This window comes from Centroberyx affinis, unplaced genomic scaffold, assembly GCF_046629955.1.
Source record: "Centroberyx affinis isolate AG114_WGS23_722 - 3 ecotype Tasmania unplaced genomic scaffold, CSIRO-AGI_Caff_v1 ptg002332l_1, whole genome shotgun sequence".
Classification (NCBI taxonomy): domain Eukaryota; kingdom Metazoa; phylum Chordata; class Actinopteri; order Beryciformes; family Berycidae; genus Centroberyx; species Centroberyx affinis.
This window is the reverse complement of record NW_027280600.1, coordinates 45,530-189,708: the sequence shown is the minus strand read 5'-3', so window position 1 is coordinate 189,708 and position 144,179 is coordinate 45,530. Positions and strand designations below refer to the sequence as shown.

The 144,179-nt window shown below is 42.3% G+C and overlaps 2 protein-coding genes across 3 annotated transcripts; one reads left to right on the top strand and one right to left on the bottom strand.

Moving 5' to 3' along the window:
- Positions 1 to 7,717: 7,717 nt before the first annotated feature.
- On the bottom strand, positions 7,718 to 19,101 carry LOC139655804 (protein NLRC3-like). Of its 2 annotated transcripts, XM_071533170.1 has the most exons (9): positions 18,988 to 19,101; positions 16,124 to 16,202; positions 15,722 to 15,947; positions 13,421 to 14,884; positions 12,973 to 13,312; positions 12,697 to 12,870; positions 9,064 to 9,237; positions 8,831 to 8,877; positions 7,718 to 8,472 (listed from the first exon to the last, which is right to left on the bottom strand). In XM_071533170.1, the coding sequence occupies exons 1-9, from the start codon at positions 19,053 to 19,055 to the stop codon at positions 7,877 to 7,879; spliced, it is 3,168 nt and encodes a 1,055-aa protein (XP_071389271.1). In that variant the 5' UTR covers positions 19,056 to 19,101; the 3' UTR covers positions 7,718 to 7,876. The 2 variants fall into 2 exon arrangements, with proteins under 2 accessions (XP_071389271.1, XP_071389272.1); XM_071533171.1 differs by lacking the exon at positions 18,988 to 19,101 and adding an exon at positions 16,326 to 16,428 and having other exon boundaries at positions 12,973 to 14,884.
- Positions 19,102 to 43,648: 24,547 nt separating this feature from the next.
- Positions 43,649 to 117,772, top strand: LOC139655803 (zeta-sarcoglycan-like). The gene is made up of 5 exons (XM_071533169.1): positions 43,649 to 43,751; positions 56,992 to 57,114; positions 61,544 to 61,616; positions 95,242 to 95,365; positions 117,566 to 117,772. Exons 1-5 carry the CDS (start codon positions 43,649 to 43,651, stop codon positions 117,770 to 117,772), a joined length of 630 nt encoding a protein of 209 aa, XP_071389270.1.
- Positions 117,773 to 144,179: the final 26,407 nt, after the last annotated feature.

The following is a 144,179-nucleotide window of genomic DNA, read 5'->3' as shown; positions in this document are numbered from 1 at the left end:
ACATCATCTACAGTGAACTAAACAGCAGACCAGCACACTGAGATGTAATGCATGGAGGAGAAATTTATATTGCTTTAAAATTCAATGACAGAGTGAGAATGACAGTGTAGATCTAAAATCTGTCTGACTTCAGCTGCAATATCAAAAAAGTTTCTTACTGAGGTGGAGCATGTGACAGGAAGTTAAACTCTTCCATTTTGATTATATCTAGAGATTTTACTTACTTTAATTTTTTTTTTTAACTTTATTTTAAGTGACATATATTGTATTTAAATGTTTGCATTGTTTTCTGTTGTTGGTTGCAACTTTCATGTTTGAGTTGTAGCTTTCTTTTTACACTGACTCCCTTATGTGTTTAATTTATTGTTTACTTATCAAGTACCTTGAGCTGCATTTACGCCTTGTATTAAATGTCCTATACAATTATTATTATTATCATTATCATTGGGCATTACATTATGTTCAACAACTGGTTGTTGTGTTGTTATGCTGGCTTGTGATTGGTCTGTCACCTTGCCTATAAGCTCACCTTGCACTCACAGTAACTCTTCTCAAAGCTCTGATGAAGGTCTTTCTTGCGTGTTTCCTGCTGTGAGCACCAATTCATAAATGAGTATCAAAATTCTACAAACAGGGCAAAGAACAGGGGCTTAAATACAATCACTTCATGCAGTGTGGTTGCAGTGATGGCCGTGGGCCCATGACAGGGACGAGTCCCCCAACAACCTATAAGGGGACCAACAGGCCGTTGCACTTTTGCAAATTCTTTCAATTAACACCTCTTATATGTCGTGCTAATTGTATTATAAACCCTCGAAAAGGCAATACCAGCTCCATCATGGTTTTCTTTTTTTTTTTTGTAAAATAGTCAGTAGCAATCTATAACAAAATTATATGTTTATTCTACATAAACTATATAAAAAGAAAAACTATTCAATTAAATGAATAATTTCTTATTTTCTTTGGTATTTTTGTCAAATATAGATATGCAATGATGATTTCTGGGTAATATGTATGTCGTTGTCCAATGTGAAGTCTCTATTTGATCATGTGACGAGACGATACGCTATAGCTAGTGTAGGCGCAAAATCTTAACGTCAAGCCGAGCGAGCAGTCATGCCTTTCAAACATAAAAGCGGCAGTAAGAAAAGACAAGAGAGAACAGAACAGGAGGAGAAGGTAGCAAAGCTCCCTAAATTAGATTCCTTTGGCTTTTTTATAAACAGTGGCCAGCCCACGGACCCCCTGCCCCCTCCTAGCAGCAAAGCAGCAGGTCGGCTGGCATCGGCATCGCAACAACCATGCAGCAGGTAACGTTAGCATAGCAAGCTAGATATAACGTTAGTCCTAAATAATCCTAACGTTAGGCTATTGTGTTAGATATACATTTCAAGACAAGTTATACATACATTATGGTACTTGCTTGGTGCTTGTAAATTGTATAGGTAGAGGGAGTATAATGTTATGGCCGCATGTCCAGGCCCTGTTGTAGACGAACCACAGGCCCACAGCGGTACTAAAACACAGTTTAGAAAAGTCATAGGTGTTGAGAAGGATAAAGGCACTTACCACTGGCCCTGGGGGATACATTGTTAGTCTCGTTATGAATATAAGAGGATATTGAGGCGATTTTAGCTGAACTGACAACGAGTGACATTCTGGTGTCTAGGCACAGTGTCTACACACAGTGTACCGGCAGGCTATATTCATAGATGTCGTTAATGCGGAGTCGATTTTTATATGTAGGAAATATGGCAGAAATAAGGCTGTTTGTTGTGCAGTAGTTTATTCAGACTGTGTGTAGCTGGCCAGTTTTCGGGACATGGTGTTGTTTTTTGTTAAATATTGCAGCTCTCTTCTGTCTCGTCGTGTGCTATAGGCTTCACTTTACTATCATCTCTTGCCTTTATATCAAATAGGAGTGCACTCGTGAGGTTATTGCCTTTTGTTAAAGTCAGCGGTCATTTTCAGACAGTGAAACAGACAGCTCCTCTGCTCTCAGGCGCTGATGCTTGTTTTCACGTTTCAGCACTTTGACCGTCTGTTTACGTTACCGCGTGTCAGAGCGTTATCCATGGTTCTGATAGCTTCCTCTTTGACTTCTCTACTTTCCCAATACAATAGCCTAAGTAACTCGTTCGACTGTAAAATCCAACACATTGTTGGTAAAATATATATACGCCTATATGGTGTGTGTGTGTGTTTCATAACTAGCACTAGGGCCCGTCATAATAGCGTGCACTGGGGCCCGTCTTAACTACCTTACGCCACTGGCAAAGAAGATTCAGATCATATTATTCCATTCTGTGTCTTGGATCAGACTTATTGGACAGTAGTTAGGCCTGTTTTCCAGGATCAATACTGAGAGCTGGATCAGTGTGACAGTGGGCAGCTGATGTTGGAGGCAGACTGCTGCTGGACTGATGTGGAGGAGTGTTTACTGAACAGTGGAAATGTTCTACCAAAGTGAAGCAGCATATTAGAGACACTGTGGAGAAGAACACAAATCCTGTAGTTGAAATAAAAACAGAACAATCCTGACATAACAGCACTCAGAAGATTAAAATAAAAGTTCTGAGTGAATGGATTCAAGTATCAGCATTGAATGCACTTTTAGCATCAAAAGTAAAAGTCCATGTTAAGTGTCTTGTCTTTGTAATTCACAGCCTGGAGTTTCCATCTTCAGAGCATTAACTTCAGTAGGTTCAGCTGACAGGATCAGTGGTGCAGCTCTGCTCTCTTTAACTTAACTGCTTTATAACTTAAAAATTTTTTACCAACTGCTCACATTTTTTTACGCTAAATGTTTCCATCAAAATTACCGTTAACTGCATGCATGTGTCTGATACATGGAGCCGAGTAATCTTTTCTCAATACACAGGATATGATGTTACTGTCCCTTGTGCCATAATCCATGTTCAGCATTCACATAGAGGCCCAATTCAGAATTTAACAGAATGATATACTGCCATGCAGATGAACCATAGAAAACATCAGGCTATATCATAAATCTACAGGACTGTAGGACAGGCAGCAACATCATCATACTAAAAGCAAGGAATCTCTGTCTATGTGTGTGTGTGTGTGTGTGTGTGTGTCCGTCGCATATCTCGAGAACCGTTCGTCCGATCGACTTCACACTTGGCGGGTGTATAGCTGGGGACCCAAGGAAGTGCAGTGTCGGATTTGGTGCAATTTGGACACACGACACGTTCAATATTAATAAACTTTGAATAAAAAAGCGAACAGCGCTCTGTGCAGCAGCGGCGCAAACGGGCACTGCATTAGTTCTTAAATAAATAAATCAAACCAAAATATAAAATATAAATAAATTCACAGGATTTTTGCTTTGAAACGTAATGGACTCAAAGTCTTTGGTTCGTTACAGTAGGAATATTATCTAGCTGGGTTAATGCTGATATGAAAATACATCAACACAGTTTATTGGCTCTTCTGCTCTAACAGGATGTAAGCTAGCATCCAGAATACTGTGTATCGTTTTATAGCAGTCTTTTCCTTGTCAGTCCAGCAGGGGGAGCTGCTGATCTGAAACTGCCCTCTAGAGTCTATAATATTACAACAGCACAATATGATTCACCACATTCTCTCCTCTCCTCTATTCCTTCGACCCAGACAACACACACACACACACACACACACACTGGATTTCTCTGAAGCGGCTCCCTGGCTGGTTTGTCTGAAAAAAGTGTTTCTGACGACTAGCTGTTGATATTCATGTTTGGATATCTCATGGAAATACAGGAGCGCAATATTGCGCAATGAAGGCTTTCAGTTTCTCCACAGACAGGGTGCAGGTCGCAGTGACGCGTGTGTGTTGGAGCTGGAACGCGCGCCTGCACGCGGCCGGTGTAGACAGTAGCGTTGATTCAAACGGGAGCGTTTCTGTTCCGAGAGAAACGCGTCCTTGTTCCCCACCTTCAGAAGGCGGCCAGTCACGTGCTCACCATGTTTGGTTCCACATATCGATGTGAATCTGGATTTTCCACGATGAACATTGTGAAAAACTCCTACAGCAGCAGTTTGACCAGTGAACACTTGGGTCAGTGCCTCCGCCTGGCAATCACACCTTTTGTGCCCAGGTTCAAGGCATTGGTTACAGGCAAACAGCCATTTGTCCCACAAGACAGAGAGAACAAGACACAATACAGCAGCAGGTTAGAATAGAATAGAATAGAATGAACCAAACAAATGTAAAGAAAGGAGTAGTCAGAGAAAGAAGAACATTTTATTTGAGTTTTGCTCCTTTGATTTAATTTGACTTGTAAAGGCCTGTTTAATATTTATGAATGTATTTATGTATGTATTTGAGTTCTACTGTTATGTTCAGAACAAGCCAAGCCAAGAACACATCAAGACCAACAAACTGTGAGACTCACCTGTGTGTTGGAACCTTATGGCGTATAGTGGAAGAAGCCATGACAGTACTCACTCACTAAATATTCCTATAGGAAATAACACATTATACAGGTGAAATTTCAGCTCTGACTGTCTTTTCTGTTCTGTAAAATATTGCAGGGAATTATGGCAAGGAAAATATTTAGTGGTGCAGAAAGTAGAAAGATTGTTGGTGGAAGATATTCTGTCAGGGTCGTCTTCATGTAGTGAGGAAGAGTGTGAGAGCCATGATGAAGAAGACCAGTGCAATAGTGAGGCAGACCAGGACAGTGATATGAGGATAATGTGGGTAGTGAAGAGGGACAGTGGTTACTGCAGGTAACCACCTCCTAAATGACCTTTGACCCTGACCCCAAAATATTTGACCATGAATTTATGTTAAGTAGATGACATATAACCCGTATGTCAATAAAGTTGAAGTTTTATCAAAATGTATGGATATATACAATAAGACTGGATGTGGTTTAACTTTACTGCTTCAAACTAGTTGTAGTGAAACTGCTTGTTGTGGTTAAACACATCACTCAGCAGTGGGTGTTGGTAAAGGAATACTCAGTTGAGGCGTGTTGGGGCAGTTGAATGCAGAAGCTTGATTTCTATTCATTCTCTAATGGTTGCTTGTCACATGCCCTCTTGACTTCTCACAGGTACTTGTTGCTCAGTACAGAACAGAAACTAACTGTACTAATAGATTAATAGATGGTTAAAATGAATGATGCTCATGGTGCGAAGGGTTAATGTCCATATAATTAATACAATAGGCTACATGGAGAGTCTGCATACCCAATAGGCTTATGTGCTTGTTTTATGGTTTCCAGGTGAGCAAAGTTATCAAAAATATATAAAAAAGTAAGAAGTGTAGTGATTCAGATGTAAAGTGGATGATTGTGACAGGTGTGAAGAAATTCCACTGACACTGAAATTCCCTCAACACTCTGCCCGCCCATTTCCTGCAGGGAAAAAGCACAGAACCAAAACAGAAGAACTCCCCACAGACAGAGTGATGGGGGCCGTCACAACTGAAACAAGCAAGCAAGGTAGAAATAAATCTACGCCTAGGCTATGCCAACAGCCAATAACAGCTAACATGAAACCAAAGAGTCTGATTATGGTCTGCATACAGTCTGCATACAGTTTGATTTTATAGGTTATTTTAAATATAATTCTTGGCGGCCAAGAGACATATTTTAGTAAAAGACCTCACTGACATTAAAGCCCACGCCAAGACTGTTACCATAGCAACAGATGGTACTGAACTCAAACAAAGTCGTTTTTCTCAAAAACTATTCATCAAAAAACTGATTTTTACTCAGAATGCTAACACTAACTCACATTAGTACGGAAGTGTATTATGGCCATTGTAGAATTATTTTATTTTTCAGGTTGGTTGGTTCAAGTCAGGTTGGTTCAGGCTTTTTTTTTTTTTTTTTTACCATTTTTGGGCATTTCTGTGCTAGTAGAGGTGTAAGATATTCAAAAACAGTTTACAAAGCGCTTTTCAGAGGAAAACATGACAACACAAAAACAGAACAATAATAGTCAATATATATAGCCAATAACAGTGGCGTGCACAGACTCTGTAAGGGGCAGGGGCAAAAAATGAAAAAGGGGCACCTCTTCCACCCGCACCAACCTGAAGCCACCTGGTTTGGGGGGCATGCTGATATAGCCCCCCAACTGGGCTGGAGTGAATATTAATTTAGGCTGAATTAGGTCACACACAAACACACTCTCTTTCTCTCTCTTACACACATACACACACACACACACACACACACACACACACACACACACACACACACACACACACACACACCTTATGCAAGAGTGTGTCTTTCAGTGGCATGGACACTGTCTGAGAAGGCACTTTTTCATTTTTCTTAGTGTTGTTAGGTCCGGCCTCATCTATGACTTTATATAGTCTAATAAATACACAAAGACAAATGTATTTCTTTGGACTTTCTCTGCACTCCATTTGATAAACAAACCAAACCCTCCCTCCTCTCCAGGTTAACCCTAACACATCACATAAACACCAGTGAATAGGTTCAAATAACAGGGATGATCAAATCAAAACTCGGATACCAACTCTTACTCTACGATTAATGTTTTATTTATGATTCTGAACTCACATTTAAATAAATTGTTGTTTTTGAAAATATGAATGACTCTGTGTGGTCGATGCTGATCATCAACCTACACTTACTGTGAACACACACATGTAAACAGACAACACAAATACACACATACAAACACACAGTCTGGTGCTGCCTGGCTGACAGACCAACAGGTGAACAGCGAGTCAGTGCATCAACCAGCTGTTAGGGGCCTATGGTAGAAAAAACACCTTTCCTTGTGACCTTAGGGCAAAAATGAAGCGTCCCATTAAAATGTCCCTTTGGATGAAAAAAGTGAGGGTCTCATGTTTTACTAGGGCGTCCCACAGTAGAAAAAAACAGAATTAATTTTCATTTTTCAGTCATTTTGCCCTGATGTCACACCAGATGGGTATTGGAGCAGCTCCACTGCCCCTCTGGTGTGACATTAGGGCAAAAATGAAGCACGGAAGGAGCCGGAGCCCCGGTGGATCAACAGGTGGAGCGCGTACCGTTAAGGCAGCGGCACGGGTTTGAATCCGGCCGTGCCTCTGCTGCATGTCATCCCCTCTCTCTGCCCTGTCTGTCCTGTCAATCTCTACTGCCCTGTCAATAAAGGTTCAGTGTTTATGCCAAATGGGTAAAACTGAGTAGAATAAGATGTAAGAAAGGATGTACTGTGAAATTCTTTAGTTAAACATTTATAAAACCTGGAGTAAAATTTACCTAAAATAGAACTGAAAACATTCCGTATGAAATGCTGGATCTTGGCTGTTGGAGCACTTTGACATAAAATCTGACTCTGCTCTTTCTTTAATGTGACTTTGATTGTCGGCTATTTTGCGTTCTTATATTTTTGTATGTTGTTTGTCTGTGACTTTCATGTTTCTCATGATGCTGCTTTCTTATCCAGATCCATTGTTTTTTCCACCGAAGAATACAATGAAATAGTTAAAGTTATTACATATTTTAACACGTTGCTGAAGTTTTAAAAATATTTTGCTGACAACCATGGTGTGGATGTTGTGTTCTCCTCACAAAGCCATGAAATGCTGAATGCTAAGTGAAGTCTGGCTGCAGATTTTATTTTTTTTCATTGCAGTTTCAAAACATCAGAAGCATGGAAAACAGAAAAATTCAATATTAATGCCTGTATGTAAAATGAATGATGAAAGCAGTGAAATGACTCACAACTTATAAAACAACAGAACAAGATATTGGTTTATTTTAGGGCAATTACAAGCAGATTTAAATGAAAATACAAACATTATTCTCATATTAAAGTGTGTGCATGTGTGTGTGTGTGTGTGTGTGTGTGTGTGTGTGTGTGTGTGTGTGTGTGTGATCCTGTCCAGAGTGAACTATCATTTCAGCAGCTGTCTTTGGTCAGCAGTGTGAGTGTTTCTCTCTCCATCCTCTATCTGACACAGAGACACTGAGGAACCAGACCCAGACCCAGACCACAACCAGAACCCAGGGTAGAGTGGTTCAGTGAATGTGGACTGGAAGGTGTGGATGTGCATCAGTGTGTCAGAGGAAACTGTGTAGAAGGACAGAGAGCCAGCAGGCCAGTCCAGATACACTGCTACTCTGTTAGAGTCAGAGGAGGAGAGGAAAGGTATGTCTGTTGATCTGTTATTGTGACAGACAGAGTAACTGTTACCAAAGCAGATCAGACTCCAGGACTTGTCATTCCCTCCAAGCCTGCAGTCAGCACCCTTTCCTCTCCTGCTGATTCCTCTGTAAGTCACTCCTATATCAACCTCTCCTTTCCTCTCGACCTCCCAGTAACAGCGACCAGTCAGACCATCTCTACACAGCAGCTGTTTCCAGCAGTCAAATCTCTCTGGGTGATCAGGATATGGCTGCTGCTCTGTCACCTCTGTCACCTTTCTGTTGTCTTCAGACAGGAGGAGCTCTCTGTGTGCTGTGTTTGGGTCCAGTGTGAGTTCACAGACATCTGATGGAGAACAAGACACAATACAGCAGCAGGTTAGAATAGAATAGAATAGAATAGAATAGAATAGAATAGAATAGAATAGAATAGAATAGAATGCCTTTATTGTCCACATACAAGGGCAATTTTGTTCAGATCAGCCACATACAAGACATACAGGGAGTTTGACATAAACAGTTTCTCATCTAATACACCTGTTCTGGTTATTTGTTGATTTATTGACAGTATGACAATTACTTTCTTATTATAACACATGATGTTATGAATGGATGTCACATACTGTGGTGTAGATGGGCTTTCCATCTCAATAGTTGAGTGTTTGCTGCTTTGTTTTCATGAATCAAACTAAATACACACTTACACTTTCTCACACCTGGTTTCAACCACTGCACTCCACCATGGTCCACACTGGAGGAATAAACAAAGTCAGACCAGCAGATTCTCTTTGATGATGGAAACATTTAAAAACCTTCCCTATGAAGGATTTCCACTCATATCCACCATTAAACATGAAACAGTATTCCTCAGCTTGTCAGTGTGACAGAGAAAATGTGTGTGACTCTCAGCCTTCTAGCAGACGTTGCCTCTCCATACCTGAGAGAGTCCAGTCTCCAGTGTGGATCCTCCAGTCCAGCAGAGAGCAGCTTCACTCCTGAGGCTCCTGGATGATTGTAGCTCAGGTCCAGCTCTCTCAGATGGGAGGGGTTGGAGCTCAGAGCTGAGGCCAGAGAAGCACAGGCTTCCTCTGTGAGCTGACAGCCTGACAGCCTGCACACACACACACACACACACACACACACACACACACACACACACACACACACGCACAAGCAGCAAACAGTGACATAGTGTGGCATAGTGTGTTCCAGTAAAAAATAATATTTATAATCATCTAAATTTTCTTCGATTTTGAAATAAAATCATCTCAATAACTTTCAATAACGACCAGACCAGAGTTCCTATCTTAAAGGATAATTCTGTTTATTTTCAACCTGGGCCTTTGCCATCATGACTGTTGATTGACGACACACACACACACACACACACACACACACACACACACATACACACACACACACACACACACACACAAACAAACACACACAGCAATCACACTCTCCAACAGTTAAACTTGTCTTCAAATAGTTGTGACCCCTCCTTTAACAGGTGTGTCTTTTGCAGTTTCAGTAATTTTATATAATTACCTGGTGTCTATAAAATACATCTGTTAAGTTTTTTTCAGTAAAAATCGTTTAGTTACAGCTTTAGCTATTCACTTTCCAGTGTTTGTTTCCCACCTACAAGAAAATAGGTCGTTTTACATAAGCAGCTTCTTATGCTAATGAGCTACTGCTCTGATTGGCTGGCCGTTGTGGAAGGCCCGCCCTCCTCTTAGCACTCATTGGTCGATTTCAGACAGTTCAGTGTCTACATAGAAACTGGAGCAAAATCTGACTGGCTTGTACAAGGGGGCGTGTTTTATAGTTGGTGACTCTGGGGAAATGGCATAGTAACATGATTCTGGGACCGGCCTAGAAGAGAAAGTAGCTGACTGACTGACTGACTGACTGACTGACTGACTACCCATTGTTGAAAGTCGCATGAGAAGTGGCATCAAGACCTACACAGTCATGGTGGTATACATGATATTGCGTTGTTTGCACTGTCATGGTGTGTTTCTGCCCCCGGATTTCAAACTGGAAAAACATGGCGGCTTGTTTGGAATCTTTCTCTTACATTATGAAAATAGTTCACCGAAATGTGTTTCTGAAAACATTTGAGGTGAGAAATCAGCCATGCAGCTGCTGAATCTGTCTTCAGATTCATCTGGTCATGACAAACAACTTTGCCAATACAAGTCTTCATGCCAAATCTATTTGTTTTCCGCCGTTTTGACTTTCACCAAATTTGACACACAGCATGTCTGGACTGCCCCTAATAAAAGTTATGGATGGAAGTTATGGAAAATTGATTTTTGATATTCCATACCATTCGGCCACAGTTGGTTGCCAAAGTTCACAACAATGTTGTGGGTGTGACTTATTTTACAAAAACTGAAGGGTTTATTCTATCTTAAGCAAATTTGGTGGACATGTCTCGGTAGATTGCTGAAGGTAACTTGGAAAGTTTGGTGGCATTTAGCCTACAGGTGGCTGTATAGCAATATTCTAACTTTAAAATGGCCATAACTCACTGGCTGTTAGGCTTTCAACAGTTGGACTCTCTCAAAACGTCCCTCTTTGTTTTGTTTCCCCCCTGTGCCACACAAAAGTGTGTGGGTAGTGGTTAAGGCAGAGGTCTTCAAAGCACAAGATTATAAGATCAAATCCCATGTTAACACTATCCTCTGACAGCAGCAATGTTGTGTCTTCAAATCTCCATCTTGGTCTTTTCTATGTGGACTTTGCACATTCTCCATGTTTGCAGTAAACATGCAAATGAGTGAGCAGAAAATACTGAAACTCGGAAACTCAGGTGAAGTTTGTTAGTCCACACAGCGACCTGAGCTCCACAGCGGAACGGCATAGAAGCCTTCTCCAAAACAACTGAAGTTGCTGGGGACCTGACTTGACCTGACTTCATAGTTAAAAAAAATAACCGAAACTTACCATAAAATGGCTCCATGCAGCTCGTCCAGCATATTGCAAGTCTCCTGAAGTCAAACGATCCGAAAGTGACACCATTATTTAGCTGAAATCACCACTGTAGCTGTTATTTCAAAATGTGCGGACCCGGCCTCGATAGGTAAGACTAGCTCGAATTAGGAGAAACAAGACTTCCGGTTTGGCTGTTTAACCTCCAAAATAAAAGCGTGACATTTTTAAATAGGTAGAATTACTGTTTTAAACCAATTACTTTGTATTTAATCGTCAAATTCAATAAGTGAGCACCCATATTAACGTTTGATGTCATAATAATAATGAAAAATGCCATAAGATGTGCCATTTTTAACTATAAACGATTACAATGTGCAGAATACATACAGAACAGAGACTAAAGTGGACATTAAACATTAATAAGGGTGCTGATTTACTGAATTTGACGGATAAATACAAAGTAATTGGTTTAAAACAGTATTTCTACGTATTTTCAGATCTCATGCTTTTATTTTGAAGGCTAAACGGACAAACTGGAAGTCTTGTTTTTGCTAATTCGAGCTAGTCTTATCTACCTCATTTTGAAATAACAGCTACAGTGGCGATTTCAGCTAAATAATGGTGTAAATGTCGGTCTTTTCAAGTCACTTTGGGATCGTTTGGCTTCCCGAGACTTGCATTATGCTGACCGAGCTGCATGGAGCCATTTTATGGTTATTATCCATTATTTTCAAGTCAGGTCCCCAGCAACTTCAGTTGTTTCAGAGAAGGCTTCAACACCGTTCTGCTGTGGAGCTCAGGGCGCTGTATGGACTAACAAACTTCACCCAAGTTTCAGCTCGCATGGGGGGGTGAGTAGTAATAATGACTAAATTTGCATTTTTGGATGAACTATTCCTTTGATGGAATATCGTTAGTTCAAGCAGAACACTGTAGTCGTGCTGTGCCCAGCTGATCAGCTATCAGCTGTTTCATCCAAACAACTCTCCAGCTGATCAGTACCAGCTGACTCTCAATCACCAATCACATTCAAACAAGTCAATGAGGAGGTTGAATCTGTCAGCTCACACTCTCACTCTGCTGTTCATTGATGCCACTGCTGCTAGAGACCTGGTTGCTGTAAAACTCCCTCCACCTCCCCATCCTCCTCCTGTTATTGTCTGTACATAGGATGTTGTGTAATCTCATGCATGCTGCTTGGATTCATTGGGAAGCATCCTCAAGAGCAGAGCCTTTCTGCCAAATACAACTGTATAACCAAATACAAAATAGAAACAGGTGCGCCTCTTCCAAAAGGCTACTTTGTAGCTGGGTGCTGTACTTCAATGATAAGAGTTTGAGTTGAAAAAAAACTGCTAGCACGTTTCGGTATTACACCTTGCTCTGATGAAGGTGTAATACCAAAACACGTTAGCAGTCATGGCCAAAAAATAAATTGGTGAAAATGAAGTGATGTTTTTTTTGTTATATTCTTTTTTATTATTATTTTGGTGTGCTGCTTTCTTTCAACTCAAACAACTGTATAACCATTTGCAATAAATGGTTTAAACTCCTTTGACGCAAGTGTCTCTGACTGAAAGTAAAGCAGAATTTAAATGGCCGTCTGTTGAACAGTAACAGTAATCCTGACCTGAGAGTTTCCAGTCTACAGTGTGGACTCCCCAGTCCAGCAGACAGCAGCTTCACTCCTGAATCCTGCAGGTCGTTGTTACTCAGGTCCAGCTCTCTCAGACTAGAGGACTGGGAGCTGAGAACTGAGGCCAGAGCTTCACAGCTCCTCTCTGACAGCTGACAGCCACTCAGCCTGAGGAAGAATTAGTGATGAACAACAACTTTAAAAGTATTTCTTTTTTCTCTCCTGTATAAAAGTCATATATTGAATCTATTCAGTTATCTGTGCACTTACACAGCTTTATTGGAGGCTTTGACCACTGGCAGCAGCCTCAGAAGAGCCTCCTCAGAAGCAAAGTATTTCTTCAGGTCAAACACATCCAGCTCTTCTTCTGATGACAGTAACATGAAGACCAGAGCCGACCACTGAGCAGGGGAGAGTTTGTCTGTGGAGAGTCTTCCTGATCTCAGGTACTGTTGGATCTCCTCCACTAGAGAACGGTCATTCAGCTCATTCAGACAGTGGAACAGATTGATGCTTCTCTCTGGGGAGGGATTCTTCCTGATCTTCTTCTTGACGTACTGGACTGTTTCCTGATTGGTCTGTGAGCTACTTCCTGTCTGTGTCAGCAGGCCTCGTAGGAGAGTCTGATTGGTCTGTGAGTTACTTCCTGTCTGTGTCAGCAGGCCTCGTAGGAGAGTCTGATTGGTCTGTGAGTTACTTCCTGTCTTTGTCAGCAGGCCTCGTAGGAGAGTCTGATTGGTCTCCAGTGAAAGGCCCAGGAGGAAGCGGAGGAACAAGTCCAGGTGTCCATTTGGACTCTGTAAGGCCTTGTCCACAGCACTCTGGTAGAGGTGTTTTAGTTTAGATTTGTCTCTGAATAGTTTAGACCGCAAGGATGTTGATTGTGGTTCTGACAGTAGATTGACACCAGCGTTGATGTATGACAGAGAGACATAAACAGCAGCCAGAAACTCCTGAATGCTCAGATGGACAAAGCAGAACACCTTGTCCTGGTACAGCCCACTCTCCTCTTTAAAGATCTGTGTGAACACTCCTGAGTACTCTGTGGCTGCTCTGATATCAATGCCACACTCTGTCAGGTCTGCTTCATAGAAGATCAGGTTGCCTTTCTCCAGCTGGTCAAATGCCAGTTTTCCCAGAGATTTAATCATCTTCCTGCTCTCTGTAGTCCAGAGTGGATCTGTCTCAGCTCCCCCATGATACTTGACATTCCCCTGTTTGGACTGAACCACCAGGAAGTGGATGTACATCTCAGTCAGGGTCTTGGGCATCTCTCCTCTCTCACTGGTTTTCAACACATGCTCCAGAACTGTAGCAGTGATCCAACAGAAGACTGGGATGTGGCACATGATGTGGACGCTTCGTGAAGTCTTGATGTGGGAGATGATTCTGCTGGCCTGCTCCTCATCTCTGAATCTCTTCCTGAAGTACTCCTCCTTTTGTGGGTCAGTGAAGCCTCTCACCTCTGTCACCACATCAACGCACTCAGGAGGGATCTGATTGGCTGCTGCAGGTCGTGTGGTTATCCAGAGGCGAGCAGAGGGAAGCAGTTTCCCCTTGATGAGGTTTGTCAGCAGCACATCCACTGAGGTTGACTCTGTAACATCAGTCAGGATCTCGTTGGTCTTGAAGTCTAGAGGAAGTCGACACTCATCCAGACCGTCAAAGATGAACACAACCTGGAACTTGTCAAACCTGCAGATTCCTGCTTCTTTGGTCTCAATAAAGAAGTGATGAAGAAGTTTCACCAAGCTGTACTTTTTCCCTTTCAGCAGATTCAGCTCTCGGAAAGTGAATGGAAATGTGAACCGTATATCCTGGTTGGCTTTGTCTTCAGCCCAGTCCAGAGTGAACTTCTGTGTTAAGACTGTTTTCCCAATGCCAGCCACTCCCTTTGTCATCAATGTTCTGGTTGGTTGATCTCTTCCAGGTAAGGGTTTAAAGATGTCTTCACATTTGATTGGTGTTTCTGGTCTCGCTGGTTTCCTGGATGCTGTTTCAATCTGTCTGACCTCATGTTCATCATTGACCTCTCCACTCCCTCCCTCTGTGATGTAGAGCTCTGTGTAGATCTGATTCAGAAGTGTTGGGTTTCCTGCTTTAGCAATCCCCTCAAACACGCACTGAAACTTCTCCGTCAGATTGGATTTGAGTTTACGCTGGCAGATGGCAGCAAGAGTTTCTGAATGAACAAAGAACAAATAACATTAATGAGTGGATGTTTCGGTAAACATGAGAAAAGTGAACATTTCCTGGTAAATGTATATATATCTCCACTCCATGGCATCTATTCAGCTCATCACTGATGAGTGGACAAACAGGTCCTCACTGTGTGTGCAGCTCAATGTGAATGGCAAGTGATGTGGTTTTTCCCAACATGCACCACTGTCACTGTGTATTATACTCACATTGACACATTAATCATTTTACTAGATTATCCAGAGGCATTGTGCTCAGTTACCTTTTCAACCTTGAACTGAATAGTGTCACGGCACACCATACCCGATTGGCTGTCCGGAGTGGCTGTCAGGTTGGGGGGTGGGCTTACCTAATCACAACCTGGTTGTGAAAGGGGGTGTGTCGGAGTGTTTGGGGGATCTTCACTACGTGTGAGTGTGGCACAGAGGGGGGAGCCCACGAGAGATTGCAAGGGAATTCTCCTGTGTTTTGCGAGTGATGAGAAAAGGTCACGGACAAAAAGTGTTTGGCCTCTCCCAAAAGTTTTAAGTTTACTTTAGTCTGCATCTCATGTGTTAACTAAATGAACTGTCAACGGAGCGCCGAGGCGAACCGGATTCCGTAAGCGGAGGAGCGTGCTGGCCGGGTTTCATGAGCTGGAACTGCGCCTATCTCCTGAGAGTCTTCGGGTAATCATGTATACACAGGCAGCCTGGCCCTGGAAGCCCTAGACGAACGCTGTAGTCAGTGTCATGCACAGTTTGCCCAGGGTTTGCTTTGCTGTGACAATAGGTTTGGCAAATATTTTTCCATCATGTTAAATCTGTTAAAAGCCTCTTACTGCTCTGCAGAGAGTCAGCCAGATCCTCCTGCTTCATTCTCCTCAGGAACTGCAGTGTGATCTTCAGAAAAGCTTTTCTGCTCCTCCTCTGCTCTTCTTCCTCACCGTCCACCACCTCCTCATCCTCCCTCTGTCTCTCTAAGCATTCTGGGTAATCTGGACTCAGAACCCTCTGGAATCTTTTCAGCTCGTTCTTCACAAAGGTGACGATGTTCTCCTCAAGCAGCTGGAACAGAATAATATATGAATTAAACGTTCTTATTAAAATGATGGAACACAACATCAGATCCATCTTGCATAGACTGAAAGTCCACTGGTCTAAAGAGTGCTGCATGGAGACTGAATGTTTGTTTTGCATTTCACTTGTTGGTCAAGTAAAGGTGTTGTTGTGCATTTACACACCATAAATATGGAGTCCAGGTCTGTTTGATGCTCCTGGGCAGACTGACCACTGGGAACCTCTGACCTCTTCTGGTGGAGTCTGGGACACACACACACACACACACACACACACTTAAAATACTTCACTTGAATTCACTCATTCACAGATTCAAATGTTTCAAGGTTCTACAGTGATGGACACTTAAAGGAATAGTTCACCCACAAATAAAAATGTTGTCAATATCTTCTCCCCCTCATGTCAGTTGAAACACTGGTGAAGTTTGTATGTCAGTATAACACACAGTGAGCTAGCTGGCAGAACTTCATATCAGCCTTCTCCAAAACAACTGTTTCTTTAGAGTTCCAGAAAGATAAAAAATGACATAAACCTATTTCAAGCAGCAGAATGCAAGTGTTGTGAAGCCAAACAGTTGCACTGTGAGTCCAAAAGTCCAATATTTACCTCATTATCGCCTAGATTTTTCCCTCAGAGCTCTGGTCACTGTACAGAGATTCCTGCTGCCTTCAGGTGCTGCTCGTCAGCTTGTACTTCTGAGTTTTACAGTCATAAATACAACTCGTCATGTATTCAAGTACTTTTTAGACAGAAATAACAAAATGTCTCTGAAACAAAAGTTGCTTTATGGTGGTACAAAGCTGCTTTGTGCTGCAAAGTTTATTGGCTAAAAGTTAAACACAGTGAGAATGTCACATCTTGGCATCTTGGGTATCATGTAAAATTCAAGTTTCTTCCATTTGTATGACTTTATTGGGTCGCTCAAACGTGCTCTACCCATAATTACAATATTCCCAGCAGCATTTGAAGGCAGCATCTGCTTGCTACTGTTGAGACGGTTGTTGCAGTGCAGAACAAGTGATAATCTAGGAGATAATGAGGTAAATATTGGACTTTTGGACCCACAGTGCAATCGTTTCGCTTCAGAGTCAGTTTGGAGTCATGGTTTATGGTCATTTTTTACCTTTATGGAACTGTAACAAAATGGTTTCCATCCAGTTGTTTTGGAGAGGGCTGCTGCGAAGCTGTGCCAGCAAACTGGCTGTGTGTTATATTGACATACAATACAATACATCAGGGATGCAAACAGTATGAAGGGCAAGACCAATTTTTTACTTTTATCAATAGAGTGATGTCCATGTTTGAGCAGAATAGGGATACACATAGACCGGTCACTCCTCATGGACACACAGCTGGGTACAGGAGCTGGATCCTGATTGTAGTAACTGCACCCACACCATCATTGTCATCTCACATCTGGAAAGGCCCTGTGCATTTTGTGTGAGCCTCCTCCCTGATAACAGATCAGTATGGTGGGGGAAGACTGTGAGATCGAAAGGAAAGGGCACTGACCTCAACGTAAATGACCTCATTTCCACCCCTAAGAGCTGGTATCAAGGAACAGACCTGGTAAATAACCATAAAACTCCAACACTCAGCCCTGTCTTTGTTCATCCCCAAGGAGACAGAGAGTCTGAGATGAGACACATTGGAATGTGTCCAAAATCAGGAGAAATCCTTGATACAGACTCATGAAACCTTGGGTATCACATTGTGGTGGACTCTAATGTATATGTCTAATTTTATGTGTAACTGTGATGTTTTATATAATAGTTATTTGCATTATTCAATTTCTTTATCTTTACATGGGTCTTAGATAGCCATGTTTGATATTAAAGTGTTCAGGAATTTGTGCTGAGTTTAATAATGTTAATGTTACGACGTCATCTTCCATGATTGTGTCTGCTGAAATGTTGGTTTAATTATCAGTATTGCATATTCACATGATCATCTATTCCTATTGCCATTGATTCATCACAATTCATAGGTATACCTCTTGTATATACTGTACTATATTCACTTGTATTTACCTGATTATTGAGTGTGCTTTAGTTTAGTAATAAATATATTATTTTACATAAAGTCACCTCCTGTGCTCATTGTGTGGGTTTAAATTCAAACATGCCGAGAACTCACTCCTTCAGATGAGACCTGTTGATGCTGTCTGTTATCTGGTGCCCCGTTCTTAATTCTCATTGAAGCTAACTCTAAATGATATTGATATCAGACACCATGAATACCTACCACCACTACACCACTACATTAAATCTACATGATCAATCAGTGTCTATATTTACATGTCTAAATCTCCTGTTTGCCTGAAATTGGCTTTTCAACGATGTTGGGACGTTTTGGTGTGTAAACCATTTCCTGTGGGCGTGTCTTATGCGTGTGGCCAGCAGTGAGCTGGTTGTGGCTATCAAGGTGAGGCTAGCAGGATGAGGCAACTTGACCAAATGTGGGGGAGGCGGGACTAAGGTTGCAATCACAACTATAGCTGGTTTTCTGTGCTCCGAACCATAGTGGAAGTTTACTTTGTTGGATTTTAGTATCTACAAATCATTTCTTCTCCAAAGTTGCACTAGAAAAATACATCCAAGACAAAAATGTGAGAAAATATTGTTAATAAAGTTTACAGCTTCTATTATATTGATTACGAATCTTTATTGTGAATTTAAATTTAGATCACAGGTGTGTAAATATTTTCTTTGAGTGTAAATTCCAACATGCAAGTTGTAAAGTATTTAGCTGAAAAAACATATTTATAGTTTCTGGCTAGCATAATCCAGATGAAGATCCATTTTGGCTGAACAGCTGTATTGCAGAGCAGTGAGCAGTTATTTTTCTCTTTCCAGTGTCTTTCCTTCATATCCTCACTACAAGCTTTGCTTCATGAATACAATCCTCTCATAGTGTGTAATGCAACAGTGAAGGGAAACAATTCTAAATGACAGAACAGAACATTTTTCCTTCATCATTATGAATCAAGTTTTATCAGGTAGGCTTACAGTATAACCAGTCCTCTTACTTTGTGTCTGAGGGTCCAGGTTCATTACTGAAGTCTGGAGGATTATCTTTAGACCAGTCACTCTTCATAGACAGACAGCTGGGTACTGGAGACTCTGCTCTCTGCCTGTGGTACTGAGCTCTGGAAACAGAAATGTTTTATACATATCATTAGTTCTAGTAAAGACAGACAACAATGCATGTGACGTTGCATATTGTCACTTTTTCTGTCCATCTGGTTCCTCCATCTGGAGTTTTTGCTAAGGTGAACAGCTGGTTATCTTCATATCCTAATCTGCACTTTCAATCTGCTCTGTGCCAGACTTTAGTTTGTACTGATCACCTCTGTCCCCAAGGTTCTGGCTGATGGTGTCGGGTCCAGCACTCTGTACGGACTCTGCAGAGTCAGTCAGTCTTTCATCAAGACCGCTAACAGTGACTCAAGTGACTCAAAAGAAAAAGACTCTCAGTAGGTTTGGACATCTTGGTCCTTAAGGATGTCTTCAGCTGCAGCAGGTTGTGATGAGTATACAGTATATGTGGCAGCCTAATAAAATGTACCACTGTTCCATTGTATCAGTGAGTACGTTTACATGCACACCAATACTTCCATTACTGGGAGTAATCAGCTTATATTATAAGTAATGTGATTCCTCTAATGACTCGGTTTACATGGATTCAGTGAATAATCTGCCTATCGCTCTTCACTCCACTGCACTGCTCCATGTTGTTTGCTTTGTAAATACAACATCCAGGTTACTGCGTCTGGTGACCTTTGACCTGTTCAGTTTGAAAAAGCCAAAAGAAATCTAAGGTGTTTACATGCCTCAATAGATGGAAGATGAGGATGATGAAGAGAATCAGATGAAGGCCTTAACATGACACTTTCAGTCTTAGTGTTGCCTTAATTGGGCTAAGATCCAACTATTAGTGCGTATGTAAACGTACTCTATGTAGGAGCAGTTCAGTGGGTTAATCAGTGATTCCAGTAGTGAGAAGATTTCAAGGAGGAACCACATGAAGAAATGAAGTAGAATTACAGTTAAAATTAAGTTCAACTAAACAAGTGAGTTTTATTTTATTAATGAAATGGCTGTAACAGCAGATGGGTTTTCTATGGAGCCCAGCAGTGGCCATCGGGAGAAAAATAATAATAAATAATGTTGTGGTCACGATTTACTGTAACATGCGCACAATATGTAAATCGATCCCTTGTGTTGTTGTATTCATGTGCACAAGATACATTTCATTCTCTCCATTTGGTTAATATGAGCTTCGTTTTGGTTTATTCCTGAGCACCAGATACAATTCGTTCCCTCGATTTGTGCTCTTGACGTGCGCTCCACATGTAAAACGTGCGCATGTAACGGATGTGGATAGGGCATGCAAAGGAACGATTCACAGGGTTGGTTTCCAGCATTTATTTTCTCCTGCAGAAGACAATATAACACATATGAGTTGCCTTCTGGTCTTCCCTGCACATCTGCTCCCCCAGCAATGCAAGACGGCACTGTCCGATTTCATTCTTTTTCTTAAAATACAGTAGATACTTTACTTTACAGTATCTACACAGGTCAACACAATATTCCTAATACAATGAAATTTCTAACCAAGAGCAATTAAAATATGAAGGAAACACATTTTTCTTAAGTCTTAACTCTATCCTCTTCAAAACTTAATTTGAACCATGAAAAACAATATACAAAAGGAAAATCAGAGACACCTGGTGGGCAAAGTAAAAAGGTGCGTGAGGTAGGGTGACTAAACAGAGACAACGAAAATTATAACATTTAACAAAGGAAAACGCATACCTGCAGAAGACAATATAACACATATGAGTTGCCTTCTGGTCTTCCCTGCACATCTGCTCCTAAACATGCCAAATAACAGAATTTACACTAGGAAATGGATGCTAAAATCACTGCGACGCTACGTTGGTCACATGGCACAGGGCAGCCTGCCGTAATACAAATGGCGCCTAGCAAGTTAAATGAAAACTTCCACAAAACTTATATTAACGATCAAAAACAACACAAAACAGCTGGGTAACGTAATAGTATTAACAATAAACAATATGCACTAAAGGTTACAACATAAATGGTTCAATTTCCAAGGAAAACAATGAAATAGCGCGGCAGCATTTTTCCACACAACTTACCCCCAGCAATGCAAGACGGCACTGTGGGGGGCAGAGGGGCGGCTACGGAAACTCAGGTGGTACAGAAGAGGCGATGTGCAGCAAGGTAATTTCCACAGGAAACATTAATAAAAATAAGGGTAAATAAAATAACTCATTAAGATAAAATTCACAAATACTCAACAGAATCATTAAATATAAATAAAATTCACAAATACAAATTGGAAATAAGAATTAATAACATGCATTTTTAACTCTGTTACACCCACCCCCACTGAATTTTATCGAATTCGAGCACCAACTACACAGTTTGCACTAAAGAAAACACTACAAATTGACAAATTACAAAGGGTCAGCATCAAGAAAACCAACAACAAATGTATCCCATAAGGATGAAGTGGTATGAGAGCAGCGCTTATCCCTCAATCCAGCAACTGGCAACAGGGTGCCTTGTACACCCCACAAGACCCCAACACATAGCGTAGTGCAGGCCCATGACAGAGAAGAAAATGAAAACAGTGGACCATTTTACCAATACAAAAACTTCCAGACCCACAAAAGCATAGGCTATCTGATTAAAATTTTAGTCAGCAAAAGCCTGGAACATAGTTTTGCAAACAGCCTTAACATCGAACTTGTCCCGAACAACATCCTGTCTGGACATGGTTTGTATGAGCCTATTCACAGGTTTGACTAGGCGACCAAATCTTGACCTGACCTGTGTCTGTGCATCAGAAGGACCACAGTGCGTGGATGAGGTCTGATCAACAGTGTGCAGAGCGTCTGATGTATTGTCTGTCTGTGTCATGGTGTTGAGAGCAGGGTCTGGCTGTCTCACATGTACTGGAACAACCACAGCAGTCACAGGGCTAGAATCACAGGTCACAGACTGATCTGTCATGTGGTCCTCAGGTGAGACTGAGGCGTCCTGGGGGTTAGAGGTCACGCTTGTCATGTCAGTAACGTCCGCCCCAGACAGACTTGGGACAGACAACTGTGTAATCCATTCTATGGTTCTCCTCTCAGAATCCACAGGCTCCGGATCAGTCAAGGGACCCTGTCTCTCTCCCACAGTCACAGGTGAGTTACTGCCACTTTCAGCGTCAAGGCTTTCACTAGCCCCACAAAGAGTCCCGCTCTCTCTCTCAAACAAGGTCTCTCCTGCCTCTCCCACATCAACAGTACCTGGAACTGAGGATTCTGTAACCGGCACGGATGAGGCAAGGTCAGACTGTCCACATGCATCCCCCACAGGGAGGAAATTGGCCAGCAGCAGCAGGTTCCTGTGGATCACCTTCTCCTGTCCAGTGATTGTGTTGCGGATCCTGTATGTGTGCGTCTCTGCGTTCATGTCCACCACAGTGTAGATGATTGATTCCCACCGGTCAGCAAGCTTCTTTTTACCTCTTTCCTTCCTATTGGCCAAGAGCACTCTGTCACCGATTTCAATTTTGGATCCCTTTACTTTCTTGTTGTACAGCTGAGCATGTCTACTCTGCTCCTTTGCAGCATGGTCCTGGGCAATCACCATTGCTTCTTTCAGATCACTGGCGAGGAATGCCACATACTTATCATAGCTCGTCACAGCAGAGTCATGAAGGACAGTACGAAAGAGGACATCAACAGGTAGGCGGGGGACGCGACCAAACATGAGGTAAAAGGGGGATAGCCTGTCGTCTCATGTGCCGTGCAGTTATACATGAATGTCAGAGTCTGTAAGCGTCGCGGCCAGTCAGCTTTCTCTTCAGGGGACAAAGCACGGATCATGCCACCCAAGGTCCGATTGAACCGTTCCACACTCCCATTCCCCATTGGATGGTAGGGGGTTGTGTGTGATTTTCTGACACCTGAGACCCTGAGGAGCTCACTTATCAGCCGACTCTCAAAGTTTGCACCTTGGTCACTATGGATCCTTTCCGGGAATCCAAAGACACAGAAATACCGGTCCCAGAGAACCCTTGCCACCTGCTTAGCTGTCTGGTCTTTACATGGAAACGCCTGAGCCATCCTCGTGAAATGGTCTGTTATCACCAAGACATCGATAGACTTGTTTCTGGAGTCTTCGGCCGACCAAAAGTCAATACAGACCAGCTCCAGTGGCCTGGTTGATGTTATACTTTCCAGGGGAGCCCTTCCCTCAGGCTCAACTGTCTTGCTGACGACGCATCGCTGACAATGACGAACATAGTCTCTCACGTCCCTGTCGAGGTTTGGCCAGAAAAACCTCTGTCTCGTCAAGCTGAGGCTCCTGAACTGAGCTTGATGTCCGGCTCCGTCGTGAATTCCTTGCAGAACCTCAGTCTTGAGGGAGTCAGGGACAACATATTGGAAACGCTTTGCCTTGGTTTTCTGGTCCCTTGAAATCCTGTACAGCACACCATTGCTCACAGTGAGTCTATCCCAGTGCTTCAAGTATCTTGTGACCGAAACAGACTCTTTAAACCTTTCTCTCCTAGAAGGCCTCCGACGTCTCTCAACATAGAACAGAACACGAGAGAGAGTTCTATCCTCCATCTGCTTATCACGGAGGTCCTTTTCGGTGTAGGCAGGTAAGGCGTCCAGTCCAGGTGGAACCAACTGAGGTAAGTACTGCAACACTTCAACAGCACGGGCCCTCGGACCAGCATCCCACTCAATGTGCGACTGTAGAACAGCAGAGACATCCTCCATTGCAACAGACTGAGCGTGCATGCGAAGTGGACTGCATGTGGACTGAGCAGTGTTACTCACTGGAGAGGGTTTCTTGTGACCACTGGATGACCGGAAGGCATTTTGGACAGAAGTACTCGACATATCTTTGATCTCGGTGAGAAGACCTGCATAAGGTTCAGCGAGCAGCCTGTGGCCAACACCCTCCTTGACAAATGGTACACGGCTCAGGGCATCAGCTACAATGTTCTGCCGACCTGGGACATACTTGATATCAAAGTCATAACTCGCCAACTTGGCTACCCAGCGCTGCTCACAACAGTCTAGCTTTGGCTTTGTCAGGATGTGAGTCAATGGGTTATTGTCCGTCCAGACTGTGAATTTGTGGCCTTTTAGCCAGTGACTGAACTTGTCGCAGACTGACCATTTCAAAGCCAGAAACTCCAAACGGTGAGCTGGGTAGTTCTTTTGGGACTGAGATAACGACTTGCTGGCGAAAGCAATGGGTCTGGCTAGTGCTTCACCCTCTTGAATTTGAGACAGAACAGCACCTATGCCATCCAAGGATGCATCAGTTGACAGCATGAAGGGACGGGCGAAGTCAGGATGAGCCAGGACGACACTGTGAACCAGTGAAGCCTTCAGGTTTTCAAAAGCCTGTTCCTGCTCCAGTGTCCAGTCAGACGCATACAACTTCCTGCTTGACAGTTTGTTTTTATGTTGCTTGCCTTTTCTTTTCTCACCCTTCAACAGATTAAAGAGCGGCTTGGCGATGGCAGAGTATCGCGGCACAAAGTGTTGATAGTAATTTATCATCCCTAAAAAGGATCGTATCCGCTTCTGGGATGGGGTCACACCATCAGGCTCCATGAGGTCAGTGCTTGTCATGTTTGCGATGTTCTCAACCTTACTGGGGTCTGTTGAAACACCATTCTCATCTATTATGTGGCCGAGAAACTTTACAGACTTCCTGAGGAAGAAGCACTTTTTGGGGGCCAACTTCAAGTTATGGCCACGCAGCCTGTCAAACACCATCTTCAGGCGCAGCAAGGCAGTCTCTTCATCAGGTGCAAACACCAACAAATCATCCAAGTAGCATAGCAGACTCAAATAGTTCTGGTCCCCGAAAATGCTGGTCATCATGCGCATAAAGCTCCCAGGGCTGTTGCAAAGGCCCTGTGGCAGACGGTTATACTCATAAAGGCCCATGGGAGTGGTAAAGGCAGAGTACTTCCTGTCGTCCTCATGGAGTGGCATGTTGTAAAATCCAGAGGTCAAATCCATCGTGCTGAAGAGGCAGTTGCCTCCCAGCGCTGCCAAACAATCTGCCTGGTGGGGAAGGGGGTGAGCGTCCTTCAGTGTCCTTTTATTCAACCAGCGAAAGTCTGTACAGATGCGGAGATCTCCGTTTTTTTTCCACACAAGCACCAAAGGTGATGCGTATTCACTGGTCGATTTTCTGATGATTTCCTTTTCCTCCATTTCGCTCAGTACCTGGCGCAGCTTTTGGTACTGGCCAGGGGGCACTCTCCTGTATGGGAGCCTGAATGGTCTGCTGTCCGACAGGTGTATGCGGTGTACAAAGCCCGTCGCCTCCCCACAGTCAAGATGGTGGCGTGAAAAGACATCCTCATACCGCAAAACAAGGTCAGCCATCCTCCTCTTACAGTCCACTGACACTTCACATGACTCAATGTCAACGGTACTGAGCCCAGCTGACCTGAGCTGCTCTTTGACAGAAACTGCATCAGCAGTAGGTGGCACAGCTGATTGGGTGCAGCTGACCAGGGGAACCTCTGAGCGTTCAGCAACATCCATGTCCTCAAGCGCTACACAGGAGTAGACATCAGCCAGCTTTGCATTGCGCCTCAACAGCACAGGCCTGTCAGATGTATTGATGAGCTTTAGTGGGACCCACCTGTCTCCCCACAGTGGAGTCACAATCTTTGCGACCAAAACACCTCTGGGAGCTGAGCGGGACGACGTGGGCTCTGTCATGACGGTGCTGCCTGGGGAAACAGCAGTGTTTTTGGGCAGTCTTCCCCAGATGAGATATTCACGGCCAGGCTCGAGGCAGGTAGCTGAGTTACACCTGACTGTACCAACCTTGTCAGGAATATCTTCACCTTTCCAGGGGCTCAGACCAGAGAGCATAGACAGGAAATGTTCAGTTTCTGGGTCTCTGGTTGGGCAGGGGTCAGACACTGTCTTCCAATAGGACTTGCATAGCTTAGACTGATGCAGGATGTATTTTATAACATTGGTCCCCAGTATCAACTCATCATGCTGTCCCGGGACAACAAGTGTGGGAACCAACATCTTACAGCCATACACTTCCATCTCCACGTCAAAAGCACACTTGGGCTTAACACGAAGTCCGCCACACCCAACAAGGACTACATTCACATCAATCTGTTTTTGGTCAGTTATCACCCCAGCCTCTCTCAGTTTCATCTCAGCTGTTTCACTGATGCTGCAGGCCATTGAACCACTGTCCAACATGCCCCCCATTTTCACTGTCCCACCCATCGCCACAGGTGTGTAGAAAAGACTGTCACAACTGCCAACTCTGTGAATATTCTGATAAACAACAACTTCAGAGTCATCACATGAGTCTCTCACAGACGTGTAAACTGTCTCAGCATCAGACATGTCATCAGTTTGGGAGTTCGTGGTGCGACCTGTACTGCCTCCCTCTGAATACAGGTCAGCTAGTTTCCCTCAGACTGGGATTGGGAGGAGTTATTGGCAGGGCAATTCAGTCTGGTGTGGCCAGGGGCGAGGCAGGCAAAACACAGTCTCTCGGACATGCAGTGTGAAATGGTGGTGTGGCTTGAGTCATTACAGACTTTACAAACTGCCTCTCTGGGACGTCTATCACGAGAGGCACGCTGAAACCTCCCACCTCGAATTGGATGAGAAGCATTGCGCTGCTGCATTTTCTCCATCATCTCTTGAAACATTTCGACCATACGAGTGAGAAGTCTCTCCTCTGACTGTTGGAGATTCTGTGCCACAGTTGGTACAGAGGCATGACTTGAAGCATGGTGAGATTCACCTTGAACTGGAGCATGGTGGGATTCGCCTTGAACTGGGACAGACGCTGGAGAGGGGCAAGGAGGATGACACACATGACGCTGGGTGTGGAGAGAGGAAGGTGAGGGACTCGGAGTGTGGCACTGCTCAGACACTGCCAGGCTCGGTGATGGTGAACTGGGCTGCTCAGAGGTGACAGTGGTGATGTGGCTTTTTAGCTGTGCAGCACCAGAGGCTCTGCCACTAGCCCTCAACTCTCTCTGATAATCATCGATCCTCAGCTGAACATCACGTGAGGTCCACTCATGAATTGGCTTACACTTTAGGGTGCAGGATAGCTCTGGGTCAGGGCAGTGTTTCACGAACATGAGAGCCACCTCATCATTCATGTTCTCCGTCTGCTTCCCTTGTCTGCGCAGGCCCTCAAGAGCCAGGTCCGCTGCTTTGTTCAGTCTTATCCAGTAGTCGACTGGATTCTCTCTGTGCTTGGGCAGAGTTGCATAAAAGTCAGCGAGAGGGAGACATGAGGGAGCATCACTGAAATAATGGAGAAGAACACTGTATATTAGTTCAGGTTTCTGTTTAACGTCAAGTGCAGGATCACTACGCAAGGCAATCTTCACAACATCTCTTGCCTTGCCCATCAAATGGCTCATAATTTCTTCCGCTTGGTCATACACAGGAATCTCTTGCTTTCTGAGATGAGTTTTAGTCATGTCAATCCAGTCCTGGACCGAGTACTTGTCGGTGCTGTCACCCCTGAACGTCTGGAGTCCTTTATCAGACTTAACATGAACTGTCACATGTGGAAGGTCATGTCTGTTAACATCACAGTGTGTGTTCTGGGTGGTAGAAGTAGTCTGGTGGTCACTATTCATGTTCACAACACCAGCTGACATCAACTTTGCTACAATGGATTCACCAATTTGAGCACCTAACTGCCCTACCATGTCTGTGAGATGGTGAATGGCATCAACATCACTGCCAGGAGTGGAAGTGCGGGGACCCTCCCTCATGAACCCACTAACAGGAGTGCAACCTGGGCTCTGACCTAACCCTGTATCTGCACAACCATCAGACATGAACTTTGAATGTCCCACATCCCTACTGTCAGCAATATCACTGCGCCAAACACCCCTACCTTTTGGCAAACTAGGACTAGCAAACATATCCATTGTTATTTTAGCAGCTGCTTTCAACTATCAAATGTACTTGCGTTGTGTATATTTATACAGAAACAAAGTGGAGTAGAAAAGCAAGCTAATTTGAAGAACAAAAAGAATATATACAATAGTAATTAAAACTTGTCAACTCACTGAGGATAAACAATTTAAAGCTCTATGCCCTAGTCCACAGTCTTTTATAGATCTGACCACACAATAATCTTGAAATGTAGATCAGGACGGCAGCACAGCATCCACGGCGACGAGCATCAAGCTGATCTGCAGATCCAAAGGGTCACGGCACCAGTGTAACGGATGTGGATAGGGCATGCAAAGGAACGATTCACAGGGTTGGTTTCCAGCATTTATTTTCTCCTGCAGAAGACAATATAACACATATGAGTTGCCTTCTGGTCTTCCCTGCACATCTGCTCCCCCAGCAATGCAAGACGGCACTGTCCGATTTCATTCTTTTTCTTAAAATACAGTAGATACTTTACTTTACAGTATCTACACAGGTCAACACAATATTCCTAATACAATGAAATTTCTAACCAAGAGCAATTAAAATATGAAGGAAACACATTTTTCTTAAGTCTTAACTCTATCCTCTTCAAAACTTAATTTGAACCATGAAAAACAATATACAAAAGGAAAATCAGAGACACCTGGTGGGCAAAGTAAAAAGGTGCGTGAGGTAGGGTGACTAAACAGAGACAACGAAAATTATAACATTTAACAAAGGAAAACGCATACCTGCAGAAGACAATATAACACATATGAGTTGCCTTCTGGTCTTCCCTGCACATCTGCTCCTAAACATGCCAAATAACAGAATTTACACTAGGAAATGGATGCTAAAATCACTGCGACGCTACGTTGGTCACATGGCACAGGGCAGCCTGCCGTAATACAAATGGCGCCTAGCAAGTTAAATGAAAACTTCCACAAAACTTATATTAACGATCAAAAACAACACAAAACAGCTGGGTAACGTAATAGTATTAACAATAAACAATATGCACTAAAGGTTACAACATAAATGGTTCAATTTCCAAGGAAAACAATGAAATAGCGCGGCAGCATTTTTCCACACAACTTACCCCCAGCAATGCAAGACGGCACTGTGGGGGGCAGAGGGGCGGCTACGGAAACTCAGGTGGTACAGAAGAGGCGATGTGCAGCAAGGTAATTTCCACAGGAAACATTAATAAAAATAAGGGTAAATAAAATAACTCATTAAGATAAAATTCACAAATACTCAACAGAATCATTAAATTATAAATAAAATTCACAAATACAAATTGGAAATAAGAATTAATAACATGCATTTTTAACTCTGTTACATTAACATATAACTATAGATTAGAGACAATACACAATAAAAGAAGGTAATGCAGCATGCATAGGGTTAAAAACCAAAATTACTTAAAAGCAAAAAAAAAAAAAAAAAAAAAAAAGAGAAATGAAGTGATCAGTTGTGTCCTATCATGGCACTTTAAGAGTTGGGATCACAAAATGACATATGTGATGAAAATCATTGGTGTTATTTGAAATGAATACTCAGATATTTCCTTGTTTTGTGACATAAGAATTCAAAAAGCTGAAGAAATCAGGATCACAAATTCCCAAGTCAACAGCATTTTCTTTTCTCCTATCTTCCCCATGTGATGTGAATGCGGCATATAGGTATTCAGCTCTTGTCGGCTGGCCAAGCAGTACTAGTGTCTTTCTGTACACACACACACACACACACACACACACACACACACACTTTCTGTTTCCAACACTGTGAGGGGTTTGAAATCCCCGTCAGCTCACCCCCTGCTGTTAAAACTCCCCGAAGCTGCTTTCCTTACAGAAAAAAGCACTTTAATGCGTGTGTGTGTGTGTGTGTGTGTGTGTGTGTGTGTGCCAATATTGCAGTCAGCAGAATCAGTGTGTTTTAAACTAGACAGCCAGACTGCCAACTGCATTCAACTTAGCCAGGCTGCTACAGAATGACATGAGAGCCGGTGACAGGGAACGTGTTTGAACTAACTTGTGCAGTCACACACACACACACACACACACACACACACTCTCACACACACACACACACTCATGCACGCCCGTGTTGGACACACACCTATACCCCGATGCACACACAGCGACTACACACTTACATACACGTGTTGAACACACACTTACACACACATACTTGGGTACAGCTCCCCGACTTACTATAGCACTCTCTCTCTCTCTCTCTCTCTCTCTCTCTCTCTCTCTCTCTCTCTCTCTCTCTCTCTCTCTCTCTCTCTGTCTCACGCACTCACACACACACTTGCACAGCAGCACCAAGTTTGGGCTAAGAATCCCCCAGACACAGGGAAACCTGCCAAGCAAGTAGGAGTTCCATCAATAACCACTTTGTGACACACACACACACACACACACACACACTCTCTCTCTCTCTCTCTCACACACACACACACACACACACACACACACACACACACACACTAAAGACCGCGGCGGCTGGCTGATGGGAGGGACTAGGACAGGATGGATCCTCCTGGGGAGTTTCTTCCGCGGCGCTCCGGAAATTCCCCGGCCTCTTCTTCTCCATCGCCTCCTGTTGCCTTTGCGCTGACTCAGCAGCTCGCCTCACACACACACACACACACACACACTCACACACACACACTCACACTGTACAGCATCCTCATCGGGATACTTTGACATTCCGAATCTTTCTCTTCACCACTTGTCACTTTGGAGGTGGAAAAGTTTCACTTCACTGAACCCCTTAAATGTCTCGTTAGTATTCATCACCGAAGCTAAACAGAAGGGAAGCTACAGTTAGCTCCGGCTTGTACAGTAGGTAGTGGAGGTGGTTCTCAACACGGGGTCCGGGGACCACCAGGGGTCCTTGAGAGGGTTCCAGGGTGGTCCCCAGCAAATTGATGAATTGTTAAACTTCAGCATTATTTCATTTACAAGAAGTTAACACAATTAGAGAATGTAGAAGAATGACTGTTTTGATCATAGCTTCACTGGTATCTCTCTACCTACAAAACAGATACATGGGATTCTGGACAAAATCATATCTAGCAATAAAAATATTCTCAGATTTGGGTCAGAGAGACAAAATCTCATCAAATGGGGGTCTGTGGCTATGTTGAAGTCCTTGCATCTAATATCATTTGCCACCAAAACTTCCACAAATGGAACAACTGGGGACACAATTACTGACAAGATATTATTTGCTCAGTATGACAAATTATTAGGTCTAGTTCACCAAAACATCAGATTAAAGGGAACATTGGTCCTGATTGCTCCTGTGGTGTTTTTTTTTTTTTAAAGCTGCACAATGCAATTTTCACATGTTGGTGGCCACAAATGGTAGAGAGAGCTGACTGTTTGAATTTTGAGGACTTCAATACCCATAAATCCTCTAAGTTGACGTCAGTAAACTACTAAAAGACGCATCATTGCCATTACTTATGAATGAATTGAAAATAAGGTTATATTTTTTTCAGGAAAAGTGTTACAGTTACAGTGGAACTTAAAGATAAGAGTTTCCAAATGCAGTCCTAACAAGTTTTGCTTGAACTTTGCTCTCCATTGTAATGATTAAAAAAACGACAAGATCAAAGTTGGACTCAGTAAAGTACCGGGAGTCCTCACACTTTACCATATATAATTGATACTCAGACAGACAGAAACACACACACACACACACACAGTCAGACACCCCACCCCCTACCCTGTCCTCCCATCTTTTTGCGACGGAGTGTATAGGGGCATGTGTTGGCCTTGGGCTCTCATCTCTGTTTTATCGCTCTCTCTCTCTCTCTCTCTCTTTCTTCCGCCCCTCTATCCCTCCCTCTTCAGCTCGTTAATGTGAGGGAGAACCTGTCTATCTTTGTCTTCTGAATAGGCGACCGTAAAGACGACGGGTGAACTTTGGAGCCGTACCCTTTCACCCCCCCCACCCCCTTTGGTTGATGATGTTCCAGTGTTATCGTTAGTGCAGTAGTGTCTTAACGCCGTCCATTGGAAGAACACAGACCATACAGTACATTCAGTAGGATTAGCTTTTAAAAAGTTAACTAAACCCCAAACTCAAATCTGTGATGAAGCCTGACATCTAGCAGATGGCCAGTTCAGTACCCTACTTTTCACCATTAGATGTCAGGCTTTACACAGATTTGGCGTTGGAGTTTAGTTACTCTTTAATTAATATTACGAACTGCATAGATCCGGTTCTTGTTCACTTCTGATTGGCTGAATTGCGTTCAAAGCCATTGTGGAATACCAAACTATCCTATGAGTGCGTAACTGGTAATTTAGATATTAATCATATAATGTTAAAAGATACAAACGCACACCTGCGGCAGTTCATTTAACCATTTCTAACCGTAAATCCCGACTCATATTGCTACTTACAGTATGTGTCGCTAAGCATCCGCTTTGTTTAGCTATTCAAGAAGAATATTTCATTTAGCTTTTATTGATGAAAGCTCTATGTGATAACTTGATACGTCAGTGGCTAGTCTGGTCAGAAAGTCTCACGATTTTACTGCTGTCACACTTTTAATGACATCAAACAACAAACAAGTGTGTGCTTGATCATGTAAACACTCGTGACACTGTAGGCTGCTTGGGATAAAACTGAACATTCTCTGCAGTGTCGGCTGCACGGACAAAGAGAGAGAGAGTTTGGAGGTGGAGGAGGGGCTTTTATAGCCTTCCTGGTCAGGTGTTCCAATTAGGGCGGCACCGTTCCAGGACACCTGAAACAACAACAACACAAACTCCACAACCCAACTGTCCTATTCATAACACAGTATATGACATAAATATTCATCAGATATGTGTGTTTATATATAAATATATGTTTTTTTCTCTACCATTATCGTTTAGCCACTTCTTCAAATTTAATTCCCAAATTAATTCATATAATACTAGACAGTTTGATCATCTTCACCTTCCTTTTTACAAAACGAAACATGGCCAGTACTCTCTTAGATATTGTGGTGTACAGATATGGAACGCTAAAGCTCACGTTATCAAGAGCTTGTTATCTTTAGAAAATTTTAAAAGGAAATTGTCATCACATTTAATTCATGATGTCTAATTATTTTTTGACGTGTATATATATATTTTTTTTTCTTTCTCTTCTTTTTCCTCTTGTTTTTCATGTATTTCTTTGTTTTTATTGGATTATTGTCTACTGATTGGTTATTTTTTTTGCTCAGTTTGTGTGCTTCTTGTTGTCATTTATTTTTTGTTGCATTTTTCTAAATTATGTAGCTTAGTTTTTTTCTTTTTTTGTTATTGTTTGTTTTCCTCCTTAAGTTTTGGGGGAGGTCCGTTGTATAAGCCTGTGGCTTCTTGACCTCTCCTGTCACATCTTTTATTTTTTTCATCATCTGGATTTTATGCAGTTTTATGTGTGCGCAAATAAAATAAAATAAATAAAATTAAATAAACAGTTTGTACACAGAAATACTCACAATATTGTAAGATGCTTGGGAGAAAATGCTGTGTCTGCCATTGTAGAATACTTCTCACAAAAGCTAACAGGCTAATATATAGCTATGATGCTAGCGTTGCCGTGGTCGTTAGCATTAGCATTAGCGTCTAATAACAGTGAATGTTTTACCACATGAAAAAAGTCAGCGCATAGAGCTTCTAAAAATAGGATTTGTTCTTCTTTTTTTTTTATCATAACAGTGTTTTACTTCTGTTTTATAAAAACAATAAGCCACTCCACGACCTACAATGTTTAAAACCGCTAATAGGGTTTTACTCCTACTGGCTTCGTGCCTAACAATGACTCAACGTAGCGGTTTTAAAATCACAGTAAAACGCAGCCTCGGGTGGCACTGCTTAATTAAAGCGCTGGTGTGCAGCAACAAACCTTTTAATTCCCCCAAAAGTCTAAGGATTTGACACAAAAAAAATGGTGTTTCCCCCTATTAATGCCTGTGAATTCCGCACATAAAATGCATGTTTAACTGTCCAGCTTGGCCCCAGCATCAGGAAACACTGTGTATCTGTATCCACTGGGAGCAAACGCCTGCCTTCAGCTACTGTACAGACTATGTACAGACAATGACAACAGTGGAGATGTAAGGTTTTTCTGGGACACTTTAATCAGCAGTAAAGCTGTGCACACTTCACACTTTGAATGCCACAAGCCACCATATTGGCACGTAGGTAAACTGGCCAGTTCAATTATCGTTCACTTCCCCCGTCCTCTATGTCTCTCTGCCTGCCTCTCTCTGTCTCCTGGCAGTGCTGGCACTCATTACCTCTGTGTGTGGGTGTCTCTCCGTCTGTCAGTGTGTGTGTGTGTGTGTGTGTGTGTGTTGAGTGTGTATTTGTGTTTTTTTTTTGTTTTTTTTTCGGGTTGTCTTATTGACTTTTCATTTTTCTAAGTGCATGGTGCCGATAATGAATGGCCTTTCTCCCCAAGCAATGGTGAATGGTAGCAGTCATTACCACTCTGTGTGTGTGTGTGTGTGTGTGTGTGTGTGTGTGTGTGTGTTGTGTGTGATTTTTATAGCAGTTGGACAAGGCCAGAAACAGAAAAAGCTGGCCATGGGGCCAAATGCATTTTGGGAAGAGTAAGAACAAGGACGTCTGTGTGTGTGTGTGTGTGTGTGTGTGTGTGTGTCTCCGAGTGTGTTTTTGACAGTGACAGTGAGGCGGTCATTCACTCCTACCTGCCACAAAACAACACTGCCAACTTTAAAAGTGACTTTCAACACTCACACTCCACCTCCCTCTCTCTCTTCTTCCCCCTCTCATTTCTATCTTTCCCTCCTGACCTCATCCTCCTGCTCACGCCGATGAATTCCCCGCTGACCTTGTTACCTTCTCCCAAAACCCCGGGCGCCCGCGTTTTTATCGCTCCGTTATCTTCACCTCCTCTCGCTAATTGCGTTGCCTTTTTATCTTAAGCGGAATCGCTCGTGTCGTTTCTCCCCCGTTCGGCCGGTGTGGCTTAAAGAGTGGATTATCACGGCTCCCGAAATTAGGGGAACCGGGAGGCGAAGACCGTAAAAGACTAATAGGTGGTGAGTGATTTGCGGTGGAATTTCCCCAAAGTCAAATCGTTGTAGTTAAACGCGTGTTACGGGTGGATTCGAAAGCTTTTTCAAATGTGGGAGAATTTAATCAGAGAGGGTAATAAGGATGTTTAGTTTTCACTCATCGCTCTGAGACACATAGGGTTAAACAGTCGTGCTAAAATTGGTTTCCGATTAGCGCGCAGTGTGTGAGCACATCCTTGCGTAACATCCGATCGTCGCATTACGCTGGGTTTAATTAGGAACCTACATTTTTTTTTGCCATCCTCCCCTTGAGAAACAAATGATGTGCATGAACAATCGCGTTCTGAAATGATCTCACTTTCGGCGGAACCGAGATTTTCATTTTTGACCGGCTGAGAAACGCAGGGGGACAACTAACGGGTCCGGTTCCATCGCCCCACCCCCCCCCCCACCCCCCCCCCCACCTCTCTCTCTCTCCCTCGGCCAATCAGAGGCCAGTCAGACAGCACGTCTTCCTCGTTTTATGCCGCCGCTCTATGATCAAATCAATGGTTTTAATGAGGCAATTAAAAATACATAGAGCCAAGCATTAACAAACTGGAATACACTTAAGGGGCCATCAAGGACTCAATAAAGCCATGGATTTACTGCCATTGTTGTCATTTATCCTTATGATTGTACTTTAATTGCCGCGGAGCTAATCGCCCGCACACTGTTTTGACTACATTATAAACCCTTAAGTTGTTTCATGGTAAATACTGTTTTCATTGCTTCTTCATATATGTGTGGGTATGTTTTGCCCTGAGGCATGTGAATTTAATGGCCCATATCCACTCATCCTTCTGCACTACTGAGCCATAGGCTTCATATACAAGTAACTATAATAAAATGACAGACAATATACTTTAGTCACAGGTGCACTCGCTCTGCCTCTGGCAACGCAGGCATGTATAATAAAGCATGTCTGCAATAGGTTGTGATAGTTTTTATTATAAAAAAAAGCAGAGGCAATTTTCATCTTTCTTGTTTATGCCTTTAAAAAAGCAGCTATATGACCATGTCATGTCCAACATCTACTCCCCCTTTTCCTCTAACATCCAAGTCTATAGGTGCCCAAGGGATAGCTACATCAGGTGCTGGGCATTGGAAAAAATGTTTTTCCCAGTCCATAAAGCCTGTTTTGAACAGGGCACGCTAAAAACCACAGGGCCGTTTCACTGTTTATGCATCGAGAGAAGTTATACGACCGCGCGCCATAACCATCTGCTTTTTCTGTGTTTAATAAAAGGACGTTAAAGCGTCGGAAAACGCCGTGACTGTCGCCTTCGAGCAGTAAGGAAGACTTTGGGCGTGTTTTACGAGCTTGGCATGTTTACTGCAGAGAATAAAACATCCGGGTTTTATTGTTCGCCGTAAAGCGACGATGTACCATCAGCGTCGCTTTCCATCAGAACTTCCTGTCTGCACAGAATCACCTTTTTCAGGAATTGTGGAAAGTTGATTGAGAATCCCATCGCTGGCCATTGACATTTTGACATTTGCAAGCACCCGCCCAACAACTGCTATTGAGTAAAAGAATTGAATTCCCAGTTGCCCCAAGAGAAAAGCCCTGTGGATGTATTGGGCATGGATATCAAGCAGGGTGTTGCTGAAAAGAAAGAGAGAGAAAAGGCCTTCGGTATATTCTGTATACTCTTCTGTTTATGTCGAAACATGAATAATGCACGGGGGCTCAGTGGGTAAAGAATCCGCTACAGTGGGGACGGAGTAACGACTCAGTCTTCCTCACGGGCGTGTTTGGCAAGCCGTTTGCACGTTCAGGACTATGTGCATTTTAAATAATAAGATAAAATGCCCAAGCGCCCTCAGACTCACATTCAATTACGAGCGCGACTACACTTAGGAACTGTTGCCATGTTACATTTGCATTTACATTTCGTGGGGGGGGGGGGCGCCAGGCTGATGCTGTTATCCGCAGGGAGGTACAATAAGGGCAAAGAGTAGAGCGTGTCAACAGTTATGAATCTCCGTAATTGCGGGCGGTAATGAAAGGAGCGCGAGGAACAGCAGTGGAGCAAGTTTTAGTGTAGATATCATCCCGCGCCCTGCGAAAACTATTTAATGTGAGCGACACGCCGCCTCAAAGCAGGTAAGTTGGCGCTAAGCCTTTATTGAAAATGTAAAAGGTCAATTAATAAAACATCTCAGCCAAGGCTCACTGACTCATGTTTAAATGCACGATTATTATCTCCCGCAAGCGTGTATTTGCAATAACTTGAGGATATTAACGTAATTATGTGCACAGAGGCATGTAAGTCACTAGACAGTCATAAAGATCAGCTGATAGACCCTAGGCCAAGAGTTCTCCAAACTTTTTCCAGCCCGGGGATACAGTGAGTTGAGTCTCTCTCTTGCTCCGATCAGCTCGAGATCAGTCTCATGATTGTGCGACAGGGGAAGAGAAATGTGTTTTTTTCTTGATTATTCCTCGGTCATTTGATAGGATAAGATGATTGGGTTTGGTGGTTGCCTAGAGGTTAGAGAAGCAGGCTTATGACTGGAACGTTGCTGGTTTGGCTCCCCGGACTGGCTGAGAAAATGCGGCTGGGGAAAGTGAGTGAGATACATTTCTGCTTGTTTAACCCCCAAAAAACCTATTTTCTCTACCTATGACACCATCCTATCCTACTATAAAATGAGGAAAACTCTCCTTCTGTCTGTCTGTCTGCACCCGTTTTGCTCCTCAACGGGTTGGCCAATCAATCTGAAACTGCACATGGGCATTGAGCATTGGCATAGGCAGGGACTGACGAAGCTGATTTTTCCATTTTCCCCAAATTTACACTGTTTATGCGCATTTTTTGGCAAGTCTGCGCAGAGTTGTGGCGCGCGTATCCCCGGGTATGGACTAGTGGTTGATGAATTCATTCATTTTGAGGAATCCATAATTTGTGAAGCTCAAGATTATGCGCAAATCATTAACAGTGGATTGCCTCACCAACTACACTGATTATGCAATGGGCTTCACTGCCTTCGTTTGTTCCGGTCCAACGCCAAGTGTTTTGGAGGCCTCCCTTGCGTCAGGTCCCGGCCCAGCATCCTGTTTTGACCAGAAAGTACGCTGAATTATTCAAGCAATGGCGTTCCCTTGTGACGGTGTGAACTTATGACTTATGTGAACGTGTGCAACTGTGCGGTCAGGCGATGTTGCCTCAGTGCGGTAAGGTATACTCACCAGGACTAGAGGTGGAAGTTGAGATTTTGCATGGCAGCACTTCCTTGTAGCAGAGTAAGATTTCTCCAAGAGAGTGCTGTAACTAGACAAGGACTTTTACTTTTCAAAGATGCAGCAACAAAGACTAGCAGGGACCCATGAAGGGCACTGTGCAGACTAGAAATGAATTTTTAACAAAGCTACTCAAGCTAGCGTCTAAGTTGCAGAGTGTACGTTCTGAAGTTTTATGTGATTCAAAACACTGAGGTTGATGTTGCTTATGAATGCAGCTCCCTGGGCAGACTTTCTATGTGAATAAAGAGGTGATCCCTTTTGACTGGGAAGTGTAGCATTCTGTATAGTAAGCGGACCTCTGTATGACTGTGTTGTGCTGTACTATAACAGAGACTGCATCTTCAGTTTTAAAGTCACAATGAAACAGCGTTTTGATTTCCTGAAATAGGATATTGGCATGGGATATAACTTGGGGAGGGATCATTCAATAGTGTAAACCAATGGGATATCAGTTAGGAAGAGAAAGGCAGCTTTATTTGATGGGAGGGGCAGAGGGGCAGGATTATTCAAACACCAGGAAGTTTTCCAGTAAGTAAAAATAATGGGATTTTGATATAAAAATACTAGGAAATACAACTTTTGTACATTTTTTGGCATTTATTGTTAAATAGGTGTATATTATGGCATGGAAAATGAGCTAAAATTAGCTTCATTTCATTGTGACTTTACTTACAATGATCTTTCACTCTGATCTCAGTTCTAACAGCTACTAGAATTTGAACACGTTTTTTTTATTCCAACCCATATTACGGATGCTGTTTTACAAATTAACTACATGTAGCCTTTATGAATGGCAGGCTAACGCTTCCGTGCAGCTGCCACTGCTCCGCTTATGATATGTGGAATGAGTGTTCCAGCTGTTATGAAGCAGAAAAAAAAACCTACTATACATAATGAGAATCACGCCCTGCAGGGGAAAAAGTGCTGTCAGACCAGGATGGGCCTGCCTGCTTCCACGTCTACCCCCGTTTTGCAGGAATACGTATCCGATTTCTACACCTGTGACCCGCCGTAAGGGCCGCTGGTCGAGACCGATGCGACTGTCTGTTCCTCTGCCGCTTTGCACCCAGCTCTCCGCCTCTGCCTGTCAGCCTGGCCGTGAAGGCGCAGATAGACGCTGGCGGCCCGAAGGCAAAGTGAGTCACTCGTCGTCTGGCGTCTTGAAGGCGCCCATGAAGAATTTATGACCAAAAATAGGTTCCACGTACTGTCTGATCCTCCCAATGTTACTGTAGACGCTGCAGCTTCTGTACCACACACTGGGACGCTACTTTCATGTGGCTCCATGCAACACAATGTTGAGTGTAAGAGCTGGATAACAGCTGGATAAGTCTACAGTGCTATGCTACTATGCAGTTACGGTACAGATTACAGGGTAATAACTGTGTAATTACAGAGTAATTATCAGAAAGTAAGTGGTAATTTCTGGTAATAACGAGTAACTATGTTGTAATTATAATGTAATTTCTCAGATAAATGCCGGTAATTTCTGGTGATAAGTAATGATTAGCATGATAACGGGACTACATTAAAGGAATAGTTCACCCAAAAATGAAAATTCTGTCATCATCTACTCACCCTCATGCCAAATGAAACACAGGTGAAATTTGTTAGTCCATATAACACACAAGGAGGTTTGCCAGCACAACTTGGTAGCAGCCTTCTCCAAAACAACTGAAGTCAATGGGGACCTGTTCTTTAGAGTTCCAAAACAAAAACAGCCAAACAATCACACTGTGAATAGAAAGACCTATACACCATTATTTGTTGCAAATCAGCTGTAGTTCAGATTTGCACTAAATGATGGTGTAAATATACTGTAGGTCTTTTTGGAACTCTGAAGAACTGGTCCCCACTGACTTCAGTTGTTTTGGAGAAGGCTGCTATGGAGTTGTGCTGGCAACCTCCCTGTGTGTTATATGGGCAAACTTCACCTGTGTTTCAACTGGCATGAGGGTGAGTAGAGGGTGACACAATTTTCATTTTTGGGTGAACTATTCCTTTAATTTAGTAAAATTTACAATCATTACTGAAGAATTACTTCTTTGGAAACATTAGCTTACCTTTCCTTCTCTCGTATTCTAGTTCAGAAGACGGATGAGGTTGTTACAGTATTGTTACTCAATATCTATTACGAAAGTACTAGATAATACCATGGGAACTTTACTACCAAGTAAAGTCAAGCTTGATACCTCAATATTACAATGATTTGACCTTGTAGTTACTATGCCACCAACTATTCAAGTGCACAGGGATGTCATAGATGTGGCGCTGACTTTTAATACTTTTTACGTAATTAGTAGGATGGTGAGATGCCACAGTTGTAAGAAGAGGGAGAGATGAATGAAATACCTTTCTTTATGTGATTTACTAAGCCAGAAAGCATTCATTTCTCTTTTGATTCCATGTGGTATTCATTGCCTAGAGAAAGCATGACTTCTCATTTTTTAGCAAACTAACTGCTGTGAACACATTTTTTTTTACTGAATGGGGATCCCTTTTTTCCTGCTATTCACAGTAACTATAGTTTTTTCATTGAAACCCACTGGGAGGAATGTGTGATCCCTGCCAGTATTCATAGACATAATAGCGCTTTTAACTACGCTTACACACGGCTGTATTGATACAAGTGGCCTTGTTACTCTTCAGGAATGTCAGGCAGATATTAAATGTTCTAGGTCAAAATTTCTTCGTCCTTGATAAATCTGAGGTTTTATATTTGGCTCACCAAATGTTGCTCTTGAATTTGAAATCTTGGCCACCTGGAGACTAAAAAGAGTCTTTTTGTAATGATTAGTTTGATTCAAAATTCATAGGGTATCAAAAGGTATAACAATACAAGTAAGAAAATGATAACAAAGGTACTAGAACAAGGCAATATCTGACATTAGAAAAAAAAAAAAAAAAAATGTAAAAAGACAAGATTAGAAAGCAGCATCAGTGTGCCCTTCCAGTAATATTACAAATGCTTTGAAGGAGACAATCACAGAATATAGAAGATATGAAAAATAAATAAATAGCTGCAACCAGGGGTGGGAAGTCTGACTGATGGAGGTATAGAAGCAATTACAGTCGCGTAGATGTGAAGATATAAAGGCATGGAACTTTTTCAAGGTCAGCAGAGAACAAAAAAGACCTTTATATGTATATATATATATATATATACATATTTTTTAACTGAAAGAAAAACTCTTAACCTGATCATTAAAGCAGAGATCTGAATCTGAATATCACACCCAAATTCTTGGCTACAGGCTAAATGTTGTCAGATAAGTTACCACTATTGACTTGAATGTGGTTGATGGAGTCTGGGGGCCCAAACGGAACAATGTCAGACTTATTTTCATTGATTTGAATTGGTCCTCAGTTGAGTGCAGACGCAAAAGGAGAGGTAATATATCAGAACATTGCGTTTGCTCTGAGTTTTTAGTCCTCAAAATAAGAGTTTGGCTCTTTAAATTCTATAGGAACGCATAGAGCCCCATGGCGCCCAGCCTCTCTTCAACTTTTCCCCCTGTCTTTCATCTGCTCTTCCAGCCTTTCATCTCCCCCCCCCCCCCCCCGTCCCACCGCGCCGACTCCCGCGATCGGCCTGATTAATGGAGATGACAAACAGCACTCGTTTATCTCTCCCTCTGTCTCCTTCTCCCCCTCCCTCGCTTTATTAATGACCGCAATCAACCTTAAATAAATAATTTGTGTACCTCGGCACATGAATCATTTAAACATCTCGCCGCTCCCACCTGTGGCGAAATCAAAAGTTGTGGGAAAAAAAAAAAAAGTGCTTCGCTATGCAGTTTCCTCCCTTCTCCCCTCCCTTTCACACCTTTTTTTTTTTTTTTTTACTTCTATCTTCCTCCCATTTCTTTGAAAGTGTCTGAGAAACACCTTGAAGAGATTAAAGGTCCGCTGTGGCACAGCAGAGGGCCCGTCTCCTCTCTTTTGACTGGTGGGAACACTTCAAACGGCGTGGTGACCCTCTTGTTTCCCGCCATTGCATCATGGCCCGCGCTGCATGCTGTTTACTTTCAAAGGGGCCAAAATAATTCACAGGCTTTCTCTCTCTCTCTCTCTCTCTCTCTCTCGCCCCCCTTTTTTTCTCTCCCTCTTTCGCTCTCTCCGTCGCTTTTTTCTTGGAGCGATGCAGCAGATCGCCCTCAAAAGTTAAAGCGGCTCTCTTTAAACTGCGGCCAAGTAACTTCGCACCGAGTTGGGTCCAAAAACCTTGACCCGTTAACTCTGGAGTAGAGTTTGGGTGTCTTCGGTGTCTGCGATATAATCTCTTTCACCCAAAAACATATGAACACACATACACACAGATGCCTGGGTGACTCCTACCACTCTTGCCGCGAACCATCTTCTGTAAACGCTCCACGCATTTATCGTGCTCTCCTTCGGTCTCTGGGACTTTCTCTTCGACGCCTCTTCACACGCCGGAGATCGCTCGATGAGCCGCGTCGCACTTCCCCTCAAAGCGTTTCTACCGGCGCTTCTTTGTCACCTATAGTCCCGTATGATTGAGAGTAAAATGCCGCTCCACACTGGCTGAGCGGTCTGTCACGGCTCGTCTCTGGGCCGGTCACGGAACAGCGGGAAAAAAAAAGCCCCGGCGAAAGTTCCTTTTTTTCTTCAGAAACCCTTTGAAAGTTACAATTTAAGTTCAGTTGAGCTCAGTTTGATTTGAAAATTCTGTTTGTTTTGTTGCATAAAATGTTTTCGTATTGCATACTGTCATTTCTCTAGCGCTCTTTCATGCGTTTTCTTTGGTCCAAACATAGTAGAAAAGTTTACTTTGTCGCATTTTCGTTTGGTTCGTTCAGGTTCACACTGCCCAATTACAAGCCAACCAGTGCTTGTAAGCAAAAGTCACATGGACTTACATCCTGTCAGGTTAGAGATTTTGGTGGTGGTGAGGGAAGTTAAAAGACATCCAGTTCTGGGACATCCTGCTCAGCTGGCTATGGGTAGAAACATAGTTTACTTTAATTACGTGTTTGCAAGATGGCTGTCATGCGTATCCTGCGGTCGTTCGGAGCGCTCTTTGTGCACGTCCTCAAAAATTAACACTACGTGTCCGCAAGGCGCAATATCCACATACCCACAGTATAGGCAGTAACCACAATTTTATGCCCAGTGACGTGACAGATGCTAGGACAGATGGTGGAATCATTTGAAGAGAAGCTGACAGAACTTGTCCGCAACGACCAATATCTCTTGTCTCGATTCCTCTACGCAGCAACAAATATGCATGCCGGAATAGCTGGTGAGAAATTACCAACATTTTAGGGATAGGAAGCAAATCTGCGACTGTTATGTCCGTGCACGGCGGAAAAAAAAATACTGGAGAAACGGAGCAGGGGCTGATGCCGTGTTTTGCCCCCAAAAACCACCAATCGGAAAGTACGAAAAAGTACGCAGACGAGTATGTGAATAATGCCGTTCGCAACGCAACCACTTTGCGTACGCGTACGAGTAATAAAATTGAAGTATGTTTCCAGCCTAAGGCATGTACCATGAAACACACCCTTAGAGTAGAAGATACCAGGTGGAAAAAGCAATAATTCAATGAAAAACTGCTGAGAAACACCAAATAACCAATCTTGGATTGCTGCCTCGAGCTTTTGGGGACACTGGGGGCACATTTATTTGGAGGCTCTTACTATCACCAACCCACAAATTATTATGCCTGTCATTACCCTGATTATGGGTATGATGGTGATGCAATAGGTGTGTTTCCTTCAAAGAAATGTACATGCATAAGAGTCGGCAAGCCATGCTTTATGATAATTGCCTGGTTGGAACACTTCTTTGACTGAGCAGGTTGCTTAGCTGAAAGAATGTGTAAAAGCCAGTTTCACCACTTAATCTTATTCCTGGGGTTAGGATTCGGGTTAGGATTGGGCTGACAAATATGCTATGGTCATTTTGTGCTATGGGACTTATTGCACTTTTAAATCAATGCATTTCACCATGTGACAGTGAAACTCGTCATTTATATCCAATATTCTGACATCACGTGTGCGTATGTGAATTATTTCACAGCCATAAGCTCTACAATGAAGCCTCCACTTTCACACATCAAAACAACAAACACTGCTGAACATAATCAGTATGACTTTTTACCTCTATACCATTTGTGTGGCAGTCTGGTTATCTCCACCACCCCCAGACCAAAGGATGCAATATGAGAGCAGAACAGAAATTTGATTTGGTTTTTATTACATATTCTGTATGCTTGGCCATGATTCATTATTCTGAGGGTATTTTCGCAATATTCACTCTGCCCTTTCCAACCCTTCTTTTTCATGTGATACACCGTTATACGGGTTGGGTTAGAGAACACACTCAAGGCCTCGATATAAAAATGGGAACCTCAGCCCATGTTACAGATACTGTGCAGTGGCAACACAGTCTGGTAAAAAAGTCTTGAAACGCAGATTACATGTTGTGGACTCAAATTATGTGAAGATTACGTTTCTCTACCACTATCTATTGTTTCTCCACCACAATCCACAAATTGGATTCTGTGATAAAAGCAAGAATTAGATTACGTGACGATAGTAAGAATTGGACACACCAGTTTCTCCTGTTTGACACATTAAAAGGTTAGCTAACGCTTAAGTTTAGGCAAGTAAAACAAATTTGGTTAGGTTTAGGTTTATTCAGCTGAAACTTTTGGTAAAGTTAGGCAACTAAAATAACTGGACTTCAGTTATGGTAAGGTTTTGCTCATGGTATCCCATACTGCCTTTATGATTGGTGTAGCAGTAAGGGAGATTCACTTATTACAACGACCAATTTCTCCACCAGCACTTTGACTTTCTCCATATTTGTTGTTATGAACCCTCTGCTTCATCACGATTGGTCGGCCGCTTTACCAAAAAGTTGAACATTTCTCAACTTTTGAAAGCGCTCTGCTCTGCCAAAAAAACGCCGGCTGCAGCGCTTCCCATTGCTTTTAATGAGAAAAGGGCGCTGGCAGCTGGGGAAAAAAAAAGCAAATTCCAGTGGATAACCTTGATTTAATTATTAAATTATTACATTTTCAGTAGAAAAGAGGAGGCCAGGATAACAGTGATGGCAGCAGCATCTATTATTTCATCCATTTTCACTCCTCCAACTGTCAAGGTTGTCAGTGACTCTTACCCATTGCCTTCATTGCCCATTGCCAGCAAATTTTGCCCCAAATTTGCCCTAAGAATTTGCCTGTGTATCATCAGCTTTAGACAGACATCTCTATGGTAAAACAGTCGTAATCAACAAACCAGCTAGTATTTCATCTGTTGCTGTGGAGCATACCTACCCCCCCCCCCCCCACCACCCCACAACTCCAAAAGGCTTTGCTTTATACACATCTCTTTCTTCCTAACCCCGTTGTTTGACTGTATCAAAGCGATGAAGCCTGCGCTGCAAATAAAGTTTCAGTCGCCTGTTTTAATCTAAGACACAACAACCTTGGTTCTGCCAGGCTGATGACACAGAGGCTTTTCTCTCCTCATTAATCCAGACACATTGCTGTCTCAATAGGGAGAAAGGCTCACCTTCGAGTCAAATCACAGCTCCGGTACTAAATATGGCCTGTGCGGAGAAAATAAGTTGCTGTCTTTGTTATGGTATGGGATATTCCTGCATGTAGGGAAGAATTCATACATGCAGGAAAGTTTCACACGTGCAAAGAAAATACAAGCCTCGACGAATAATCCTTATATTTGGTTAAAATGATTGAGTGATGCAAGCTTCTGTCAGAGGGAATGAGGTTTGATTATTTTCAAAAAGCAGATGAGGCACGTTTTTTTTCTCAAAAGTGAGTAAAGTGAGTTTTTTTGTTGTTGTTATTGTTTGTTTTTTGAATTTCTACTGATGTACCATGTGTTGCGTAATGCGGCTCTTACAGATCCCCCCCCCCCCCCCAGGAACAGTTTCCCTCGCAGAACACACAAAAGAGCCCACTGGGCCTCTGAATATTCATTAAATTTGACATTCTAGACAGGAAGGGAACTGACAAGCATATCAGCCTGACTCACTCAACGCAGTGCCCATCTTAATCCGCTGATAAGCCCTGCCATGTTTGAATACCCAATCGGGAAGTTTAGCGGGCGCGATCCAGTCCGAGCCAAAATTGCTCACCTTTTGTGACAAAGGATGTAAAAAAAGAGACGAGGGAAAGGTGTTCTCTCCAGTATAAAAAAAACGTGTGTATAAAAGATAACCAAAGGGAAAACAATTCATTTTGATGCAATTTGCGATCACGCTTTTAATTAATTTCCACCTCTGGGAAACTGATATGCAACAAGAACACTGCGTGGTTTCTAATTTGCTGTCCATCCCTGAAAGTGTGCTGTAAAAATTTCCTGCACGCTCTGGTTCATTGCACATGTTTGCACGATTGTTAATGAACACACACACACACACACACACACACACACACACACAGTCGGCTCGCATACATGAATAAGAATCCGTTCTTACAGTCTCCTCACAAGGAAGGAGAGTTAATTCGACAAGTGTGTTTGTGTGTGTATTCGTTGGTAGATGCTTGCTGGTGCATAGCCAATGGGAGGCTCAATGCCAGTAGGATCTAAAGGAGAGTAAGTGTCTGTAAGTGTGGAGAAGTTGATAGGGATTAAAAAAAAAAAAAAAAAAAAAAAACTGTCAACAAAGTTGTTTTTCAAGGGCACTCTTACAGATTTGTGCCTGAAGTCTTTGAGCGCCTGATAGTGGATTGCGGTGTCGGGGCGACTCAAACATGTTTTATAAGAGCGTACATGTGTGTGTGTCAAAGAGAAAGGGTCCAGGGGCTAATATATCTCCTGCTGTGTGCGTGTGCGTGTGTGTGTGTGTGTGTGTGTGTGTGTGTGTGTGTGTCCGCCAGGGCACTTCCACCCCCTGTTGCGTCTCTGGATGCCGCCATTCCCGGGGTGTAACACAGCGTCTGTTAAACCGGCCCATGATTAATTCATGACCAGTACTTCACCACATGTCGCTATCACACTGCTGAGAGCGTGCAGACACACACACATACACACGCATACACACACATTCACAGCCTCTATATCACTATAACAAAAGTGTCTCTCTCTGTTTCTGTTTCTTCACATTCACACATCGGACAAGCAAACACGAAACATTGGTATGTGAGTTTACAAAGGCAAAGTCACAAAGTGCTTTACATTCATTGAAGATACCTCCTGTTCATAAATGAAATGAATGTATAAACAATGCATAAACACCTGTAGACCTATCAGAATATACAGTAGCTCTGCAATGCTAGACTGATTTCTCACTGGAAAAGCAGCACACTAATGTTTGATATAACATTATTTATTATTTATTACAACACATTGGGTATTACTGTATTATAGGTAACACCTTTTTAAAACTTCATCTGGAGCTGCAGACACCCTGCAGTTACATCTGGCTTTGTTTATGTTTGATTAATTGTTCTTAATTTGACTGAAAACATTACACACAAATACATTTTTACTGTTTACTAACCATATGTGATAGCTATATATAGGTTTTAAGTTCCAATTCGATCTGAAAGTTGAGGAGATCCTAAGCAGAGCAGCGCCTCCTTTGGCCACTAGTTTTGAAATTGGCACTAGTGAGCACATTAGAATACAATGCATAGCCCCTTGTTGCGTATCACATATTCAGGATGCATGACACAGGCAATTTTTTGTCAGATAGATCATTGATACATCGTTCAGTATTGGTCAGTATCTGTTGGGCCAGTAAAAATGGCTGTAGTTGTGGAAAGTGTGACATGTTACATTGGAAAAAGGAGGTAAACAATGTACTTTGAAGACATTCACAAAGCTATATTTGCAACTGTTTAACAAGGTAGGGTATTTGTTCATTTTGTAGTTCAGGCAGCAACACAGTGACATACTAGATGAAAATTAGAACATAAATTTGTGTCATTTCTCGGGAAAACTATAGCACAGCCTTAAGGACCTGTGTATATCAAAGACTGGGTATTTAATGCAATTCTGCAATAACTATTTACTGAGACCAACTCTGTAAGAGTGGGCTTTTACATTTGTCTTTGAAAAATGACGCTTCCTAATTTTTACTTCAATCAATCAATCAGACTTTATTTGTATAGCACTTTTCATACAAACAAATGTAACAAAAAAGTGTTTCACAGACTAAACTACTTGAAAGAAGATGCTTAGCAACTGTGACTCGCTTGATGCGGTCCCCCCCCCCCCCCCCCAAGTCTTCAGTCTAGACTTTGGAGCAGTTGAAAAGGCCCTGCCTGAAGATCCCAGGCTGTGCTCCAATTCAGAGGAGGTTAAAAGTTCAGTCATATAGCCAATGGCCAGACGCAGCCAAGCATTAAAAGTAGTCAGAGGAATCTTAAAAACAGTCATAAAATTCACATTTAACCAGTATGAGGACACTAAAGTTTGAGTTATGTAACCTTGTCTCTTAGTTAAAAGCCTTAATGCTGCATTTAGCATATTGCCAGAGTTCGGAGAAGAACTTTTGACCTAAGGAAATACATAGAGTGATCTAAATGAGACAAAGTGCGGTTGACTTTCTCTACATTGCCAAAGGACAAAAACGACCTAATTTCCGAAGTGTTTCTTGGCTGGAGAACGCACCAGCATTCACACACACAAATATGCCTGGCCGGGGATGTATGCAAATACAGACGCACACACATAGAAAACAAATACACACATGATTGTCACATGCTGTACTTAGGTAGTGAGGGAAAGACGTGTGTGTGGAGGGCGGGGGCAGATTCACAAAGACCATCGGAAGCGAAATTTAACACAAATACATCTTGACCTGTTTGCGAATAGCAGCCGCGCATACCGTGTTTACTCGACTTCGCCACACTCTTTCAGCTCCCATCTACATCTCCCCCTCTTCTTTGTTCCCGCCCCTCCGTCCCTTCACACTTCGCTTTTGTACTCTGTCATCTTGCATCATATCCCTTCCTCGCTGGGAGCCCTAAATTAAAGCCTTGAATTAAAAAAAATCCAGGACAGCAAAACCCATATAAATTTATTATGGCCTCAATGCCTCAATGTGCGGCAATAAAAAGTTATACGGGGGACCATTTTGATGTCCTCCATTCTTTAATTATGGAATACCGTTTGGAGGACTCAGCATCCGATTGAAGTATATGAAAAGCTGAATACATTGTTTTTTTTTTGTTCCCTCTATTCAGAAACCTGAGTTGCAAGAACGAGAGCAGGACCTTTCCGCAAGAAGTGGAGTTAATTGGGAAGTTGGGAGGAAAGGAAGGACTTTCAAACAAGGGGCCATCGAGGGCAGGCTAGGTTAGAGAAACTTGGGGCAGGAGAGGGGGAACTTGACGGTTTGAGAAGCATGCCGCCGGTTGGAAAAACACTTCAGCGGCAACGGCGAATCCGAGCCGGAGAGGTGAACTCAAAGCACTTTCTCCGGCCTCAGCAGCTATACGGCGCCGTTGAAGTGTCCTTGAACACGACACTGAAACCTCAGCTGTTTCAGTGGAGCTTTCGTCGGCCCAGCAGTACAAGAGTGTGTGGTTGTACCGGGCAGCTCCCAGGTGTGGAGAGTGTGCATGTGCGTAGACCTCCGTCCTCCTGCAATTATTCCCCCCGGGCCATTGATGTAATTTGGAACTTAATCCGCAACATTTTCACATAAATAAATGTGTGCTTTGCTACTCTGCGTTTTATGTTTCTGGGTTGTTTGGAAGAAACAGAAGAAGAACTGGGTACTCGGCATGAGCAGTGATAGCCACCATGGCTGAACAGACAGAAAAGAGAAACTCAAACTGCATCAACAGAAAATCCAAGGAAAAAGAAGTCACAGTCCCGCCCACACTGTTTGATTGACAGGCGATCTCTGGGAAGTGCAGTGCAGAAGCACCACAGCGATGAGCGCTGAGCACCAAAGACAGAAACAAAAATAAATTAATAAGTACGTAAATCAATAGGAACTCAAAGATTACCACTTCGGATCATAGCATTGAAGCAACAAGAAGGAAACCCCAAAGTAGCACCCCATCCTTCTGAATATGTGGAAGGCAGACCTTTGAGATTAGACTTTTAGACAATTATCCTGCAGTGGCTGAGTGGTGATCACATCAGGACATGCGCAGTTGACAGAAAGTGGGTGATGTATAGATATGACCTAACTTTTGGGTATCTGGACGAGTCAAAACAGTTGAAAGCACCAAACTATAGGGTGTGAGAGAAATAAGTACAGATTGTGTCCAGTCCCTAAACACATCTGTGGCTATGACATATAGTTACCCCCAGCAAGGAGGCTCTGCTTTTGCCCGTTAGTTACCTCTGCCAATGAAGATGAAAAGAGCTTGTTTTCAACCGTCTGTTTCTTAGCAAGACATCTCAAAATGTAACAAACAGATTTGGCTTAAAGTTGCTGAAGTGGGAGGAAGTCAGCATATTCCTCATGAAAAGTTAAAGTTGACAGATAGCCTTTAGTCAGCAGAATATCTGAAAAACCTATGAACAGATTTCCATTTGGTGGACAGATACACATTGGGCCAACAAACAATTGTTAAGATTTTGGTGGTGATCTGCATCTCGGAATTCATTTTTTTTTGCCATAACTTTGAAATTAGTGGAGATTGAGACTTGATTGTAAATTGCTACGGGTATGTTTGCCAGGTCAAGATAACAATTTAACTTTAAAATTCAAGTGATAGGAATGATGTCTTTGGGTGTAACAGCAAGTTGGAGAATTGTTCAGCAGTGGCTTCCAGTTCTTTTTAAAGAGTAGATGTCACCACCTGTTGTTCTCTATAGAAGGAGACATCACCTGGCACAAAGACCAGCCAATAGCATATGGCCAGTTCTTTACCCTACTTTTCACCATTAGGTGTCAGGCTTCACCCCAGATTTGGGTTTGGGGTTCAGTTACTCTTTAAATATGAGAAGAGGATTGTGGAAATTGTGTGAAAATTTGAAACTGCTCAATGAAGAACAAACATGATTTTTAGAAAATTATTAAGTCCTATACATTGTGATGAGGTTTGATAGCGTAAAGGCTAAAGGCATACAGAGGAGTGTCTCACCCCTGACTCACTGACCTGAATTTGTATCTTGATGAACCCGGCGCAGTAGCAACAGTGCAATGGTAAAAACGTGAAAAAGCCTTTGACATCTGCAGGGCATCCCGATGGCTCAGCAGGCTAAAGCTCATGCCACATGCTTGAGATGTTAGCAGTTCAAATCTGACTCAGGACCTTAGTCACATCATCCCCTCTCTCATCTCTCTCTCTCTCTCTCCCTCCCTCTCTCCACCATGCACTGTCTAAATCAGTCGGATCTTCTAAAAGGTTTATTTATTCTAAAAGCTTTATTATGAACTGAAGGATCCTGCTGAGGGAGGCACTTGTGACAGCGGAGGCGATCCTGTCAGGAAGCGATTATTCAAGTCGGCGCATCAATTAACACGTCTGCTTAACGAGGAGCCCTGTTGTTATTGGCGACAGCGGAATTAGAGCGGCGTTATCAGCGGGAGAGACGGTTCCAGGAGCTAATTAATCGACCAATCGGCTAAGGGGGTTTTCAAAAGCACTTAATTTCCACAGAATCAACAGTGGCTACCCACAGTGTGTGCTAACACGATTAACAAAACAAAAAAAGATCAGACAGTTATATTAATATTGCAACTTATTATTGGACAAAGCCCTACTCAACATGCTGTCCTGATTACCGAATGTGTAGAATGAGGTGAGACACGTAATGCAATTAAGTTATAGGCATGTCATTTCACAGTATCTATGTTTTATTAGGTTTTATGGGGGAAGCCTTGATATTACATGCTTGACATGTAATATTGATTGTAAGGATCACTGGTTTGAGTCCCCCAGCCTATAGGAAAGTCTTGTACCACTGCAATGGAGATGGTTAAAGGTGCTACATGTAGCATTTTAACATCAATAAATCATTACCACATTCATTTTGAGACATGAGTTTAATTACTGTAAACAAACAAGACCGTCACTGGCAGAGGACTGGCAGCCTCTAACAGGATCTACACTGGATTTACATTATGAGCCACTGGGTCGGATTTGGCGGGAAATCTGCTGGATTGCTTTACGGCACAAAGCAGGAAGAGGGCACTGTTCTTCCGGAGCAAACAGAGCTAAAGCTTTCAGAGTTTCTCGTAATGAAAGATGGTGGAAGGAGAGAAAGGCTGATGGAAAAATCACTTCCAACATGTTCATCTTAATCTTAATAGTCTGAATTTTAAGAAACACTAGCACTAACACAATACCACTGGCGTACCAATCGCCTCGACCATGGTCAGGTTTGTTTATGATAATTATACCAAGGAATCAGAACTAATTTGACAATGATATATAGATGACCTTTAATGGCCAACAGTAGAAGAGAGCAGAGCAGCTGAGCAGCTCAGAGATGCAAGGGTTTAGCAGGGCTTCACTGGAAATAAACAGGCATAATCTGCCAACCTACACTGTGTAAATACAAGGCGGAAAAGAGAATCTTATCTCTAGTTTTAAATAGCTAGAATGTGAAACACCTACAGAGTTGAATTGCTTTATGTTCACTCTACCAACATATTTTTTTTTTTCAGGTGCATTTCAATTTGGCATAATTGTCAAAGTCTTGGTTTTTATCTTATCATACATCAGAGATATAGAAGGGAAATTGACTTGTGTAGTAGCTAAAGACCCCGAAACTCAGATAATCTTTTGACAAGTTTGTATTATTTTCAGGAAAGCCTGGCACTGACCTAGCCATTTGCTTAGAGCAGTTTTTCCCTTATCTTTAAATCGGCCTTAAATTATGAGTTCCCCACCACATCCTCACCTACAGAAGGTTCCACATGACCCACAAGAAATCCATGCACTTGAAAAAATATCCTTCTTAACAAGTCATTTATTAGTATTGCATTTTAAAATCCTATTTTCCTTAAAACAAATGAAAAAAATCAGCCCAGTGTGGCAAAATAATTTGACCTGTTTCCAATGCAGAACAACTTGTTTCATTTTATCATATCATTTTCTTGATACTAGTGGCCTTATTCTTCCTGGATTCAAGATAATGACACTTGTTTCCTTAAAATGTTGCAATGTGCTTCCTTTCCTTAACTTCTTCAAACAAGTGAAACTATTGAAAGCAAGTGAAATTATTTCACAGTGGTTTTTAGACTGAATATGAGACTTGTTAAGATGACCATTTTTTTTGCAGCGTGTATCCTGGCTTCAATCAAGAGTTTTTGCATCACATGGTCAGCGTAGATATTATTTTGTTAATTACAGGTTTAGTTTTTTAATCAGTAGTTGTTGAGGGAAGGGAGTGTTTCACTATGCACACCCGCATTTTCCATCCAATTACAGGTCTAACCTCTTGTCTACTAATACCGCCCATACATCATAGGCAGTCACATGTGAACGCACTCCTTCCATCCCCCTGCATTTGACTTTTTCAGGTCCTCGCTGTCAGTTCTTTACACACCCCAACTTAGAAGAAAAGAGGTAAAAATCATGGGGAATATGCTGACTTCCACCCACTTCAGGATCTGCACTACAAGCTCTACTATAGGAGAATTCACAAGAGCTGAACAGCCAAAGAGAACTAGCTAGATATCTGAGACAGCAACTAGCACAGCACATCTCCAATTTAACCCAGCTTCCACTTTCTCTTTATCGCTCCCTCTCTAACTCAATCCCTTTTTTTTTTCAGCTCTTCCCCCTCTCTTCCTCACCCCCTTCTTTCCTCTCTTTGTCACACACACACACACACACAAACACACACACCGTTTCCTAAGTCCTTGCATACATCTGTAACACACACAAACGCACACACACACACACACACACACACACAATTCTCCACTGCTTTTTTCACACAGTCAGTGGAGGAGTGAGAGGCTCGGGGAGGAGGGAGAGATAGACGGGATAAAGAGAGCGAGAGAAGGAGAGAGAGAGAGAGAGAAAAAGAGCCTAATCCTGGATTGATGGCTGCTAATAAAGTTTGATTATGACTGACAAGGCACTCTGGGTTTCTAATTGACACTTCTAATAGCCTGGGAGCCCTAGGTGGTGAAAAAAAAGAGAAGGTGGCGGGATACAGAAAGAGTGATAGAGGCTTTTCTTTAGGCTCAGCAGGGCTTGAATAGCTAGATCATGATGCACCAACAGAGTCCAAATCATATGACGGGGCCAACAGAGAGAAGATGAGGTGACTAATAAGGGGTGTTGGTCCATTTCAGAGCGATTAGTCAGTATTTTTTGCATGTGCAGCATGTGAACCAACAAACTCAGGGCACGTCCACATCAAGCATGATTGGAGTGGTTCATTTGGCCAGGTGAGAGCAAGGTGATTTGAACTCAGGTGGCACCAAATAACCGCAGTGAGACGCCTGGAAGTGTGGATCTCTGTCCTGCTCCAAGAGAACTGTGGCGCGGTTCATTGGAGTAAGACAACAACTGCGACGTCTCAGACCTGCTGTGGCTTTTTCCGACCACGGGGAACAACGTTAAGGTTTTGACTCCCACAGCATTTGGCGACAAACGTGCACGGCCGATGCCAATTTTGCGCTACTCGCTCGTCTAATGCAAAAACCCTTGCTGATCTACAGTGATGACGTGACATAATCTGGCAAATTCTTGCGACTTTTTGCGCAGCCAATAGCTACTTTCCTTGGAAGACCGTTGGCGACAAACTGATGCTCATGTTCCTGTGTTCGTGAGTTCTTAACTGGTATGAACACGACACAAGGGAAATTACAGCAAAGAGCACAAACAAGACCGCCGAGCTAAAAATTACAGGGACTGAAATCAGATTTGTTTTGACTCACCCCCCCCTGCCAACATCTCTAACCTTGGGGCGTCCTGGCGGCTCAGTTGGCTAAGGTTCATACCCGGTTACCGCAGTGTCCCGGTTTCAAATCCACCCAGGGACCTTTGTCGCATGTCGTCCCCGCCTCTCCCTGCCAATCTCTCCTGTCTCCAACTATCTCTAAACCTCACGGGATGCCAGCTTTCTAAAACTCTGTGCAATTAAAAAGCTACTTGTGAGTCCGAGCGCCTTTTGTTTACAAGCCCTGATTTGCTTGTTACTGGGCAACCGAATCCAACAAAGTAAACTTTTCTACTTTGGTTCAGACCAAAGAAAACGAGCCGCAGGTGGGATCACACCCTCGGATCCCTCGAGAACGAGCCAAATTCGGCCCCTCTTCGGGCATCTTCACCTTTTGTGTTACAGTGTTCCCTTGCATTTTTGGTCCATTTGGTCCATGCATTTTTGGCTAAGAACTGCACAATGGCTGGTGGTGGCAATTCTGTTTTCAGTTTCCCTATTTCTGTGAGCGAATTGTCTTAAGATTTACCATGAGACGTTCTAAAGAAGATGTGGCATGAACAGAAAGAGACCCCAACAGAGCTTCTTTGGACAAGAAAGAGAACTGATTCCTCTTTGAAGGGTACTAACAGTTTTAAGACAAAGAGAACTGATTTATTTTCCAGTTGGTTAACTTAAAGAGGACAGCATTTGGATTGTTGAAAAAGGACAAAATGTTAAAAAGTCAAGGCTGTTTCCTTCCTTTTACTCCCAGTCAGAAGGGAATGTAACGTTTGGTCTTTATATCCCCCTCCCTCTTCTTTCTCTCTGTCTTTCTGTGTACCTTGTATTCAACGTATTGTACGTATTGTATTCAATGTTTTTCTTCTTGAGTCACGCACACGTCATTCACCGTCTTTAAATGGAACGAGAATGTCCTTATTCCTGCTTTTCAAAACAGCATTCTCTTGTGAGGGCGACCCGGCCACCAAGGTGTGCCATCCTGAGTGTTCTTTCGAACGGAGTAGTTTCACTCGAGGTGGAAACGGTGCGACGCATAGTCCTCAAAAATTCTCAAATGGCTTCTTCGCATTCCGCGGTTCTGTTCAAAGGACTTGTGTCCTCAAGGCAAAATCATAATGTAAAGGGAAGTTTTAAGTGGAACTAATTACAGTTTAAAGTAAGCAAGTTCTGTGTCTCAAAGTTTGAGAGGCTGTACTTACTCCTACGGAAGCCATCTACATAGTTAAGTGACTCCTTGTCTGTTTGATCTTCTTGTGCTCGTAATCTTTGTATTCAGTGCAACTCTCCGTCCCCAGCTCACACACCCCACCCACCCACACACTTATTGTCATAGACGAAATGTATCCTTAAAACCATACATGTGAGCGCCACCTACAGAAACAGACGTCACAGTACTGGACACACTGTTTGATTGACAGGTGATCTCTGGGAAGTGCAGTGCAGAAACACCACAGCAATGAGCGCTGAGCAGAAGATGTTCCCCAAAAAATGTGTTAAATAAATAAAACGAGGAACCTGAGAATTATCACTTTAATCTCTTACTAGGAAAACTTTAGTGAAGGTTTGATATTTTGATGTTGATGGATTTTGCTCTGACTGGAGCGTCACCAGTTTGGAACGAGGAATTATGGGCCGTGTTCGCCGCTCTGGGTTGTTTATGTCACACCTCCTGAAGACTGGAGTAGAGACCGATGATTTTAAATCAGTTTACCAACCAATTAGTCATATCGCCCCAGCTTGGATCAGATGACTTGCCAGACTTGGCTGTAACATCCAGGGTGTCGCATGCTGTGTGCTGTGGCAAACAACTCCAAATGACGGTACATTTTTCTGTGCTCTCTCTCTCTCCCTCTCCCTCTCTCTCTCCCTCTCTCTCTCTCTCTCTCTCTCCCTCCCAGGCTCAGAGATGGTGGAGGCCCAGTGTCAGAGGTTCGAGGTGAGGAGCGCAGATGGAGAGAAAGTCCTGTTCTCCGCCGATGAGCAGGAGATCAGCATCGGTACCGAGAAACTCAGAGTCACAGGTAGGGGGAGACACACACACACACACACACACACACACACACACACACACACACAGAGTACAACACATACTGTGCATACACACACATGCTGACCGATATGAGTGTTTGAAGGCTGATACTATGGATTAAAGCTATATTTTCTGCCAGTATTCAATATCTTTACATTTAAAATAGAAGTATTCCGTATTTTGCCCTGAACTGTATTCTTATCAGGAAAAGGCATTTAGGCCATCATGGGACACTAAAACTCTCCATTGAAAGCCATAGTCATGAAATTATTTTATGATTTCTCTGGTCAGACATATGACATAAAATAATGAAACATATTGACTAGATCAGTCAATGGTGGTCTGGGAGGAACCTCCATCATATCGACACTAACTGGCTGATATATGATCTTTAATTAAAAGGCCAATATTGATTGAATACATCATCAAACCGTTGTTTCGTTCCAACTCTCTCTCTCACACACACACACATCATAGAAGTCAAGAAGAAGTACTAATGCAGGATAGATGCAGCTTCAGTGGGCGGACTCACACTCAGTGGGGTTAACTTATCACTGTAATAGTTTGGGTTACTCTGGGACACTCACCCATACATACACTGTAGGCTGTTACAATGAGTGATCCTGATAAGTGCAGCCAAACAGGACCTGGGTCAGCAAGCAGAGTGCAGTTTGTAGTGAGAGAGAGAGAGAGAGAAAGAGAGTAGGGGAGAGAGTGAAAAAGAGAGATGGATGAGATAGCGATAGCGATGGCAAAGGAAAGGGGGTGGGAGGGAAAGGGAGAGGAGGTGATATGATTACCGAGGAGAGGAGGAGAAACATGCGCGGCGAAGAAGAAGGAGAAGAAGAAGAGAGGGGTGAGCGAAGAGAGGTGAGGATGATTGCAGAAGACAGGAAAAAGCAATTTAAGTGAGACGAGAGGGAAAAGCGAAGGGTTGAGTAGAAAAATTGGCCTCCTCTGTTTGCCTTTCCTTTGCCACAATATCTTTTTTTTCTGCCTCCCCCTCCGTCTCTCACTTACTCATTCTCTCTCTTTCTCATTTAACGAGGTGGAGACGAGGTCAAGTGGAAGCAGGCAGGGGTCGGCCAGCTGTGTGTGTGTGTGTGTGTGTGTGTGTGTGTGTGTGTGTGCTTGCGTATCTGTGTCTGTGAATATGTGTGTGGTTCTGTCTATGTATTAGTGCATGTTTGAGATAAATTGTGTGTGTGTGTGTGTGTCTGTCTTGTATATTTTTACATTCCCTTACTGCTTGTGTATAAACCTCACACCCACACACACACACACACACACACACACACACACACACACACTCACTTAGACATACACAAATTCAGCTTTCATGCAGTAAAACACACACAGAAACACACCAAATATGCATAAAGTGAAACTGAAGTGAAACCCATGTACACACACACACACACACACACACGCACACACACTCCAGCCCGGGTAATTGGGGAGATCTGTCCATTAGAGGCACTCCGAAAGAACGAGGGAGCAGGGGATGGATGGAGAGGTGAGCGGGTGGAGGTGTAGAGGTGATGGATGCTGACATTTACACTGTTTGATGGAGGGAGGAAAGAGGAGGAGGGGGAGAAGAGAGGGAGGGGGGAGGGAAAGGAGGAGAGGAGAAGGAGACAGCAGTGATTTAGGGAAAGAATGTAAACACAAACATGCATTCAACTCACATGTATGGAGGGCCAAAGGTGTCAAAATTAGAATGCAATCACTATGCTATATATTTTAGATTTCTAGATAGACTTTTCTATTGAACTTAATTTACTATTTAGATTATTACAATTTAATTTTAAGTGTTTAGATTTAACTTTTGATTTTTAAATTGCCATTTCGTCCTGTCAATTTTTCTTTTGAACTTCAATTTTGCGGTTATATTGTGACATTGTCTCACCCCAGTGGCGGAATTTTTCACCTGTTTTTTTATGGTTTGTGTTTCTATGTGTGTGTGAAAGAGGAGCAGACGGCGGAGAGAGCATGATAGACAGAAAATGAAAGACAAGAACAGATAAAAGGAATGTGATCATTAGAGGCTAACTCTCCCTAGAGGCATTCTCTCTTTGTCTGCCCACAGGGAAAACAACATGACCTTCGTCCACACTTACCCCGTCGTCCACTGTCGATCAACAGTACGGACTGACTGCTATAGTTTTATTGGAGTGTCGGTCAGGGAGGCTAATAATAATTTACATAAATAAAAAATAGACCAAAAGGGAATAAATAAAAACTAAATTCAATCAAAAGGTTCTGAAGGACTATGCACTCGTGTGATCACCACAAGGCAATCGACCACCAACATGAACAAAATACAATATTCATTATGGATTATTTTCTTGAACAATACTTTCATACAATACCATATTGTATACTGAGTTCATATCAAAGATTCGTATCATCTTACAAAGGTGGCTAAGTCCTATTTCCGGGAAAAGGAAAAAAAGGACAAAACTGAGTTCTGAGACAAAACTGAAACCTTCCATTACATCCCTAATGTAGAAGGAGGGAATCAGATATGGAAGAAGTTGTTGAGATGGATCGAGATTTGATGTGATTCTCACTCATATGATGAATTGGTGATGTATTCTGCCCTAGCACTGCTCTGAGAAACAGAAATATGAAACAAATTCTTAAAGGTCCAGTGCAATGAGAATGGCATTTCTCAATTTCATGATATAATTTAACAAAGGACCTGTTAATGTAAAGTTACCCAAATTACTATAACTGTCAGCATTGTGGAAAAATGACTAACGCTCTTTGAAAAACTCTCCCTCTGGTTGTCGACAGAATCAAACAGATTTTGAATTCCAATCTACTTCCTGGTGTAAATGATGTCACCTTGACCCAGGTTTTAATGAATGCTGTGATTGGTTGACAGTATACATAGTTAATGAGGTGTCCCATAGTCTGTCAGAAAATAGCCAGCCAGCTACTTGCCAAACTAGCTAAAATCTCTGTGCCTCCATAGTTGCTGGGTGCCGAAGAAGAACTCAGTCCTAGAACTCTCACTCAGTCCTACAGGCTTTGTATCAAAAACTGAAAAACTAAATAATAATAATAATAATAATAAAAAAATGATGCTCACTGTGTTAGAAAGCAACATAAAACTTTTCCTGACTGCGTTGAAATCACTGCACTGGAAACTGTAATGCATTTTTAAACAAAGAATGGGCAGTCTAGTGAATGATATCCCCTTTCTACTCACTGTAATTAAAATAAATCCCTTCTGTCTCTGTCCTTAGTTCTTACTCTACTCCACTATTTGTTTTCATAGCACGTCATTCCTGCATTATCTTTCTATGGTCACAAGAACATTGTGAGGGTATTAAGGCCCTGAGTAATTTTGGTCATCAAGGAATTTAAGCTTATTCTACTGTTGTACTCATTGCAAGTTTCTCTGGAGAAGAGTGTCAACCAAATACCAAAAATGTAAATGTAATATGAATGTTTTTTTTGTTTTTTTTACTGAGAGGGTTACTGGCTTGGAGAGACAGAAAAAAACGAAGGTGGTTAGATTTGGCCCAAAGCCTGCAGAAGGTACACATGGTTCCAGAGGCAGGTCTAAGACTTGTGTGTCCAAAAGTAACCTCTTGATCCTCATCGCCCTGTCCAGCTCCGGCTTCTTTTTCTTGCCGTTTTCAGCGAGAAGGCTTTGCTGTTGCGAGTTCCTAACAGCACTGAGGGCTCGGCATGTTTTTTTGGAGTTGCGAGCGCTAAAGGTTACAAACATTTAAAGCTGCACTAGGAAAGATTTCAGCCGGAATCACAACAGAGAAGAGCGTCCCATTGTCGCGAAGTGAGATGCCGTAGATTCGCCCCATTGTCCCCAGATGAAACTGTGGTGTCTGGTATGGGCTTACCCTAAACAGTAGCTCCCCAACATTAGATCTTTTCCTCTCTCGTCCTTTTGGTATCTTCCGTATAAAGCATCACAGACCGGCCGGGTTGGTAAGCACGATCGAGGTGTGTGCCGTTTACTGACGTCAATTTGCATGAGTTCTGAGCATCGATGGCAAATTCTTCAAACGGTTGCCTCTTGCTGTCATTCGGGGCACCAGTGTACGAAGTTGCCCAGCGCGGCTTTAAACTTTCAGCGAAATAGAGCCGAGCGTCCAACAGGTCTGCTATAGTCTCAGCAGGAGCCACGACCAGTGCTCACCCCCCCCCCCCCCGCCCCCCAAGCATCTGTTCAGCGCTACAGGCTAAAACAGAGGTGCCTGGCGGACGCAGGGGGGTTAAACACTGCACCACGTCGGAGCGCTGTGTTATGCATTTTAAGTGGCCGCGATGGCTGCAACCAAGATATGATGCTGTGATATTGCGCTGCCTTTTCACAATGTCTCAATGTTTTCTTCTTTTTTTTTTCTCTCCCTTCTTTTCATCCTTTCTCTCCCTCTCTCTCTCTCCAGGGAATGAAGGCGTGGTGTTCGGTCATTCTGTAGAGACGTCGCATGTCAGGGCGGAACCCTTCCAGGACCTAAAGTAAGTCGTTTGAATTATTTGTGTGTGTGTGTGTGTGTATGGAGGTGTATACTCTATGCATGTATATGGAAGTAGATTGTTTAAGGGTTAGACTTTGACCAAGGGGGGTCTTCCACTGACTCATGGATTTGTACATAAGTGCAGAGATGGAACAGAGGGTGAACCCACCTAAAGTCAGTTTGTCCTTAGAGGAGTTTACCACCTTTTTAGCCTGACATAAATCTTTATGACAGAAATGCGTAGTATACATTTTAGTAAGTAGTATCAAACTGATGAAAGTTAACTGAGGGTAGGGTCTTAAAACAAAAGAAAACAAAAAAAAAAAATTGCTGCTTTTCTGAAAATAGAATTGATTTTGTGTTTATACTAGTGGAAGTTTGCCTGATTATGATAGCAGACTTGAGGTCATAAATCAGTGCATATGTGTGTGTGGGTGTGAGTGTGTGTGATGGTGGGTAATGTTTCAGGGTCACACTGTGACCGAGGGCGGCTCCCCATCGACACCAAACAATCAATGTGTGATGGATGAAGCAGGCCAGCTGTACATATTCTAACCTATTGCTACTTCAAACAAATAACTGTCCAGACTAGTGTGTGTGTGTGTGTGTGTGTGTGTGCATGTGAGTGAGTGCATGCTCTCTGCTGTGTATGGAAATGTACAGTATACATGTGTGTGTATAGGTGTATATGTGCATGGATGCTCTCTTCTTTGTGCATGTGCACTCTCTCTTATTACATATGACTGTGTGCATCTGCTCTCTAGTGTGTGTGTATGCGTGTGTGTGTGTCTATCCTCTACTCCTAACCCCCTGCAGATGTGTGTGTGTGTGTTTTGGATGTCTTCCAGTGGCCTATGAAGTGCCCTTAATGCTAATGTGTCAGCCTCATTTGGGTATTGTCAGAGAGGATTAGCTAAAAAAGACCGACCTAGTGGCCACAGGCCAGGGAGGGCGAGAGACATAGACGGAGAGAGAGGGGAGAGAGAGAGAGACAGAGAGCGGGTGAGAAGGGATGAAGTGATACAGTACGGTATGGGGGGGCAAGGAAAGGGATCCTGTGGTTGAGGTCTACAGGGGGAAATGGAGGGAGGGAGAGCTATAATTGACTGGACAGCGGGAGAGGAAAAGAAACACCTTGTGACTAGAGGACAAAAAAAAGAAAAGTAGAAAGTAGAGGGGGGGGGAGTTTAGAAAGGAAGGGATGGTAGGGAAGGTGGCGTGGGGGGGGGGCGGAGATTGGATTAGAAGAAACTCCTGTCGTGTTTCGCAGTCCAGTCCTCAAGTACCCCTCCTGAAGTTTTTTGTTCCAGCTCCACTACTTGCGCAACCTGATCCAATTAACGGCTAGCTACACACTTCCGTGCTACAGCTCTGTCCAGGTAGATCTGTCCCTAGCGCTCCACCAATCAGCATTAAGCCCTTAATTGGATCAAGTCCGGAACAAAAAACGTGCAGGGACAGGGAGTACTTGAGGACAGGATTGGGGAAACGGCACGGTAGCGGAATGGGATCGTTGCGGCACAGCAGATAATGGGGGAAAAAAAATTATGAAAAATATATTGATGTATTCGGGGTGTGCAGAATGGCAGCAGTAGCACATGCTGAGACAAAGAAAATGGATGGAAAAATACACAAAAAAAATATGCGCAATGTGAAAATGCGAGGAACTGGACATACGGACGCAAGGAATTCCGTGTTGCGTACGATTTTAGGCCGATTGACATGAAAATCAGTCGTGGTTTTGGTTATAGATTACGTTGTAGATTACTTGAAATACTTCTAGTATTCTAGAATACTTTCTATTCTATCCTGCTGCATTTTAATTCGCACCAGGCTTGCCAGCAGCACCGCCAATGTCTTCTTTGGGGGAATCTCGCTTCTCTAAACTCTTTGGGTCGGAAGTCACTGGTCAGTGCTATCTCTCCCAAATACCCAAGGGACATTTCTCCTGCTGCAAATACTAGGTGGGAGGAGAAATTTACAGACGCCTGGACAGAGTTCCGCTTGGGCTGATATTCTTTTCCGCTTGCCTGCGTCGGCTGAATTTTCTCGCTCAAGTTGAAGCTGAGTTTCTACTCGACCGGGCGGCCCCTTCGCCTCGCTTTTGCGCCGCCCAGAGCAACGGTACGTTCTCGCTCGCGCTCCGTTCGGCTCCTCTCCGCCGGCTTTGCGCGCATTCACGCCCGCCTCGAATGTTTTTCTGTGTGAATATCGGGGAAAATATATATATATATATAGTTCGGTCGGCGAAGGGTCAGAATTGATCCAATAGCGGGCCGACGAAATGGCAAAGAAACGGGAATCAGGAACTGAGAGAGATATAAACGTCCCGGAGACGGAGGTGTGAGGTGGGCGGATAGAGGGTATAGAAGTAGAAGAGGCAATAAGACCCCCATGCATGGCTAGTGGACCAAAGGGGAGGAGAGAGGGAGGAGGTGGTGGGTGATGAGTAGGTGGAAAGAGAGGGGTTGGACGAGGTGAAGAGACGAGAGAGAAGGGACAGAGGGGGAGGTGTAGGAGCGAGGACGGGAAGACGGAAAGAGGAGGGAGAGAGCGAGAACATTGGGTCAGCGGACGGGTCAGTGCCGATAAGCAAGGCGATGAAGCCTGTGGCGAAGGCCTAAGGTGGAGAAAGAGGGTGGGAAGCCTCGGATTGCCTGGGCTGGTGTTATGTGATCCAGCGGAGCAACTCCTGACATGTGGGAGCCGGTTGTTTTTTCCATCGGTTTTACCTGGCTTTGTGTCGCTAGCTGCTCCGTAAAGCCATTTTTGACAAATTCACGTTGTTAAAAAGAACTCGATAAATCAATGTGACCCGACTCGACCTCGTCATCGTCCTCACAGTCATCACAAACAGCACTGTCACCACTTGACAACATGGAGATATGGGAATAGAAAGCAAATATTACACACACACATGCATACTCACAAAATACACACATGCAATGAAACACATTCAAAAACACACTTAAAATCACAAAAACATGAAGGTACTGACACATAGCATGCATGAAGTGAAACCCACACATACATTCACATACACACACAACATATATGCATTGACACACGCATTACAATACACACAGTACATTCACTGAAACACACACACACACACACACACACAGCATTCATGCAGTGAAATATGCATTCAAACACACACACACACACCTCCTGTATGGAGTGAAACGTATAGCATGCATGAGGTGATACCCACACACATATGTGTCACACACACACACACACAAAAAACACACAAAACATATAGTGCAGCATATAGTGATACATAGAGCATGCATGAAGTGAAACCTCTCTCTCTCTCTCTCTCTCTCTCTCTCTCTCTCTCTCTCTCTCTCTCGTTCAATTTGCTTTATTGGCATGAAAGTTTACAAACAATTGCCAAAGCATGAAGGTACAGAGTGTGTGTGTGTGTGTGTGAGAGAGAGTGTGTGTGTGTGCTGGGTTAGCACTCCATCATATAATGACTATCAATAGTCATAACAGTTCAACAATAAAAAAAATACATTCAATAAAACACATTTCTCTCTCTTTCTCTCTCACTCACTCACACACACACACATGAAAATATGAAATTTGCATGTGATAGCACATATAGTATGCATGAAACCCACTCAGCATTCATACAGTGTCACACACACACACATGAACACATATGGAGCATGCATGAAGTGATAGAATACGCATGAAGTGAAACCCACACATCCGCACACACACACACACACACACACCCGCCAGCGACCTCTCCATTGCATCACCTATTGCAGGGTTAATGAAAGTAATAAAAAAAATAACACCGACAAAAAAAAAGACGATTACATGCTTCAAATATTTCCTCTTCTCCGTTTTCGCTCATTAGCTGTTAAATGGCAGGGAAAGAAACAAAGGAGTGAAGCAGATTCATTTTAATGATGATTTTTAAAAATTTTTTTTTTAGGTCCATTCAATAAGAATAGATATTTCACGCTGCGAGTGGGGAGGGCATCAACACCAATTAAAAAGTACAAGTCCTCTCCTCTATTCTTAATTCATTTATTCTTTTTCCGTTTGTTTGTTTTTTAATGCTAGATTTTAATCACTTTTGATCGGAGACTTTCTATTATCTATCGTTCCGTCTCTCTCTCTTTCTCGTCATATCTTGGCCCTCACCTTGTCCATTCTCTCTTTCGCACTCGCGCACTTTTTCCGCACGCTCCGTTTTTTAGATCTTTCCGCACGTGCATCCCTTCCTCCCCGTCCCTTCCTCCCTCTCTCTCTCTTTTTCGGTCTCGTTATGAAAAGTGGAGCGTTATGCAGTGAAGGTAAATGGAACATGTAATGAGCGGATCGAGTCCATTTAAAGCTAATGATCTATCTTACAGTTTGAGAGAGAGAGAGAGAGAGAGATGGAGAGAGAGATAGATGGCATACACTTGTAATTATCAAAGTCTACATTGCAGAGTACAGGTCAGAAACTTCCTATCCAGAAAGATGGGTCACTTTGCATCCTGCATACTGTAGTGCTGGGCTATATAACTTCTGCTGATGTATGCATTTCTGACATTTTACTGTTATGCCTTGTGTGTTATAAGTGGTTTGGCTTGCTCTTATACTCGGGCCACACTACACGATTTAACAGACTGTGAAAAGACTGGAGAAAAGGATCACACACTTTACGACAAGTTATAATTGGGGATCACACACTTGAGACCAGAAGGATTTTAGGATTATACACTTGATGACCAGTTGGATTTGGGGAACACACTGGATGACCAGTTGGATTAAGGCAAGACACACTTCACGACCAGTCAGATTTGGGGAACACACACTTGAGGACCAGTCAGATTTGGGGAACACACACTTGATGACCAGTTAGATTTGGGGAACACACACTTGATGACCAGTCAGATTTGGGGAACACACACTTGATGACCAGTTAGATTTGGGGAACACACACTTGATGACCAGTTAGATTTGGGGAACACACACTTGATGACCAGTCAGATTTGGGGAACACACACATGACCAGTTGGATTTGCGGAACACACTTGAAGACCAGTTGGATTTGGGGAACACACTTGAAGACCAGTTGGATTTGGGGAACATACACTGGATGACCAGTTGGATTTTGGGAACACACTTGATGACCTCTTGGATTTGGGGAACACACTTGATGACCAGTTGGATTTGGAAAACACACTGGATGACCAGTTGGATTTTGGGAACACACTTGATGACCTCTTGGATTTGGGGAACACACTTGATGACAAGTTGGATATGAGGAACACGCACTTGATGACCAGTCGGATTTGGAAAACACACACTTGACGACCAGTTGGATTTGGGGAACACACACTTGAGGACCAGCTGGATTTTGGGAACACACACTTGACGACCAGTTGGATTTGGGGAACACACACTTGAGGACCAGCTGGATTTTGGGAACACACACTTGACGACCAGTTGGATTTGGGGAACACACACCTGACGACCAGTTGGATTTGGGGAACACCCAGTACTCCAGTCCTAATGCCACGTAACCCCACAATCTCATGAAAACACTAGGTCTCGTGCTTCTACAAAAGTTTGAATTGTTAACTAGCTCACACTACAGGAGGAGGTGAAGACTTCCAGATTTACTACCAGATTTTAGTCAAAATCAAACATGTTTGAAATAATGTGGTGAGATTAGAGTCCTGAACCCAAACATTCTACAAGATCATCTGTTTGACAGACCGAGTCAACACTAAACTAGTGCTGACTTGGTCCGATTAGTCATTAAGGCCAAATCATGGCTATAATCAGGCTTTAAGTCGTGTAGTGTAGCCCCAGCATTGGGTACCAATCACATTAACCAGAGTGGATACAGTAAAGATTTCTATTGTTTTTTATGGATGCAAATGTCTCCGGAGCCTTGCAGTGGATAGTGTTTGTGACTGAAGCTGAAGAGACATGAATACACAACACACTGTGCTATAACTGGGTTATGTTATGGTAGCGTAGAAACAAAATGCTCTGTAGCCTGCTTTCCAGACAACACTCCAGGAACGCTACGCCTCGCGTTTTCAAAGCCTCTGGTGTGATCGCCACTGTAAGCCGTGTTCACACTATTCTGCTGTTTTTTTTTTTTGTTTTTTTTTTTCAAACTGCTTTTCTACTTAAAAGCGGACGGGGAGCGGCCGCGAGGCAGACGGAGAGCGGCCGCTTTTTGGAAAAAGTGCTGTGCCTGGCGTCTTTTTAAGCAGAGCAGAGAGAAATGTTCAACTTTTTAGAGAGGCATTCATGACAGTGACCGACTAATCACAAGGAAAAGAGAAGTGGGGGTTTTGACGAAACGCAGGCAGCTGACAACAACAACTACAGCAACAAAAAATGGAAATGTGGAAAGCAGCGGTAGGAAAGTTGGTAGTGGTTGCTGCTCTGATGGGAGCACAGTGGCTGCGTTGTGGGAGTTTCTAAATGTTTGAGAGTCGTAGCCGGGTACAGTGTGCTGATAGTGGCAGCCAGTCACTGTGATAACAAACCTACTTTTCATTATCAGCACAACATGCAGTTGAGGCAGCACTTCTACAAAAAAAAGGAACAGAGCCTTAGGGATTTGAAAGATTTTCCACATGTGAGGGCGTCAATGTGAGTGGTCAATTACAGTTTAAAAAAAGGCAAAAGTTTTCTATAGGACACAGACAGACATCAGGCCAGTGGACCGGATCTATAAAGATGGCAACCTGTCAGTGTCAGTCCACAATACAAACATCCTTGCATTGACCTTGTGTTGAGGGGGAAACTTTTGGTCCATTTTGACTTAATCAAGTACAAATGAAGTTACAAACACACACAAAGATGACAGAACAGACTCTTAAGTCAATGTTCAAACTTTACTTTGTCTATTACCTTTGAAGTGCTGCCTAACTTTTATTGTGTGTGTTTCCATTGTCCTTGCGTGTATATGTGTGTGTGTGTGTGTGTGTGGGTGCTCCTCTGCGATTTGAGGTTCTGACTTCAGGCTTGCTTCAATATTTATAGTCTGCTCCACACAGAGCGTAGACCCTTATTGCTATTGGTCCCTTGTGTCTTCTCCTCCTCCTTGTTCCTCAACTCTTTCTCTCTCTGTCCAACTCTCTCTCTCTCTTTTTTTTTTTCCTTCACACCTGCCACCCTTCCTTCAACTCTCATCTGCTGGAAACACTCTCTGTTTCAGGGGTCAATTAGGAATCAGGATTACAGCAGGACACAGACAGTGTTCAATCGATTTCACATTGACGTTTTTTTTTTTTTTTGTTTTTTCATCTAGTGCTACATACCACATGTTTGCTATCCTCATTTATCCTCTGTTGTTTCATCTATTTTTCATCCCACTGCCCCTCCGTGCCTTTTGACGATTATCAAGGCGTCTGTCATACCCCACGCTCTGATTTGCCCAGGGCATTTAGCTTGGATATGGCCTTTTATAAGTGGATAATTACTTCCTTGTTTGTTGTTGTTGTTGTTGTTGTTTGGATGAGCGCCGCTTATTTGTCCCCCATCTGTCCCCTACCTCAGGGGATGAAGTAAAACAACTTTAACACCTGAATAAGGCCACCCATCATGGAAGACAGACAGAGCGGGGGGGGGGGAAGAAAAAGAGAGAGATTATCAAACAGAAATAGACATGAGAGATGGTGAGACGAGAAGAACATGACAGCATTTAAAACGAAAGAAAATGTGTGTGTGTGTGTGTGTTTGTGTGTGTGTGTTTGCCAGACAGAGAAAGCTAGAGGGAGAGAACTAAGTCTATGCAGGGAGTGATAGAGGAGATGTTGACAGAGGGAGACAGTCCTGCGCCCTGAAATCATTCGATAAACACTGACCGCAGGATGCCAAAAGTTTAGACAGAGATAGAGGCAAAGATAAAGACTTCAATCAACCAATAGTTAACTCACTGCAGGAGAGCAAAAACAGACAGATGGAAGGATGGAAAGCTAGACAGATAGTCAGGCAGCTGTTTTTGCACTGCTCTTCCCAGAGATCACAAGACAATCAAACAGTGTGTCCAGTACTGTGATGTCTTCTTCGTTGGATTTTCTGTTAATGAAGTTTGAGTTTCTGTAGGCGGCGCTCTTTTCTTTGTCTGTTCAGCAAAGTACCCAGTTCAAATGTAAAATGCATCACTTCCTCCAGAGGTTTTTCCTGGGAAAGAGCTACCGACTCCAGGGCCCGGATCTACTAACATGTCACAATTCCCGACCCAGCGCAAAAGCAATTGCGGGTGCAATCGGTACCGCTAGCGCAAGGTATTTACTGAAGTAGGGCACGCAATTGAGCGGAGGCGCAGATAATTAATTTGAATTGCGACTGCCCTAATATAAAGGGCCAAGCAATGTGCACAATAGCCCATTAGCGGCAACGTAATGATGGGCAAAAGGAGCGCAAATGTTTCTCCAGTGGAGCTGGAAGTCTTGGTGGCAGAGAAAACCACAAAGAGCTGCAGAGAAGAGATGTTTTAACTGCGCGTAAAAAGTCACTCTGGAACAACATAAAGTGAATGCAGTTGGGCACCAGAAGTGCGATTTAGCGGAGGTAAAAAGTGCTGGTATGATATAAGGAGGTGAACCAAAATGCTGACCACAAATAAAGCCAAAGAGGAGCCTTAACTCCCTTGGAGGAGCAGCAGGAGAGCCTGACTGAGACACAGGTGCCAGTGTGGGAGGGATGGAGACCTGTTGAAGGTACGGTTACATATAGCTGGAGAAGTCGCGCACACACTTTTCCACTGTCCTGACAGTTATTACGCACGCGTTTTAGCTGCATTGTTTTCATCAAGGCAATGTCGCAGAGACATTGTTCATAATAAGTGTCAGCAAATCCAGAGAAGAGCCTGCGACATTTCCTTATTGTATATTTTGGTAATAGTCAGAATTTTGAGTGCGCATTCTGCCATGCTGCCAATGAGGCTTACATTGTACATTTTCAAGTCAGCATACTCGTTTAAACCCTGTGATCTAATGACTGCATGTTATGCTGTGTAGATGACTGTGTCACTTTGATCTTAGAGCCGGTTCCAGAGACAGTTTCAGCAGAACTATCCTATGCGCAAAAAAAGACATGCTTTTCCTAGCTCTTAAATTCCGTGTGTAGGTGTTAACGGCCACCACCTCTTGAAAAATCACATCCGCTGCCAATTTCCATAAATAGAATACCTCCCTTTATTTTGCACCTCAGCCTTGGAACACCCACAAAGCATATGCAATTAGGCGCAAATGCCCTGTGCCCTGGCTTAGTAGATCAGAAAACAAGGTTTTAACACCCGCAATGCGATTTGCACTGGCGCAAACCTTTAGTAGATCCGGGCCCAGGTGTTTAGGACAGTAAATGTAAAAGCTTTCATGAACTGGCTATAGGTTGAATCACTATTGTGTTATAGTAATCTGTGATTGAGAGTAGTAAAACGGATAGGAAAATGTTGTGGTTTATTACTTTAACATGTTGTAGTTATTGTTTGTGTATGCTTATATAATCCCCCATTTGCTATATTCATGTTCCCTTTTTACATTCTATGTTTCTCTACTGTATCCTATTACTGTTTGCTGCTGCAGCAACCGAATTTCACCACGGGGATCACTGAAGTTTTGTCACACCTTATCCTATGCTAAATGACCAAGTAGAGAGAGGGGGAACTGCCCGGTGAGTGAGAAACAGAGACAGACACATTAATCAATCAATCAATCAATCAGCAGTTAACTGACTGCAGAATGCCAAAAGTTTGGAGAGTGTCAGACAGCGACATCAATGGGCTGACAGCTAGCTGACGTTGGGTTACCTCAGGTCTCCAACTTCATCCGACGCTTGGCTCCACAGCAGACAGAAACAGGCTGCCACGCAGTCAATATCCTTCCATTTCTATCCACTCTTTCATCCTTTTATCCTTCCCTCTGTGCTTGTTCTCCTCTTCCCAAGTCCCGGGGTCATGGGGAGACTCCCTGGGTAGAGCTAGCCCTAACAGAGGCAAGGGCATCGGAGAGGGATTTGTGCTCTGCGCCCCTCCCTTCTATCTCTCTCTCTCTATTTCTATCTCTCTATCCCTCCATCCAAGCAAGTTAAAGCGGTATTGCATAGGAACTCTGAGCTGTAACAGACTCAAGGGCATGGGAAAGGATTTTTTTTTCTTTATAAAAGGGCAGATGCAATGTAGTCTAACAGTTAGAGAACTGGACTTGCAAATCTGTGACATGAAAAAGTTCAAACACTCCTGATCTAGGAAACTTACGGTCAAGTTCCCTAGATGAAAATGTTTAAGAACTACTTATCTAGGGAAATTAGGGTCAAGTTCCCTACATGAAAATGTTCAAGAACTACTGATCTAGGGAACTTAGGGTCAAGTTCCCTAGATGAAAATGTTCAAGAACTACTGATCTAGGGAACTTAGGGTCAAGTTCCCTAGATGAAAATGTTCAAGAACTACTGATCTAGGGAACTTAGGGTCAAGTTCCCTAGATGAAAATGTTCAAGAACTCCTGATCTAGGGAACTTACAGTCAAGTTCCCTTGATGAAAATGTTCAAGAACTCCTGATCTAGGGAAATTGACTGTAAGTTCCCTAGATCAGGAGTTCTCAAACATGATGATGATGTTTTTGATTTTGTCCCAGTGACCCTGACAAACATTTCCATAGATCAAATCCCAGGACTGTTGAGCCAGGCAATAAACCCCTCCAACTGCCTCCATTTTGTAAGCAAAGCACAGGACTGTGTATGTGTGCAACCTTCCCTCCTCTCTAACAACTATTCCCTCAGGCTGTTACTGTTAATGAGAATGTGTTCTTAGCAAACTTTCCTGGTTTTTATTGTGGAAATATCAGAATGTCCTCTGTTACCTTTTTTTCTCGCTCCACCCGCGTGTGTTCAAGGAGCATCGCCTGGGGAGTTCAAACCCTAACAGACTCAAGTGCACAACGGTGGATTTGTTTTCCACTTGCTTGTCTTTCTCTAACTCTCTTCCACTCTTTCTGCCTCTCTCTTCATCCCTCCATCCCTCATCTCTCAATTCGAGGTTAAATCGGGGAGATCCATTGCGGATGTCAACCCCTGAAAGTGGCTTGGGCGCAGGGAACTGTTGATTTGTTTTCTGTCCTTCATTCCGTCCTTGCCGTCCTCTAAACAAAATGAGGGGAATCGTCTTCTGTCCTTGTCCCTATCATTCATCTCTCCATCCCAGCAAGTGAAAGACTGACTTCCCAGTGTAGGTTGAAGCATAGAGACAGAGTCGTGCTCTCATTCTGCCTTTTTTCCGTCTCTCTCCATCGTCTCCTTCATTCTATCCCTCTATGTAAGCTACATTTTAGAGAGCTTTACGCCCAAAGGAGAGCCAAGGGGGCATGGGGTGTAGAGCAGTGGTTTTCTAATACTATGTCGGGACCCAAAGGCTCCTTTTTGTAGTAGGTCCCTAAATGACAAGAGCACTAATATGTCTTAATGGCCCTGGGTCCTAGGGGGTGCTTCTAATTTAACCCAATTACAGACTGTAAAATTTTAAGAGTCTATGAGGTAGAGAATGAGGAAATGATTCACCCTGTGGCCTCCATTTCCTGACACATCCAATGTGTTCACTTAACTTTGAGCAAGTTTCCAAACAGATAAAGTTGAGGTCAGAAAACCTAATTTGATGTAAATCCGCCGCCAAATCGCAGTCCGTACTTCATTTTCTTGTTTACGAAATGGCATTCCAGCATCCCTAGACTGCAAACAGTGGACAGCGACAAGAAAGACGGGAGAGTAAGAGGATGACAAGCGAAAAAGGCTGGAAAACCCGATTCAAACCGACAACATTGTAAGCATATGGCACCCTCGTCTCAGAGACACCGGAATGGCCCAAAGTCACACTTTATACAAACAACAATGCACTTTTTCTGCAAACTTCAGCTCGTTAGAGGAGTGCTTTCCAAATGCAAGTTGTAATTGAAGTTACCAACCTCAAAGGCCTGGTAGAAACAAGATTTTGATTCGAATTAGGCCCACTTCCCACACAGATTTTGAACGTTAGTAGGGGGAATCTTCGAGCATAGTTTATTTTACCAGGTTTTCCTCTGAGCAGCCAGATGGAGGAAAATGGTGTGGGATGGCAAGCGCAGCACCTAATTAGCTCCAAAAAAACTCATAGAGTAAGCCCGCCCTTAGCTGTTTTTTGATTAAAAAGTTGGGGTGCGCGTTAAAGTAATTGGAAATCATTAAAATTTGGAATGAGTCACATTCTCTTTGAACTGTGCCTCTGGGAGACGCTTCTCACCGCACTACAGTTTATCTCTTAAAGAATAGCAGTACACTTGCATGACGGCTTTTTGAACAATGCCGGCTTTTCAGCTGAGGCAAAAAAGTTGAGGCGCGGATCGATTGTGAGTTATAGGTGGAAAAACTCCGGGCTTTGTTTTTTTGCCTTTGTCTCTTCCCTCTCCCCCTTCTCTTCATTCTTTTCACGCAACTATTATCACCACAAGCAGTGCTTTCTTTAGAGGAATTCAGAGCGCGCTATTGAACTGCTAGTATTGCGAAGCTGATTGTAGATCGGAATTCTTACCCTGCTGCTTATGAAGCCGATTTCATATCAGGATTGTTTTTTGACCTGTTCTGAAGCCTTTTTTTCTCGAGTTTAAGTAGAATAATTAGTTCAGCATTGATTCAATGAAGCGGTGACAATAACTTCTTTATCAAACACGGCCTTTATCAGAGTTATCATCAGTCCGTGGAACAAAAACCACAGTTGACTGTCTTAAAATGGCATACAGACTTTCCCTCTTTTTTTCCTGCAACTTTTGCTTTTGTTTGACTGCTGCCATTGGATTTTGGGTGTGTGTAAAACCTCTCCTTTTCCTTGGTACAACAAGGACAATCAGCCCTGCTCGGCTCTGTTCCGTCTCTCATTGATTAGACACACAGGGAAATCATTGAGAACAGGGGCAGAGAGGGAAGGCAAGGCGAATAACAAGCGGGCATGGTTATGGGAACGATCCATAATGTATCTGGATTTCTGTGTGTCTCTGTGTGTGTGTGTTGGATTCTCATGTTCTACAAATTGATGCAGTACACCCCCCCCCCCCCCCCCCCCCGAATATTGACATTTGGAACTCAAGTAACCTGAATCCTAGAGAAGCAAGCTTGTGACGATGAGGTCGCTGGATTGAATCCTTCAACTATCACTGCTGATGTGTTCTTGAGCAAACAACATAAATGTTTTTCAGTAGAGTGGCTCAGTGGCCAAGAGTTGAAGACGGACCTTGTATGGGGCAGATTCTGAAACTGGGTAGAGCATGGCATAAACACTAACTAACAAGATATAGCCAGTTCATGAAAGCTTTTACATTTGCTGTTCTAAACACCCAGTATCTGGTATGTCTTTCCTGGGAAAAATCCTCTGATGCACAGATGCGTTTTATGTTTCTGGTTTGTTTGGAACAAATAGAAGTAAATAGAAGAGCTGGATAGTAAGGCATATACACAATTTCCACCCCAGTTCAGCTGAAACCGTGCCCCCCACTGTGTGCCAAACCTTTCCTCCGGCCTAGAAATCATTATCATTGGCTAACATGTTGTGGCCACCGATTGGTTTCCCCACCACATACAGATAGAAAGTTTGCTATTAACACTTACCTAACACCTTACTGTTATGAACACAGGTGGGACCCAAACGCAGGACACGGACAGGGTAGTGTGGGTAAGGAAAAGGTTTATTGGAAGGGAGGAGCAGGGCTTGGCGTGAGTGTGGGATGAGGAACACAAGGAAACACTAGGGAATCTTCTGGGGGTAACAATTACTTTCTTTTAGAACACCACATCAATAAAGTTCAAAGTACATCCACTATCATTATATTACCTTCACCGATACACTTCACCGACATTAAAAAGGCCTTTTTTGTGCAGTGGGTGTTGAGATAGACTGAATAAGCTAATGTTACAGTTGTTGGCTTTAATGGGTGACAATGAATACTTTTTCTTTGTCATTATATGAATATGCAGATTGGATGAGAATTCTAACTGTTATGACCACGATCTGATAAGCAGGACATGATCTGTAGAAACTTTAAGAGTCTTTACTAAAATTAAACAGCTGAAATGGAGAATTCTAAGAAAACATTTTGGCATATAATATTTTGGGAAATAATTCTCCATAAATTAAGCAACCCCTATTTACGTCCGTTATCATTGTATAGCCTTCTTTGAACTTTACTGATGTCCTGTGAATGGTAGCCAATGAAAATGATGCAGCAATGAGCGCTTGGTAACAAAATTAAAAATTATTATGTCACAGATTACTACTGCAAAATTGGACTGCTGAAAAAAAAACAAAAAAAGACATAATTGGACTTTTCCAATTTCCTCTCAAGGGTGCAGCAATAATTTGCTATCAGATGCCTTAAAAATTAATTCTCATCCAATATTGTAGCTCCAAATTTCTCCATACGCCATTGGCTGTTTAACTCTGACGCATTGAAATTGCTTGAAATGTAAGATTGCATTGTGTTAAGTGACCAAGACGCCCTTTTAAAGAATTATGTTTCTGTCGATGTTATGTTTCTGTGAAAGTAATCATTTCACAATCTAGTCTGTTTTTTTCTAAATACTCATTGGACAATACAAGTCAAATGAGTCCTTGCAGTAATAGAAACTTTGTCCTGCAGGTGATATTTTGTTCAATAATTTCTTAGCATATTCAAACTTATTTGCGGAATCTTGAGTACACACAATTGATTAAAAAACCCATTTAAAAAGTCCTAGAATCGCCACTCCCTCAAGCCATTGCGTCTTATGGGTGTATAATTTTATTAGCCCACTGGCCTGCTTGGCTGGCTAAGAGTTAAGCGTTTGAACGCCGCCTCAGCAAACAGGCCGCTTTGTTCTGGCGTTGTTTGTCTTTGTTGATTGTTGTTTATCTTTGTTAGTTATTGTTTAGCTTGGTTTATCAGCTGCTGCTTATGTGTGGATGCTGTTGTACACATCTTCAGGGGGAATATGTGAAAACAACAACACAAGGTAAATAGACAGAGTCCCTCCATATTGCCACAACATCTGTTCAGCGTGTGTGTGTGTGTGTGTCTCTGCACATAAGTGTGTATGCGTGCCTGTGTGCGCTCAGCTGTTGTGTGTATCTGTGTGTGGGTTGTGCAGATAGACGGCTGTTAATATCAGATTTTTTTGCGACAGAGCCAAATGTTCCACTGTGGATAAAGACTATTACAAATGGCTAGAGGCTGTTTTGGCTAGACACTGAAATCACAGCAGATAAATAACATTAGAAAACACCAAACAGCACATAAACACACCCACATGTAAACAATCAAACACACAGATATACAAACACCCCCTCGCATACATACAAGCCTACATGTAAACACATCAACAGGCAGTTGTATTGTGTTGTGTTATTTAGCTATATTGTCACCAGAATTGGGATTGTTACTTAAAAAACATAATGTTTCCCATTACTCAACTGCAAAGTAACAAATTATTTATTCGATTGGTAACTGTAATATTACTGAAATTGAAATAGTAATTTGTTACACAACTCATTACTGGGAAAAGTAACAATACTCAACTGTATGGAAATGGAAATATAGGTGAGTAGTTTGATGAATAAATGCTTAGCACCACTGATTTAGTGGAGGGTCAACCCATCTTTTTATATGCAGAATACGATTTACACACCTTTTTTTAGGCTGGCATAAATCTTTATGACCTAAATTCATAGTATACATAGTAAGTAGTATCAAAGTGAGGTAAATTATATGAGAATAGGGTCATATCAGGCAAAAAAGACAAATTCATGTTAATTTACCTCTACGTCATTGGTGTGATGATATACACTGAACGAAAATATGAATATGAATATGTTCTTATATGAACTGTAACTGAGTAAGATCTTTAAAAAATGTGTGTTGAGTTTATATTTTTGCATTTGTATTTATACTATAGTTGTCCGGTCATTTTTAAGCTTTATTCCTCAGTTACAAGTGAATGGGAGTCTATGAGTAATATTCCGGGTGTAATATTGACTTCAGTGCCCTACTGTAAGTCTGCCAACTGATGAAATTTCAAACAGAGAACTGGAATTGATAGACCGTTCACTCCCTAGTGTATCATGGATTGCTAGGAATAGAAATCTCCTTTCTATCCATTTGCCCAGCCAATATCTTCAATCAAGACCACTCCACTAGCATCAAGATAATGGCAAGTTGATTTGAAGTGGAAACAAGTGATAGTATCTCACCCAATTGCCAGATTTTATGACTTGTTTTAAGAAACATACGGTTGTAACACTGAGTACTGAGGGAGTGAGAGAGAGTGAGCAAAAGAGAGCAGTCGTTGGAGAGAGGGGGGCATTGATGGGGAAGATGGCAATGAATGAGCAGAGAGAAAGACAATAAGGGGGGGGGGGGTGTTACATTCTCACCACCAGGACTTCTCTGTTTGTTTGTTTCCAGCTGAGAGAGAGAGAGCGAGAGAGAGAGAGAGAGAGAGAGAGAGAGCACAGCGAGAATCCAGCCAGGAGTTGATGGAATGGGAGGAGGAAGGAGAGGAAGAGTGATTGGATGACTGTAGGAGGGCAAGCAATGAGGCAGAGAGAGAGAGAGAGAGAGAGAGAGGGAGAGAGAGAAAGTTGCTCTATCTATACCACTTTGGTTTAAGAGGAAAAAAAAAATATCAACACATGGCCTGCATATTTCAGGAAAACAATATTACGATGTAGAATATTTACCCTTTGTCTCCATCTGTTCATTTGTTCATTCATTTGTTTGTCTGTCTATATATCACACACAATGTCCTTGGCACTACCAGTCAGATTTCAACGAAACTTAAGGGAATGATGCATCTCACAACTGAGTTCCATCAGTTTCAAAATGACACTGATTGACCCAAGGAGTGCACCCAAATTCGGTGCACATTATCCAGCCATCCTTCCAGGGCCATAAATGTACGCCATGTTGGATTTTCCACCATTTTCACTTGTCTTGAAAAACACTTCTCCCTCCCTGAGGCTTTTTCGCTAATTTACCGATTGGTCCAAAGGGAGACTGCATAATTTATACAATCAACGAACATGAGGCGGCACAAATGCCGAAAAGCAAAGAGCGAGCAGACAGTGCCCTACAAAATGTATTTGCATTTTTACATAACAGACTAGAAACTTTGGTCTTTTTGCCATTTATATAACTTGCTACTACTTGGCCCGAAGGGCGACTGCAACATTTGTACAACCAACCGATATGGTGCTCCACAAATGCCAAAAAGAAAACACTGGCAGACAATGCTAATAGCCCTACAAAGAATTTGCATTGTTACCTAACAGATTTAAAACTTTGGTCGTTGGTGGCTGCTTTGGAAGAAGAAATGCACCTGGCTTCTCTTTAGAGAGAGCAGAGGGCTTCGTAAAGTTTAGAAAGGTTCAACTTGTTTTAGAGGCGATCCCATGACCTGGACTGACCAATCATAACAAAGAGGAGGCGTGGTTTGCTGCTACATAGGCCCCAGATGGAGTCATTCCTATGTTCCCAGGGTCCTATGTTCCCCACATTTATATGGCACATAATGGGAACATGACAAAGGGTCCTATGTTCCCAGGGTCCTATGTTCCCAGCGTCCTATGTTCCCAGGGTCCTATGTTCCTAGGGTCCTATGTTCCCAGGGTCCTATGTTCCCCAGATTTATATGGCACATAATGGGAACATGACAAAGGGTCCTATGTTCCCAGAGTCCTAAGTTTCCAGGGTCCTATGTTCCCAAGGTCCTATGTTCCCAGGGTCCTATGTTTAACCCTAACCCTAAATAGCCATATTAAGCGAATACAGAGCTGGGGAACATATTTTTCAGGTTCCCATTATGTGCTATATAGAACTGGGGAACATAGGACCCTTTGTCATGTTCCCATTATGTGCCATATACATCTGGGGAACATAGGACCCTGGGAACATAGGACCCTTTGTCATGTTCCCATTATGTGCCATATAAATCTGGGGAACATAGGACCCTGGGAACATAGGACCCTGGGAACATAGATCCGCTCCCCCACAGATTATGGTAAAAGCCTGGCAGAGAGTCTCCTCAAACAAAATGTACAAAAACCCAAACTATTGCAACATGCAACATGTATATGTAACCTATGTATTGTTTTATCATGGAAGCAAAATCCCCAACTGCACAGAACATGATGTTGTTACGGAGAAATGTGCACGTTGCGCAACCCGCCTTTTCATATTGTCAGCACAAAATGCAGTAGAGGCAGTGCTTTTTTTTTTTCTCCAGTAAAGTGGAATTGTGGGGTTAGGTGCCTTTCCCAGGGGCACTTACGCAGCTTTTATGAGGGCAGAGTGACATTCGCAACCTCATTCCCGAACATATGTTCTTCCATCTGTACGCCCCGACAACGCGCACGCCCGCTTCCGACCCGCAAATCTGTCAGCGGCGACGCTTTATCTTCTTTTATTTATCTTGCCGCGTTAATCCCGATATGTTCCTTTTGTGGTAATTACTTATCGTATGATCTTCGGCACTCTGTTCTATTCTTATCTATATCCTCCCTCTTTGCCGCCGCGAACGCCCCCCGATTTCCCCCGCAGGGATCATTAAAGTTTCATCTAATCTTTACAAAAGTACAAGATAGCACCATTTGGAAAGGCGCATTAAATAACAAGACACAAGTTGCGGGGAATGTCATTACCGTGGGGGGGGGGAAAGGCCAGCAGCCTCTTAAGGTGATTTCTCTTTCCAGTTTTCGCGCCGAGCCTCGCGTCTGCCGGCGTGATTGATCGCGACGCCGCCAATCGAGCTCGCTCAAGAGTGCGCTCTTGAGTTGAGATGAAGGATATTACTTCTACCAAAAAGGGGGTGACTTCATAATCTGGCTCCCTCCACCTGAGAAAAGATGAGTTTAGCAGCTTTCTGTAGACTGTCAAGCCCTTAACGCGCTGTTAAAAAGGCGGTGGGATTGTAGAAGGCATGGATCGGGTAGAGCAGTGGTTCTCAACGCGGGGGCCGAGGACTACCAGGGGTCCTCGAGGAGGTTCCAGGGGGTCCCCAGCAAACTGATGAATTGTTAAACCTCAGAATTATTTCATTTACCTTTTATTACCTTTATTACCTTTTATTTATGATCTCATTTACTAGGAGTTAACACAATTAGAGAATGTAGAGGAATGACTATTTTGATCAGTTTCTCACTCTCTCTTATCTCTCTGCCTACAATATACAAGATAGTGATGGAATTCTGGACAAACTCATATCTGACAATAAAAATATTCTCAGATTTGGGTCCGAGAGACAAAATCTCATCAAATGGGGGTCCGTGGTTCTAATGTGGACTAAATTACAGGTGAATTGAACCCTTGATATGGGGTAGAGCACACACACACACACACACACACACACACACACTAAAGTCTTTAAGTGGCTTTGCTGGGGGTGTTCTGGTTCTGTTTTCAGTCGGTCTCTGCTGCACGGCATATTGTGGTCATGCAAATGAAGAAGAGCGAAGACTGTCCCACTGTTTTCCTGTCCTCGCAGGATCTACGACTGGGAGCAATGCGAATGCGCGCACACACACACACACACACACACACCTCTCTTTCTTTCTCCCCGTCTCTCTCTCCGTCTTTGTCGGTGTGTGAATCCATCAGGAAAATCAGCATCCCTCTCCCTTTCTCTTCTTTTCTCCGGTCCTGAGAACAGCAGGCGGCCGTCTCTCGTCGTCGAAACAGTTCAGTCGTGTAACTGTTTCCCCCCCCCCCCCCCCCCCCCCCCCCCCCCATAGGGGAAATTAGTTTGTGCCATTCAAAAGACGTAAACATAGGAGCGCAGTCGGCGAAATTTCAATACGGCGCATAGCACATGCACTCCCATGACACAGCCGAAGTTTTGTTTTCGAGTGCATAAAAAGTTCTGCATTCAGCCTCTCGCCTTTTCCTCGACATAAACAAACTGAGAGACGGATAGGCATGAATCTACTAGATTTACACTGATTTCTGTCATTACGCCTTTTCAGTTCCCTTGATATTTCTCATTTTCTGCTTCATTTTAGGTGAAATATCTTCTCTTTTTGTCTTTTTTCACCGTGGTCATCAAGAGGTGAATTCAGGTCAGTCAGTCAGTGAGACGCTTCACTCCTCTGTACCTGGACGCTATCACACTTCGTCGCGATTGACAGCACTTGAATACATCATTTTATGCAAGTCACGTCCTTTACTGAGCAGTATCTCATTAACGAAATGAAGTAAAAGTTGTGTTATTGTGAAAAATTAACAGTAAGTATGAATCTTCCCATCTTGGCTACGGATTAGTCCCATAATCCTTAGTATACATAAATAGCTCGCCATCCTGTGCCTAGATAAAAAAGAGTGGAGTTTTAAAGAGGAGGAACATTTTAAAGTCACACTGAGATGAAAAATGACTTTTTTTGCCTTTTATTGGACCATACACCTATGTGACATTTTTTGCCAAAATAAATGACAAAAAAAAAAAAAATTATCTCTCAAAATCTCTTTACTTTTATGTCCTGGAAAACGGAAATCTTTAGTGGTGACATCATCGTGTACCAGGAGGCGTACGTACAAATTCCAACCAATAAAACCATCACAGATTTTTTTTAACAGTCCCGCCCCCCTCCCACCACATAAAACTACGTTTCTCTCCCTAACTGATATCCCATTGGTTTACACTTTTGAATGATCCCTCCCCGTGTTATGCCCCGCCCCCATATCCTGGTCATGCAAACAATGTGTTATATGTCATATTTATTGTCAGAATACAAGAAAAGTTATGACAGCTATAGTGTCCGCCTTACCCTTCTTTCCGGTCCCTTCCTTCCCCTCCACTGTCTATGCCCAATTTGGACTTGTTAACCTTGCCACCTCTCTGTCTTTCCATCTTACCCATCCATCCTTTGTCATTCACCCCTCCCCTCCTTTTTCTTTACCCTCCGCTGTCTCTGCGCAAATCCCGTCTTCCGACGCTCTCGTTCCTTCAGATTTCCCCCTACCTAACAAAAACAAGTCAACGAACGATGGATGGAAAGGGGGGGGGGGGGGGGACGAAGTCATGGAGGAGTGAAGCCAGTCTTTCACTACTGATTAAATTATCAGCTTGGCGCCACGTCGGAGGCACAAAGGCATGAAATTGCTTGACATTTTTTCTCCGCTGCTCGCGCTGCCATTAGCCATTTCCTCGGCTACATTTCACGGCGAGGACGACAGGGAGAGCCTCCGAAAGTCGTTTCGCAGCGACTCAAGGATTTGTCAGGGAATATGGCGGGTGCGACGCGTCAAGGCAGACGGATGTACGGGCCATTGGGCAGCGCGGCGAGGGGCATGCCGCACGCACACACACACACACACACACACACGCACATAAACACTCTAAAGGTGTCTGGTGTTGAACGTGCACGCTCTGAGAATAGATACTCTAAGTGGAAACTTCCCGGACCGTCCTTGTTATGCGTACGCACGCGTCACACAATCTGCCCGGTTGAAATTCAGATTGACGCACTCGGAGTTGCCGAAGTACAACATTTACTCTCCAGTGGTCATAACCTCCTCTTTAACTCCAAACAGCTACACACACACACACACAGAACTTCCCTCTCCAGCTCTCTCGCAGACGCACACAAACACACACACACACACCCTTTCCACGAAGACAGTTCTCTAATGTACCTTGACTCTCTCCTGTCCCACCTCAGTAACTCAGCAGGGACTTTTCTAACTTTTCGAAACAGCCCAAGGCCTTCTCTTTTCACTCTTTTTTTTTCTTTTTTTTTTTTTACACCTGCAGGATTCATGGGGGGGGGGGGGCGATTTAAACACGCCGCATCGCCCTCCCTCGCGCTGGGACGGGCCCGCCCGCCCAAGTCAGGGCGCCCTTAGAAATGCCATATTTCAGCGCTCTGTCTCGGATCTACCTCGCCAAAAGTTCAAAGGCTCGCACTTTTCCCCCCCGTCTTACGTCCTGTCTCGATGCATCACTCCGCGACACTTTTTAAAATTTGAAAAGTTTTTAAAGTGCTTTTCAGACAGAGTGGCGGCGGGAGGGGGGGGGGGGGGGGGGGGGGGGGGACGGAGCAGTTAGCGTGAAAAGGTTAAGGGTTCGCGTCCCAAATGGCAAGGTGGCGATAAGGTTCTATGGCCTTCAATGGCTCTAAAGAGGTAAAGGGCAGGGTGAATGTCAGGCTGATCTCCCGGGAAACATAAATCACACTGAGAAGCCCCGGTTTGAACATTTCCAGGATTTTCTGGAGGAAGAGTTATTTATTCCCCCCCCCCCCCCCCCTCACACCACTTTCAACAAAGCGGCGAACGAGGAACTTTCTAATGAAAGGACGCATCCTTCTGCTAGAGGAGCAAACGCTTGTCGGATCTCAAGGGGAATTCCATCAAAATTGACTTTCATGCTGCTATTGTGCAAAGGTATACATTTTTCTAAAGTTTCCCAAGACTTTTTTTTTGGCGGGGGACTTTGGCATTATGAGCTCTCAAGATAAAAGAAAGTACTTCTGACATTGCTGAAATGCTGATAGGTCATGGGTTTCTTCCTTATGGTTGAGTAAAAGACCAAAATATCAGCAAGTACCATACATTATCCTAAAGTTTCTCAATGAGTTTTGGAGTTATAAGGTCTCAAGATGAATGAAAAAGTACTTAAAACAAAAATGTCAGCATGCTTATGTTTTAAATCCACCTTATTTAAAGGTGGATTCCATCAAAATTGACTTTTATGTTGAAGTTCTGCAGAAGCATACATTTTCTTAAACTTTGCCAACATTTCTTGACTGAAATTAGAGTTAGGAGTTCTCAAGATTATGGAAAATACCTATGATATCATTCAATTGCATTGCTGATGGTTACGTAAAAGACAAAAAATAGTATGTTCTCTTGGTTATTTACAGGGGAACTCCATCAAAATCGGCTTTTATGTTGTGATTCTGCAGAAGCATGCATTTTCCTCTAAGATTCCCCATGATTTCTTTCTGACTTTGGAGTTATGAGCTCCTCAAGATAAAAGCCAGTACTTCTGACACTGCTGAAATCCTGATAGGCCGTGGGTTTCTTTCTGATGGTTAGCTAAAGGACAAAAAAATTAGCATATTTAACGCTTTAAAAGTGGATTCCCTCAACGCTGACCTTTATGTTGTTATTCTGCAAAAGCAAGGACTCTATTTTTTCCATTTATTGAGGTTTTCTTCTGCCCTGCACCTGCACACCAGCCTGTGTTTTCTGCTTTTACTTCTGTTCTGCAAAAGCATACATTTTCCTGAAGTTTCCCAAGATTTTCTTCATGAGTCATGAGCTCAGGATGGAGGAAAATAACTTCGGCATTGCTGAACTGCAGATAGATCAAGGCTTCTTTCTGATAGCTGCCCCAAAGACAAGCATATCAGGATGTTCAAAGCAGCCATGAAGTTAGCGCCCGAAATGTATAGTCTGTGAGAGTGGAGGAGAAGTTCTGGGCTTACGCTAGCCGATGTCGACTGGGCTTATCCTGCCCTCTTTTTACAACTTCACGTCTTCTGACATGACACGTTTAATATACATCAACGCGCTATTGAGAAGGCTCACTCCCTGCGGCGCTCCGCTACAGTTTGGTAAGATTACATTTCCGGCGCGCTCGCTGATCCCTTAAAGAACCCTTGTCAATCTCTCTGATCGAAGGAGGGATTGTGGAATAAAAAAAAACAAGACACATTGAAGACATCGAGCCTAATCCTACCGAAATGCGAGCTTTGTAGCACTTATTTAATCCGACCTTTATCCTTGCTGAATGCCATATCACGGTGGAATTTGTGATTTGTGTTCAGAACGTTTAGGAATCAAGGTAATTGGAGGGAATTTTGCGCGAGCAGTGGCTGGCCGAGGCCTTCTCAGCAACATCACACATAGAATTTATCTTCTCTTCATAATTTCATTTCGCTTTAAAGTCAGAGAAATGCAAATCCATAAATATTTGTCATGCTCATGCAGCACTAATTGACTTTAGGCATTCTTTTTCTTCATATTCTTCATTTAATTTCAAGGCTCTATAAAACTCCAAACTTTAACAAAGCTGAAGAGGTTTTTTTGCTTTCTTTTCGACTCAGATCTCAGTTTCAGTGATGCAAACCAAGCTGATATTGTGCGTTGAGGGCATGACACAGAGGCGGTATTTAACAGCAATGGGAATCCTTTCAGCGAGGATAGGGATTAGCAAATGGGATGAAATCACAATGGATAGCAAATTGGGACATAGAAAACTAAAGCATAATGAAAATATGCAGTTAGGATTGTTAGTTATACTGCAAAACTCGCATTCCAGATGCTTTAGTATCATAGTTCCCCATAAAAAAAAGTGCTCAAAAACAACGATACGCTTATGCATTCTCTCTTCACAAGCCAAACATTTCCCTCATTTGTCTCCCCCCTTCCCTCCTCTCTTTCTCTTATTCTTATCTCTGATTTGTATGAGACCCGACCTTCCCCCCCCCCCCCTTCCTCTCTCCTTCTGTATTTTTTTTTTTCTCCCCCCAGAAATGAATTAAGATAAAAACCATTTCATGTTGATGTATTTCTGTCCTGCTTATCTTGTCAGGTTGGACAAATATGGACGCTGTATAAAACGGCCTTGTCGTGACTGAAGGTCAAAACAGATCTATGGGAGAGAGAGAGCGAGAGAGAGAGAGAGAGAGAGAGATGTTGAGGAGAGAGAAAGGGAGGAACAAGCATCGGAACGAGACAGAGAGGGGAGACAGAGAGAGAGGGAAGAGGGAGGGAAGACAGTTTTCTCTAATAATAATGAATTGCAGAGATAACAGCTTAGCTGCCGACTCCGCTATCTGCACCATGAGAAAAAAAAACACACACACACCCACGCAGGGACCTGACCAGAAACTTTATTTAACGGTGCGTGTGTGTGTGTGTGTGTGTGTGAGAGAGAGAGAGAGAGAGAGATTGCAGGCATGTGAGTGAGCGTTTGTGCTTGTGTCAGATTTGCAGGAGAAAAGCGGGAACAGAAAATCAATGGCATTGATGAATCTGGCTTTTCACTTGCCTGACAGTCGCAAGATATGATGCTCAGTTCAGTGCAGTCAGGGAGGGGGGGGGGCATGAAGATAGGTGTGCGTGTGTGTGTGTGCCAAACAAAATCCATTTTAACAAGTCATGTATAGTACTGCCTTTTGAAATCCTGTTTTCATTTAAACAAAGTCTGACAATGAGGTGAGATAATGTCACTTGGTCCTAATGTAAATCAACTTGTTTCAAGAATTCAAATTCAAAATGCTTTATTGGCATGAATGACAGATATCTTGATACTGGTGTTGTGATCTGCCTCTTTTTGCCTTGAGTCAAGATATTGACACTTGTTTCTAGAAGATTCTAAGAGGCTAAATGACTTGTTAAGATTGACATTTCTTTTTTTTTACAGTGTACTTGCATGTTTATGTGTGTGTGTGTGTGTGTGAGAGAGAGAGAGAGAGAGACCAAATAAAAATAGCTTTAAGTAAAAGAGAAAAGTGGTAGTGGTAGAGAGTGGTACTTTTTGACAAAGAGAAAGAGAGGGGACAGAACATTGTGTCTGTGTGTCCGTCTGTAGCTGGGTTTCCATCCACGGATTCTGATGCAAATTATGATGCATCAAATTAGAAAGGCTGTATGCAAACTGCAAATTTGGTCAGTGTTTACGCTTGCTTTTGTTGATAAAGAAGTTATGCAATGAATAGTGATGGAAACAAATTTGTCAAATGACTACTAATGTAGTGATGTAAAATATCTGTCCACTGTCCTAGAAAGGTTATACATATATAAAGCCCCATCATGGTTGTATATCCAATTAGTCGGTGCATTATAATAATGCATTTCTTTTCATTTCATTTTTTTAATGATTGTTTATTGACATATTTCCACATTCAGGAAGCCTATTTATTGGCTTCAACCCAGTTCATGGAAATGCACCTAATTTGTAATTTCAAAAACACTTCAAAATTTGATTGACTGTTGAATGGAAACATAGCTAATGTGTCTCATTGTAAATTGTGACTGAGAATTTTCACTTAAATTGAAAGATTTGATGCTCCTCTATGGGTTGAGAAAATAATGTATGACTGATGGTGCTTATGAAATTTCAAAAGCCCACTCAGTTCAGTTCAATTCAGTTCAACTTGGTTGTCGCCAAGGACAGCCAGATGCATAAAAACATATCAATATAAATGACCATTCAGGGTTCGCATACTCATTTAGATTCAAATTCAAAGACTTTTCAATGGCTTTTAAGGTCTTGTGAAATTCAAGGACTCAAAATCGGTGTGTTTTGGGGTAAGACATGACATTAGACATCATAGAGGCCTCAGTTTTTATTCATGATCTTGCCAAGTCAAGAAATCATGGCAAAATCGTTCATTTAAGAAGTGCTGCTGTATCAACACAAACAAAACAACTCCAGCACAGGGTTTTCCTCAGGAAAACTGTTGCTCCGAGGTCCAGAGAGCTGAGGCATACTGATGAATTTGGGTGCTGTATTATAATAAAAAATTAAGAAAATTCAAATACTTTCAAAGTCATCCATTGATTTTCAAAAACCTTAAAAGACTTACTTTTCTTAATGTCAAAAATTCACAATGTCAAGTGTATTTATACAGCCCTTCATCACAAAAGCATGTCTCAAAGGACTTTAAACAGAACATCCTTACCTAGATCTAACTGATCAACAATCAAAACAAAATGATGCAATACAGTATGCAACAACATAAAACACAAGCATACAAAACGACACAAAATAACACGTTGAAAAGACCTACCTAACCTATCTAGCCTAGCCATGAACACACGCATACAGACAGCAGACAGACAGTGAGTGTAACGATGCAGACAGCCCAAGACGCATCTCTAGTTCCCAACGGCTGGTTCCTATATTAATGCTGCCAAAACTATAAAGTAACAAAAACTGTGATTGTGACGCTCCTGAACTAGAAATCCTAAAGACTTTCAAAGACTTTCAAGGCCCATGGGAAACCTGATGACCTAAGGTACATAAGGCAGAAGGGAATTCTGGTGCAACTTCACCTACTGACAAGGTGCATGGAATGGGCAGGAAACACTGGAGAAGAATAGCTTCCAGCAACACTTGCAGTACTGGGAACAAACTTTTCGGCTCGTGGCCTTCATCAGGGTTTATGGAACAGTCTGTCTGAAAGCCTATATATATATATATATATATATATATATATATATATACATAAGCACACTCAAATCAACTGTGGAAGAAAACTCAAGATATGTATTAACAGCTGAACTGGGGTCACCTCAGGGAATGTAAGGTTTCATGATGTATGGTCACCTCACTGTAACCCTTGTGCCATAACCTACTATGCCAGAGGTCTTGTTGTCAGAGTGGCTCCTGGATGTCTCCAAGATGTCTACGGAAGCTCTAACTTAAGACATAACATGTCTTGCTTCTACTCTACTTTGGTGACCTGTTTTAATGTCAGCACATTCTGTACGTTCTTGGAAGATACATAAAGGACTGGTTCAATCTCTTTCTCTTTGAAGAAGTGTACGTAGCCTCCTGCTGTGCGCACCTCTTCCTCCTTTCAATAAAGGAGCACATTCGAGTAAGACGAACCTCTGACTCCAGAACATTTCTTCAACAAATGGTGCCTCTTTTTTTTTTTTTAATTACTTAAGCAGTTTATTCCAAAATAAGTCTTGTTATGTAACTGGGCTACATCTCTAGAAGTCCAAAGGAGAAACAACACAGTGTGAGTGGTAATTGTTAAAGTGCTTTGGAAAACACATACATGTCGGTTAAAAAGCAAGTTAAGGCAATTTCCATATTGGGTTTGTGTATTCTTAAGGCCACCAGAGTAATTACAATACCCTTTTATTCACTTTGGCACACATTATAGCTTGGAAGATTTATGTAACAAAAAATACCCATTTGTGACATTTACAATGAGTAAAAACAGAGTTGGAAACAGGAGTCATGCGTTTGGTGGTAATGTAATAACGGAGGGTCATCACAGCAGCTCAGGTAAGGAGGGCGACCAACCAATAAACGTTTGTTCCTAGTACTGCAAGTGTTGCTGGAACCATAAGACAGCACAATACACAAGAGTCATAAATTAAGAATACCATCATCCAGAGAACAGCATTAAAATAAAAAGCATTGACACTGACATAAACATCCTGACTATCCTCTAATATATAGAGTTAAGCAAGTTAAAGGAAACTCACTTTTTTCAGCTGTTAATCCATGTTTCCTGGTCATAATCTTGACAATAAATCACATATAGGGATGGGACGATATATTGAAATTCAATATATCGCGATACAAAAATGTGACAATACGTATCGCGGGGCAGAGAAATGAATGGTGATATCAGCTCCATGTTATTCTGCTGTAGTAATCACAAATGAGACGCTTGACCATCACAGATTCACAAGCTCTCCATCCAAATGATATTATTGTCACTTTGTGATGACATTTTTAAATTGTTGTTTTCATTCTAGCAAGACAATGCCATCGCTAGAAAGATTTGTGTCTCAGAAATAAACAGACTTCCGCACAGTCAGACTTTGTTGTCACTGAACTTTTATTTATCACATCGTATCGTGGTTGTATTGAATGCTGAATCCCATATCGTATCGTGAGATAAGTGTATCGTCCCATCCCTAATCACATAGTGCTTTTTTTTTTCTCCTGTGCAAATCCCGCCACACTGTCGCCAACTAGCGGCTGAAAAGCCTCGGACTGAATAGTGTTATTTTGCACAGCATCAGACATGTTACAACCCCAGGAGATAAAAGAGTTCTCTACCCGGTTAGACTTTACCTTTCAGCCGTCTAAACCTTCTGCACATTGGATAAACTAAAAAAAAAAAAAAAAAAAAAAAAATACTTAGTGGTCAAGCTGTTGACATCTTGCAGATAGGAGATTGAAAAAAAAAAAAGAGGAAAAAGTAAGGAGAAGGAGGGAATACACAGTAGACGGTTGACGGTATGTTAGTGAAGAAAACAGAGACATAGGTGAGTTAAAATAGAGGCTAAAGAAAACTATAGTGTTGAAGAGATGGAGGGAGAGAGAGAGAGAGGGGGGGGGGGGGGGCGAGCGACACAGAGAGACATAGAGTGATAGATGGTCAGCCGGTATGTGTGTGTTTGCCTATCAGAGCTGCTTTCAGCCCGCAGCAGCATCACTGTAATTGCCTCTGCTGTCACACCAGCAGAGGATCCTCACATCACTGCTATCGACTGGACCAGCAGGCTGTCTTTCTCTTTCCGTCTTTGTCTCTCTCTCTCTCTCTCTCTCTCTCTCTCTCTCTCCTTAACCTCTGACTGGTACAGCATACACTGTTTTTTTCTTTACAGATCAATAACTCAGGCCCAATCTGAAGTGGCTGCTTCCAACACTTATTATAACACTGGGATGCTCAGCGCCGCACAGCGAACCCTCTCTCACCTCTAATCTACCTCATGACAGTCTGGCACCTCCACCCTCGACCCAGAATAAATACCGCGGTTAGCTTGGAGAAACAGAGAAGTCAGAAATTTTGTGTGAAAAATGTAACCGTGGACTAAGTGGGCTTGAAACCCGCCCCGCCGCTGTCATTCCTGTCTTTCTCCTGCTCTAAATACCACCCACACTACAAAAAATATCACCAGTCATTTAGTGTAACCAGTCATTTAGTCTAGTATTAAGTCTTAAAATCTTATTTTCCTGAAAACAAGTGGGGAAAAAAGTTAAATCAAGGCAACAGTAAACATGTCACCCCCCACAAATTAGTCAATCAGTAATATGTCACCTTGTTTTACTCTGTAATTGTAGCGCCCCCATTGGGTCTATGAGTGTCATTTTGAAATGATCAGAACACAGTGAGTGCATTTACATACACATTAATATTCCAGTAATATTCCAAATATTCAAATATTCTGAATATGAAATGATCATGTAAACACCATATGATCATGTAAACAGCATATTCGGGATATGAGTATTCAGGATAAGGGATGGGATATACCGATCATATTTTGGATGTGATGTCATGTAAACGCAGTCAGTGGTGAGATGCATCATTTTCCCAAGTTCCATCAGAATCCAATCAGCGGTGTCTGAGGTATTGTGTGATGGACAATTGAACAAATAGACAGAAACTGATGTAAAAATGTGCCAATGGATCAGATAATTCATTTGATTCCAATGTGAATCAGCTCGTTTCTTGGATCAAGTCACAATATCTTGCTATTTGTGGAGTGACCTGCCTCCCTGCAACCAACCTGATCTCACACAAATACGTGAAACGAACACGACTTGTTGACACCAAATTATGTGTTGGCGGCACGTAAAGTGTTAAAATTTCCATTTGGAGGCACGACTATAAACAGGAAGTAGTGTCACATTGAAGTAGCGCAGTGGAAAGTAAGGGTGTTGTGGTCGGGGTGGTGGATGAGCGGATGCGTTTGCCTTCATTGCTGGCAACTGCAGTTCAAGGAAAGTTCAAGGAAATTTAAAATTTTTGACTCAAATTGTAATTTTTAGCTAAAGTTATTCTTATTTAACCATAACCAAAGCCTTTCCCTAACTTTTTTTTTTTAATTGTGTTTTTATTTGGGATTATTTTGGGATTTGAAAGCAGATAAACATGAAAAGAGAAATACATAAACATCCACTTTGTTGGGTTTTTTTCCTCCCTACCTTTAACCAATTTGTTTTATTTGCCTAACTATAACCTTAACCCAAACCTTAACCTTAACCCAAACGTATTTACTTGTCTAAACGTAACCATTAGCCAACCTTTAGCCGAAAATGCTGTTTCCAATTCGTGCCATGGAATCCAGTTTGTGTTGGAGGAATGTAATAATAATTTGTTTGCATAATTTGTGTCCACAGTGCGTAAATCTGTTTGTGCTTATTTTAACAACTTTTTTTTATAAGATCATGCTAATTGCAACATATTGTCACTTGTTCCAAAAAAATTTTCAAAACAGGTTCAACTGCATCGGAAAGAAGTGAAATTATCTCACCTCATTCTCAAATTTTTTTAAAGTCAAATTTTAGAGCTCCCTTAAATGAATTATTAAAGTGGACAGTTTTTATAGTCTAATAAACCCCCTTAACCGCCTAATAAAACCTGAACCTCCCTGAAAATAAACCTGAGAGGGAAAAGAAACCAATGTTGAAATACTGAAATTTCCTTTTTAATGTGGATGCTCATTACACTGAAGAAAACCTCCATTGTAAGAAGTCATTTAGTTTAGTGCTGAGTTGTAAAATCTGCTTTTCCATAAAACAAGAGCAAAGAAAATCTGCCAGTAGGGTGAGATCATTTCACTTGACCCCAATGCAAACCAGCGTATTAAAAAAAAAAATTGAATTGAGTGACATTTACTATACTAGTGGAGCGATCTGCATTACTTCAACATATTGGCACTTGTTTCAAGAGAATTCTCAAACTTGGTGAAACTGCATTGGAAACAGTTGAGATTACCATACCACATTAGCAGATTTTCTTCACTTGCTTAAAGAAAAAATAGCATTTTAAGACTCAATAGTAGACCGAAATGACTTGTCAAGGTGAATTTTTTCCAGTGCAATAAAGCTGCCTAACCACCTAGTAGAGAATACACTCTAATAAACCTGATAGCAGAGAGGGAGCATTACTGAAATACCAAAATATCTTTTAACGTGCACGCTCATTACCCGGGTGCAACCAAACCCCGAAAAAACCTCCGCCAAGGGAGTTGCTGTATTGCTGCTGTTAATGTTTATTTCTCCAGATTGAAACCCCGAGCCTGAGAATCACCCTTTGCCAATGTGCCTCTGAGGAAGGTAATTCATTTACTCCCTCCTGGGAACCGGAGTCAAGTGAAGGACGTTAACTGGAGGAGCTCTGCACAATCGCCCTCAGCCAAAGTGCTCTTGTGCTACAGAATGGAAGCATCTCCTGAGTTCAGTTCCATCTACCCTACAGCTTGCATACTTTATCCCTTTTAAACTCTCACTGGGGAGTTGGAGACCCCACCCTTGCCAAAGTGCCCTTAAGGCGAAGCGTGTCTGCCAAAGCACCCTTGAGCAAAGCATTATTCTAAATTTACGCATTTGATCTTGTTTGCGAGGGAACTTGTCGCGTTCCCGCCTAATAAATTGTAATTCTGTCCACTTCGCCCGAAGCACTTTGCCCAAAGCGCCGTCCTTATCTCTAGCCACCGTGCTCGTGTTGTTGTTACTTTGCCAGATTTGAGTCCCAGACACAGACGCTGACCCCACGGCCTCTCAGGGGAGTGGACGCCACCCCGGACCAGAGTGCTTTTGAGCAATGCAATTCAACAATTTTCATTTAGCAAGAGCAGATTTAGTCTTTTGCAGGTGTCTTCTATGCACAAGGGCAAATAAAAAGGTTTGCTGAACGTTGAAATCACAGAATGCGTCTAAAAAAGAAAATCAATCAAGAACTCTGCTCAAACAAAAGGAAACCGTAGAAAACCCCCACCAAAGAGATTACACGAAAACAAGCACATTTAACCAAAGTATTTCAGAGTCATTCTAACTTTCTCCTCTTTGCTGGGTGCACAATAAAGCAGTTGATGACCTGTGAAACTTCTAAAACCTGGTATGAGTTTTACGATGGTATTCAGGTGATCTGAAAGACTTCAGCTTATCATTCTCTGCAGAGACACATCACTCTGCCATTGTACCTTTGAACACCTTTTGAAACAAACATTGCTACATCATTATTTATCCAACAAATGTTTTTTTTTTCCATCACTATCACTTGCATCATACAGCAGCATACCTCCGCCAGCACTATGCAATTGTCAAGATATGCCTGTTCCACATCTCGCATTTTCACCAACTTTATCACCAGGAGATGCACGCATTTTCATGACTGTAACTGAAATGGGACATGAGATACACCTGCATGAATTCTAGCCACTATCAAGCATTTTAGCCGATTATTGCAACACCATACGACCAATCGGCTCTATATCTGTTCAATGGTCATTAGATCTGCCTACCAAGTTTTGGCAGTTATGACTAAACCGGAAAATGAGTTCTCCAGTGCCTCCATGTTGTTTGATTGGGCCAATAATGGAGGGTTTGCCTCTTCTTCTGTCTGCTGATAGACATAGAAAGTTTCATGGTGTTGTGTGAAAATCCGTTTGTACATGATGTAATTCTTAAGAGAAGCTACACCCCCTTTGGCCAATTGGTATGACAGGTTTATCGGTTCTTCGTTGCCCCATGACCGATCTTTCCACAAAGTCGTGCAAAATTCATAACTTTTAGAGTCATCCTGCTAACAAACAAACAGCGGGCGAAAACATAACCCCAGTCCAACTCGATTGGCTGAGGTAAAAATGGGTAAAAATGAGTACCAGGTTCAAAAAGGCATGACATAACAAGGCAAACCCCTTCAGTCTTGACTTGTTTATTACAGCAGCAGCATGTTTAAGGCCGTTTAACTTACCAACACAACCAGTCTTCTACTGCTGGTTGCCTGAGCAACTTGAGGATTGGGCACCTTGTTCAAAGTCAACTAGTGGATAGTTATTGACCTTGAGCAACAGCCGCCAAAGGTTGGCAAGTCTAATGGTTGCCACAAGACTACCTAACACCACCCTGATAGCTAACACCACGATTAAAGTGAGTTTCTTGTTCCCAGGCTGGAGTCCCCGACCCGGACCCTGACCCTGGAGGCGCCCAGGGGGGTGGAGGTCAGCGCTGGAGTGGGAGACTTCAAGGCCTCCTGTAGGAAAGACCTGCTCCTCCAGTCCTCAGAGGGAGAGGTGAGTGTCGGGGTTATCAGTAGGCTCAGGTGTGTGTGTGTGTGTGGATATCACTGTTTGAGAGAGAGAGAAAAAAAGAGAGAAGAGAGAAACTGACAAAAATAGCTCTGTTCATGTGTGTGTACAAGAGACAACAAGAACTAGCAGTGATGTGCACGTGTGTGTGTGTGTGTGTGTGTGTGTGTGTGTGTGTGTGTCTTTAGACACTGCGGCACTCTATAGTGTTGGGCCCGCTTCATTAAAGTACCTTATTAGGCTAATGAGCGTCATCAATCCAGGCGACCTTGTCCTCCTTTCCTCCCCTCCTCCTCCCATCCCTCCTTTCTTCCCCTCCTCTATTTGGGAGAAGCGACTTCATTAAAGCTGGTTTGATGAGGTTCCCTGTCAGTCGCTGCTGCTGTGTGTGTGTGTGTGTTTGTATGTGTGTGTGTGTGTGTGTGTGTGTGTGTGTGTGTCATTGTTAGCCTGCTATCTCACTGTCAAGCTCTTTGCATAGCAGCCCGCCACGTTGCGTGAGCACCGAAGCAGACTTTGCCATTATCCTTGTGTGTGAGTGTGTGTGTGTGTGTGTGTGTGTGTGTGTGTGTGTGTGTGTGTGTGTGTGTGTGAGTGTCTGTGTATGCGTCAGCCTGCCATGTTGCGTGTCCAGTGGAGCATAGTGTGTCATTAACTCAGTAATTAACAGAAGAATGGGCCTCTCTCTCGCCGCAGTCACTGTCATTGTCAGTCACACACACACACACACACTGTCTTTCTCGTCGCTTCTCACACACACATTCTCTCCCGTGCACATACACACACACACACACACAGACACCGGGCGCTAGATAATAGAAGTCTGTGAAAACAACAAGAGTGAAAGTTTGATACTCTTCTCCTCTCAACTCATTTCTCATTTCCTTTGCTCTTTTCTCCTCTCCTCTCCTCCCTCCTCTTATCTCCTCTCCTCTTTTCTCCTTTTCTCTCCTCTTTTTCTCCTCCCCTCTCATTTCCTCATGGCCTCTCCGCTCACTGGGCCCCACTGGCGAAAAGTTCTTAGACACAAATCTGCCCGTATGCCCAGATGACAAAGTTGTGAATTCTGAAAGCAATTATTGGGATGTCATAAGAGCAGTTTGTGTTGATTGTCTACAATTTTCTTGGAAATACCAAATGCAAAAATAGTGTTTTCATACAAAACACAATGCAGTGTTATGTAATTTGAAAATTGTCATAATTGTGACACCTGTGCTGATACAGCTTTGTGATGGCTTTGAATTAAGCAAGAAAAATCACTGGATTATGAGGATACCATTGGCAAACTAAAGACCTATGTTTAATAAAATAATAACCTTTTATCAGAAGCAGAACTACTGTATTTACCAAATGCATGTACAGGAATTTTGCCCTTGTGGCGCTCTATAAATATACATTTAATCAGCCTGGCAGAGTGGCATACAATATATTTGCAGCTGTGGAGGGAAGCGTAGAGAGTGTAGAGTGGTTTGGACCAGTGTACCATGAGGTAATTATACTAAATAAGATGAAATACATGAAATAAATTATGTGCCTTGTAGAACATAGACATAATTCAAGGGGCTGAAGAGAGGCGCGGTGTGCCAAGGCTGGAGTTACTCAGGGTTGTGCAGACAGTGTGAGTTGTGCAAGGCTGTACAAATATTACATAAGTAACAATGAATCAGGGGTGGAAAGAGGGCCAACATGTCTTACTCAAGTGGAAGTAGGTTTTACTTTGCTGAAATATTACTTAAACCTGCAATAAGCGATTTCAGACCCTGTAACCAATCCTGAAACTAGCATGTGCTACGTGGAGATTTCCGTGAGATGTAATGATCTAAACAAATATCCTTGAGTTGTAGCTTTTCCTTTTTTTAAAAACTAGCTTGTCTCCTCCCTCGCTGTTTGAAAACGGTGCTCTCTCCCTCCCCTTGCTGAACATTTTTTTGGCAATGGCAGAATCCATGAAGCGAGTGAGTAAACTTGTTAAACTAGTAAACTTGCTACCTACCTCTTCACTTGTCATTGTGGGACATGTAACCTTCAGCGGGAGAAAAATCTGGCGAAGCGAGACTGGTAACGGGCGAAATTTCTCCGTAGGTTTATTTTAGCCATTAGCCTTTATGCACGGTTTGTCCTTAAGGGCTTCCATCGCCCAGTAGTTTCATTGTGTGTTTACAAAATGTGTTGCGGTTTCTGTCACCCTCTAGATGTCGGAAAATCGCTTAGTGTAGCTTTAAGTAAGAGTAAAATTACTGGTGTAGAAATCTACTTAGGGAAAAGTGAAAAGTAGCTAATTTAAAATGTACTCAGAGTAAACAAAGCAAATTGAAAATGCTAATTTCCATTATTCAATAACTTTACTACATTTAGCCTATGTTTATTTTGCTATTAGCTATGTGACTAGCTAGCAAGGCTAGCGAACTAGCTAGACAACAATCAAGCTAATACAAATCAAATACACCATAGGTGGATGGATGTTTTTGACTAAGCTAATATTATGGATAACTTTGAGCATTAAATTTTAGTTACTTAACAAACATGCTTGTGCAGGATGCAGACATGTTATGATTATGCCAATTTCTGATGCAAATGTAATGGATACAATTTCATATGTAGCAAGTACAATATGTCAGTCAAAACATGCTGTACACTTAAGTAACAGTAATATTACCGACGTGAAAAACATATAGTACAAGTACACAAAAAAGCAACTCAGTTAATGTAAAAAGAGTAATTGCAGATTGTTTCTTCCACCCTTGCAATAAATAGCACAGTTATAAACAGTAATAATAGTGGGTTTACAGGAGGTGACAGGGAATAACCCTGAGGGATTGTGGGTGTTTGCAGGGGGCTGAATCTAAGGAAGGCTGAGCTTGTGAGGTGGCAGGTGGTCTTGGTCTCTATGAACCGATACTGTCTCCCAGAGGAAAGTTTTTCTGGGTAGATGGTTGCCTGGGTTGGGCAGGTTTGATGGCAGCCGTTCTGTCCTTTCCTTTCGCTCTGGTGTCATGCAGTTGCTTGATGGAGGGCAGATGACATCCAGTCACCTGCTCAGCAGTGCAGACGACACATTAAAGCTTGTCCTTGGACCAAGAACAAGGTGGACCTCTGCCAGAGAGTGACAGAGGATGTTATAATCATTTGTATTTTTGAAATATTGAGCAGTGAACATCAAGACTTTTTTTCTTGTAAGGGAAATAAGTGAGATTTTTATTGCCCCATAACACAAATTGACCATAATATATCAGTGGGGGGTTGATAGTGTAGTTAATCAAAACCTGTGACTCCATGATTACTTTGCCAGGTGCTGAGATTTCTGGCTTTTGAAACTCACTTTCCGGCCTGTGCTGTTCTGGAACAAAAACATTGTCAGCCAAAAAAGCATGACATATTACCTTTTCACTGCTCTAATTAGCTAGAACACCTCTCTATTGCAAAACTGTGACTTAAAGGAACAGTTTACCCAAAAATGAAACTTTTGTAATTTACTCTCCCTCATGTTGGTCGAAACACCGGTGAATTTTGTATGTCCACATAACACACAGCAAGTTAGCCAGTGCAGCTCCATGTCAGCCTTCTCCTAAACTGAAGTGAATGGGTCTTGGTTCTTCAGAGTTCCAAAAAGAGCAAAAAATGACTGTACAATTTCTCCAAACAGCTTGTGCAGCATAGTCCAAGTGTTCTGAAACTAAACGATTGCACTGTGAGTCCAAAAGACCTGTATATACACCAGTATTTAGCGCAAGTCTTCACTAGAGCCATAGCATTCAGAAGCATTCACACTTGTGCGCACCCACACGTCCCCACACATGGGGTGTCACGTGTTCACAGTATGAACACGCAACATCCCATAATGCACGCTCTCCGACCAACACTGGCTACCCTTTCCTGAGATATCCAGCTGCTCGAGCGGTGACATGAGTAAACATGTCCGTATATTCAGGTTAAAAAAAAAAAAAGTTTGTCCTTGTGTGAACCAGCGTGAGTGCTTTCAAAAACAACCATTTTAATAAAGACTTGTGCGAAATAGTGGTGCAAATATAAGTCTTTTGGACTCTCAGTGCAATTGTTTGGCTTTAGAACACTTGGGTTATGCTGCGTGAGCTGTTTGGAATAATTTTATGTTCATTTTTTTTTCCCTTTTTGGAACTCTTAAGAACCAGCTCCCGTTCACTTCGGCTGTTCTGGAGAAGGCTGACATGGAGTTGCACTAGCTAACCAGCGTTGCCAGATGGGAAATGTTAAAGTATTGTACCAGAGGCTTAAAATTATCGTATATGCAGCAGTAAGCTATCTCAACTCTTCTTCTTCTTCTGTTTTGTTTACTTTCTCGACTCGTGCAAACTCTCTTCAAATGAGCCAGCCAGCCAGCCAATCATGCTTGTTGAGATGATGAACGTGACTCACGTTCACATCACGGGACTCACGTTCATCATCACAACAAGCATGATTGGCTGGAAAGACGTCACGTGAGAAGAGATGTGTAAACACAGACGTACGATCCATATTTTACTATCCGCTTAATACTAAGTGGCACAAAATGATCAAATTATCGTACATTATGGGACTTTTGCCGTTATTGATCGTACATCGTACAGAGGGCAAAATTATCGCACAAATACGATAATTATCGTACATCTGGCAACGCTGTAGCTAACTTGCTGTGTGTTATGTGGACATATGTGGAAACTTCACCAGTGTTTTGAGTAAACAATGACAAAATGACTTGTCAGTGTTGTTGCAGTTCCTACTGGTTGCCGACAGAGGTCGAAAGATACTGGATACTGTAGATATCGCTTTCAGTGTTTCTATCATATTTGCATGCCTTTGGATGATGGCACAATTGACTTTTTTTTAAATGAAGCCCTTTGTATTGGAGTTAAGCTCCTCCACTTTTCCTTTTCCTCCCCTTTACCTTCCTCCTCACCTTTCCACGTCTGTCTCCTATTCCCTTTTCTTATCGCCACTCCTCTCTCTCCTCTCCTCTGTCCTCCCGTCCTTGTTCTCCTATCTTCTACTTCCCTCCCCGACTCTCTTCACTCCTCTTAACTCCGACCATCTCCTCTCCCCTGCTAGTCTCCCTCTCTTTTCTCTCCTCTCTCGCCTTTTTGCTCTCTCTCTCCTCCTCCTCTCATCTCCTCTGCCCTCCTGTCCTCCTCCTCCCTCCCTCCTTTCCTCCCCTTTCCTCTCAGTCCTTCATCTCGTAGTAACTCAGCCTATCTAATTAACTTCCCACTGCCTGGGCTATACATCACTGCGGCTGTCACTTCATAGGGAAAAGACGGGGGGGGGGGGGGTGTTATCATTTTTACCTCTTTTTTGTCATCTCTCTTTCTCTCGCTCTTTCTCCCTCATTCATTCTTTTGTCTCTTTCTCTTCTTTGTTCATCCATTATCTCTCTCTCTCTCTTTCTCTCTCTCTCTCTCTGTCATCCCTGCATAACTAGATGTCTCCCTATTGATGGTGAACAATAGCATGAAGCAGGGTGTTACATGGATTGCGATGTGGCCTTTGGCAAGGCTTGATACCATGAAAAGGCTTTAGAAAATGAATGACTTGTGGTGCACTGCTTCTCAACCTGGTCACCTTTTACTATGGCATCCTTTAGCCAGATGCACAAAAAAAAAAAAAGAAACCCTCTGTACACTAAGGTATTGATTTGGAAATGTCATGTGAAACCTTATCAGCATGTGCAAATAAATGTACAGAAATGCCCACTAATTATATTGACCTAGAGAAAATGTATCTGTGACCATAAGGAAGGTTTGTTGGCTTTGAAGTCGATCTCATTTTATTATTATTATTCCCTTTTCACATTGTATTCTGACATCAAATTTGAAAGTTCTTACTTCAGATGTGAAAATTTCAATTAATAGGTGAAAAGTGTTTTTTGTTTTTTTTCATGTGTGAAAATTTTTCACGTTTTCAATTGCCATTACATGTGACAATATTTGTTTCATATGGAAAATGGGAAATTTCACATGCTCACATTATGAAAACCATTGCGTCCAAAAGGCACATGTGCTTTGAATTCACATGTGGGTTTTCATATGTGACTTTTCTGTAAGGGTTATTATTATTACAGTAATAATAGCTTTATTTGTGTAGCACTTTTTTTTAAAAACAAAGTTTACAAATACTGTACAGTCAAGGCAAACAGAAGACACAGAAACAAGGTTACTCAAAAAAAAAAGATGGCCATTATGGTGGGATACAAACCCTGGTTTTGGTAAGGAATCCAATAACTTCATCTTCGTCCTTATCCTTTTTTCTCCAAGCAGGATTTTTCTAGCAAGTGAACAGGTTAACATAATGTCACCAAATTGTACAGTAATGTGAAAATAAGAATAACGCACATATCGGGTGATAAATTAGACATACTCATGTGTGATCAATCAATAAGCTATTATGGCTCACAATATATAGCTATATATATTGCTATATATAGTGACCCATATAGCTTGATTAATCACATGTTGAGTAGCCCTAAACATCCCTATGCTATTTTTTATATTATATATTCTATTATATATATAGTTATATAGTCTATTTTAACATAATATGCATTAATTGGCTGAATTACCATAATATAATCGCCTGATCTGTGTGGGTGGGTTTAAAATTAAAGAAATTATGTATTAATTACTATGGCTTTAGATAAAAACAAACATTATAGCTTAGCCAGCAATGCAGTGAGGAAAACTATACGAGAACAATAAGGTCTAATGTAACTGGCCCCTCTACCAGTACAACTGGCCCCAGCCTGCCCCCCCCCCCCCCCCGGTTGAAATGGTCTAGAACCGCCAATGGTAAGGATTGAGGGACCTGGGGTATGATTATACCAACAAGCTGATATACTGGAGTGGAACAGGGTGACCTCCTTCTTGTATTAAACCTACAGGCACAACGGTACACCACATAATACCAGCTGAGATGCAAACAGATGAGTCCTTAACCTTCTGTGACTGTGCAGCTGTCACCAAAGCAACTGGCAGCACAGCACAATACTTGGCCCGGTGCTTAGAGAGACTATCTTTCAACCAGCGAAACCGGGTGCAAGCCTTCACCCTGCTGAAGTGTCCTTGAGGAAGACACTGAATCCCTACCAGCTATAAGGACGCTGCTCTTTATCTGACCTCGACCTCTTTGAGTGTAAGCAAAAAGAGAACGTCGCTACAGGGATCAACAAACTATCACATTCATTCATTCGTATTTTAGTAGACAGGCAGGTCGAAGAAAAATGTCAAGTGTGGTCAGTGTCAAAGTGAATGAGTCAACTAAATGTTCTGTCCATCTTTAAAGCTGCACTAGACTTTATTTTTGATGTAAAAATACACCCGTATTATCAGCCTAAACCACAAAGTGGTGCTACTACTTGAAGGTTTTCTTCAGTAGGACAACAAACCATCTCTCTCTCCTGCCTGTCCTCCTCTCTGCACACACACACACACAGGCAAACACACACCCGACTCAAAACTCCCACTCAAATATGACAAATGCGACACTTTCTTTTGATTTCATGTTTTGCATTAGGTATGTTGTATTTTTGTATTGTTTTTTCATTCGTTTCCGTTACCCAACTTTTTGTTTTTCATCACTCTGGTTATATTATAAGCCTCTTTGTTTTTTTTCCCCCTGCGTTATTATTCTTACTCATACGCTTACTTACGTGTAAAAAAAAAAAAAAAAATTCTAAAATAACAAGGACAAAAGGTGACCACACCAGCAACAGCTCTAGGTTATATAATATAATATGTATGCATTATGATTTCGCATGCAATTCTGCGCTCACAATACTGATCATTGTCTGGAGAATTGCTGCATACCGTCGGTAAGAAAGGCAGAATTCAGCCATTTGAAAAGCTGATTTTGCTATGAGGGAAAGTCAATCTTCCCCGCTCAAGGGCATTTGCAGGCTTTTTTTTCAGAGCCAGTATTGTTTTAAATACATGGAGACATGTAGAGAGACAGATACATACAAACAGGCGCACATATAGACATACAGGAGGAGAAGTAACCGTCCCATTCTAGTATTTTTTCCATCAGTCTGCCTGCTCTGCCATTTGTCTACGTAACTGTCGTTCTCCGTGTGTGTTTGCATGTCTGTCCCGGCTCTTCTCCTCTCTAGAGATTGCACTGTACCACTAAAGCGTTTTATGACATGAGTGCTGTCTGACGTAATGTCTAAAGCTGTCTCCTGACCAGGCAATCCATTTTTATAAAAGTCCGTTTTATAGGAGGACACATGGTATCCTTGAGTTAGAGACACAAACGCGTGATCACTAGGTCACAGAATTTTTTGACATATTGACGGCTCGTGCATTTGTTAAAGTAATATTCTGTGACATCGTCACATAAATGTCCGTTTTGCTACTCTCTTTCGTCGATTGATGTAACACTATAGTGATTCAACCTAGACCCAGTTCATGAAAGGTTTTACATTTGCAAATGCTACGTTCCATTCGATGTTGGAAATTCCCTGCTGGTAAATTGTAATTACAGCCTCGGTGCATTCAGTGGCCCAGCTCGGGGAAAACAGGCGAGAAACAACACCCGCGAGATTCTGTGCCCAATGTACAATACTGTTCTCAATACAAAAGCTATGATATACATTTGCTAGCTAGTTAGCACAGTAAACTACTTGTAAATGAAATGTATGTCTAACAATTTACCACACAGGTGTTTTGATAGATTTAAGGTAATGCTGAAAGTCGAACTTAAGTGTATTTTGAGGATTATAAACATGTAAAACACAATGCTGTGTAGCGTTTTCAGTGTAGCCACCATGGTAACGTGATGTTAGGGTTGGCTGAGTTTCCTCATTGGAATTCCAACTCGAAGGGGCTGACTTTCCGACATGTCTGGAACGCAGCACAAACACCCGGCATTGGATCCAGGTCTTTCCCAGGAGAATTCCTCTGCTGCACAGAAAATGATGTGTTTTACATTCCCAGCAGCAGCAGCGGATGGTTTGAAATAAACAGAAGAAGAACCGGGTAGTTAGCATGAGCAGCGATAGCCACCACGGCTGAACAGACAAAGAAAAGAGCGCCACCTACAGAAACTCAAAGAAAATGCAAAGAAAAAGACGTCACAGTACCGGACACACTACTTGACTGACAGGTGATCTCTGGGAAGTGCAGTACAGCAACATCACAGCAATGAGCGCTGAGCACCAAAGATGTTTCCCACAGGCTGTGAAAGGAAATATCACCTCTCCGACAACCCAGCCTGCTGTAAATAAGCAGCAAAAAAAAACACCCTCGACCCAACATACATCCCTAAAAAGAACAGCTTATCCAAATAGCATTCCTTTTCATCCATTCTCGTACAAGCTTTCCCCCGACCGCTGACACCATCAAATGAACAGAGGAGAGCGGATGAAGGGGGGATAGAGGGAGGATCGGATGAGCATGAGCGGGAGGAGGAGGACGGGCGGAAAATAGATGTTTCTGTCGATTTTGCAGGAGAAAATAAAGGCGTGCGGGACAGCAGGGCTTAAAGCCAAATCAATGTTGTCAGCAGCTGGCACTTAAGAAGGGGCCATTAAAGTTTAAAAAGTTTGGAAAGCAGCGCTGGAATTAAGGCCAAATGGGTTAGAGGTAGGGGAGCTTCCATTAAAATCAAAGCCAACGAGAGCTGACAGATCCTCTCAGGATTCCTGCGGTCCTCCTCGCCTTTTTTTTTCTTTTTTCTTCTTCTTCTTTCCCGCTCCCTTTCTCTCTCTCCATCTCCCTCCCTCTCTCATTCCGTCCTGCATTCACTTGCTCTATCCCTCTTTCTCGTCCCGTTCATTTTCTTCTCTCTCAGTGGTTCATTTTCTCTCTCTCTCTCTCTCTCTCTCTCTCTCACTGTCTATCCATCCTGTCTCCCCGCTTGCTCGCCTCTCTCCCCGCCTCTTTCTTTCTTGATTATTTTTCACCTTCTCTTTATCAATCAGTCCCTTCCTCTACTCTCCCACGCGTTCTTTCTGCACCCACGGCCCTTTTTCCGAAGACTTTCACCCATCACTTGTTTTCACATCCTCTTTCTCTGGGAGTGTATCTATGTTCCCAGGGTCCTATGTTGCCCAGTTCTACATATGTGCTCTCCCAGGTTCCTACGTTCCCAGGGTCCTATGTTTAACCCTAACCCTAAACCCTAACTAACCATATTAAGCGAATACAGAGCTGGGGAACATCTTTTTCAGGTTCCCATTATGTGCTACATAGAGCTGGGGAACATAGAACCCTGGTAACATAGGACCTTGGGAACATAGGACCTTGGGAACATAGGACCCTGGGAGAGCACATATGTAGAACTGGGGAACATAGGACCCTGGGAACATAGGACCCTGGGAGAGCACATATGTAGAACTGGGGAACATAGGACCCTGGGAACATAGGACCCTGGGAACATAGGAATGACTCCTCTCTCGGTCTTTCTAGGTCAACTCTACCTGTCCTTTCCCCTCGCTTTCCTCACTTCTTCCACGACTTCGCAGACAATGGACCCTTTCACAAATTGAAACATGGAACCTTAATTCGCTCAAAGCGGTGGCAAAAGTCAGAGGAATGCCTTTGAAGTTCAACTGATTTCCATTGACTTTTATGACACACCACAGAAATGCTCTCTAGGAAGCTCCCCAGTGTGAATGTGAAGTATGGCAGTGCTCTAAAAGGGCAGCGCATGTATGCTAATTGAAAACTCTTCCCTTGAACTTCTATAACAAATGAATCAAACTTTCATTTAATTTAGCTCATAACATGACCACTATATCCACATATATTCCATTTATTGGACGCTTTTATCTGAAGTGCCTCATCGCGACTGCATATATTTGTAGTGTGGTATGGGAACTCCTAATGTCAGCAGTGCTAGGGCCATGCTTTGTCCATTAATCTCCACTTGTATTTCTTGGGTCTGGACTTCAAGGGTCATGCATTGCCAATAAATATGCTTTTAAAAAGTCATTTAGTGTAATATTGAGTCTTAAAATCGTATTTGCAGTAAGGCGTTGCCGTTTACAAAGCAAAGCGTTCACATGAACATAGTAAATCAATTTAAAAGAATGTTCTTGCATCGAGTAACATGAGCTAACATGAGCGGAGTCTCTCTTGTATTAAGATAGTGTCACTTGCTTCAAGAAAACTCTCAAAATTGGGGAAATTGCTTTAGAAACATGGAGTTATATATTATTATCTTACCCCATTGGCAGATTTGTTTTCACTTTCACAAAGATTTTAAGACTCAATACTAGACTAGTTGACTTGTTAAGATATTTATTTCAGTGTATGCCTTTTTCTTGTGGGTACTCGTGATAAAAGTACCTGTATGACCTATTTCTAACTATCGTATTTAGGTTCCAGACATGTCATATATATTGTATTGACTGATTTTGCCCATCATATTATCTTCGCTCTGACAAAAAAGGATATGATGTCATGTGTGAGGCATTTGAGGTGGATGCTAACTGTTATCTACTTTGCGGTTAGAGTTAGCTTAGCATTATGCTTAAAAAACAGAAATAAAAATGTTGAACTTTGCGTTTGGCTGTATGACTTCTTAGAACAGGGGGATATTGATGGAGAAGCTGGTCACAATACCTTTCCACCTTTTAAAGTAAGTGATAAACCAAGACACTGGCCCTGCTAGCTAGCATTATCATAGCTAGCAGCTAATAGCTAACCAGTTCCCAATTGGCTGCGATATCTAGTCCTGTGTCACTGACTGCAAGCCACGCTGCATCTCTTCTTTACTTATTTTTGTATTCTACTGTGCTAGAGCAGTGTTGTATAAAATTGGATGATGTGAAACTGCCACGATTAAGCCTCCATGTTCAAAGGTCAATAAGCAGCATTTCTATTGGCCAGCGCTTCAAATTCGCAGGTCAGAGTTCACCATACGTTAGCCAGTTTTGCGGCATTCCTGAAAAGCTGAGTTGTTTAAAATTTTAAAAATGTAAACATTTTTAAGACCTTTTAAATGCTACCTGGAATTGAATTTAAGACCAATTCAACCAAAGTAATAAATAAAAAAAGCTGACAAAACCAGCTTTTTTATATTTGAACGTAATGTAACGGAAGTTCTGAAACAACTGACCCTGTTGTGTATCTAAGAGAGGAAGCACAAAGAAACCTATCATTGCATAGTGAAAAAAAACATAACACCTAATTTCATTTAATAAATTCTAATACTTTTTAAGATTTAAAATGTATTTTGAAGACCCCATGAAATGGTATTTTAACCTCCTTGATTTGATGTATTTCCTGTTGAAACAGGATGTTGGGGCGGGACATAACACAGTGAAGGATGATTCCAAAGTTAGACCAATGGAATATCAGTTAGGGACACTAAAGACTTTTTCATACTTTTTAAGGAGCTGCGCATGGTCTGTTTCCGCAAGACAAAGACATGGTAACACTTTTGCATTTGTGTGTCGGTGATATATTTAAAAAAAAAAAAAAAAGTTACTTGAGTTCTCTCCATTGTTTTATTGACTGTGGCGAGGTGAAATCGGGTTAACTACGGAAAGTTTTAACAAAGTTAGGTTACCATGGAGTTTTATTGTTTGTTGACACAACGCTGAGGTTTATTAACACGCTGTAGCCTGGAGGTGTTATTGGGCTGGTACACTGGGACTGGCTCTTTTTGTTTTTGGTGCTTGTTGTTTTACCTGCGGGTAAAGCAGAATGGTGTGTGAATTAGAATGCTGGTGGGGGGTAATTCCCTGTCGTAACCACTGATGCTGTGGTACCAGAGCGCGTACACACACACACACACACAGGCACACACACTCGCACAACTGCTACACAAGGGCATCCATGCACGCTCACTAACACAAACACATATGCACACACATAGATAGGTACACACGCAAATACAGTATATGCACGCACACACAAACACACATAACATGTACTCTCGCTTACACACATATATATACACACAAACAGACACACACACACACACACACACAGGGCTGTCAAAACACACTACCACAGCTGTCCCTTCCTCCCTTAGTCAGTCTCTAGAACCTCTCTGTTTTTTCTCCCAAGTGCAAAGTGTTTTTCATCCAACTCCACGCAGATTATCCTGTAGTGTGAACGGGCTGAAGACTGCCGACTGACTACTGTTTGGCGTGACACAATTTTTTGCAAACATGTTTGATTTCATCTGTAGCGTGAAGCGGTCCAAGACTGAAATCTGAGAGTGACACTGGCAACGTCCAATGGGAGTTTAGATACAGGGCAAATGAACCGGAAAAGAAGGCATGTTTAAGCACAGCAATGGCCACTCACATAGATAGTTTAGATCAGCAAGATTCCCAACTGCAATTGCTCCAGTCTTGATATGTTGCTATACAATTTAATTTGGAGGAATACATCTCATATGAAATAGGATAAAATAGCAATTCCAAATTAAGTGAAAGAAGTCTCCAGCATCATTATCCTTGTATATCTTGAAAATACATTTGTAATGTAAATGTAAACTGTAGCTTCTGTACCGTGGCGCAAGAAACGGTAGAACAGCTATTTTATAATTATATTTACACTGAATTATTCTGGACAAATGGGAAAAGGTTTTTGAATGACAGAATTGGGTAGTGTGTGATCCCTCGTCTTCATGTGTGACACCCATCTTTGTCCTGTCGCCTAGTGTGAACAGCTTCCCGAGACTTGAACAGTCTTGTAGTCCAACCTAGGCTTTACTCTTTGAGTGTCTGTGTGTGTGTGTGTGTGTGTGTGTGTGTGTGTGTGTGAGAGAGAGAGAGAGAGAGAGAGAGAGAGAGAGACAGAGAGAGAGACAGAGAACACATTTTGATGCCAGCCTATAGCTATAAGAAGTATATTTTCTCAAAGGTTTGATTAACTTTGGAAATTCATTAACCTATACTTTACACTGCTAAGGGCAATCATCATAGTGCTCTTTGTGTGTGTGTGTGTGTGTGTGTGTGTGTATCTGTGTGTGACTGTCAGTCTGACGTAATGAGTCTGTGTGTGTGTGGGGCTGTTTATGTGTGCATGTCTCTGTGTTACAGTCTGTCATGGTGTGTGTGTGTGTGTGTTCACACGTGGCTGTCTGTGGTTGCATGTGGTTGTGTCTATTTCTGTCTCTCTGTGTCTGCATGCATGCATTCGTCTGTACCTGCAATTGTGTGTGTATGTGTGTGTGTGTCCAGATCTGTGTTTCTCTCATTGTGTTTGAGTTGTACTACTTAAAGTATAGTAGGTTTATGTTACTTTCTGCCCAACCTTGGCATGTATGCGTGTATCTCTCTGCCTAAAATGAGTGTGTGTGTTTGTATGTTTCCCTGTTTTCATGTCTATGTCTGTATTACTATGTGAATGTGTGCTTTTGTGTGCCTCTGTGCCTTTATCACTCACTATGTGTGTGTGTGTAGTACAGTAGAGCAGCCTGATATTGCTTTATGTCCCTGCTACATCTGTGTTACTACAGTCTCGGCCTCTCTCCAGCCTCTGTCATTTAGTCCATTGTCAGCTCCCATTCCTACATCTGTCCATTCTGCAAGCCTAATGGTCTGTGTAATACACTCAGATAGCTTCACAACGTCCCACCTATTTGTATTGTTGGAGTGTGTGTGTGTGTGTGTGTGTGTGTGTGTGTGTCGTGTGTGAGCGTGAGAGAGCGAGAGGGGGAAAGAAAAGGAGAATGGGAGGCAAGGTGAGGGAGAAAGGCGAACGTAGAGGGTGAAGTGTGTGTGTGTGTGAGTGTGTGTGTGTGTGTGTGTATCTTTGAGTGTGTATGCTGGCTGGTGAAATTGTCCTATGATTGTCCTTCCAACCTCTGTCACGCCTCTCTCCTTTCACTTCTCCGTTTGCTCAGTCAAAGACTATAGAGCAGTAATTCTCAACCTTTTTCATATCAAGGACCCCTGATTTAGTCCACATCAGAGCCATGGACCCCCATTTGATAAGATTTCGTCTCTCGGAACCAAATCTGAAAATCATTTTATTGTTAGGTATGATTTTGTCCCGAATTCCATGGCTATCTGTATTGTAGGTAGAGAGATAACAGTGAAACTATGATCAAAACAGTCATTCTTCTACATTTTCTAATTGTGTTCACTTGTTGTAAATTAAATAACGGTGAAGTTTAACAATTCATCAGTTTGCTGGGGACCCCCTGGAACCCCCTCAAGGACCCCACGCTGAGAACCACTGCTATAGAGGCATGGACGCCTCTCCCGAATCACCAATTGCAATTAACACTGGATAGAGTTAGGACCAAGTCGTCAACAGATAGGAGTAAATGTAATTCTAAATACTATTTCCTTGAGTGATACCACACTGGTTTGTACAGAAATTGGGGTCCAGGAAAAGTCTTGGAGGGACATTATGAAAACTGAGATATTTCAATTGTAAAATTCAAAACAGGCATCATTTGACTGCAGCTTGGCCTTTCTAGTGCTAATGTGCAGGCATTCGTTTTGGTGACATTGGTCCAGAAATATACTCCTCTCACCTCCCCTACGTTACCACACTCCCTTCTTCCTTTCTACTTCCCCGTCTTCCACATCCTCCCAAAGACACTCCTACCCTCCTTTCTCCTCCTCTCCAGTCCCCCTCTTAAAGACATTCCTACTTTTTTTCTCCTCTCCAATCCTCGTCCTACTATTGGGAATGCTACCTTCCTTTCTCTTCCTCTCAAAGACACTCCTTCTCTCCTCTCTCCTGCTCTTAAAGACACTCCCACCCTCATTCCTCCCCTTCTGCAGTCCTTCTCCGACCAGACACTTCTACCCTCCTTTCTCCTCTTGTTCCTCCTCTCAAAGACACTCCTACACTTCTTTCTCCTGTTGTTCTTCCTCTCAAAGACACTCCTACACTTCTTTCTCATCTTGTTCCTCTTCTCAAATACACTCCTACCCTCCTTTCTCATCTTGTTCCTCCTCTCAAAGATAATCCTACCCTCCTTTCTCATCTTGTTCCTCCTCTCAAAGATAATCCTACCCTCCTTTCTCCTCTCAAAGACACTCCTACCCTCCTTTCTCCTCTTGTTCCTCCTCTCAAAGACACTCCTACCCTCCTTTCTCCTCTTGTTCCTCCTCTCAAAGACACTCCTACCCTCCTTTCTCCGCTTGGTCCTCCTCCCAAAGACACTGCTACCCTCCTTTCTCCTCTCAAAGACACTCCTACCCTCCTTTCTCCTCTCAAAGACACTCCTACCCTCCTTTCTCCTCTTGTTCCTCCTCCCAAAGACACTGCTATCCTCCTTTCTCCTCTCAAAGACACTCCTACCCTCCTTTCTCCTCTTGTTCCTCCTCTTAAAGACACTGCTACCCTCCTTTCTCCTCTCAAAGACACTCCTACCCTCCTTTCTCCTCTTGTTCCTCCTCTCAAAGACCCTCCTACCCTGATTTCTCCTCTTGTTCCTCCTCTCAAAGACCCTCCTACCCTCCTTTCTCCTCTTGTTCCTTCTCTCAAATACACTCCTACCCTCCTTTCTCCTCTCAAAGACACTCCTACCCTCCTTTCTCCTCTTGTTCCTCCTCCCAAAGACACTGCTACCCTCCTTTCTCCTCTCAAAGACACTCCTACCCTCCTTTCTCCTCTTGTTCCTCCTCTTAAAGACACTGCTACCCTCCTTTCTCCTCTCAAAGACACTCCTACCCTCCTTTCTCCTCTTGTTCCTCCTCCCAAAGACACTGCTACCCTCCTTTCTCCTCTCAAAGACACTCCTACCCTCCTTTCTCCTCTTGTTCCTCCTCCCAAAGACACTGCTACCCTCCTTTCTCCTCTCAAAGAAACTCCTACCCTCCTTTCTCCGCTTGGTCCTCCTCCCAAAGACACTGCTACCCTCCTTTCTCCTCTCAAAGACACTCCTACCCTCCTTTCTCCTCTCAAAGACACTCCTACCCTCCTTTCTCCTCTTGTTTCTCCTCTCAGACACTCCTACCCTCCTTTCTCCTCTTGTTCCTCCTCTCAAATACACTCCTACCCTCCTTTCTCCTCTCAAAGACACTCCTACCCTCCTTTCTCCTCTTGTTCCTCCTCAAAGACACTCCTACCCTCCTTTCTCCTCTTGTTCCTCCTCCCAAAGACACTCCTGCCCTCCTTTCTCCTCTTCCCCAAGACACTGAAAGGTTAGGCTTTTCCGTCTCTACCTCCCTCTGCCTCACGCCTCCACTCTCTCCATCATCTGCTGAAAGACACTAAAAGGCTTTCATCCTGGGAAAAGCTCGCCTCGTCACCACTTCCCTCGCTCTCTCTCTCTCTCTCTCTCCTCATTCACCTCCCACCCTCTCTCTCCTCCCTCCCTCCCTCCTCCTCCCCGCCTCCCTTCCCTCTTCCGCCTCCTCCTCAGCTGTGCCAAAGGAAATCATCCATGAAAAATGTTTTGACCCTCTATAATTGCCGCTTCCCGCATGTTTCTCGTTTCCTCGACGCCAGCGCCACGAGCTCGCTAAAGTGAAGTCTGAGAAAGATGATCTTAGGCACACACACACACACACACACACACACACACACACACACACACACACACACACTCATAAGCACACACCCAGCCACCCACATAGACACATATACACACACAGACAGTATGCACATACACATGTAAAACACAGGCTCACGCACATAAACACACACATTTGCTGATGGGTATATGTGCATAAATGCATATGCATGCACATACACTCACAGATATGCATACATAAATCATTGGTAGGCACACACGCATAAATACACACATTTTTTCATGAGTGTATGTGCATAACCACGCATGCACACACACACACACACAGGTGCAATACATGGACATTGCTATATGTACACAGATGCACCCACAAAGACACTCCTTCATATCTATTCACAAACACGCATAACCACTATTATATTCATACACACGTGTCCTTTCACACATAGACTCTCATGCTAACACACACACACACACACGCTCTAAAATAGTGCTAAGGACATGTGCCGACCTAATACTTACAGACACTTTAATTTAGGATGTATGTCAGCCCTAATCCATCCTTAAGCTGCAACAAATGACTTCTACTCCCCTTCTTCCACATCCCCTCCCTCCCTCCATCCATCCATCCATCCATCCATCCATCCATCCATCCATCCATCCATCAATCAATTCAGTCCTTCCCTCAATCCATCCATCCCCTTCTTTTTTCCCCTCATTCCCTCCCACCCAGCAAACAACCCTCTCTATCTCCCTCTTTCCATCCGCCTTCCTCTGACCTTTCCCCTGCCTCCCATCTCTCTATCCCTCCCCCCTTGCCTAACTCACTTATTGCCCTCTCCCATCCTCCTTTCCCTTCCTATCTCCTCGTGATCAGCTTCCCCTCCCTCCCTCCCTCCCTCCTCATTCCTCACCTCCTTCCATCCCTACCTTCCACCTCCTCTCCCTCCATCTCTGCCTCCTCTCCCTCCCTCCTTCCACTCATTTTGCTCATCTTCTTGTTGCGATGTTTCCAGTGTTATGGAAGAGATACCAGTCATTTCCTTGGTAGTAACACACACAAACACACACATACCTCCCCAATCCTCACCCCCACCTCCTCCCGTCCCATTGCCATGCCCAGGTGCATTTTGGGTCTTAGTTGCTATGGCTGTGGAGGCTGTTGGAATTAGATTTGGTTTATGTTGCCAACCGTGACTGAGTCCTCTCCCTCCGTAAGGCTATAACCGAGCCTTGGCAGCTTTTATTGGGGAGCCAAAGGGAAGATGACAGGTGTGCACCGGGGACCTGTTAAAGGCATACCTTGACATTTAGAGTTTAAGTCTGGTATTTTCCTGTGCACAGCACACGGGGAGAAAAGCAGCGGGTTTTTCAGCAGCCCTTAAAGTGGCTTGTTATCATTGTTACTATTTCTCATTAAAACCAACCGGCATGGCAGGCTAATGAGATAGCTGTCCCAGTAACTTCAGTGAAACAGTGCTTTTTTTTTTTTTTGAACAACTACAGTGCTAAAACAAAAACCTTTATCCCCAATCTTGTGACATGTGCCTCGTGAAGAAATGAAACAAGTCTTTACACATTCATTTTATGTATATCGGTTGCCAGCCGGGTTTTAATACCACAGTGCCGCGGCCCCTGTAGCCCGTTCAGCTTTCAGATGTTGCTTAGCAGAACTGACTAGGCGTATTGTAGCCTAGTTTTTGTCTCTCTTATGACTGTCTGACAGGCCGCTCCTTGTGCCTATCAAGAACATCACTTGGAACAAGCGGTTCCTGTCAGGGTTGATGCAACAGTGTTTTATGCATTGCCGGTGACTGTGAAAGTTGAGGATGACAGGGCTCAGTAAAATGCAGGACAGCCCTGACGAAAAATCACTGTAATATCCCTGCAGGGACTCACAGTGTGTCTGTGGTGCTCGATAGTGAGTTTGTAGTCTTATCATACTTCATGGCATTTAAAAAAAAAAAAAAAAAAGAAATCTCCTATGGTATCACTATAAAATTCCGATAAGGACTTATGGTTTTGCTGTGATATTTGTATACTAGCCTTCTGAAATGTATTGTAAGATAGTTCTTTTTTGTGTGGGGGGTGGAAAAAGGGTACATGCACATATACACATGCACATAGGCTATACAATATGCACACATACATACACACACGTTCAGAGATGAAACCTTGTAATTCAGTTCCCCTAACAACAGCTCATTGTCATTGTTAATATTTTGCATTTCTGACTAAAACACAAAACTGGACTCTTACAAATTGTACATAGATGGAAGGTAATAATGCAGGTCAAGGCCCCTATACTTTAGATAGGGGAGTGACAGTGTCTTAATGGTTACCTCAGTCTATTCTCTGGTTACCTTCCTATGTATCTCTATGTATATCCATGGCTAATGGTGCTAGCACTGTTAGCTGCACTGGTAATCAAAGGCAACATGAGCAACACCACTCAGCCTGCTCTGATTCCATCATACAGACAGTCGTGTGTGTGTGTGTGTGTCTGTGTCTGTGTGTGTGTGTGTGTGTGTGTGTGTGTGGTGTTTATACAGATGGAGATATGCCCCGTCAGCCAATGTGAAGCCATTAGTTACACTAATTGGTTCCTCACTGTTGGCATATCTGTCTGAATCCCTCCTTTCCCCCCCCCCACCCACCCACCCCCCTTTCTTTCATCCATCTTTCTCATCTCGTCTCATCTCTCCCTCTCTCTTTTTGTCCCTCCGTCTTCTTCCGTCCCCCTTCTGATTCGACTCTCTCTCATCCTCCTCTCATCCTTTCATCTGACTACCTCTCATTACTCTTTTTCTCTCTCTTTCTCTCCCCCTCTTTTTGCACTCACAGCTATTTTCCACTCACTTTTTCGCTCCCCTCCCGCTTCATCTCTAAAATGAAGAACATGAATAATGGGGATTCAGATGTCTGCTTAGATTATCGTCTGGCCTTGGGACGAGGCGTGTGTATGTGTGTGTGTATGTGTGTGTGTGTGTGTGTCAGCAGAGCCTCCTTGAACATTGAGTGGTAAATAAATAAGCAGGCAAAGTGGTCAATAGTAACCAAGACGGTTTAATGAGTTCTCATTTGCAACTCAGTCTGTTTCAATCGGGAGACGGGAGGAAGGGACAGGGAGGAATGAAGGGAAGAGGAGAGGAGAAATGAAGGGAGGAGAGAGAAGGGGCAAAAAAGGAGAGGATGGAGGGAAGAGAGGAGAGGAGAGGAGAGATGATGGGAGATAATGAGTGATGAGAGGAGGAGAGGAGCAGTGTGGTTCTTGGAAGAAGAACGGCAGGAAAATCACTTCTCTCACACATATATCTCTCTTCCTCTCTCTCTCTCTCTCTCTCTCTCTCTCTCGTTTTGCTCTATCTCTTTATGGCGCTCTCTCGTTCTCCCAGACAATTAGAGCAGATCTCGCGCGCTGCAAAAAAAAAAGTGACCCGGTGTAATTCCAGTTTCCTCTCTTCCCTCTCTCAAAGGCAGCCTCGCTCATTATTTCTCTTATTCTGAATTCCTCTCAATCATCACTACTAGGGGGGTGTGTGGCTTTTTGCAAATGGAAATATTTGAATGAAAGATCGGCTATTTGAGTGAATGGAGGCATTGTTAACACCTCTTACTGTGTGAGTGGAATGCTCTCGACGGAAGCAGGAAGGGCGCTCACTTGAGGTCGACTTTTGATTGGCTCACTCCTCACATTGACAGACCCTCGATCCATTGCCCCCCACCCCCCCCCCCCCCATCAAAAAGCCAACCCCCCCTTGACCCGCCCTCCAGCCCGCATCGATCCAAATTCCTCCCAAGTCCCTCGAAGGGCTCGTTGCATTGGAAATCGTTTAAGAAAACCTCCTCGGACGTTTTCTCCGATTTTTTTTTTTCTTTGAAACCAATTCGGTGAAAACTGGGGTCATGCAGAAAAAGTCTGTACACCATCTCAGCAGCTCATTTAGTCCGCTATCGAGTCTTAAAAATTTGCGTTCCTTCAAGAAGTGATCAAATCTGCCAGTGGGGTGAATCTAGTGGTCTCGATTGATGGAGCAGTCTGCCTTGTTTCAAGATATTCTTACTTGTTTCTAGAACATTCTCCAAAGAAGTGACACTGCGCTGGAAACAAGTGGAATGATCTCCCATCATTGGCAGATTTTCTCTCGTTTGGAGGAAAACAAGATTTGAATACCAGACTAAATGACTCTTCACCTATCTTGTCCTCTACCTCTTTCCCTCCCACTCTACCTCTTCATCACAAGAGGCCCGTTCCAAATCCGAACTCCCGTCTCTGTCTTCGTAGATCTTTCTAGATGCCAACCCAAGACTAGACCGTCTAGGAAGAGTAGTCATCCCCTACGGCAGCGCACACTCTCTTCCTCTGTACCCCCCCCCCCCCCCCTTTCTTTTTATCCTATTTTTTATTTCTAAAACAACTTTCTTTCCATCTTTCTTCCTGTAGATTGTTCTAGACGCCAACGCAATCTGAATCCCCTACAGCAGTAACTTCTCCCTCTGTCTTTCTCTCTTTTTCCCTGTCGCATCAGTTTTCTTGCTTTATGTCTCCTATTTTATTGTCCACATTTATTTATTTATTTCTCTCTTTCTTTCTAGGTGCCAACACCAGACTGGTCTAGCAGTGTTGCCTTAATCCTTCAACATCCATCACTTTTCCTCTTCCTAATGACCTACGTCTTTCTTTTTCTTTCTTTCTTTTGCTCTACAAGCCATCACATCCCACGCTCTCAAATCAGAGCCTTTGTTTTCTAAACCATCTCTCTCTCTCTTTTCTGTCCACAGATCTTCCTAGACGCCAACACCATCAGGCTGGGCAGCATTCCCCTCGGCAGTGCTGTGGACCCCCTGGAGGGGGCGCCGGCGGGCACCACCTACACCAAACAGACTGTGTACGAGTTGTGCGCCTGCGCTAACGGCAAGCTCTACCTGTCCCCGGCTGAGAAGGGCTCTACCTGCCAAACCACCAGTAACTTTTGTCTGTGGAGCTGAGAGTGGGAGGTTAAGGGACGCCCGGGACATATGGACTATTAGAGGTTGAAGCTAATGCTAGCTAACAGACCGAATCAGCGTGGATTATGGCTCGGTGGGAAGCCAGCTAACAGACCGAATCAACATGGATTATAGCACGGCGGGAAGATAATGCTAGCTAACTGACCGAATTACGTGGATGATAACTTGACGGGAAGCAAATGCTAGCTAACAGACCAAATCAACGTGGACTGGAGCTTGGTGGAAAGCTAATGCCAGCTCACAGACCAAAATCAACATGGATTACGGCCTGGTCGGAAGCTAATGCGAGCTACGAGAATGAAATAATATGGATTACGGCTCGGGTGGGAAGCAAATGCTAACAGACCGACTAGCTAGCAAACACGGATGGCCTGTGGACTGGCGAGTTCGCAACGCCGTAGCACATGGCAGTCTCGCTGCGGGACCCCCGTTGTTGTCATCATTGAGTCGTCGCTGCCATGACCGCTCGTGCAAGTCACAAGGATTTTATTCGGGGGTTGATTGATGCCAGAAACTCCCTAACGATGGAAGGGAGTTGTTTTTTGTTCAACGTATGACCAAAATCTCCTGGAAATCTCCTGGCTGCTTTAGGCTTAACAGACATGGTGGTGGACTGCGAGCTAGCCTGGCGGGAAGCTAACAGACATGGATAAGGACAATGGGATAGTCTAGCAGTTGGCTAACAGACATCAACGAGGACTACGGTTTAGCCCTGCAGTTAGCTAACATAAATGGACGAGACTATGGGTTAGTCTAGTGGGAAACTAAGGCTAGCTAACGGACCGATCTATACCGGAAAGGCCTTCCCCCTCCTCCCCCTCTAATCTCTCAACCCCAAACTTTGACCTTTGACCACTCAACATCATTCTGCACCTGATTGTGACTGTGCTTTCCTAACCATACTTTTCATAGGAAACCTAATGCAAACTGTCCTGCCATCTTGCACTTTCTTCTCTAGTATCCGCCAGCTTGCTGATTTTGCCATTGTTTTTTTATTTTCTCATTTTCTCTCGTCCCTCATGTTCTCTCATTCTTTAACATCTCTCTCCATTTCCCTCTGTCGTACTAGTTTCACTTTCTGTCTGTTTTTCTTCTTTTTCGATCTTCAAATCTTTTTACTTTTTATCTCTGTCCTGCTCTTTACCATCCAATGTCTCTGCAATACTTTATCTTTCCTTACTTTGCTCGTGCTCTCCTGTATCTTTTCTCCGTGCTCTAGTTATTCCGTTCTGTCTATCCGCTTCCTTCTACTGGACTAGTAAAAAAAAAAAAAAAACATCTGCTATCTTTACTCCATCGCCATTCCATCACAGCTGTTCCAGATGCAGGGTTTCTCCTCCTCGCAGTCTGTTCCCACATCTTTTAGTTTCCCTCTCTCTAGACTATCTGGTCCTATCATGTTTTTTTATGGAGTATAATTCTGTCTCTGTCACTTCTTATGTTCCTTGTCTGTCAGATTTTTTTTTCTTGCCCTTTTTTTGCATGACCTTTCTGCTCCTCTTGCCATGTCCTTGCTCTTCCTTCTCGGCCATGTCTGTGTTCTATGTCTTTTAGTGACTTTTACGCTCTTTGCTGTCTCTCATTCTCCTTTTGGTTCCTTCTTCATCTTGTCTTTATTGCCCTATTTTCATCTTTCTCTCCTTGCTCAACCTCCCCTCACATGTATTGTCACTTCCTGATCTTGTCTCCGTATCCTTTATGCTGTTTCTCCACAACATTTCTTGGTTTTTTTTGTTTTTCTTCTACTTCTCTTTGTTTCACCTCCTTTCATCTCCTTTGGCCTTCCCAATCTAAGATGAAAAAAAAAACATCAGGAATCCCCACCCCCACCCCAACTTCCAAAAAAAACCTCTGCAATCGGAGCAAGTCAACAGTCAAAAAGGTCCACAATATTACTTTTTTTTTTGTTATTTTCTATATTTTTCTATCAGTCTCAGATGGGGGAGTCAGCGTGAATGGCCTCAAGCTGGCTAACTTAGCGTCCAACCGCTGCGATTGCTGGAAATCAAAAGAAATCAGCAAATAAATGGGGCGGAATCACCCTGGAAAAAACAGTATGGACGGATTCGGTTGTATATGTACGGATTCAGCTGGATTAAGGCCCTGAGGCGTACTTTCTTTTCTAAAACAAAGTGATACACAGGTGCCTTTGCTGCTGTTGGTAAAAGCACATCACAGTCTGAACTTTCACACCACCCACAGTGGACCATCCGCAAGTCTCTCTAGACAAACTCTCAAACTCTCTATCTATCTATTTAGTTCTCTGTCTTTCTCCTCCTCTCCTCTCCTGGTTTTGTAGAACCCCTTGGTATATCCACCTGAAAAAGACAATTCAATCCTGGTTTAAATTTTCTGATGTGTTCCCTTATGGTTTTATTCTTGATAATAAAAAGCACAAATTATGCCATGTATATAACAATACCAATAAAATACAAAATAAAACAATATTGTTTTTAAAACAATATCTCTGGAGTCTTCAGTAGCTGTGAAATTAATATTTTAATCAACCCTTTTATGTTTCTAAACATGGTTATGGGAATATTGAAGTCTATTGATGTTGAAACGACATGTTCTCGAGAGAAATGTACATGCTGCACTGATTAGTATTACAAAAATAGTTATCTAAATTGCTTGAATAGTTATTGACAACTCTGTCTTACATGCTTTTATTTCATTGTTTAGTATTTTGTTGGTCATTAGATTGGACTTCAAGGCATACTGACACAATTAGAGGTTCTTATACAGAAACCCTGGATTCAAAATATCAAATAGAAAATTTGATTAAAACAGTTACCGTAAAACAGTTATCACTTTCCGTGATAAAGATTAGTTTTAATTTGACAGTTTTAGAGAATTAAAACTGTCTTTCAACATTCTGATACCTGAACGTCATGAAAGCAGAATCGAAATCGTCATTGATCGACAAGCAGTGGAGATTTTCTTTTTCAACCTTAACCAATGAAGGGTTTTGCATTCACACCTTGAGCTGCCCAGTGCAACCACTGTCTTCTACTGCTGACCGCTGAGCAGCTCCACTGGAGCAGTTGGTGGTTAAGCGTCTTGCTTAAGGGCACCTTGACATCAGTTGCTGAAGAGGAAAGCGTTTCTCATTCACTTTCTCTACCTGGCTTCTCCCAGCTGTTGTGGGGATTCAAACCAAACACCTTGTGGTCAAGCCTGCTTCTCTTAACCCTTAGGCACAACTCATTGTGTCCTCTAATTAGTATTTACACATAGACATAAAACTGACATGAAGCTGGAGGGAGAACACCTGAGCCATAAAGAGTCACTAGGCTGTTCTTCCTCAGGAAACTGAGATGACGGTCCATTCTACCTAACGTTTGTGGTTAGTGTTCTTTTTTTATGTGTTTAGTGTTCAGGAAGGTAGCTTTACTACTTACAAAAACATAGTAAAATTTCTTATGAGGAAAACACATAGGCAATATGTTCCATCCTCTGTCTAGTGTGTTTACAGAGACTGTTAAAGTGTGTTCACTAATCACCTTGTCCTGCCCAGAAGCTCCATTGAAATGTTTCACCAAGTGCAGTCCTTTAGAAATTATAATAGCTGTTGTTCAGTCGAGAACAGCTGATTTCAAACCTGGCCCTCGGGACTCAGAGCACTGCTGGTTTTACACAGTCACAATGAAAACCAGCAGTTTCATTAGTTCACCAATAGTTATTTGCAGTTAATTGTATTCACCTGGCGTCCCAGGTGTAAAATAGTCCCCGATTAGATAGCCAGTTTCACCATTTCATTAGTCATTTAAAATGCCCTCCTTCACTTCCCCTTGGCACTTACGTCGCACCACACATCACACAAGTGTCCACTTACAAAGCAGGGGGCGGTGTCCAAGGAGCAGAATATTTTAAATGGAATGCAATTGCCCTTAAGCAGGCCTAATAATTAATAATAATAATATGAATAATAACAATTACACAATGAGTAATAACATATTGCAGATGAGTTAATTTCATGTCTAAATCCTCTACAGACGTACATATTGTTTATTTATTTCCGCCATGGTGGGTCGTGCACTGACGAACGATCACAATGCATTCTGGGCAAGACGCGCTCCTGAAGTCTACATCGTTGTGGACTCGCTCCCTCAGCGCTCAAAGGGTCGGGCTCAGAAAGTTCACTTGAGTTAACAGAGTAATGGAACGGCACTCAAGATGGCAGCGGAGATTCCCCCAAAGGGAAGTGCCGAGGTGAAGTCAACGGGGGCAAGTTACAACGACTAATGAAACGGGGCTCAGGGCTCTGTCTCGTTCAGAAAGTAGCTTTCTTCTTCCTTGATACCTAATTAGAAACCTACCCAATAAGGTACCTTGTTTAGCTGTTGGTAGCAGACACCTAATTGTTTGAGACAGCCTCCTAGGGAACGTCATGACTGCAGCTGAGTTGGTTAGTGTATGCTAACGTTACACTTTGCCAACAGCCAGTATCATCAAACTGCTTTTACAAAACAGATTATGTTGGCTAGCTTTGTGTACTTGTTGTCTATGAAAAATAAGTCATGTCCTTTATGCAGTGGATACTGCACAACCAGTTAATTTATCAACCATCAAACTAAGTTATGAATATGCACTGTTGCAGTAGTAATGCTATTGCTAGCTAGCTAAACTATGTGAGGACACTCAGACCGGTAAAATTTGTTTCAGCGGCATTCCAGAAACAATTGGCTGTAATTCAGTTCCCTATTGTCAGTTTTCACATAAAAAATAATTGAAAATGTCAAATATACTTTATTTTTTAGTCATAGATTTGTTTTGGAATACTTTCTCTTCGGTCCACCATTAGCAGATGCTGAGGAAGTATCATTTTTCTTCACTGATGTTGCAAGGTGTTACGGGATGTCATACTCCACCTGAGCAACCAATATGCTTCCTTCAAAACTGTCCACAACTGTACCTTAAATGGATACCAAAATCAGACAATCCTACAACTAAATTTCAACCTCCTACCCAGAAATGCTACCTAAGTAGTAAGTTTCCTTGACAGGGCCTAGAATTGAAGACCAATGTCTACACTGATCCCCTTTTGTTATATCACTATAATTGTGTCTAATGTGTTAATCATCTTTGCTGGTGGCAAAATCAATCAATAAAGTTTTCAGTTCCAACACAGTCTCATAAAATTTAGTGAAATGAGCACAAACTTTGAAACAGTTTACGTGTTGCGCACATGAATTATGTGAACATTACATTCCTCCACTATGAATTGGATTATATAACAATAGCACAAATTGGACACTGTTTTCTCTTCTTCGTCACAGGAAAAGCTTGGTTAACAGTTACATAAACATCTTTGGATAAGTTTAGGGTTAAGGTTAGCCAAGTGAAACAACTTTGGTTAAGTTTAGGGTTAAGGTTAGCCAAGTGAAACAACGTTGGTTAAGTTTAGGGTTAAGGTTAGCCAAGTGAAACAACTTTGGTTAAGTTTAGGGTTAAGGTTAACCAAGTGAAACAACTTTGGTTAAGTTTAGGGTTAAGGTTAACCAAGTGAAACAACGTTGGTTAAGTTTAGGGTTAAGGTTAGCCAAGTGAAACAACTTTGGTTAAGTTTAGGGTTAAGGTTAACCAAGTGAAACAACTTTGGTTAAGTTTAGGGTTAAGGTTAACCAAGTGAAACAACTTTGGTTAAGTTTAGGGTTAAGGTTAGCCAAATGAAACAACGTTGGTTAAGTTTAGGGTTAAGGTTAGCCAAGTGAAACAACTTTGGTTAAGTTTAGGGTTAAGGTTAACCAAGTGAAACAACATTGGTTAAGGTTAGCCAAGTGAAACAACTAAGGTTAGGGTGAGGTTTACACAACTAAAACTGTGTCATGGTTGAATAAGAAAAATCTGGTTGTCAGAGTTTAAGGTAAATGTATCCACTCATCCCCCACCCCGACCTACACACCCTTACTTTGCACCACACCAGTTCAATGTCGGACTACACTTCCTGTTTCTAGTCATGTCTCCTTCATGTAGTCCTTCTGTTATGGGAAAATGTATTTAGCATGTTTGCATTTTAAGACATCATGCTCATTTCTCAAAATTTCAGGAGACTTCAGTTGAGTTCAATAGGCTACCTTGATTGAATGACTAGTAGCTGCTTAAGATAAAAATGACAGCAAAAAGGGAGGAAACGGTGGAAAAAACACCAAAGGTTCAATATAGTCTTGGTTTGTATCTGTCCACTATGCCTTGATAGAGTGAAACTATGACTTGAAAGGTCTTCTTCGTCTTGGTTTATTAATTAGGAGGGTTTGGAATATGGAGTATATCCTGTGTCAGTATACTTTTAATGATTGAGGTTTTTCTTTTCTGCTATCATGACAATGGCTGTGATGTTATTTTCAGCTGCAGCACTCTTGACCCGATGGAGAGAACAAACAGAAGGGATGCACCGCGGGACAAAACCCTCCTGCCCTCCTTCCTGTCTCACCTTTCCTCTTTCCCCCCGATTTCAACTCTGTCCATCCCCACTTCTTCACTTCAGCTGAATTTTTTCTTCCTCACTACTCCCCTCCTTTTGCTCTCTTTCCCAGTCTAAACTCTAGCTGTAACTCTTGCTGTTTTGTCTGTATACTTTATATATATATATATATATTTAAACAGTATATTTAGCTTAAAGCCTTCAGCATTTAAGTCATTTCATGATCTTTAAGTAAGTTAAGATGGATATTGAATCCATCTCTTTCTCTTTCTGTCTCTTTCTCAATCCCTCTCTCTCCGTCCATTTCTCTCTTTTTCTCTCTCCCTCCGTCTCCTCCTCGCTCTGTCTTTATTCAGTCTTTATCCCCCCTCTGCCAGTGGTTTTAGTGGCGGTTTGAAATGCTGTGTTGAAGTGTTGTAAGCTCAGGAATCAAATTTACCATGAAATGGAACATCTTCATAAAACTACCTCTCTGACACACACACACACGCACTCTGCAACCACACTGCTCACATACACATGGACACGGATACAGACAGACCGACTCAAATACACACCCTTGCCTGTAAACACACACGCACACTCTTTGTCATTCATCAGAATGCGGTGCAAAGCACTCAGTGGCCAGCACTCTATTTTATTGTCATTCCAAATGCGGCCATTGACCCATACGGCTGGCAGTAATGGAATAACTTTATAAAAGTGAGGTGCTGGCTGCATTTTCCCTTTTTACATGCACACTTTTTCTACGCTCAGCACCAATCCTCATTTATTTTAGATAATTTCATATTGGAGTTTGCCAAGCCAACCTATTTTTAAGTTCCTTCAATTTGCCAAATTTGGCTCATATACCCATTCCATTTCCAGATGGATCCATTGAGTATTTGTTTTTTTTGTTTTTTTTACAGTTTTTACCTCGTCGCTGCACTTTTGCCCCACCCACTAAGATAAATCGTTTTGGAAACTTGTTTTATAAGATACATGCAGGATAGACAGAAGAAAAATGTGTTGTCTTACAGATATAGTTAGGTTCTGAAGTGCTCAAGTGACATAAATGTACCCCCTAAGGAATATGGAGTGTATAATATATATATGTATAATATGGAGTGTTTTCACTTTTGCCAGTTTGTGTCCCAAAGTGAAGTCAACTGGCTGCAAAAATGCCCACAGAAGGGTGCTGAAAATTAGGTGAAAATGTTTGTGTCCTAGGCAGGATCATGCAATGCCTATCACCTTTAATGGGAACATAACCTAACCTAATCAATCATTCATCTGTTTTCTTTACCAAGTTTTCCTTTTCAGGGTCATGGGGGGGCTGGAGCATATCCCAGCATGCATTGGGCAGACGTAGGGAGACACCCTGGACAGTCCATCACTGGGCTAATACAGAAACACTCACATTTATACCTATGCAATTTAGAGTCTCCAGTCCAGCTGTCTTGCACGCCTTTGGACTGTGGAAAGAAACACTGACAAACATTCAGTCTCCACACAGGAAGGACTGGGGCCGGGAATCGAACCCGCATCCTTCGGCGACAGTGCTAACCACTGAGCTGCAGTGTCTATTGACATGACATACAAATATAAAACCCACTGAATTTTCCCTGCAACTACAGAGGAGACTGAGAGAGCGCTAATGGTGTCCCAGGACACTCTTTACACATTCAACCTTGCAAATATTAAATCCAATGAATTGTCAAAGCAGATAAGAAACATTATAATGAATCCCAAACTTTTATGCGAGTTTAGCAAACATGCAACGCACATTCTTAGTTCGCTTAGGTGGACAATGAAGCTATAATAATTTATTAAAATGTGAAAACTGGGGCTGCATATTCTTTGCCCAGCAAAGCTTTTTTTAAGAGAAGTTTCAGCTAAGCGGTAGGCAGGCTTGTAACACTGAGCTACTAGCTAGGGAGCAATCTCTTGTGTAGCCACTTATCTTGGTTTTACAAGTAAAGACATTACATAACAGAATACAAATGTTCAAAATGACGCATACCTCTGTCTTTAGCTTGCTTCTCCTCATGTTCTATTTTTTGCTACACTCCACACCCAATAGACTTCAGGAGTCTGACATCAGACTGGTGCCGGAAATAAATTCCCCATTCAAGCCTTCAATAGACAGAATTCTTTCCACTCTAATCACAGCTAACAGCAGTAATTTTGTCCTACCAGCAATTTCCAGATTTTAGGTCGATTCACAGTGTTATCACAATGAATCACAAAGGTACCTTTGACAATTTAAATTCTACGTTGACAGTATTTTTTCGACTGCCACTGTCTAACGAACCACAAGTCCAATCACATCTTATGGTGTTCACAGTTTAGCTACATTTTAAACTTTGCTATACTGTATTTGTCAGTAGGCATGGCTTCCGTCACTACTCAAGAGTGCTTTTGAGATGAGGAGTATTCAGAGAGCTGAAAATCATTGAAGCTACATTGGAAACAACTAGCTTGTTTTGATGCGACTTTTTGCGACTGAGTACAGTAAAGTTGATGAAACCGTTCTCCAAGCATAGTTTTGGGGATTTTATTCCTGTAGTCTTTCAAATCAAAATTGGAACTGGGAAGCTTTGAATGGCTGGAATCAACTTCAGGTCCATTTTGAACTTGCCAGGTGTAACTATTGTTCATGAAACAAGTCACATCGGTAGGGAAACAAGGAAGCATGGAAATCTGATCGGCTGTTGATGGGCAATGATCAAAAAAAGTTCAAAGGCCGACTTGTCTCAGCCGACAGGCTTGTGGAGCGTCCACACATCGGCTGAGTTTCCCTGGTCTCTGAATGAAATGAATGGACTTCTGGTGACTTGAGGATTGTGTTGCTCACAGGGTAAATCTAGACTGAGGTATGACAGAGTTATGAATGAGAGTCATTGATACATAGACAGACTGTCCCTTTACATACTGTATCTGTAGTATGATGGCAGTGGTTGACTCATTGTGTGGCAGGAGAGTTCTCAAACCTCTCCTTAACACTATGTACCTACAGACACACACACACACACACCTTCTTTGTCTTAGTCACTCATACACAAAGCCTCTCTCTCTGTTTCTCTCTCTCTCTTTCCCTCTCTTCTCTCTCTCTCCCTCTCGCTCTCACACACAGAGCAGACGGACGGCGTTGTCACTGGATGATGAAAGTGTGTATTTGCATGACAAGCACTGTCAAAGCCAGCAGGGAGAACATAGAGATAATATTCTCTCATTTCCTCCTCTCGCATTCAGACACATTACAGAGGAGAGGAGAGGGGTTTGGGGATGGACTGCGTATGAGGGAAGAAAGGAGGGGGGGGGGGAGATGAAATGGGAAGGAGGAGGAATGACAGAAGGGGAGAGGAGAGGAAGACAGAGACGAAGAAGCATAGTCCTTGTATCACTGAAAAACCCAAGAAATGTCCTCTCTGTAAACCCTGTCAGGCCCAAAGTCAGATGTGGGGACGAAACATGTTTTTTTGTGGCGTAGGATGCTTGAATCTTTCACTGGCATTTAAAGATGGTGAGTTTTTGTGTTCTTCTGATTCAAACAAGCAAATGCATTAGGCTTAGTAAAAGTGTTCAAAGATAGCTACATGCAATTCCATGGATTTGAGCTGACTGAGGGGGGCGACCAAAATGATCGATGGTTTCGGTCCGTATACATAATTTTCAACTCACTTTCAATGAGAGTGGAACTTTTTCTGGAAGGACTGATTCATCACCATGCGTTGAGTCAACTAGAATCAAGTTGGAGTTCCTCGGTTTGTATTGGGAAAACTGGATACGAACACCGAGACCTGGAGGATCGACGCTATAGTTAATGCAGTGTATACCATCCTCTTGTTGTATGACTCATCAGCAAATACATAAAACATAAAACGGAGAAAGTCTGGCATAATTGTAGGTTTACCAGGTTGTTGTTTTTTTTTTACAGAATTTACGTTTACTTTACTTTTAACAGCTAATCAGGGATCAGTCTAACATTACAGTAGCTATGATTTCTAATACTCACAACAGCACTCTGTGGTATTCTCATTGTTTTATAAGTGTTCAGTAGTGTTCATATTGCATGTGTTCAAGTGTCACATTCCAAAACAACCCAACGGGCATTTGACGAATTAATTCATTCGTCAAACTGCTCATTTTCTGAAGGGTCAACTTTTTCTTTAACCTGACGCGCCAGATGGTTTGTTACACAGAACCATCTGGGAAGTCGTCCTTGGAAACTGTTTGGAAAAGGGCAGGCACTTTCAAAAAATACTTGGCAGGTGATTGGACGAACCATCTGTCTATCACCGCTATCACAGGCTAACTTCAACCAATCAGATATGACGTAGTAGGACAGCGCCGAAGAGGAAAGACAACAACAAACTATGTAGTTAGCATGTCGGTAGACGATTCTTGCCGTCTTTGTAAGGAAAATTTGCGCAGAAAGGGCACTCTTACTCTCCAGTTCAGAAATAACTGACATTTTATGTCTGAACAATAAGCAAAGAATCTTCTACAGTCATTTGTTTCCATTTAAACTTTGTTAAAAATATCGTCATTGTATCGAACGGTGAAGCCTGTACCCTGTATCGTACCGAATCGTGAGCTGAGTGTATCGTACACCCCTAATAAACGCTGCATGTATTACACTGTGCAGAATATACAGAACGGAGACTATTGGGGCATGGGGGTGAGTAGATAATGAATGAATGAATGAATTTTCATTTTTGGGTGTTGGGTGAACTATTCCTTTAATATGAGCTGTTAGCAGGGCACCAATCAGTTGCAATTAATGATTTATTTATTTTTTTGTCCTGTTTTATGGTGTTTCCTTCTAGTATGTTGCAAGTTTTGTTATGTATTTTGAATATGTTATGTTGTATATGTTGTTATTGTTGAATAAAAAAAAAATGATATATTTCCTTCAGCAGAAGTTTTTCTTGAGTTGAGAGACTGAATCGGTCACATTGGTTGGTCTATTTATTTATCTATTCACTTATTTAATCACTGACTGATTGCAAAATGTCTGTGAACTTAGTTCCTTTTCCACAACCATGGTCAAAAGGGAAGAAGAACAGGCTACTACCTGAATTTCCTGTGGTTTCGGTGTTAAGATGCTTCCATTTGAAACTGACCAAGACACACTTCACTGTGACTGATTAATGTCTGAATGCTGTGTGTGTGTGTGTGTGTGTGTGTGTTGTTCAGACGAAGGGGACTGCTGTTGGATTGTTGAATATTAGTATGTTAGTGGAAAGATCTACAGGTGTTTAGGAGAGAGACTCTGGTTGGACTGTAGTGGGAATTCCTTTACACTTGCTTTTAGTTCCTTAATAGTTGTTGTTGTCATGAGAAACGTCTACATTTACTGTTGTCTTCTTCCTGGTGAGTTACTTCTGTCTGTCTGTGCCTGAACCTACTGTAGTTTGTTCATAAATGCCGTCATTGCCAAATAATGTGCTACATACATTTTATTAAGTGTTCTTCCAAAATGAGTTATCCACTATTTGAAAAAAAAGTGACACCTACTCTTACAAAGTCATAGATAGCACAGAATTGAAATAAATTATAGAACCTTTTAAAGTATTTCAGATAACTTCAGTTGACCAAATGATCATGTATGTATATTGTAGAGATGTTGAATGATGAACTCCAGGTAATATTGTTAAACTATTTCCTTGATTCCCTCTTGTAGCTCTGAGTATTGTGGAGATGAAACCTCTCAACGTAGTGGGCCATGTTGGAGAAACTGTGGAATTCAAATGCTAAAACTGGGACGTTTGGACAAGTGAAAGAAATAATGTAAAGTACCTTTGTAATGATCCATGCAACGAAGATAAAGACATCATAATCAAAGCAGCACCTGGGAAAACTAAAGGAAAGGACAGAATACGCTTACTTAACAAAGGAAAAGGTTTATTTGTGACCTTCATTACACTCCAAAAGTCAGACTCTAAGAAATACATTTGTGGATTGGAGAGGACTGGCTATGATTCATATATAGAAGTGAATCTTAAAGTTACAGATGGTAAGTTTATGCTCTTCAAGAACAAACTGATGTTGTTTCATTTTCAAAGTTAAGCCAGTAATTATACCAGTAACTAATTTTTCATGCTACCAAATCACCTTTCCTTCAATAGGTGATTATTGATCTGCCCAAACAATTGATTGATTGGTAAATATAGTGAAATTGTCAGAATCGTACATTTTCAATCAACCAAGGCAGATGGAAGCTGTTGGCTCAAAGAATTGCGTTGCTATAAATAAATAAGTATGGATTAATTAATTAATCTCAGTCAATGAATATTTTAAGTTAATTTTCAAATTTGAGTTGGTACCACTGACATATGGAACTCAAGTTGTTTCAGTGCCAGACCAAATCACGATTACATCATCGACATACAGTATCTACCCCACCATGGAATCCTGTCTATGAAGGGGTTGACAGTGGAATAAATAAATCTGTTCTCCCACAAACCTTCAGATACATACAAAGTATTTGAAGGGCACCAGCAATAATGAAGGTCTTGCAGTATTCAGATGTCAACAAAATGGGCTTGATACTTCTTTCTTTCTTCAATGTTTCTGTCACCCAGGTCCCAGAGCAACCTCTGAACCTCCGCCAGTACCGACCATCTCTGACGTCTCCATGATGACTTCAGATTTACCAGGATCATTCTCCACAAAACCCTCAACACCCACAATGTTCCAGGGTACAACAGAGTCAATCAAAAATAAAGGTTTGCTCTCCAACTTTCTGAAAGGATCGATCAGTCACAGTTCCTCCTTTTCCTCCTTCCATCCCCACTTCTCTTATGTAACAGGTTCTTCAGTGGTCACTGTAGTGCTGTGTGTCAGTCTGGTTGGAGTAGTGTTGCTGACGGGGATCATCATGCTGCTCTTCTACAAACCAAGAACCGGATCATCTGGTGAGTGGAACGGACTCTGACCTGTCACTTCTCTTTGTATACAACTCATTCATCAATCAATCAACCAATCAGTCAGCCAGTCAACCAATCAATCAATTAAAAACAACAACATGCAAATATTACTCATTGACTCAAGTTGTTCCTTCATTCTTTCATTCACTTTCTCAGGCTTGAGGACAAACATAGACATGGAGAACAATGCAGAGGTAACAGAGCCAACTGTTTATAGCTGAATGGAATTAGACCACATAAAACTTTTTCTGTTGCTTACTGTGAATTGCTAGTCTCCCACTTGTCTTTACCTGTTTTTACTTTTTTTCCCCTCTACCACCAATTCCCCATCAAAAGGCCTTATTCTTCTTGCCAGGCCATCATTGTAAATAAGAATTGTTTTTTAATTGACCTGACCTGGTTAAATAACAGTACACATGCGTGGGTAAACAGAAGACTAAAAGCCATAATACCACTGTGTTTATAGGTACTTAAAGGTCCCATATCATGTAAAACAGGATTCCCCTTGCCTCTTTGATTATAAAGGAGTTGGATGGTCTATCTAAACATGGTGAAAGTATCAAAAGGCACGGTCGCCAACTAAATCCACACAATCCATATTAGAAAAGCGAGCCTCTAAACGAGCTGCTTGGACTTCCGTAACTTTGTGGCGTCACAAAGGTTCGCTCATTATCACTTTGGCATGAAATAATTGTTACGCCCCAGCCTAGGGGGAACCCTGGTGCGACACGAAGTTATGGTTCCCCTCTTTCCCTGCTGGCAAGAACAACCAGCAAACAAGAAATTTCAGCCCCAAACTTATTTTCAGGTAGAAAGACGTCAGGGGTTTGTACATGGCCAAAACAACAAACCAAAAGGAAACTAAGCACAATTATCCTACACTTACCTATCTGAAAATAAAACCCCAAAAATTACAGGAGACTTACCTAAACTCCTAACCAAGGAAAAAAACAGATGAAAACAGGCTTTCAAACAAAAGGCCACCCACCCCTACAACTCCCAGGCCTGTTACAAGCTATAAAAGCATCAATCAGAACAAAGTTACAGAATGAATTATGGTGCTGGCCAGTGGTGGACTCTGTTTGAGGGGCAGGGGCGAAAAAATAAAAAGGGCACGTACTGCACGACATGGGGCCCCACCAGCGCGTAAAAAGCTATGATGCATCATGTATGATGAAATAGTCTTCATCCTTGATCCTAGATTAACATTATGTTATTAGGTGATCCAGATTAAAAGTATAACCACACCTCTATGATAAAAACACACAGGTAACTATAAACCTTTAAAATGTTTACTTCACAAACACCTCCGAGGTAAAACACAGTAACATGTTAGAAGGTTACTTTACAACTTGAATATAGTCTATTATCGCACAAAAAAATATCATGCCACAAAAATTCATTAAGTAATAGCCCACTGTAAGAGATTATAGGCTATGCCACAAGGTCACTATAAATTCACCGCTGAGTAGGCTATCACAAACACACTGTAAGTGCCAAAAAGAATATAGTGATTTTTCGTTAGGGATCCAAAATGAAATGGTGAATAAAAAGAATATATGAAAATTGCACTCACATAGACTACAGTCTATCACCACTAACCATTATCACCTAAGGGTACATTGAAAAATAAAAAACAGGGACAGTGCAGATGAGATTACATCAAAATGCTAGCTAGTTATTAGCCTAACTTATCGGCCCCTTGCAAAAACACAGAAAAGATTTGTTAGCGGCCATAGAATGTGTTTTGAATGTAAGCAGGGTTTGAGAGGTAAATTCAAAATTTTATCAAAGTATTTGGCAGCACCCCTAGACTGTCGTCACAGCACCCACTATGGGAAAGCCTGCCCTAGGGAGGACACGTTGTAGGGGGGACTGTAGGGGGGACTGTAGGGCACTGCATCTCATTTTCTTCACTGGGATTTTTTTCTCTCCATTGCAAGGGCACTTCATCGTGTTTTCTCACTTGGAAGGGCATCTAAGAGGGCACTTCATGAGTTTTTCATCAGAAAGGCACCTGTAGGGAACCTCAAGTTTATCCCATTGTAAGGGCACCTATATGGCACCACATCACATTTTCTCCACTGGAGGGACATCCAGTAGGAAATTTCCCCACATTCTCACACTGCATCACATTTTATCCTCTGAGGGGCACTTCTCCATTAGAGGAGCACCTAATTGGGCACTTCATGTTTTCTCACCTGTAGGAGTACCCTATACTGCACTGCATCCCATTTTCTCTACTGGAAAGGGCACCCTTTGCAGACCTGCCAACCTTGGGAAAATATTTTGAGTACCACAATAGTGTAACGCTTAGTTCACATGCTTTCGCACCACTTCGCTTTGCACACGGTCATTTCCCCACTCATCGCCATATCATCAAGTTATTCAACATATAAAATCAGCTAAAACAATACAATCATATATTCTTGAGAAGAATTCCTTTAATTTGCAATGGGGGGGTGTTTCTTTTCCTTGAAATTTTGGCTAAGTTATAGCCAGTGGTGGAAAGTAACTAAGTACATTTACTCAAGTACTGTACTTAAGTACAACTTTGAGGTTCTTGTACTTTACTTGAGTATTTCAATTTTATGCTACTTTGTACTTACACTCCACTACATTTTAGAGGGAAATATTGTACTTTTTACTCCATTACATTTATTTCATAGCTAAAGTTACTAGTTACTTTTCAGATCAATATTTTATATTTAAAACATTTGATCGTCTTTATAAAATAACTATAAAATAGCATTGTTATAGATTAGACTACCAAAACATATAGCTAAATTGTTAAGGTTAGCTTCACGTTGACAACTTTAAAATGCTGCTTACATGTATGTCAATAAATCAGTATTAATATTCCAATAATTTATGAAAAATATAACTCTCTAAATGGGGACAGTTTGCATAATGAGTATGTTTACTTTGATACTCTAAGTACATTTAGCTGCCAATAACTTTACTTCAGTAAGATTTTGAATGTAGGACTTTTACTTGTAATGGAGTATCTTTACTACTTTTACGTAAGTAAAAGATCTCAGTACTTCTTCCACCATTGGTTATAGACTACACAGTGCCAACACACACACACACACACACACACACACACACATACACCTTTCTAGGTAACGTTATTTCTGCGCCGTGTGCACTCGCTTTTTTTTCATCCTGCCATGATCTGTTCCTCTCATTACTGTTACGGGTTTGGCTGCAATAATAATTGATGGATGAATACTATGAAAAATCACGTTTAACAATCTGCGACACACGGACAATATAACTTACCGTTACTTTGCCAACTTAAATGCCTGGTGAACAAGCAAGCTAGCTTGAAAATTACGTAACATTAGGCTAACATTATTAACATTAAATATTTTCCCAAGGTTGGCAGGTCTGCGTTAATTAAGTTAACTCAATTCACAATTTCAACTTTCCACATCCCCCCCAGTCCGTTTACCTTTGCAAAGGACTTAAAAGAACTGTCCTCACTTGAGGAACCAGCCAGCCGGAGTGAGGAGGGGGAATGAGAGGGATAAAATCGATGTCGTGTGATAGATTTGCAATCTCTTGAAATGACATTACGCATTTGTCAATCATGAACACTTCCGCTTGATATTTGGGTGAAGGCGGGGGAATGAATCCGGCGCTATGATTGGTCGAACTCTTCTTCTTCTTTTGCTTTTTGGCAGGCTAGACGCTGCTGCCTCTTGCTGTTAGACTTGAGTACTGCACGTGCACAATTGAACTGGCGTCACCAGCTTTTTGCGTAGTTTAGAGTAACAAATCGTACCAGCGTACTTTGATGTCAAAATGCGTATCTGCTACGCAAAATGCGTACAGGTTGGCAGGTCTGCCTTTGGGACACTGTCATGTAGAGGCGGCATAGAGGACACTTCATAATGGCACCCTTTTCCATTGGAAGGGCACCCATAGGGAATGTCAAGTTTAGACCATTGTAAGGGCACCTTATAGGGCACCTTATAGGGCACTGCATCACGTTTTCTCCACTAGAAGGGCACTCATTAAGACACGTTATTGAATTGTCTTGCTCTAGAGGGCACATCATCATAATTTATTGCATGAAGGGGCACCCTAGAGGGCACTCAATCATTTTTTTTCCCATGTGAAGGGCAGCCAATAGGGCACTTCCTCTCATTTTCGCCACTCTAGAGGGCACTTTAGCAACGCTTTTTCAACCATGGGGGCACCGGGGGGGTGCCCCCCACCTGAGTCTGCCAGTGGTGCTGGCATGTTGGAAGCTGGCAAAGAAGGGAGACATCTCTGGGCAGGTGGCAGCAGCTTTATACCCGGGGCAGCCATCGGGAACAAATCACCAGCCAGGACACACCTACGCCAATCACGCTCACCAACCAATCACAGCACACCACCTGTTTCTCATCAGACATACCCACATTAACAGAGATGAGAGAGAGGGAGAGGGAGGAACACAAAGCAAAGCAATTATACAGAAATACAACACATATGACCATGGGTCATAACAATAATCTTTCAAAGCAGTTGAGTGGTTGTCATTGTCAGAGTTTCCCTACCTGTAGCTGCCTGTTCTGCTGGTGATGTGGTGTCTCATGTTTCACTCTTGAACCGGTTAGCCAATCAGAACAGAGGGTCGTTAATATTAATGAGCCTTAAAGACACAGCGACAGAAGCAGCCTCTTCTTGGTAAGGCTCAGAGAGATGCTGGAAAATTAACGTGTAAAAATGGATTGAGAGTGTTTGTGGTACATGACACCACACACACAGCTTTGAATGGACCTGAAGACAAAATAAAACACTGAAAAGTGTAGAATATGGACGTTTAAGTGGTGTCGAGGCTATTGCATCACTGCCGAAGCTTAGCCTGAAATAAATAGATTTCAATTGACACATTGGGCCTCATGCAAGAACCACTCGTACGAACAGATTCGTTCTTAAAGTGGATACAGACAACTTTTCAACTTTCCCCCCATTGTCCCCCTCTAGCGTTTCCAAGTGGTATTGTTGTTTGCGCCACTGTCGCAAAGACAACCAGATCGCTTTGCATTAGAGCCTAGCTCCGTGCAACAGAACAAACCATCTGTCTGCTTATCAACTCACACACAACAACACAATATAGTAACTTTCACCACTGCTCATTTTAGAAAGGCCCCTGCAAGAAAACCGGTTCTTTGTTTAGATTATCAAACGGACAATTTGTTCATTGGGACTGTTTCTTGCTTTGGACAGTAGTTTGGACAGTAGCCGGGCTGCTGGTGGTAGCGTTAGCCATGTTGCTAACGTTTCTGGCAACTAGCGGTAGCTATCGTAGCTAGCGTTAGCAACGTTAGCAGCCAGAAATGTTAGCAACATGGCTAATGCTACCACCAGCAGCCTGGCTACTGTCCAAGCTACTCCTGTCCAAAGCAAGAAACTATCCCAATTTGAACTAGGAACCCCGATCTCAGTGCTATGATAGAGGGTAGTGTTTCCACTGTCACTTCGGTTGTTCCACCGTCCGCCATTTCCACTACTGGGGATAGCTACCTTTTTTTTTTTTACTGGGGATAGCTACCGGACCTCTTTTGGTTGCGCAATGGATGACACACTTCCTTTGTGCCGTAAGTCGAGCCTTCATTCTCCCGGGAGATCGTACCCGGTGGCAGACAGAACTGCATAGTGTAAGCGAGGTTTATAGGGAACCAATCTAAATGCCGATGGTGTCATTATTCTATAGCCATTACACTGTGCAATCAACATTTACTTCATAATGATAAGTTAAAGCAAAAAAGTTGTCTATAGGGTCTTTAAATCACTTGTACGAGCGATTTAAGAGAACTTGCTGCATTCAGCAATTTTCTCGTATTTAGGATTTTCTCTTGGGTACGAACAACATTTACAATGATCCAGATAAAATCTCTTAAATACCTATGCGGGTTACATAGTAGCCTATGAGTGTGCTCAATAAAAAGAGAAAACAAAAAACACTAATAATTGCCAGGTTATTTGACAGACACTCAGGTGCGACAAAGGCAAGGTTAGATTGTGTTGGGGAAAATACATTATAGAGGGAGATAAATCTGATTTCTAGGCTATTTTACTCCAGTTGATACCGTTAAAGGAATAGTTCGCCCAAAAATGTAAATTCGGTCATTATCTACTCATTCTCATGCCAGTACAAACTCGGGTCAGTGTTTTTTCTTCATACAACTTACCTGGAGTTCTCCAGGCTCGCTTTACTTCCGCATTACCAAACCTCACGAGATGGAGGTCGCGCACGATCGCACACACAAACCTTGCGCAGCCACGGTGGCCTTGCGAGGTTTGGTAATGCGGAAGTAAATGCAATGGCGATCGACTCGGATTTTCATGAAATAATGGATACAATTTTTTTTTTTTCGACTCATAGAGCGATCGTCAGGCGTCAGAAGACTTTGATTATACTACACAAGCTTTATGGAGTAATTTTATGGACATTTATTGCCCTTTTTGAAGCAGAATGTCCTGCTCCTCATTCACTCCCCATTCACTGGAAGAAGCTCCTCCAGCAGCGAACATCCTCCGCTGAACTGCCATATCGGCAATTATGGCAGGTATCTAACCTAACCTTATATGGCATTATTGGGGCGTCAATTATGGAAATTCACAATTCCCATGAACGCGCGTTCATTTAGAACAGGTGGAATTCATCATGTTTACGGAGGTCATTTACGACTGTTTTCTGAAGATACGAGCGTTTGGTGAATCTGACGTGGCACACTCGTACGAGTCCACCTCATGAAAAAAGTACAAGAAATGTTTAAATTGGAGTTGGCACGTTGAGATTTCATTTTATTTTTGTCCTAAATAATGCAACCACAATAAGGAAATGAAATTGCAAATGTGAACATTCGATTTCATTTTGGCAGTAAAAATGCATTTTCCAACAAGTAAATGAAAATTAAAATTGGATTGTTTCATTTTAATTTTAATTTTGTCATACATTATGCGCACATACAGTGTATGGGAAATGAAATTGCAATTTGATTTAATAATTTCAGTTGAATAATTTCACATCTGGACTTCCACACAGCCGTACCAGTAAAGAATGTCCTCTCACGCCATTTACACATGTTGTACAAACACATTTTATTTTACTACATTTCATTTCATTTTATTTTATACTAGTCTGGATATCAGGCAACAGTCATGTTATGTTTCCACAGACTGCAGATCCAGACAGTATCTATCAAACCCTCAGCCCAGCCACTAAGGATCAGGACCAAGTCTACAGCACCCACCGAGAGGCTTTAACCTGACACAAGACACAACACACACACACACACACACATACAGATGTATGTAAACAGATATAAGCACGTAAGATATATGCATACACATACAATATGCATACTTGTTTTACAATGGGCGTGTGTGTGGGAATGAGGGTGTGTGATGTGATGTTATATAAAAAGGAAGCAAATTCAATCGGAATTCATTATTTACTTGTGAGAAATGACACTCTTTGTTTATTCCACAAAACTCCTATGCTGTTTCTTAAGTCCATAGTCCAAACGTTGCTTGTAAGTGAAAAGCTACTGAGTGTTCACTGCTACTGTTTCCATAAATGTCATACTGGACCTCCAAAATGTCAACTTTTTAGGTATTCATAAAAGCTTGTCTTTTTATGTTTTGCCGTTGATCTTCCTGTATTTAGACATTTTTAGTTTTCAATATTATTATTAGCAATGTGGTTCGGTCCCCCGGGGTCACAAAACATTTTCTACACATCAGCCATCAGTTGCAGTACAAAACAAACTGATAAACTCAAGATCAAGTTCCTGTTGGTCTCACTTGCATGTGGCCAACCACAGTTCATGTTGAGCTCCTGTGGTTTTGAATACACAGCAACAAGTTCATCCACTTCAGATCACACATGCTGTTGTTAGTGGCCATTTTGTTTCCGTTTTCACTGCAAACCTCCATAGAGCTAGTTCCAAGTAACCGTCCTGTTTGGCCTGATCAACCCTCCTGTCACACACTGCCTTACATTTTAATGTTAGACTTTCATTTCTCCTGTCATGTGCACTTAAAAGCAGATTTAGGGAGAAATAGATTACATGTAATGGGATTATACTGACCTGATTATTTTATCCTGCAAAGTAATAATATTTGTAATCTTGTACACTTACTGACAAAAACATTTAATGATGTTATCAATTTTTTTTTACATACTAGTATAATTTAACATGTGTTGGAATAATGGTTTATGGTTGAAATTAATTTGTAAATTGAATACATTGTTTTTGTTGTTACAGATTGTGAATGCTAAGTAACCTGAAAGCAACCAAAAGAGTTTGGGTTCTCCAGTGGATTATATTATTGATTATATTTGAAGCATCTAATCAGTAAAACACATTTTGAAAGTAAACTAACCAGCTGTTCTTACACAGTAAGTGTGTGGTGTGATTTATTCCCAATTAATAATTCACTCCTGTAGTTTAGACCTGTTGGAAAAAGGATGTACTACTGTATGTATGGAGTCAGAGTTATGATACTAAAAGCAAAGGGTGAGTAAAAAGGTCAGTAAAACTGACAGTTTCTGTGTGTGTGGGTATGTGTGTGTGTGAGATGGAGAGTTAAGAGGAAGAGGGTGGAGCTTTAATGGTAAAAAGGAAGAAGAGACTGCTGTGTGGTTATTGAGTATTAGTAGGTTAGAGTTGAAAAACATACAGACATTTATTCAAAGTGAAAGAGAATCTGGTTGGACTGTACTGAACAATTCTTTAACACTCGATCCTTGATAGTCGTCATTATGAGAAACATCTACATTTACTGTTGTCTTCTTCCTGGTGAGTTACTTCTGTCTGTCTGTGCCTGAACAGAGTTTGTGCATAAATGCTGTCATTGCCAAATAATGTGCTGTATGTATTTTATTGAAGAGTTTTATTCTAAAACGAGTCACCCACCATTTGCGTGACATCTCTTAAAAAATAAAAGAAATTATCGTACCTTTCAAAGGATTTCAAAGTAACTTCAGTCTTCAGTTGATCAAATGATCGTCTATATTGTAGAGATGTTGAATGATGAACTCCAGGTAATAATTTTAAACTGTTTCCTTGATTCCCTCTTGTAGCTCTGAGTATTGTGGAGATGAACCCTGTCAACGTAATGGGCCATGTTGGAGAAAATGTGTCATTCAGATGTTCAAACTGGAGCAGGTGGAGAAACAAAAAAGATTATGTAAAGTACCTTTGTCGACATCCATGCAAGAAAGATAAAGACATCATAATCAAAGCAGCACCTGGGTAAACTAAAAGAAAGGACAGAATACACTTACTTAACAAAGAAGAAGGTTTATTTGTGACTTTCATTAAACTCCAAAAGTCAGACGCTAAGAAATACATTTGTGGATTGGAGATGACTGGCCGTGATTCATATATAGAGGTGAATCTTAAAGTTACAGATGGTAAGTTTATGCTCTTCAATAATAATAATTATTTTTCATTTTTCAAGTTAAAGGAATAGTTCACTCAAAAATGAAAATTCAGTAATTAGCTACTCACCCCCATGCCAGTAGAAAATTGGGTAAAGTTTGTTAGTCCATACAACAGTCCCGGAGATCCCCGGAAGAAGTACATTGCAGCTTTCTCCAAAACAGCTGAAGCTGCTGGAGACCTGGGAAAAATTTTTTAAAAGAAAACAGATAAAAACAATTTGGTGTATAAAAAGCAACACAGTGTAGGAAAAGATAAGGATAGGAAAAGAAAAAAGGAAATAAGAATAAAGAAAATAAAAGACAGTTCAAAGGAAATTAAAACTCAAGTAAAAACAAAAAAAGTAAAATCAAGTAAAAAAAGGAAAGGCTCTCCGATAAAAGTATGTTTTAAGAGGGGACTTAAAGGAGATCAATGACTCAGCCGACCTGATTTCCTCGGGCAGATCGTTCCAGAGCCTCGGGGCCCCGACTGCAAACGCTCTGTCCCCATCAGTTTTCAGCCTGGACTCTGGAGCAGACAAAAGACCTCTGCCCGAGGATCTCAAAGTACGTACCGGCGCGTACGGTACTAAGAGGTCAGAGATATAGCAGGGAGAGAGGCCATGAAAAGTAATCAGTAAAATCTTAAAATCTATTCTAAAACATACTGGGAGCCAGTGTAAAGAGTTCTGGTTCTTGGTTCTGGTTTAAAGCCTGGCAGCTGAGTTCTGTACAGTCTGAAGTCGATCAATAGATTTTTGGTTCAGGCAAGTAAAAAGGCTGTTGCAGTAATCCAGGCGTGATGAGATGAAGGCATGTAAAATGGTCTCTGTGTCTGTAAAAGTTAAGATAGATCGTATTTTGGAAATATTTCTAAGATGATTAAAACATGATTGCACAAGCTTTGTGGTGTGCCAAGATTACTTGCAACGGGCTTGATATGATCCAGTAGGGGACCAGCCAAAGGCAGAATTTGTTTTGCCATGTGCTGGGACCCAATGACAAGGATCTCTGTTTTGTTTGAGTTCAGCTGAAGAAAACTTTTTGACATTCAGCTTTTGACATCACAAAGGCAGTCATTAAGTGAACTCAGCATTCCAGGGTCTGTGGATCTAACGGGCAGGTACATCTGTGTATCATCAGCGTAAAAAAGAAAAGACACACCGTGTCTATGAGTAATGTGCCCAAGGGGAAGCATGTATGCAAGCATGCAAGAAAATAAAATTGGTCCCAAAACCGACCCCTGAGGTACACCATACTTAACAGAAGAAAATAAAGAGACATAGTTGTTCACAGAGACACAGAACCTCCTATTCGACAGGTAAGATGAAAACCATTCTTAAGCTGTACCAGATATCCCCACCCACTGCCTTAGTCTATCTAACAGGAGGCTGTGATCGATCGTATCAAAGGCTGTGCTAAGGTCCAGGAGTACAAGGACAGAGCACATGCCATCATCATCAATAGGTAAGGCCTCAATCAGTGAACACCCATATTCATGTTTGATGTCATAATAATAATGAAAAATGCCATAAAATGTGCCATTTTTAACTATAAACGCTGCATGTATTACACTGTGCAGAATACAGAATAGAGAACAGAGACTAAAGTGGACATCAAACATTAATATGGGTGCTCACTTATTGAATTTGACGATTAAATACAAAGTAATGGGTTTAAAATAGTATTTCTACCTATTTTCAAATCTTGCGCTTTTATTTTGAAGGCTAAATGGCCAAACCGGAAGTCTTATGTCTGCTAATTCGAGCTTTACCTATTTACCTATGGAGGCCGGGGTGCACGCACACATGACGTATTTTGAAATAACAGCTAGAGTGGCGATTTCAGCTAAATAATGGTGTAAATGTCGGTCTTTTCAAGTCACTTTGGGTGACTGTTGGCTTCAAGAGACTTGGATTATGCTGTGAGAGCTGCATGGAGCCATTTTATGGTTATTTTCTGTTATTTTTTGAAGTCTGAAGACAGGTCTCCAACAACTTCAGTTGTTTTGGAGAAAGCTTGTACTTCTTCCGGGGATCTCCGGGACTGTTGTATGGACTAACAAACTTTACCCGATTTTCTACTGGCATGGGGGTGAGTAGCTAATGACTGAATTTTCATTTTTGGGTGAACTATTCCTTTAAGCTATACAACTAACTTATTTTTCATGCCACCAAATCACCTTTCCTTCAATAGGTGATTATTGATCTGCCCAAATAATTGATTGATTGGTAAATATAATATCTATTGTTTTCACCCATGCTTCCAGGTCCCAAGACAACTCCTAAATCAGTCATCCTTGGATCTACTCTCCCACCTGCATTTCTGACCAGTTCCACTATGTCTCTGTTTGTATCAGAAAATATTAGTGATGTGTTTACATTGTACTCCAACCTTTCTACAACAAGCCCTATCAGCAACACAAGGAGCTGGTATGGAGTGTGTTCATGTGAATTCTATATTTATTTGAATGTGTGGTGCATATACGGCAAACAAACACCACCTAAAACTGGATACCCGTACAGAGGATAACTTAAAGGATAAGGCCGATGTTTTTTAATGCATTGCTTACCGTCAACAAATCCTGTGAAAATAACAAAATCAGCAATGATTTTGTTTTGCCAGCAAATCACGTCCATGTAGCCGGTGCCCAATGCAGCCATGTCCCAGCAGCCATAGAACTCCATTGTATTAAAAAACGATTAGTCAAAGAGCCATGCTGCTGCTCTGGGCAGCATATTTCATCATCGCGATGCACCGGGCCGGCTGACTTTTTCCTCAAACAACTTAATAAGCCAGCTGTAAACACTTTGCGATCTCAGGAAAGTAGTTCCGTAGCACCGAAAATAGTCCCCGGCGTAATGAAGAATTTGTTCCCATTTGAATTTGATTTGGTAATAACTACAACAGTCTGACTTTTCGTTGTAACAGTTAGTGATTTTTAAAATTGAAACTATGTCCTTGTGAGCTGTATTTAAAGGTTTTTATCTTACAATTGGAGCCAATGACTTCCGGGTTGAAGGCTAAAAAGGGAACATGGGAAGTCAGAAAGTAACGGGAGTAGAGTAAACGCATTGTTGATTTTGTTATTTTCATAGGATTTGTTGACGGTAAGAAATGTATTAAAAAACACTGGCCTTATCCTTTAAACTTTTCCAATGCAATATTGATATTGAAATTCCCTTCGCTTCACTGTATCCTCAAGTTTCAGGTCATTCAGAGAGTAATGGTATTCACTGACTTACTGCAAGGCCAAGTTTTAAATGATAACAATAGACATCATGGGGTGCAGAGAATGTGAAGAGGAAACTGTGGTCAGAAGTGTGATAAACTGACATCTATTTATGAATACTTTACAGGGTTAGGGTTATGCTTGTTCATGACTTGCCTCCATTAGTTTTTCTTTCGTCCTTTCTTTCTCTCTTTGGTCAGGAGGTGTACCATATTTCGTTGTGGGTTTAATTGTCATGGTAACCATATTAGTGATGGCCCTGCTGATGCTTTACAGGAGGATTAAAAGAAAACCATCAAGTAAGACACACACACACATACACACACACACACACACACACACACACACACAAGGAAGCAAAATGAAATTAATCTCATCAGTAAAGC

What these genes read in the sequence shown, in the direction of transcription:
- LOC139655804 (XM_071533170.1), bottom strand. Translation starts at nt 19,055, where the DNA reads ATGAAGAGTGACTGGTCTAAAGATAATCCTCCAGACTTCAGTAATGAA. An exon ending in ACCTGGACTCCATATTTATG is followed by an intron (nt 15,948 to 16,123) that starts GTGTGTAAATGC and finishes ATTCTGTTCCAG; the next exon opens with CTGCTTGAGGAGAACATCGT. An exon ending in GAAACCAGGTGTGAGAAAGT is followed by an intron (nt 8,473 to 8,830) that starts GTAAGTGTGTAT and finishes GTTCTCCATCAG; the next exon opens with ATGTCTGTGAACTCACACTG.
- LOC139655803 (XM_071533169.1), top strand. Translation starts at nt 43,649, where the DNA reads ATGCCGTGTTTTGCCCCCAAAAACCACCAATCGGAAAGTACGAAAAAG. An exon ending in GAACCCTTCCAGGACCTAAA is followed by an intron (nt 61,617 to 95,241) that starts GTAAGTCGTTTG and finishes TCTTGTTCCCAG; the next exon opens with GCTGGAGTCCCCGACCCGGA. An exon ending in TCCAGTCCTCAGAGGGAGAG is followed by an intron (nt 95,366 to 117,565) that starts GTGAGTGTCGGG and finishes TTCTGTCCACAG; the next exon opens with ATCTTCCTAGACGCCAACAC.